Source organism: Salvelinus sp. IW2-2015, linkage group LG20 (assembly GCF_002910315.2).
Source record: "Salvelinus sp. IW2-2015 linkage group LG20, ASM291031v2, whole genome shotgun sequence".
NCBI classification, from domain to species: Eukaryota; Metazoa; Chordata; class Actinopteri; order Salmoniformes; family Salmonidae; genus Salvelinus; species Salvelinus sp. IW2-2015.
The window spans coordinates 52,210,626-52,354,804 of record NC_036860.1 but is presented as its reverse complement, the minus strand read 5'-3'; the positions used below and the strand labels follow the sequence as shown (position 1 = coordinate 52,354,804).

At 44.1% G+C, this 144,179-nt stretch overlaps 2 protein-coding genes, 1 long non-coding RNA gene and 1 pseudogene across 11 annotated transcripts in view; 2 read left to right on the top strand and 2 right to left on the bottom strand.

Annotated features, from left to right (window-relative positions):
- Positions 1 to 46,381: 46,381 nt before the first annotated feature.
- LOC111981780 (uncharacterized) lies at positions 46,382 to 47,522 on the top strand. The gene is made up of 4 exons (XR_002879625.2): positions 46,382 to 46,695; positions 46,782 to 46,820; positions 47,069 to 47,094; positions 47,318 to 47,522. It is a non-coding gene; the product is annotated as an uncharacterized lncRNA (long non-coding RNA).
- A 9,391-nt stretch (positions 47,523 to 56,913) lies between these two features.
- Positions 56,914 to 117,264, top strand: acaca (acetyl-CoA carboxylase alpha). 8 transcript variants are annotated; one of them, XR_011481777.1, is made up of 54 exons: positions 56,914 to 57,047; positions 58,473 to 58,530; positions 58,742 to 58,825; positions 59,976 to 60,249; positions 63,322 to 63,466; positions 63,568 to 63,706; positions 64,310 to 64,419; positions 64,537 to 64,618; positions 64,743 to 64,841; positions 66,183 to 66,400; positions 66,532 to 66,741; positions 66,878 to 67,048; positions 67,797 to 68,122; positions 68,239 to 68,493; positions 68,660 to 68,887; positions 69,011 to 69,161; positions 69,284 to 69,418; positions 69,569 to 69,715; positions 69,846 to 70,034; positions 70,155 to 70,255; positions 70,366 to 70,454; positions 70,737 to 70,861; positions 70,981 to 71,094; positions 71,200 to 71,313; positions 71,430 to 71,519; positions 71,698 to 71,816; positions 74,278 to 74,301; positions 75,281 to 75,430; positions 76,010 to 76,153; positions 76,313 to 76,415; positions 78,692 to 78,799; positions 79,060 to 79,116; positions 79,373 to 79,417; positions 83,246 to 83,287; positions 84,085 to 84,300; positions 84,414 to 84,569; positions 84,698 to 84,922; positions 85,947 to 86,102; positions 86,628 to 86,774; positions 86,950 to 87,219; positions 87,562 to 87,659; positions 87,909 to 88,029; positions 88,638 to 88,748; positions 93,551 to 93,694; positions 93,862 to 93,982; positions 94,902 to 94,998; positions 100,942 to 101,038; positions 101,146 to 101,281; positions 101,379 to 101,556; positions 103,954 to 104,066; positions 110,950 to 111,104; positions 112,949 to 113,119; positions 113,334 to 113,426; positions 113,955 to 114,039. XR_011481777.1 is itself a non-coding variant. In XM_024012147.2 (54 exons), the coding sequence occupies exons 4-54, from the start codon at positions 60,011 to 60,013 to the stop codon at positions 114,458 to 114,460; spliced, it is 7,236 nt and encodes a 2,411-aa protein (XP_023867915.1). In that variant the 5' UTR covers positions 56,914 to 57,047; positions 58,473 to 58,530; positions 58,742 to 58,825; positions 59,976 to 60,010; the 3' UTR covers positions 114,461 to 117,264. The 8 variants fall into 8 exon arrangements, 7 of the variants coding, with proteins under 7 accessions (XP_023867915.1, XP_070305576.1, XP_023867917.1 ...); XM_024012147.2 differs by lacking the exon at positions 113,334 to 113,426 and adding an exon at positions 114,331 to 117,264 and having other exon boundaries at positions 63,334 to 63,466; positions 113,955 to 114,091; XM_070449475.1 differs by lacking the exon at positions 113,334 to 113,426 and adding an exon at positions 114,331 to 117,264 and having other exon boundaries at positions 113,955 to 114,091.
- Positions 117,265 to 126,354: 9,090 nt separating this feature from the next.
- On the bottom strand, positions 126,355 to 141,759 carry LOC111980002 (protein AATF-like; annotated as a pseudogene).
- Positions 141,760 to 142,659: 900 nt separating this feature from the next.
- Positions 142,660 to 144,179, bottom strand: part of LOC111982043 (LIM/homeobox protein Lhx1-like) — a 5,565-nt gene continuing 4,045 nt past the window's right edge. For both annotated transcript variants that reach the window (XM_024013568.2, XM_024013569.2), the window contains exon 5: positions 142,660 to 144,009. In XM_024013568.2, coding sequence (XP_023869336.1) covers positions 143,636 to 144,009 — 374 coding nt within the window. In that variant the 3' untranslated portion in view covers positions 142,660 to 143,635. The remainder of the gene's footprint in view (positions 144,010 to 144,179) is intronic.

Genomic DNA, 144,179 nt, shown 5'->3' with positions numbered 1-144,179 from the left:
TCATRAAGGATCACTCTGTGCTTTGCTCCATTCATCTTTGCCTCAATCCTGACTAGTCTCCCAGTCCCTGACGCTGAAAAACATCCCCACAGCATGATGCTACCATCACCATGCTTCACCGTAGGGATGGTGCCAGGTTTACTCCAGACGTGACGCTTGGCTTTCAGGCCAAAGAGTTCAATCTTAGTCTCATCAGACCAGAGAATCTTATTTCTCATGGTCTGAGAGTCTTTAGGTGCCTTTTGGCAAACTCAAAGAGGGCTGTCATGTCTTTATTGAGGAGTGGCTTCTGTTTGGCCATACCATAAAGGCCTGGTTGGTGGAGTGCTGCAGAGATGGTTGTCCTTCTGGAAGCTTCTCCCATCTCCACAGAGGAACTCCGGAGTTCTGTCAGAGTGACCATCGTGTATCTTTTCACCTTCCTGACCAAGGCCCTTCTCCCCCGATTGCTCAGTTTGGCCGAGTGGCCAGCTCTAGGAAAAGTATTGGTGGTTCCAAATTTCTTCCATTTAAGAACAATGAGTGCCACTTCAAGACAGCAGAATTTTTGGGGTACTCTTTCCCAGATCGTTGCCTCGACACAATTCTGTCTCGGCGCTCTACAGACAATTTCTCCGACGTCATTGCTTGGTTTTTTCTCTGACATTAACTGTCAACTGTGGGACCTTATGATGACTATAAGTAGCAATTAATATAATATACATACAGACAGGTGTGTGCCTTTCCAAATCATGTCCAATCAATTGAATTTACCACAGATGGACTCCAATCAAGTTGTAGAAACATCTTAATGATGATCAATGGAAACAGGGTGCACCTGAGCTCAATTTCGAGGAGTCTGAATACTTATGTAAATAAGGTATTTCCTTTTTTTATATTTCATATACAATGGGGAGAACAAGTATTTGATACACTGCCGATTTTGCAGGTTTTCCTACTTACAAAGCATGTAGAGGTCTGTAATTTGTATCATAGGTACACTTCAACTGTGAGAGACGGAATCTAAAACAAAAATCCAGAAAATCACATTGTATGATTTTTAAGTAATTAATTTGCATTTTATTGCATGACATAAGTATTTGATCACCTACCAACCAGTAAGAATTCCGGCTCTCACAMACCTGTTAGTTTTTCTTTAAGAAGCCCTCCTGTTCTCCACTCATTACCTGTATTAACTGCACCTGTTTGAACTCGTTACCTGTATAAAAGACACCTGTCCACACACTCAATCAAACAGACTCCAACCTCTCCACAATGGCAAAGACCAGAGAGCTGTGTAAGGACATCAAGGATAAAATTGTAGACCTGCACAAGGCTGGGATGGGCTACAGGACAATAGGCAAGCAGCTTGGTGAGAAGGCAACAACTGTTGGCGCAATTATTAGAACATGGAAGAAGTTGAAGATGACGGTCAATTACCCTCGGTCTGGGGCTCCGTGCAAGATCTCACCTCGTGGGGCATCAATGATCATGAGGAAGGTGAGGGATCAGCCCAGAACTACACGGCAGGACCTGGTCAATGACCTGAAGAGAGCTGGGACCACAGTCTCAAWGAAAACCATTAGTAACACACTACGCCGTCATGGATTAAAATCCTGCAGCGCACGCAAGGTCCCCCTGCTCAAGCCAGCGCATGTCCAAGCCCGTCTGAAGTTTGCCAATGACCATCTGGATGATCCAGAGGAGGAATGGGAGAAGGTCGTGTGGTCTGATGAGACAAAAATAGAGCTTTTTGGTCTAAACTCCACTCGCCGTGTTTGGAGGAAGAAGAAGGATGAGTACAACCCCAAGAACACCAAAACATTCCTGGACATGCGCTGGCTTGAGCAGGGGGACCTTGAGTGCGCTGCAGGATTTTAATCCATGACGGCGTAGTGTGTTACTAATGGTTTTCTTTGAGACTGTGGTCCCAGCTCTCTTCAGGTCATTGACCAGGTCCAGTTGAGAACAAGCTCTCATTTACAACTGCGACCTGGCCAAGATAAAGCATAGCAGTGTGACAAAAACAACACAGAGTTACACATGGGATAAACAAACATACAGTCAATAACACAATAGAAAAATATATGTACAGTATGTACAAATGTAGTAAGATTAGAGAGGTAAGGCAATAAATAGGCCATAGTGGTGAAATAATTACAATTTAGCATTAACACTGGAGTGATAGATCTGCAGAGGATGATGTCCAAGTAGAGATACTGGGGTGCAAAAGAGCAAAAAATGTAATAACAATATGGGGATGAGGTAGTTGGGTGGGCTTTTTTGGCTGTGTACAGGTACAGTGATTGGTAAGCTGCTCTGACAGCTGATGCTTAAAGTTAGTGAGGAAGATATAAGTCTCCAGCTGTTACGTCTGTCATTAGATGAATGAGACCAAAGCGCAGCGTGGAAAGTGTTCATGATTTTTAATACTGAACTCCGACAAAACAACAAAATACAAAACCGAAKGTAACGTTCTGCAGGGCTAGACATCAACTATGCAAAAACAAGATCCAACAATCTAAGGTGGGAAAAAAGGCTGCCTAATCAGAGACAACGATAACCAGCTGCCTCTGATTGGGAACCATACTAGGCCAACAAAGAAATAGAAACATAGATTTGCCCACCCAAGTCACACCCTGACCTAACCAAATAGAGAATAAAAAGGCTCTCTAAGGTCAGGGCGTGACACCAGCTTCAGTGATTTGCAGCAGAGAACTAGAAGGAAAGGCAGCCAAAGGAGGTGTTGGCTTTGGGGGTGACCAGTGAAACATATCTGCTGGAGCGCGTGCTACAGGTGGGTGCTGCTATGGTGACCAGTGAGCTGAGATAWGGCGGGGCTTTACCTAGCAAAGACTTATAGATGACCTGGCGCCAGTTAGTTTGGCAATGAATATGTAGTGAGGGCCAGCCAACGACAGCATACAGGTCGCCGTGGTGGGTAGTATATATACGTATATATATTCTTTTTAATTTCACCTTTATTTAACCAGGTAGGCCAGTTGAGAACAAGTTCTCATTTACAACTGCGACCAGGCCAAGATAAAGCAAAGTAGTGCGACAAAAACAACAACACAGAGTTACACATAAACAAACGTACAGGCAATAACACGATAGAAACATCTATGTACAGTGTGTGCAAATGTAGAAGAGTAGGCAATAAATAGGCCATAGAGGTCGAAATAACTACAATTTAGCATTAACACTGGAGTGATAGATGTGCAGATGATGATGTGCAAGTAGAGATACTGGGGTGCAAAAGAGCAAGAGGATAAATAACAATATGGGGATGAGGTAGTTGGGTGTGCTATTTACAGATTGGTACAGTGATCAGTAATCTGCTCTGACAGCTCATACTTAAATTTAGAGAGGGATATATAAGACTCCAGCTTCAGTGATTTTTGCAATTRGTTCCAGTCATTGGCAGCAGAGAACTGGAAGGAAAGGCAGCCAAAGGAAGTGCTGGCTTTGGGGATGACCAGTGAAATATACCTGCTGCAGTGTGTGTTGGAGGCTATTTAGTAAATGACATCACCATAGTCAAGGATCGGTAGGATAGTTGCGAATTAGGAAGCCGATTCTAGATTTAATTTTGGATTGGAGATGCTTAATGTGAGTCTGGAAAAATAGTTTACAGTCTAACCAGACACCTAGGTATTTGTAGTTGTCCACATATTCTAAGTCAGAACCGTCCAGAGTAGTGATGCTTGTCGGGCGGGCGGGTGCGGGCAACAATCGGTTGAAGAGCATACATTTAGTTTGACTGGAATTTAAAAGCAGTTGGAGGCCACGGAAGGAGAGTTGTATAGCATTGAAGCTCATTTGGATGTATACAGAATAGTGTCATCTGTATAGAGGTGGATCAGAGAATCACCAGCAGCAAGAGCAACATCATTGATGTATACAGTGAAAAGAGTCGGCCCGAGAATTGAACCCTGTGGCACCCCCATAGAGACTGCCAGAGATCCGGACAACAGACCCTCCGATTTGACACAATGAACTTTATCTGAGAAGTAGTTGGTGAACCAGGCGAGGCAGTCATTTGAGAAACCAAGGCTATTGAGTCTGCCGATAAGAATGCGATAATTGACAGAATCAAAAGCCTTGGCCATGTCGATGAAGATGGTTGCACAGTACTATGTTTTATCGATGACGGTTATGATATCGTTTAGGACCTTGAGCGTGGCTGAGGTGCACCCATGACCAGCTCGGAAACCAGATTGCATGGTGGAGAAGGTACGGTGGGATTCGAAATGGTCGGTGATCTGTTTGTTAACTTGGCTTTCAAAGATTTTACAAAGCAGGGCAGGTGGATATAGGTCTGTAACATTTTGGGTCTGGAGTGTCTCCCCTTTGAAGAGGGGATGACGCGGCAGGTTTCCAATTTTGGGGATCTCAGACGATACGAAAGAGAGGTTGAATATATGGTAATAGTGGTTGCAACATTTTCGGCGAGATATTTTAGAAGAGAGGGTTCAGATTGTCTAGCCCAGCTGATTTGTAGGATATCCAGTTTTGCAGCTCTTTCAGAACATCAGCTGTCTGGATTGGGGCGAAGGAAAGTTGGGGGGGGGGGGGCTTGGGCAGTTGCTGCAGGTGGTGCTGAGCTGTTGGCCGGGGTAGGGATAGCCGGTGGAAAGCATGGCCAGCCGTAAAAATGCTTATTGAAATTATCGATCAATGTCGATTTATCGGTGGTGACAGTGTTTCCTAGCCTCAGTGCAGTGGGCAGCTGGGAGGAGGTGCTCTTATTCTCCATGGACTTTACAGTGTCCTAAAATCTTTTGGAATTAGTGCTCAAAGGATGCAAATTTCTGTTTGAAAAAGCTAGCTTTAGATTTCCTAACTTCCCTGAAAAGTTGCATATCGCGGGGGCTATTCGACGCTAATGCAGAACGTCACAGGATGTTTTTGTSCTGGTCAAGGGCAGTCAAGTCTGGGGTAAACCAAGGGCTATATCTGTTCTTACTTCAAACATTTTTTGAAAGGGGCATGCTTATTTAACATGGCGAGGAAAGCACTTTTAAAGAGCAACCAGGTATCCTGTACTGACGGGATGAGGTCAATATCCTTCCAGGATACCCGGGCCAGGTCGATTACAAAGGCCTGCTCGCAGAAATGTTTTAGGGAGTGTTTGACAGTGATGAGGGGTGGACGTTTGACCGCGGACCCCTCACGCACGCAGGCAAAGAGGCAGTGATCGCTGAGATCCTGGTTGAAGACAGCAGAGGTGTATTTAGAGGGTAAGTTGGTCAGGATGATATCTTACAGGGTGCCCATGYTTTAGGGTTGTACCTGGTAGGTTCCTTAATAATGTGTGTGAGATTGAGGGCATCTAGCTTCGATTGTAGGACGGCCGGGGTGTTAAGAATTTTTGGTGGCCATGATTCAGACACGGCTAGGACATCAGGGTTGGCAGAGTGTGCTAAAGCAGTGAATAAAACAAACTTTGGGAGGAGGCTTCTGATGTTAACATGCATGAAACCAAGGCTTTTACGGCTACAGAAGTCAARAAATGAGAGCACCTGGGGAATGGGAGTGGAGCTAGGCGCTGCAGGGCCTGGATTAACCTCTACATCACCAGAGGAACAGAGGAAGAGTAGGATAAAGGTACGGCTAAAGGCTATAAGCACTGGTCGTCTAGTGCGTTCGGAACAGAGAGTAAAAGGAGCAGATTTCTGGGCGTGGAAGAATAGATTCAGGGCATAATGTACAGACAAGGGTATGGTAGYATGTGAGTACAGTGGAGGTAAACCTAGGCATTGAGTGATGATGAGAGAGGTTTTGTCTCTAGAGGCACCAGTTAAGCCAGGTGAGATCACCGAATGTGTGGGGGGTGGAACAAAAGGGCTATCTAAGGCATATTGGGCAGGGCTGGGGGCTCTACAGTGAAATAAGACAGTAATCACTAACCAAAACAGCAATCGACAAGGCATATTGACATTATGGAGAGGCAATGGGGCTTTGGTGACAAAACTGATGGCACTGTGATAGACTACATCCAAATTGCTGAGTAGAGTGTTGGAGGCTATTTTGTAAATGACATCGTCGAAGTCAAGGATCAGTAGGATAGTCAGTTTTACGASGCTATGTTTGGCAGCATGACTGAAGGAGGCTTTGTTGCGAAATAGGAAGCCGATTCTAGATTTAATTTTGGATTGGAGATGCTTAATGTGAGTCTGGAAGGAGAGTGYCGCAATAGCGTCTCTACTTCCTAAGGCCGTTGAAGACATTTGGCATGCCACCCCAGGTTCTCTCCAAATACTACCACTGCACCATCAAGTGTCCTGACCAGTTGCWTCACGGCCTGGTACAGGAATTGTTRGGTCCAGAACTATAAGGTCATCCTGGTGAAGACAGCCCAGTGTGCTCCCACCCATCCAGYGCATCTACTCGAAACAGTGTCCGAAGAAGGCCCACAGCATTATCAAGGACCCCATACACCCCAGCAARAAGCTGTTCACCCCCTTACCGTCGGGCAGARGGTATCGGAGCATGAGGTCTGATACCAAAAGGCTCAGAGACAGTTTCTATCTACAAGCCATCAGACTGCTGATTACTTGAACTGGACTGACCACCTGCACTGACTCTCCGCTCCTTAGTACACACTCACTCACTCACTCACGCACACACACAGATATACACACACACATACAGTACAATCATGCTACACAAACACATCACAACTGCTGATACCAGACTTGCTAAATACTGRACAATTTAAAAACTTCGTCCTCAATCCCCGTTTTCCCCAAAACACAAGTAAATATTGGACTATATATTGTGCCTTACTATATATACTTAATTAAAATGCTTATTATATCCTACTGAGTGATCTACTTTATGTTTGTATCTTTTCTTATTTATTATTGGTGTTGCATTATCAAGAAGTAACCTGCAAGTAAGCTCTTCGTTGGACGGTGTATACCATGTGTATCCCATACATACGATTCATTAAAACTTGAAATTGAAACTTGAAAATACAACGGTATAACATGCACCACAGTCTATGGTAACAAGTCATGGTAAATGATACAACAGATGTCAGTTTGATCATTACTCATGCAGGCCTACTCAATGCATCTCCTATCCTTATTAAATTGATGTTATTCAATCAAGTTCCTCTTCTAATTGTTTCAAAATAAAAGCTATGTACTTTATCTTTTCTGTCTAAAACCAGAGCAAGCCCACATCCCATTCACACAGCAATTAAAGAGTGTGTCATCATTGTAGCTCAGCCAGAGCAATCAGACAGTAGTCCTGTTTGTCCTGCTGACAGTAGCTTCTCCTTATCCCCTGAACAGGCTCTGGTTGGGCTCTACTMTTCTACAGAGAGATAAAACATTATTCATGGTCCCCTGGGAGGGGCAGTAGCTCCTGGACCCTCAGTACAACAGTATTTTGGTGAAGTTTAGTGTTGAACAGGAGAAGGGTAAACATTGAGAGTGAGGACAGGAGAGGCAGGTGGCAGAGGATGAAGAGAGTATGTTGTCTCTAGTGATGAACAAGGCTCAGGACATTCAGGACACACACAAGTTCTCATGTCCTCTGTTTGGCCTAAGGGCCATGTTTTGTGGTGGGAGAGAGCCTCCCCTGAATCAACAATCCGAACCAAAGTCATGATAGAACTCTAAAAGTATGCCCTGCAGTTAGTTTTGTTCCATCCAAAGCGAGAACAAACAGATCAACAGAGCCAGGCAGAGAGCCCTTGTCTGGACACATTGAACTAACTCTGTCCCTCCCAAACAAACAGCTCTACAAAGCCTCCCATCCAGGCCTCCCTGGTTCCCTCTATCACAGTGACACTTAACAGTGTTTCAGAGGCTGCCAATGGAACATCAGTGTTTCCCTGACACAAAGGCTTCAGAAAAAGCCAAACATGGTACAAAACACGGAGCACATTACAGCCATTTAATCAGTGGGCTTATGGGGAGAGGCKCTCTCCATGGCGCTGGCTCTGGAGCTGCAGCTAATTGTCTGTGCATTGTCTCTGCCTGTCCTGGACAAGAGAGGCTCTGTCAAAGCACCAGCGCACCGCTGGGAGAGGAACCAGAGTGCCATGTTTGTTTTTGAGGTGTTCTCCTGTTTTCCTGTGTGCCGCTCGTATTGTCCATGTGGGTTGTGGTTATTGTCTACTGGCACGATAACCCACGGAGAAGCATACATGTGTGAGTCAGCCTGGAGCCCTAGGTCCTACCGGTAGCACTGCTTCTTTGTGGGTCTCCACCTGCACAGACTCTTCCCTGGCTCAATCACTCACAGGCCGTAATCCCTCATCTGACAGAACACACAAAACAACTAAGCCAAGCTCTTTTCAGGGTCTAAGTACTTTTTAATCCCCAGACCAACTAAATAAGTTTTATGTTCAGTTTAAGTGTGCTTTTCAGGTTCAACGTATTTATTTTCAATCCAGGAAACAAAGAAAACTCCAGTTGTTGTGGTACATTTCTGTCTGTTGTTAGTCTATTCAAATACTCTTGAGGTGAAAAAGCAAATATATGTATTTTGACTTGTAGATTATTTCCATAACAAAAGTTAAACGTCTGTTTATTCCATTTATGCTAATAATATGGTAGTTGATGTGAAAAGGGATAATGAAAACAGAATTGCAGATTGCAGAATCTAAAATATCAAATTCAACAGGAAAAGTGAAACATAGGTATTCATGACACAATCTGTAGTTACTTTGGTTTACTTTGCTTAGGTTTACCATGGTTTCAAATGCTGTGTTCTGTGTGGAGAACGAGGAAGGAAATTCACTCACTATCTATCCGCAGTCTGTAAAACAACTTTCACAAAAGTTGTATTATCACCCTTGCAACAAGCTCTCAGTCACAATGCCGAATTAGACATTTATCCACATTTCTCCAAAGTAAAATTTCGAAGTTGCTCCAAATGTAAAATTTCGAAGTGTTTTTTACACCCTGGATTGACTCCTCCTGCTCAGTATCATTCCATTTCTCCAAACATAACATTTCGAAGTTACTTAGAACATTAAGGGTTAAGGTTTGGATAGGGTTAAAACGTTCAGTTTAGGCACTCATTCTGAATGGTTAAGTTAAGGGTTAAGGTTTGGGATAATGGGAAAAAGAAAGGGGGATACCTAGTCAGTTGTACAACTGAATGCATTCAACTGATAGAGTTAGGTTGCATTGTCAAACTAACACAATTCGATATGGGCCCAATTCAGACTTAGGAAACGAATGACTTTCCTACTTTCCTACATTACATATGCCACCAACAAAGGTGATGGATACAATTTGGGATTTTAACTTTCCTGACCAGGACAGTCATGCAATACTGGAATATAAAAGAAAACCAGAAACCCTGAACATGTGAGTAGATATATTATTAATGAGCTAGCAATGCTGTGTGTGTGCTCATCCGGAAAACGAGTGTGCGTGGCTTTTGACAATTCAGTATTGTGGCCTGCTGGAGGTCATTTTGCAGGGCTCTGGCAGTGCACCTCCTTGCACAAAGGCGGAGGTAYCGGTCCTGCTGCTGGGTTGTTGCCCTCCTACGGCCTCCTCCACGTCTCCTGATGTACTGGCCTGTCTCCTGGTAGCGCCTCCATGCTCTGGACACTACGCTGACAGACACAGCAAACCTTTTTGCCACAGCTCGCATTGATGTGCCATCCTGGATGAACTGCACTACCTGAGCCACTTGTGTGGGTTGTAGACTCCGTCTCATGCTACCACTAGAGTGAGAGCACCGCCAGCATTCAAAAGTGACCAAAACATCAGCCAGGAAGCATAGGAACTGAGAAGTGGTCTGTGGTCACCACCTGCAGAATCACTCCTTTTTTGGGGGTGTCTTGCTAATTGCCTATAATTTCCACCTTTTGTCTATTCCATTTGCACAACAGCATGTGAAATTTATTGTCAATCAGTGTTGCTTCCTAAGTGGAKAGTTTGATTTCACAGAAGTGTGATTGACTTGGAGTTACATTGTGTTGTTTAAGTGTTCCCTTTATTTTTTTGAGCAGTGTATATAGATAGATAGTACCAGTCAAAAGTTTGGACCCACCTACTCATTCCAGGGTTTTTGTGGAATATTTTTCCTTCATAATGCGTTTGAACCAATCAGTTGTATTGTGACAAGGAAGGGGTGGTATACAGAAGATAGACCTATTTGGTAAAATACCAAGTCCATATTATGGCAAGAACAGCTCAAATAAGCAAAGAGAAACAACAGTCCATCATTACTTTGAGAAATGAAGGTCAGTCAATCCGGAAAATGGCAAGAACTTTGAAAGTTTCTTCAAGTGCAGCCGAAAAAACCATCAAACTCTATGATGGAACTGGCTCTCATGAGGACCGCTACAGGAAAAGAAGACCCAGAGTTACCGCTGCTGCAGAGGATAAGTTCATTAGAGTTAACAGCACTTCAGATTGCAGCCAAAATAAATGCTTCTCAGATTTCAAGTAACAGACACATCTCAACATCAACTGGTCAGAGGAGACTGCGTGAATCATGCTTTCATGGTTGAATTGCTGGAAAGAAACCACTACTAAAGGACCCCAATAATAAGAAGAGACTTGCTTGGGCCAAGAAACAAGAGCAATGGACATTAGACTGGTGGAAATCTGTCCTTTGGTATGATGAATCTAAATGCGCGATWTTTGGTTCCAACCGCCATGTCTTTGTGAGATGCAGAGTAGGTGAACGGATTATCTCCGCATGTGTGATTCCCATCGTGAAGCATGGAGGAGGAGGTGTGATGGCATGGGGGTGCTTTGCTGATGACACTGTCTGTGATTTGTTTAGAATTCAAGGCACACTTAACCAGCATGGCTACCACAGCATTCTGCAGTGATACGCCATCCCACCTGGTTTGCGCCTAGTGGGACTATCATTTGTGTTTTCAACAGGACAATGACCCAAAACACACCTCCAGGCTGTGTAAGGGCTATTTGACCAGGAAGGAGAGTGACGGAGGGCTGCATCAGTTGACCTGGTCTCTACAATCACCTGACCTCAAACCAATTGAGATGGTTTGGGATGAGTCGGACCGCAGAGTGAAGGAAAAGCAGCCAACAAGTGCTCAGCATGATATGTGGGGACTCCTTCAAGACTGTTGGAWAAGCATGGTTGAGAAAAGCTGGTTGAGAGAATGCCAAAAGTGTGCAAATCTTTCATTATGGCAAAGGGTGGCTACTTTGAAGAATATAAAATATATTTTGATTTGTTGAACACTTTTTTGGTTACTTACTTGATTCCATATGTGTTATTTTAGTTTTGTTTTCTTCACTATTATTCTACAATGTAGAAAATAATAATAATACAATTATTTTGAATTTTCTCTTAGTGTTGGCCTTCATATGACACTCTCTCCTTGAGGAAAGGGGGGGGTGTCATGATCCATTTATTATCGCTATGACAATCTCTCCCACTTTGTGTGTGTGCCACCGTCAGTCCTCCCGTGATCAGCATTCCACTCCGATCACACTGMAGGTGAGGACAGATCTCACTATGATTGAACTGATCCACTCCTCATTTTACCCTATTCACATTATCTCTGTAACTAAAAGTAAATGGTGGAAGCAGTTGATTTAGTCCTGCTCTTCCCCAAGTTCACTCAGTGTTGGGAGACAAATAAACAGCACCTACAAGTGGGAAGCACATACGGTTTTGGCAAAAAGTTTTGAGAATGACACAAATATTAATTTCCACAAAGATTGCTGCTTCAGTGTCTTTAGATATTTTTGTCAGATGTTACTATGGAATACTGAAGTATAATTAGCAGCATTTCATAAGTGTCAAAGGCTTTTATTGACAATTACATGACGTTGATGCAAAGAGTCAATATTTGCAGTGTTGACCCTTCTTTTTCAAGACCTCTGCAGTCTGCCCTGGCATGCTGTCAATTAACTTTTGGGCCACATCCTGACTGATGGCAGCCCATTCTTGCATAATCAATGCTTGGTGTTTGTCAGAATTTGTGGGTTTTTGTTTGTCCACCCGCCTCTTGAGGATTGACCACAAGTTCTCAATGGGATTAAGGTCTGGGGAGTTTCCTGGCCATGGACCCAAAATATCGATGTTTGTTCCCCGAGCCATTTAGTTATCACTTTTGCCTTATGGCAAGGTGCTCCATCATGCTGGAAAAGGCATTGTTCATCACCAAACTGTTCCTGGATGGTTGGGAGAAGTTGCTCTCAGAGGATGTGTTGGTACCATTCTTTATTCATGGCTGTGTTCTTAGGCAAAATTGTGAGTGAGCCCACTCCCTTGGCTGAGAAGCAACCCCACACATGAATGGTCTCAGGATCCTTTACTGTTGGCATGACACAGGACTGATGGTAGCACTCACCTTGTCTTCTCCGGACAAGCTTTTTTCCGGATGCCCCAAACAATCGGAAAGGGGATTCATCAGAGAAAATGACTTTACCCCAGTCCTCAGCAGTCCAATCCCTGTACCTTTTGCAGAATATCAGTCTATCCCTGATGTTTTTTCTGGAGAGAAGCGGCTTCTTTGCTGCCCTTCTTGACACCAGGCCATCCTCCAAAAGTCTTCACCTCACTGTGCGTGCAGATGCACTCACACCTGCCTGCTGCCATTCCTGAGCAAGCTCTGTATTGGTGGTGCCCCGATCCCGCAGCTGAATCAACTTTAGGAGACGGTCCTGGCGCTTGCTGGACTTTCTTGGGCGCTTACAACAATTGAACCGCTCTCCTTGAAGTTCTTGATGATCCGATAAATGGTTGATTTAGGTACAATCTTACTGGCAGCAATGTCCTTGCCTGTGAAGCCCTTTTTGTGCAAAGCAATGATGACGGCACGTGTTTACATGCAGGTAACCATGGTTGACAGAGGAAGAACAATGATTCCAAGCACCACCCTCCTTTTGAAGCTTCCAGTCTGTTATTCAAACTCAATCAAAATGACAGAGTGATCTCCAGCCTTGTCCTTGTCAACACTCACACCTGTGTTAACGAGAGAATCACTGACATGATGTCAGCTGGTCCTTTTGTGGCAGGGCTGAAATGCAGTGGAAATGTTTTTTGGGGATTCAGTTCATTTGCATGGCAAAGAGGGACTTTGCAAATAATTGCAATTCATCTGATCACTCTTCATAACATTGTGGAGTATATGCAAATTTCCATCATACAAACTGAGGCAGCAGACTTTGTGAAAATTAATATTTGTGTCATTCTCAAAACTTTTGGCCACGACTATACAGTGGGTTCCAGAATTATTGGATCTCTTGATAAAGATGAGCAAGAAATACTGTACAAAATAGATAATACAAATGCTGAAGTTTATTGAATGCCCCCCAAAAATATAATTTTGTGCTAATACATTTTTCATCAAAGAAAGAGATTTTGTATAACAAGTTATAACAAAATATTTAAAAAAAAATTGGGGTCAAAATTATTGGATCCCCAGTTTCAATAATCCAGCACCCTCCCCTTGCGAGGATAATGACACTGAGCCTTTTTCTAAAATGTTTTATGAGATTGGAGAACAAATTGAGAGGGATATTAGACCATTCCTCCTCACAAAATCTTTCCAGATCTCAATGTGTTCTCTTAATCTCCTAGGGTTAGAAGTTTGGTTAAAGGGTTATGGTTAGGGTTAAGGTTAGGGTTAGCTAGCATGCTAAGTGGTTGCAAAGTAGACTAAAAGTTGTAAGTAGTTGCTAATTAGCTAAAATGCTAAAGTTGTCCGTGGTGATATTTGAACAACCTTTGGGTTGCTAGATGTTTGCGTTATACGCCTACCCATCCACCCTGACCAGCCACCCTACTTGTGTTTTTGCCTTAAGTAAACTGCTGTCTTAAGTAACCATACCATACCAAACATAACATATCATACTAATTTGAGTGTCCCCGGATATACATTTACTATGTTATGTCTTGTCTATGATACCAGGCTACAAAATCAACATTTTMCAATGGCCATCTCAGTCTCCGGACTTGAACCCTATTGAAAACATGCGGTTTGAATTGAAGAGGCTAGTCCAAAAGCCCATACGAAGGATATCAAGGATATGGAAAGATTCTGTATGGAAGAATGGTCTAAGGTCCCTCTCAATGTGTTCTCCAATCTCATAAAACATTTTAGAAAAAGCCTCAAGGTTGTTATCTTCGTAAGGGGAGGGTGCTGGAGTATTGCAAAAAACAGGGCACTTTTTTATTTTTATATTGAGCAAAAAAATATATATATATATTTTTATAAAATATTTTTATTATTGAGCAAAATCTCCTTCTCTGAGCAATTGTATTAGTATAAAAGAATAACATTTTTGATTTGTTTCAAGCATACAATATAGCTAAGTATTTGTATTTGTTATTTTAAAGTAGTTTTTGGTCATCTTTATTGAGGGATCCAATAATTCCAGACCTCACTGTATGTGATCAGCTGGCAAAATGTGACATTTTTGAATTTTCGAAAGAAATCAAGACTGGACAGCTGAACTCTTCCATGTTGTTATCGTATAAATCCTCATATTGGTCTTAGACGTCACGTATCTCATTTAAGGACACACTCCAGTGACTCTGGCAGGAGGCGAAGCCCAGCCGAATAGTATCAGGCTCATTGTGTTTGGGTTGGTGTTAAGTCTGCTTACGCACTGAGGAGTCTCCTTTCACAACCACATCCCACTGTACATAATTGCAAAGTGGTGACATTCACAGCTTTGGAAACCACCGCCACACCACCGACACCTTTTGTAATCAATATGGATCTATACTTAACCCACTTAAAATCATGCAAGACTCAAGGGGCAAAAGAAATGCAAGAAACTACATCCAACCATTCATTATAAAACTGCATGAAGTCTAAATCATGAATGCTCCAATGCAATAGAGAGCCAGAGATATACAATGTCATCTAGTGCCAAGTTATTGATCCAACCCAAGGCCTAGACATCTGTCTCTTTAGAACAGACTCCTACCCCAATTAGTGTGTCACAAATACCCCAAAAAAGGCTGAAAGCCGCAAACAACCATACTGTAGAAATACCATCCTCCCCATACAACACTTGCCAGTCACATTCTGTTAAAGGTCCCCAAAGCACACACATCCCTGGGTTGCTCCTCTTTTCAGTTTGCTGCAGCTAGTGACTGGAACGAGCTTCAACAAACACTCAAACTGAACAGTTTTATCTCCATCTCTTCATTCAAAGACTCATTCATGGACACTCTTACTGACAGTTGTGGCTGCTTCACGTGATGTATTGTTGCCTCTACCTTCTTGCCCTTTGTGCTGTTGTCTGTGCCCAATAATGTTTGTACCATGTTTTGTGCTTCTACCATGTTGTGCTGCTGCCATGTTGTGTTGCTACCATGTTGTTGTCATGTATTGCTACCATGCTGTGTTGTCATGTGTTGGTGCTATGCTATGTTGTTGTGTTAGGTCTCTCTTTATGTAGTGGTGTGGTGTCGCTCTTGTTGTGATGTGTGTTTTGTACTATATTTTTTATTWAATTTTTAATCCCAGCACCCATCCCCGCAGGAGGCTGTTTGTCTTTTGGTAGGCCGTCATTGTAAATAAGAATTTGTTCTTAACTGACTTGCCTAGTTAAATAAAGGTTAAATAAAATACAAATAAAAAATACAATCCATCAAGCTGAGCATTTCATATTATTCTGTACCGTAAATCCGAGACCCTCCATTTAGTATCATATGTTACATTTCGTACCGCATGGTATTCATTTGTGGAGGATCATCATCATCCATTTTGTATGATATGTTAGGAATTTGCAAAACGTACAATATGTTCCGAATGTACAAAACTAACAATATGTTACGAGTTTGCAAAACGTTTAATATGTTACAAATTCTAATTTGTTGTGGCTAACGTTAGCTAGGTGGCTAACATTAACATTAGCTAGCTTGCTAACGTTAGCTAGACAGTTAGCCATGAGGTATGTTTGGCGGCCGAGCCGAGCGTTGGACTATGTGGGAGAGTCTGCACTGGGCCATCAGCAGCCATCTTGTGTCTGTCTTAGAGATTTCAGCATGCTGTTTCTGGGTGTCTGTCTGGGCTGAGAGGCTGCAGCAGCTGAGGGTCTGATATACTGAGGCCCATCTGAATGTGTAGGCTATGAAGAGGTAACTGCCAAAAAAAGGAAACAAAAACATAAAGTGTCTGAACAGGGCGTTGGGCCACCACGATGGAACTCTATTGGAGGGATGCGACACCATTCTTCCACAAGGTGTTTTGTTGATGGTGGTGAAAAACACTGTTTTAGGTGCCACTCTAGAATCTCCCATAAGTAGTGCTCAATTGGGTTGAGATCCCGTGACTGAGAGACGCACGCACGCACCCTTTAAATCCCCCGATGCTCCTTTGAAACCCCTCTTTCAAAGTCACTGAGATCTCTTTATCTAGCCATGGTAGCCAAAATAATGGGCAACTGACCATTTTTATACATGACCCTAAGCATGATGGGATGTTAACTGCTTAATTAACTCAGGAACKACACCTGTGTGGAAGCACCTGCTTTCAATAAACTTTGTATCCCAAATTTACCAAAATACCCACAAGTCTGTGTACGTGAGCAATAACACTAAACCCTAGACTAGGATTTAGTGTTACCTTTAGGAGATAGGTTAAAGGATTAAGGTTATGAGTAGGAATTGCCTACTAATGTGTTACTAATTGGTTGATGATCTAATTGGAAACACTTATCTTCTATCTTTATTACTACAAAATATAGAAACAGAAACGCAACATCTTCACATACAGTATGTTGATGTTGGGGTGGTGCTGGAGATGATGAATATGAAGTTGAAAAATTGTAAGGCCTTTGAGACCAATCTTTACTTATAGGTGCAAATGGATAATCCATCTTTCTCTCTAATCTGTTAATTCCTCATCATTGGCACAGAGTTGGGTTTTTACAGTCCAGCAGCAGAGAATAGATATGCTCATGAGTTTATACAGATATTAGCTTCTAATCTGATCTCATTTTCTATGTCACAGACAGATATATTTCTGAAAAAAGCTACCAACATGTGAATAAAACATTAAAAAAAACATGATCAGCATTTGATGCACAATACATTTGAACTCCGAACATAGTATTCCCAGATATTTTAAACGTTTTGCTATCCCATCTTTCTATGTGTCTGCTTGTCAATGTTTTAAAGAGATAGCTGAGCTATTTCTTAATTTTTCTTACCCCTTATTTATCCAGTCAATTAAGAACAAATGATTATTTAGCTAGATGCCAGGATGGACTCAGTCTAATTCTCAGGTATCTAAGTCAGGTGAAGCACCACTGACCGCGAGAGTACAGGAAATGTATCRAAAACAAGGCAGCTGTCTTTTATTGATTAATGCTTCTTTTTTGCTAATAACTGTCTTACACCTTCCGCATACAACTTTATTTTCCATGGACTGTTATTGGCTGTTATCTTCTGAATGACACTGTGGCAGACATGAACCTGTTAATCTCCACTAAGGCCAGCAGGACAAGGGACAAGAAGGGAAGGGAGCGGGGGAAACTGATTTTGTCCCAAATGTCCAGTTTGTAACCATACACTTTAAAATCCCATTAGCCTGTTGTCCTCATGACCTTTATGCAAATATGTTGGGATATCCCTGTCTTTTAGAACATCATTGCTACTAGTGCCTTGATGCCTGTAGGTTCTCCATTCCTAAGGTTCTGACCTTTCAATGTATTGCTTTGTGGTTGAACTGTGCCTCCAGAGACCCAGAGGTCCTATCAGAGCTGTAGCCAAAGCTTTCCTCTCTCACCTGGGTTTACTCCGTCACACCCAGCGTACTGACAGAGAATATATTGTATTTGTAATGGGCACAATGGGGATAGTGTCCACATATAACAGGTTTCACACAACAATGCCTAACACAGAAAGGCCTGCGGCGAGAGTCCATTCTGATGGACAGAGAAGGGGAGAGACGGTTATAGGACTGAGCAAGACTTGTAGGCATTCGGCACAAACAGTCCCTTGACAGAAAGAAACAAAAGAACATCTGCCAATTTTCAGCCACTGCCCTTCATGTGAATTTTGGCACTCAGGTCTGTAAATTGACAGGTGATAAGTTCACAGATATCCCACCTGACAGGCTGTGAGGGACAAAGAGAGGAATGACCCTTTCAACAGGTATCCTTGGACCCAATGAAGGCCTCCTCTAGGCTCCAGGCCATGGCAGGTACTCCATGGTGGGGGGGTCACGTCACTCTGGATGTAGAGACCCCACTCTAACACACACTCTGAGAGGCCAGTCAGCTTAACACACATTGACAGCTGTCATATGGTACATGTCATCATTAACACACAGACCACTAGATCTATGTCATCTTCCTTACAAGTCCCCTAAAACCAATGTGTACAGCAGGAGAGAGCCCCAAATTCATCATGACACATTTTCATCCTGAACAGGAGAGAATGAATCCTACTGAGGTTATTGCCCGGAGCAGAGGTGCCCGTCACTCCGGCCGAGAGACAACGTCATAAAAGGCCACTAGTTTCCTGATGAGATCTCATCCGTCTCTGTGACACCAGCAGGGACAGGACGTTGAGAGTGGGGGCACAGGAGGAGGGAGGGGGCAGGGGCAGATTTTCCAAAGGAGAAGGCCTGTAGCCCAAGGGCTTGGTGTCATTTAGATCCAATCACAATCCAGCACGCAATCAAAACTGACAGGTTGCATATGTTAAAAAGCCAATCTTTGCTGCCAGCCAAAGATCCCCAAAAATAACAAAAACAAAACCTGGAAGGGAAGAGCAAATATGTCTTTAGACAAATGTGGTTTTTTTTCTCTCTGACTTTTTGTTAATCTTACCTGGTCATCCATGAAAACATACAGTTAGCCACAAGGCATGTTTGGTGGCCGAGCCGAGTGTTGGACAGTGTGGGAGAGTCTGCCCTGGGCCCTCAGTGGCAATCTTGTGTCTGTCTCAGAGGTTTCAGCATGCTGTATCTGGGTGTCTGTCTGGGCTGAGAGGATGCAGTAGCTGAGGCTCTGATATACTGAGGCCAATCTGAGTCTAGTTGACCAACTCTGCATCTAAACATGTGTGTTTGAAAGTGAAACCATGTTTTACTTCTTATAGACACTATTACAAATAATAGTTTATTTATTTGGATAGGGAATTTTTTTTTTTTTTAAGTAATTGCACATATTGTTGTTGGACATGTGCATTTAGTATTTGCTTTCATCAGATTCATGTTTTTTTCTGAATGTGCAAGCTATATACAGGTAACTGCCAAAATAAAGGAAACACAAACATAAAGTGTCTTAATAGGGCGTTGGGCCACCATGAGCCGCAAGAACAGCTTCAATGTGCCGTGGCATAGAATCAAGATTCTACAAGTGTCTGAAACTCTATTGGAGGGATGCGACACCATTCCTCCATGAGAAATTCCATAATTTGGTGTTTTGTTGCTGGAGGTGAKAAACACTGTTTCAGGTGCCACTCCAGAACCTCCCATAAATAGTGTTCAATTAGGTTGAGATCTGGTGACTGAGGCACGCACGCACACCCTTTAAACCCACTATGCTCCTTTGAAACCGCTCTATCAAAGTCACTGAGATCCTATCTTCTAGCCATGGTAGCCAAAATAATGGGGAACTGGGCATTTTTATGCATGACCCCAAGCCTGATGGGATGTTAATTGCTTAATTAACTCAGGAGCCACACCTGTGTGGAAGCACCTGCTTTCAATAAACTTTGTATCCCAAATTTACCAAAATACCCACAAGTCTGTGTACGCGAGCAATATACTTTTTTAGATTTTACTCAAGTGTTTCCTTTATTTTGGCAGTTACCTATATATTGTGTGTGTCCCCAGAGCAGTGACCTCTGTGTGTTTGTGCCTCATCTGCAGCACCATGTCCCTGTTACACACAGCAGGCCAAGCCACCGTTAGTGTCACTGACCTGTCACTCACCCTGGGCAGGACAACCAGGTCATCAGCTGTGGAATGCAACCCTCCCTATGCTTATAAGACAATGGTGCATGAGGAAAATGTATCTGCGGAGAATATAGACGTTGTGAAATAATCCCTTTTGAGTTCTTCTGCACTGTGGTACGTCTTGTCAAATCATAACAGATAAACTCAACCCCCTGACCCTTGACTTGGCACCATTATTGTGAAAGGGTAAGGATTCTTTGTCTGGAGACTGTTATCACAGGACACAGGGTACAGAAAACTGTCAATAACAGTTTGTGGCATTTGGGCCATGGGGAGGGAGTGACAATGGCCAGGCACACAAACACTTTCTACCCACACCTTCTCTTCCTCCATCTCATCCCTGGGGCTGGACACTCAAAGGGACCAGGAACAAGCTACAAAAGTTCAGATCTAATGCACCCCAGTCCCATTCCCCATGTCCAATGTGAATTAGTTATTCTAGGAGATTTTAACCTGGATTGGCTTACTCCAGCCTCTGATAGTTTGATGAATATTTCACTTGACTTTAACCTGACTCAACTAATCTTCAAACCTACACAGATTAATGTAAGAAACCAAGAAAACTACACGCTGATTAACTCTTATTTTGACAAATATTTATTGAGTAGTGTCTTTGCTAATGACATCAGTGATCACTGTCCTKTTGAATGTATTAGAGATACCAAAATTAAAAACATTGACCCTCGAATGATTATGAAGACTACAGTCGTGGCCAAAAGTTTTGAGAATGACACAAATATTAATTTCCACAAAGTTTGCTGCTTCAGTGTCTTTAGATATTTTTGTCAGATGTTARTATGGAATACTGAAGTATAATTAGAAGCATTTCATAAGTGTCAAAGGCTTTTATTGACAATTGCATGAAGTTGATGCAAAGAGTCAATATTTGCAGTGTTGACTCGTCTTTTTCAAGACCTCTGCAATGGCATGCTGTCAATTAACTTCTGGGCCACATCCTGACTGATGGCAGCCCATTCTTGCATAATCAATGCTTGGAGTTTGTCAGAATTTGTGGGTTTTTGTTTGTCCACCCGCCTCTTGAGGATTGACCACAAGTTCTCAATGGGATTAAGGTCTGGGGAGTTTCCTGGCCATGGACCCAAAATATCGATGTTTTGTTCCCCGAGCCACTTAGTTATCACTTTTGCCTTATGGCAAGGTGCTCCATCATGCTGGAAAAGGCATTGTTCGTCACCAAACTGTTCCTGGATGGTTGGGAGAAGTTGCTCTCGGAGGATGTGTTGGTACCATTCTTTATTCATGGCTGTGTTCTTAAGCAAAATTGTGAGTGAGCCCACTCCCTTGGCTGAGAAGCAACCCCACACATGAATGGTCTCAGGATGCTTTACTGTTGGCATGACACAGGACTGATGGTAGCACTCACCTTGTCTTCTCCGGACAAGCTTTTTCCGGATTCCCCAAACAATCGGAAAGGGGATTCATCAGAGAAAATGACTTTACCCCAGTCCTCAGCAGTCCAATCCCTGTATCTTTTGCAGAATATCAGTCTGTCTCTGATGTTTTTCCTGGAGAGAAGCGGCTTCTTTGCTGCCCTTCTTGACACCAGGTCATCCTCCAAAAGTCTTCGCCTCACTGTGCGTGCAGATGCACTTACACCTGCCTGCTGCCCTTCCTGAGCAAGCTCTGTACTTGTGGTGCCCCGATCCCGCAGCTGAATCAACTTTAGGAGACGGTCCTGATGCTTGCTGGACTTTCTTAGGCGCACTGAAGCCTTCTTCACAACAATTGAACCGCTCTCCTTGAAGTTCTCGATGATCCGATAAATGGTTAATTTAGGTGCAATCTCACTGGCAGCAATATCCTTGCCTGTGAAGCCCTTTTTGTGCAAAGCAATGATGACGGCYCGTGTTTCCTTGCAGGTAACCATAGTTGATAGAGGAAGAACAARGATTCCAAGCACCACCCTCCTTTTGAAGCTTCCAGTCTGTTATTCGAACTCAATCAGCATGACAAAGTAATCTCCAGCCTTGTCTTTGTCAACACTCATACCTGTGTTAACAAGAGAATCACTGACATGATGTCAGCTGGTCCTTTTGTGGCAGGGCTGAAATGCAGTGGAAATGTTTTTTGMGGATTCAGTTCATTTGCACGGCAAAGAGGGACTTTGCAATTAATTGCAATTCATCTGATCACTCTTCATAACATTSTGGAGTATATGCAAATTGCCATCACACAAACTGAGGCAGCAGACTTTGTGAAAATTWATATTTGTGTCATTCTCAAAACTTTTGGCCACGACTGTACATGACCAAAAGTACGTGGACACCTGCTTGTCGAACATTTCATTCCAAGATCATGAGCAGTAATATTGAGTTGGTCCCCCCTTTGCTGCAATAACAGCATCGACTCTTCTGGGAAGGCTTTCCACTTGATGTTGGAACATTGCTGCGGGGACATGCTTCCATTCAGCCACAAGAGCATTAGTGAGTCCGGGTCACTGATGTTGGGCGATTAGAACTGAACAGGCAGTCGACGTTCCAATTCATCCAAAAGGTGTTCGATGGGGTTGAGGGCAGGGCTCTGTGCAGGCCAGTCAAGTTCTTCCACACCGATTTCGTCAAACCATTTCTGTATAGACCTTGCTTTGTGCAGAGGCACATTGTCATGCTGAAACATGAAAGKGCCTTCCCCACACTGTTGCCACAAAGTTGGAAGCACAGAATCATCTAGAATGTCATTGTACGATGTAGCATTAAAATTTCCCTTCAATGGAACTAAGGGGCCTAGCCCGAACCATGAAAAACAACCTCAGACCATTATTCCTCATCCAAACTTTACAGTTGGCACAATGTATTGGGGAGGTAGCGTTCTCCTAGAATCAGCCAAATCCAGATTTGTCAGTCGGACTGGCAGATGGTGAAGCGTGATTCTTCACTCCAGAGAATGCGTTTCCACTGCTCCAGAGGCCAATGGTGGCGAGCTTTACACCACACCAGCCGACACCTGGCATGGTGATGTTAGGCTTGTGAATGGCTGCTCGGCCATGTAAACCCATTTCATGAAGCTCCCGACAAACAGTTATTGTGCTGGCGTTGCGTCCAGAGGCAGTTTGGACCTTAGTAGTGAGTGTTGCAACAGAGGACAGACTATTTTTATGTGCTACATGCTTCAGTACTCGGCAATCCCGTTCTGTGAGCTTGTGTGGCCTTTCACTTCGCAACTGAGCTGTTATTGCTCATAGACATTTCCACTTTACAATGATAGCACTTACAGTTGACCAAGGCAGCTTTAGCAGGACAGAAATGTGATGAACTGACTTGTTGGGAAGGTGGCATCCTAACACGGAACCCAAACCGGCTGCGCGCGTGCGCCATCGTGCATAAATGTATTTTGTCCCCCTACACCAAACGCGATCACGACACGCAGAATAAAATATCAAAACAAACTCCGAACCAATTACATTAATTTGGGTACAGGTCGAAAAGCATTAAACATGTATGGCAATTTAGCTAGTTAGCTTGCACTTGCTAGCTAATTTGTCCTATTTYGCTAGCTTGCTGTTGCTAGCTAATTTGTCCTGGGATATAAACATTGAATTGTTATTTTACCTGAAATGCACAAGGTCCTCTACTCCGACAATTAATCCACACATAAAACAGTCAACCGAATCGTTTCTAGTCATCTCTCCTGCCAGGCTTTTTCATCTTTGAACTTACGTGGTGATTGGCATCTAAACTTTCATAGTATTACCACGATGTCCAGCAACACAGTTCGTCTTTCAATCACCCACTTGGGTATAACCAATGAGGAGATGGCAAATGGGTACGTACTTCTATAAACCAATGAGAAGATGGGAGAGGCAGGACTTGCGGCGCGATCTACGTCAGAAATAGAAAGGACTTCTATTTTAGCCCTTGGCAACGCAGACACTCGTTGACGTCTGCTGGCAGTGTGGGTACAATAATTGAATAACATAGATTTCTAAATTTATTTTGCAATGCTTGCGCACCCGATGCAAGCGGTGTAGTCAGGGTATAAGACGGTGACATGTTGAAAGTCACTGAGCTCTTCAGTAAGACCATTCTACTGACAATGTTGTCTATGGAGATTGCATGGATGCGTGCTCTATTTTATACACCTGTCAGCAACGAGTGTGACTGAAATACCCAAATCCACTAATTTGAAGGAGTGTCCACATACTTCTGTAAAGTGCATTCAGAAATTATTCAGACCCTTTGACTTTTTCCACATTTTGATAAAGTTACAGCCTTGTTCTAAAATATATATTTTTCCCTATAATCTACACACAATACCCCATAATGACAAAGTAAAAAGTTTTGGGCAAATTTATTTAAAATAAAAAACTGAAATATCACATTGACCTAAGTATTCAGACACTTTACTCAGTACTTTGTTGATGCACCTTTGGCAGCGATTACAGCCTCGAGTCTTCTTAGATATTGGATGGTGTCAGGTTTTTTCCAGATATGACGCTTGGCATTCAAGCCAAAGAGTTCAATCTTGGTTTCATCAGACCAGAAAATCTTGTTTCTCATGGTCTGAGAGTCTTTAGGTGCTTTTTGGCAAACTCCAAGTGGGCTGTCATGTGCCTTTTACTGAGGAGTGGCTTCCATCTTGCCTCTCTACCATAAAGGCCTGATTGGTGGAGACCTGCAGAGATGGTTGTCCTTCTGGAAGCTTCTCCCATCTCCACAGAGGAACTCTAGAGTTCTGTCAGAGTGACCATCGGGTTCTTGGTTGACTCCCCGACCAAGGCCCTTCTACCCCCATGGCTCAGTTTGGCCGGGTGGGCAGCTCTAGGAAGACTCTTGGTGGTTCCAAACTTCTTCCATTTAAGAATTATGAAGGCTACTCTGTTCTTGGGGACCTTCAATGCTGCAGACATTTTTTGTTACCCTTATCCAGATCTGTGCCTCGACCCAATCCTGTCTCGGAAGTCTAAGGATAATTAATTCGACCTCATGGCTTGGTAGACTCCAATCAAGTTGTAAAAACATCTCAAGGATGATAAATGAAAACAGGATGCACCTGAGCTCAAATTCAAGTCTCATTGCAAAGGGGCTGAATAATTATGTGAATAAGGTTATTTGTAATACATTTGCTAACATTTCTAAAAACCTGTTTTCATTTTGTCATTATGGGGTGTGGTGTGTAGATTGCTGAGAAACAAAAATATATTTAATATATTTTAGAATAAGGCTGAATAAGGATTCCTAAAGTTTAGCATTGCAGGCTATTCATTGAAATGTCCATTGCAAGTAGCAACATTGACTGTGGCTTCGAATTGAACATAGTTTGAAGCAATGAAACAGGCCACAGAATTACATTTACATTGGAATGTATGCTATGTATTAATGGCGTCAATACAATAGACAAGAATTGGCTTCATGACCACAGACATCACAATTACATTGTGATTAATCTCTTTAACTTCACTAGGGTAGGGGGCACTATTTTCACCTCCAGATGAAAAGAGTGCCCAAAGTAAACTGCCTGCTACRCAGGCCCAGAAGCTAGGATATGCATATATTTGGTAGATTTGGATAGAAAACACTCTAACGTTTCCAAAACTGTTATAATAATGTCTGTGAGTATAACATACCTGATTTGTCAGGCAAAAACCTGAGAAGAATCCATCCAGGAAGTGGGATTTTTTTATGTTTGTAGTTTTCTCTTGAATGGCATTACAGTATCCATGTAGGACTCAAATTGCACTTCCTATGGCTTCCACTAGATGTCAACAGTCTTTAGAAATTGTTTCAGGTTTGTATTCTGAAAAATGAGAGAGTAAGACCACTCTGAATGAGTGGACCCTACAGTGTCCCAGAGCTTTTTCATGCGCGTGACCGAGAGCTTTTATATTGACAACGTTATTGTCCGGTTGAAATATTATCGATTATTTAGGCTAAAAACAACCTGAGGATTGATTATAAACATCGTTTGACATGTTTCTACGAATTTTACGGATACTATTTGGATTTTTCGCCTGCCTGTTGTGACTGCGTTTGAGCCTGTGGATTACTGAACAAAATGTGCGAACAAAACTGAGGTTTTTGGATATAAACAGGGACTTTATCGAACAAAACAAACATTTATTGAGTAAATGGGAGTCTTGTGAGTGCAACCATATGAAGATCTTCAAAGGTAAGTGATTCATTTTATCGCTATTTCTGACTTGTGTAACTCCTCTACTTGGCTGGTAACTGTTTGTAATGATTTGTCTGCTGGGCGCTGTTCTCAGATAATCACATGGTATGCTTCTGCCGTAAAGCCTTATTGAAATCTGACACCGTGCTTTGATTAACAAGAAGTTAATCTTTAAACCAATGTATAACACTTGTATGTTTTATGAATTTTTATAATGAATATTTCTGTTTTTGAATTTGGCGCTCTGCAATTTCACTGGATGTTGGCCAGGTGGGATGCTAGCGTCCCACGTACCCTAGTGAGGTTTAACAAAGCAACTGGAACAATTGCTAGGAACAGTTGGTTTTGCCTCGAAAATATAGCCTCGTATTTAATGATGCTGGCACTTATACCGCACTCAATGAGCTGTATACCGCCATTTTTTAAAATATATATATTTTTGATCCAAGATGGAGTAGCGGTAGGACGTGTGWGTTTGTCTTTGTCTTATCCCATGTAAATAGCCGTTTTCTTTCGTATATATCTTAATCGTACTTTCTATCTACGAAATAAATATACTTTCCTGCAACCCGCCTCACCCAATGTGGTACGGATCTGCTATTTTTATTCCTTATAACTGGAACTTCCATCAGGAACTTCCATCAACTAGCTACTAGTCTTTGTTAGCCACGGCTAGCGGTCTTCACCTTCTTTCTCGGTCACTGCCAGAACTGCTTCTCTCTACCACATCACCGGATTCCTGCCGCTCTGGATCATTACACCGGATCATCACAGCTAGCTAGCTGCAAACGAGTGGCTACTGTTAGCTAACGCCTCTGTCCCGAAGGACGCAACAGCTAGCCTTGAGCTAGGCCCATATACCAGCTAATTCTAGGGCTAGTTTATCTCCTTTGCCAATTGGCCTGGACCCTTTATTGTCGACACGGAGCTCCGCCTATCCATCACGACTGGACTGCCGACGTGATCGCCCGATGTTGTCTCAACAGACTATTCTGTTACGATGTCGCTAAAAAACCATCTACTAGCCCCGGCCCGCTAGCTTTTCTGAACGCTGTGTCCACTGCTCGCCTAGGGTAGCAGTGGCTACCGAACGGCACCTTGACTCACCTATTGCTGCTCTATTGACACTATGATCACTCGGCCACACAGCTGATGCCCCCTGGACTGTTTCAATAACACAGTACCTCATTTRGTTTACCTGTCAGCCCCAGCCTCGAACTCAGGTCCTGTATGTACCTAACTGACTGGCTCTGCCCATTCATTGCCATTTACCCATTGTTGTCTAAGCTCTCCTGATCAACACCTGTGATTGCCTTATACCTCTCTCTAATGTCAATATGCCTTGTCTACTGCTGTCTTGGCTAGTTCTTATTGTTTCATTTCACTGTAGAGCCCTCAGTCCCGCTAAAATTTACTTAGATATCTCTTTTGTCAGACCCCAAACACATGCTTAACTGAGTCGAAACCTCTCTCATCGTCACTCAACGCCTAGATTTACCTCCACTGTACTCACATCCTACCATGCAAATGTCTGTACATTATGCCCTGAATCTATTCTACAACACCCAGAAATCTGCTCCTTTTATTCTCTGGCCCCAACGCACTAGACGACCAGTTCTTATAGCCTTTAGCCGTACCCTTATCCTACTCCTCCTCTGTTCCCCTGGTGATGTAGAGGTTAACGCAGGCCCTGTAGCCCCCAGTGCTACACCTATTCCCCAGGTGTTCTCATTTGTTGACTTCTGTAACCGTAAAAACTTTGGTTTCATGCATGTTAACATCAGAAGCCTCCTCCCTAAGTTTGTTTTATTCACTGTTTTAGCACACTCCGCCAACTCTGATGTCCTAGCTGTGTCTGAATCCTGGCTTAGGAAGTCCACCAYAAATTCAGAAATTTCCATTCCCAACTACAACATTTTCCACCAAGATAGAATTGCCAAAGGGAGTTGCAATCTACTGCAGAGATAGTCTGCAGAGTTCTGTCATGCTATCCAGGTCTGTGCCCAAAGTTCTACTTTTAAAAATCCACCTTTCCAGAAAGGTTAGTTGACCTAAACTGGGATATACTTAACACCCCGGCCATCCTACAATCTAAGCTAGATGCCCTCAATCTCWCYCAAATTATCAATGAACCTACCAGGTACAAACCTAAATCCGTAAACATGGGTACCCTCATAGATATCATCCTGACCAACCTGCCCTCTAAATACACCTCTGCTGTCTTCAACCAGGATCTCAGCGATCACTGCCTCATTGRCTGCGTCCGTAATGGGTCCGCGGTCAAACGACCACCCCTCATCACTTTCAACCGCTCCCTAAAACACTTGAGCGAACAGGCCTTTCTAATCGACCTGGACCGGGTATCCTGGAAGGATATTGACCTCATTCCGTCAGTAGAGGATGCCTGGTTGCTCTTTAACTTCTTTCAGCTAGGGGGCAGAATTTTTATGTTTGGAAAAATAACGTTCCCAAGGTAAACGGACTATTTCTCAGGTCCAAATGCTAGAATATGCATATAATTGACCGATTAGGATAGAAAACACTCTAAAGTTTCCAAAATGTCAAAATATTGTCTGTGWGTATAACAGAACTGATTTTGCAGGCGAAAACCTGAGGAAATCCAACCCGGAAGTGCCTTTTATTTGGAAAAATCCCTGTTCCGTTGCCTGCCCCTCCTCCATTTAAAGGGGTATCAATCAGATTCATTTTCCAATGGCTTCCTCAGGCTGTGACCAGGCTTTAAACATAGTTTCAAGCTTTTATTTTGAAAAATTAGCGAAATTTTTCAAAACGCGTCAGGTGTCCTTTGATTGGTTCCTGCGGCGAGAGATGTAGCTCGACATTTTCTTTCACTGTAGTATTGAATAGGTTACCGTCCGGTTGAAATATTATCGATTATGTATGTTAAAAACAACCTGAGGATTGATTATAAAAAACGTTTGACATGTTTCTACGAACATTACGGATACTTTTTGGAATTTTCGTCTGCCTTTCAGGACCGGAACGAGCCTGTGGTTTTCTGAACATAACGCGCAAACCAAATGGCGGTTTTTGGTTATAAAACTAATCTTTATCGAACAAAAATAAAATGTATTGTGTAACTGGGAGTCTCGTGAGTGCAAACATCCGAAGACTATCAAAGGTAAGCGATTCATTTTATTGCTTTTCTGACTTTCGTGACAAAGCTAATTTGGGGCTAGCTGTTCTTACTGTTTTGTCTAGTGATTGATAAACTCACAAACGCTTGGATTGCTTTCGCTGTAAAGCATATTTTCAAAATCTTACACGATAGGTGGATTAACAACAAGCTAAGCTGTGTTTTGGTATATTTCACTTGTAATTTCATGATTATAAATATTTTTTGTATTATTTTTGAATTTGGCGCTCTGCAATTCAGCGGTTGTTTACGAAAATGATCCCGCTAAAGGGATCCGTGCGGCAAGAAGTTAAAAGTGCTTTCCTCACCATCTTAAATAGGCATGCCCCATTCAAAAAATGTAGAACTAAGAACAGATATAGCCCTTGGTTCACTCCAGACCTGACTGCCCTTGACCAGCACAAAAACATCCTGTGACGTACTGCATTAACATCGAATAGCCCCCGCGATATGCAACTTTTCAGGGAAGTTAGGAACCAATATACACAGGCAGTTAGGAAAGCAAAGGCTAGCTTTTTCAAACAGAAATTTGCATCCTGTAGCACAAACTCCAAAAAGTTCTGGGACACTGTAAAGTACACYGAGAATAGGAGCACCTCCTCCCAGCTGCCCACTGCACTGAGGCTAGGAAACATTGTCACCACCGATAAATCTACGATGATCGAGAATTTCAGTAAGCATTTTTCTATGGCTGGCCATGCTTTTCACCTGGCTACCTCTACCCCAGTCAACAGCTCTGCACCCCCCACAGCAACTTGCCCAAGCCTCCCTCATTTATCCTTCACCCAAATCCAGAGAGCTGATGATCTGAAAGAGCTGCCAAATCTGGATCCCTACAAATCAGCTGGGCTAGACAATCTGGACCCTCTCTTTCTAAAATTATCRGCCKCAATTGTTGCAACCCCTATTAATAGCCTATTCAACCTCTCTTTTGTATCATCTGAGATCCCTAAAGATTGGAAAGCTGCTGCGGTCATCCCCCTCTTCAAAGGGGAAGACACTCCAGACCCAAACTGTTACAGACCCATATCTATCCTACCCTGCCTTTCTAAAGTCTTCGAAAGCCAAGTTAACAAAGAGATCACTGACCATTTAGAATCCCACCGTACCWTCTCCGCTATGGAATCTGGTTTCCGGTCATGGGTCATCTGGTCATGGGTGCACCTCAGCCACGCTCAAGGTCCTAAACGATAAATAACCGCCATCGATAAAAGACAATACTGTGCAGCCGTCCTCATCGACCTGGCCAAGMCTTTCGACTCTGTCAATCACCGCATTCTTATCGGAAAACTCAACAGCATTGGTTTCTCACTGTCTCGCCTGGTTCACCAACTATTTCTCAGATAGAGTTCAGTGTGTCATATCGGAGGGCCTGTTGTCCGGACCTCTAGCAGTCTCTATGGGGATGCCACAGGGTTCAATTCTCGGCCCGACTCTTTTCTCTGTATACATCAATGATGTAGCTCTTGCTGCAGCCTCCAACTGCTCTTAAATGCAAGTAAAACTTAATGCATGTTCTTCAACCGATCTCTGCCCGCACCTGCCCGCCCGTCTAGCATAACTACTCTGGACGGTTCTGACTTAGAATATGTGAACAACTACAAATATCTAGGTGTCTGGTTAGACTCTAAACTCTCCTTCCAGACTCACATTAACCATCTCCAAATCAAAATTAATTATAGAATCGGCTTCCTATTTCTCAACAAAGCATCCTTCACTCATGCTGCCAAACATACCCTCGTAAAACTAACTATCCTTCCGATCATTGACTACAGCAATGCCATTTACAAAATAGCCTCCAACACTCTACTCAGCAAATTGTATGTAGTCTATCACATTGCCATCCGTTTTGTCACTAAAGCCCCATATACTACCCACCACTGCAARCTGTATGCTCTCGTTGGCTGGTCCTCGCTTCATATTCGTTGCCAAATCCACTGGCTCCAGGTCATCTATAAGTCTTTGCTAGGTAACTTGCCCAAGCCTTATCTCAGCTCACTGGTCACCATAGCAGCACCCAACCGTAGCACGCGCTCCAGCAGGTATATTTCACTGGTCACCCCCAAAGCCAACTCCTCCTTTGGCCGCCTTTCCTTACAGTTCTCTGCTATCAATGACTGGAATGAATTGCAAAAATCACCGAAGCTGGAGTCTTATATCTCCCTCTCTAACTTTAAGCATCAGCTGTCAGAGCAGCTTACCGATCATTGCACCTAAATAGCCCACCCAACTACCAAATCCCCATATTGTTATTTKTTTTTTTGCTCTTTTGCACCCCAGTATCTCTACTTGCACATCTTCTGCACATCTATCACTCCAATGTTTATTGCTAAATTGTAATTATTTCGACACTACGACCTATTTATTGCCTTACCTCCCTAATCTTACTACATTTGCACACACTGTATATAGATTTTTCTATTGTGTTATTGACTGTATGTTTGTTTATCCCATGTGTAACTCTGTGTTGTTTGTGTCGCACTGCTTTGCTTTATATTGGCCAGGTCGCAGTTGTAAATGAGAACTTGTTCTCAACTGGCCTACCTGGTTAAATAAAGGTTAAATAAAATWWAAAAAAATAAGCAAACAGGAAAATGCTCATCCACAGGAGCGTTCCTTAATGCAGGGAATCTTAAATCAGTTTTACCTCATTTTTATCAGCATGTTAAATGTGCAACAAGAGGGGGGGAAATATAGACTACCTTTACTCCACACACAGAGACGAGTACAAACCTCTCCCTCGCCCTCCATTTGGCAAATCTGACCATAATTCTGACCTCCTGATTCCTGCTTACAAGCAAAAAATTAAAGCAGGAAGCACCAGTGACAGTCGATGAAAAAGTGGTCAGATGAAGCAGATGCTAAACTACAGGACTGTTTTGCTAGCACAGACTGGAATATGTTCCGGGATTCTTCCGATGACATTGAGGAGTACACCACATCAGTCACTGGCTTCATCAATAAGTGCATCGATGACGTTGTCCCCACAGTGACTGTGCGTACATACCCCAACCAGAAGCTGCTGCTTTCAAGGAGCGGGATTCTAACCTGGAAGCTTAAAATAAATCCCGCTATGCCCTCTGACGAACCATGAAACAGGCAAAGCATCAATACAGGACTAAGATAGAATTGTACAACACCGGCTCCGACGCTCGTCAGATGTGGCAGGGCTTGCAAGCTATTACAGACTACAAAGGGAAGCACAACCGAGAGCTGCCCAGTGACACGAGCCTACCAGACGAGCTAAATAACTTCTATGCTCGCTTGGAGGCAAGTAACACTGAAACATGCATGAGAGCATCAGCTGTTCCGGACGATTGTGTGATCACGCTCTCCGAAGCCAATGTGAGTAAGACCTTTAAACAGATCAACATTCACAAGGCCGCAGGGCCAGACGGATTGCCAGGACGTGTACTCCGAGCATGTGCAGACCAACTGGCAAGTGTCTTCACTGACATTTTTAACCTGTCTGAGTCTGTAATACCAACATGTTTCAAGCAGACCACCATAGTCCCTGTGTCACTAAGGTAACCTGCCTAAATGACCACCTACCCGTAGCTCTCACGTCTGTGGCCATGAAGTGCATTGAAAGGCTGGTCATGGCTCACATCAACACCATTTTCCCAGAAACCCTAGACAATTTGCATGCCGCCCCAACAGATCCACAGATGATGCAATCTCTATTGCACTCCACACTGCCCTTTCACACCTGGACAAAAGGAACACCTATTTGAGAATGCTATTCATTGACTACAGCTCAGCGTTCAACACCATAGTGCCCTCAAAGCTCATCACTAAGCTAAGGACCCTAGGACTAAACACCTCCCTCTGCAACTGTATCCTGGACTTCCTGATGAGCCGCCCCCAGGTGGTAAGGTTAGGTAACAACACATCTGCCACTCTGATCCTCAACACATAGGCCCCTCAGGGGTGCGTGCTCAGTCCCCTCCAGTAGACCCTGTTCGCTCATGACTGCACGGCCAGGCACGGCTCCAACACCATCATTACGTTTGCCGATGACACAACAGTGGTAGGCCTGATCACCGGCAACGACGAGACAGCCTATAGGGAGGATGTCAGAGACCTGACCGTGTGGTGAAAGGACAACAACCTCTCCCTCAATGTGATCAAGACAAAGGAGATGATTGTAGACTACAGCAAAAGGAGGACCGCGCATGCCCKCATTCTCAACGATGGGGCTGTAGTGGAGCAGATTGAGAGCTTCAAGTACCTTGGCGTCCACAACACCAACAAACTAACATGGTCCAAGCACACCAAGATAGTTGTGAAAAGGGCATGACAAAACCTATTCCCTCTCAGGAGACTGAAAAGATTTGGGATGGGTCCTCAGCTCCTCAAAAGGTTTTACAGCTGCACCATCGAGAGCATCCTGATSGGTTGCATCACTGCCTGGTAGGCAACTGCTTCGCCTCCGACAGCAAGGCACTACAGAGAGTAGTGCATACGGTCCAGTACATAAGCGTCTTGCCATCCAGGACCTCTATACCAGGCGGTGTCAGAGGAAGGCCCTAAAAATGGTCAAAGCTTCCAGCCACCCTAGTCATAGACTGTTCTCTCTGCTACCGCATGGCAAGCTGTACCGGAGCAACAAGTCTAGGTCGAAGAGGCTTCTAAACAGCTTCTATCCCCAAGCCATAAGACTCCTGAACATCTATTTAAAATGCTACCCAGACTATTTGCACCCCCCCCCCCCCCCCCTTCTGCTCTGCTGCTACTCTCTATTAGTATCTATGCCTAGTCACTTTAATAACTCTACCTACATTCACATATTACCTCAATTACCTCGACACCGGTGCCCCCCCACATTGAATCTGAACCGGTAACCCCTGTATATATCCTAGCTATTGTTATTTTACTGCAGCTCTTTAATTATTTGTTACTTTTATCTCTTACTCTTTTTTTTGTATTTTCTTAAAACTGCATTGTTGGTTAAGTAAGGGCTTGTAAGTAAGCATTTCACTGTAAGGTCTACCTACACCTGTTGTATTCGGCACATGTGACAAATAAAATGTGATTTGATTTTGATTTGATTTAGTATATAAAACGAATGAAAAAATGTAGGCTATTACTGGCTATAAACTGTAAATTATTAGGTGTATCACTTTTGTATCAACTTAAATTATTTTTTAATGCATTTGCTCCTAGTGTGGTTGTTTTGTTTTTAAAGTGGCAAATAAATTAAATCAAATTTAAATCACAAAAAAATGTAGGCTAAGGTTTATAGATCACAACGAAAAGAGCTTGCAGCCTCTGGCTGGCTGTGTTTGGCTGGAAGGTGGAAGAACTAATTTGAGATTAGCAAAACTCCTGGCTATTGTCTTTCAAATGAACTCAGGGCTCCATGGCTTGCCTAGGGCATATAGTGGTCCGCTGAGTGGAGGTTAAATGCCAGAGATGCAAAAGCGGCCTGCCGAGGGCTTATAGTGGTCCTCTGAATGGGGGCTACCCGCCAGAGATGCAAATCACGTCTTGAGCGGCAAGCTCCATTTGCCTGCTGGCAATAGGAATTTATAGCCTTGGGTGTAGCAACAGCGAGAAATAGCAAGCAAGGGGACATTTTTTGCTATCAGAGTAGCATAAAACTGTTAGAATTGCTATTACACTTTTGTAATACATGCTCTTTATTTTTCTCCATTACAGAAAACCCCTTCCAACATTACTTCCTTTTTCAATTCTGTGTGTGTGTCTGTCTTGAGTGTGATATGAAAAGCATGAATTGTATCTCCTACTGATTATTCTACATTCTCTAACCGGGACAGTTGTACCTATATTTTAAACTGGCACCTCTATCAGTGGCACTCTCTTTGGTCCGAGTGACAGCAGCAGTCCTCCTGTCATGCTGACCCTGTTGGTGAAGATGTCCTTACCAGTGGTACCAGCCAATGTGGATCCCGAGGAAGACCCCTGCACGCTGGTCCTGCCCCCCAAGAAACACTGAAGAGGCCCTGTCTGACTGATGCAGCTAATTTACCTCGTTTCATAAGCTATCTATGAACAATCTGCTTGTGACCTGTCCTCCCATCATGTATCACCAAATAGCTGCAGAATAAATATAAATAAAATCACAGTCAATATTCAACAGGAATGGTCTGATATCAAATTTTAAGTTCATACCAAAAGGCTTAAAAGTTTTTAGTGTATAGTGCAGTACCAGTATTCTCAAGTGTGGAACGTGCATGTCACCCTCTTTTTCTTCATTTCAGTAGTGCCCTCTCTAAAGGAGCCACAGTGTTAACATTTCATGCTACTCTGTGATTGCGGCACACAATGTAGTTGTCTTTTCATCCTACAAGAACTCCTATTAGTTATCGCAGGACTAATTCTGTGGTCTTTATTTCCTCCTAGCTCTTGGCAGAGGAGCTAGTGTGTTTTAGCTCTCCCCAGCATAGTAATAAAATCAGTGTGGCTGCCTGCCTGGCTCCGTGTGCTGACTATAACTGGTGCAGGCGGTCTCCAAGGAAGAGCATTGATCTAAAAGCCCTCTTCCACTCATGTCTCCTTTGGGTGGATTTTCTCCTCGGCTGAGCGTGGCTTCACACTGAAAGAGCATCTCTACTGGCTTGGAAATGTGGCGGACAGGTCAACCACAAGTTCTTGCAGTCAGCAGAAAACTTCTTACTGCAGGGTCAGTGAGAGTTTTCTGCATGGTGGTCAGAGGAAGGGAAGCAGTGGGCAAAGAAGAGCTCAACTCCTGGCGCCAGAGCCCTCTCTTTCTCTCTCACTCTCTTTCTCTCTCCCTCCCTCAACCATCTACTGCTGTGGGCTGAGGCGGCTGGGGAAGCAGGAGGAGTAGGGATGGGGGAGAGAATGATATCAGCTCACACTCTGCTGTGTGTAGAATACTCACTGAGCCGCGTTAAAGAGACAAATGAGAGAACTAGCACACAGCGCAGAACTCTGCACGCCTGAGCTGGATTGTGAAATCAAGCGAGGCCATACTTCCTCAGGTCTGTAAAGGTGATGACAGGAAAACTGGGATATGACTTATTGATTAAACATCATCCTTTGCATGCTGTAACGTCGAAGCGACAAAAAACCCTGTTTGTCAACATTTGCCAGGGGTCCCCATAAGAATGTTCGCCTCACAAGTGCACTCCAATTCCATTCCATTCCACTGTCTTGAAATATTCATTATACAGAATTTACTTTCATCATAATAACTGCAGTCACTTCAGCTTGTCTAAACGTTAGCACGTAATCCTACAACAACACAGATGGCAGAGAAATACACTTAGTGAAGGCCTGTGAATAATGCATATCTCAACTATTTCATACAGTAGGTAAGCGGTCCAGTTACAGTGTCTTACATATAAAACCGCCTAGTGTATTTTTAGGAAATGTATAATATAAAGACCAGAGAGAGACAGGGCTTGGCAAATACAGTGCCTTCGGAAAATATTCAGACCCCTTGACATAGTTCACTTTGTTCAAAAATGGATTAAATTAATTGTTTTCCCCATCAATCTACACACAATAACCAATTATGACAAAGCGAAAACAGGTTTTTAGAATTTTTWTCAAATWTATTTTAAAAAACAACAGAAAAATACGTTATTTACATAAGTATTCAGACCATTTGCAATGAGACTCAAAATTGAGCTCAGGTGCATCCTGTTTCCATTGATCATCATTGAGATGTTTCTACAACCTGATTGGAGTCCACCTGTGGTAAATTGATTGGACATGATTTGGAAAGGTACACAACTGTCTATATAAGGTCCCACAGTTGACAGTGCATGTCAGAGCAAAAACCAAACAATGAGGTCAAAAGAATTGTCCGTAGAGCGCCGAGACAGGATTGTGTTGAGGCACAGATCTAGGTGAAGGGTACCAAAATAATTCTGCAACATTGTAGGTGCCCAAGAACACAGTGGCCTCCATCATTCTTAAATTGAAGAAGTTTGGAACCACCAAGACTCTTCCTAAAGCTGGCTGCCAAGCCAAATTGAGCAATCAAGGGAGAAGGGCCTTGGTCAGGGAGGTGACCAAGAACCCGAGTTTGCCAAAAGGCACCTAAAGGACCCATGAGAAACAAAGTACTCTGGTCTGGTTATTTGTTACGTTTTTTTGCTTTTTTTAAACTGCATTGTTGGTTAAGGGCTTGTAAGTAAGCATTTCACTGTTGTATTCGGTGCATGTGACAAATACAATTTTATTTGATGAAACCAAGTTGAACTCTTTGGCCTGATTGCCAAGTGTCACGTCTGGAGGAAACATGGCACGATCTTTACGGTGAAACATGGTCGTGGCAGCATCATGCTGTGGGGATGTTTTTCAGCGGCTGGGAGACTAGTCAGGATCGAGGGAAAGATGAGCTGAGCAAAGTACAGAGAGGTCCTTGATGAAAACCTGCTCCAGAGCAATCAAGACCTCAGACTGGTTCACCATCCAACAGGACAACGACCCTAAGCACATAGCCAAAACAACAAAGGAGTTGCTTCGGAACAAGTCTCTGAATGTCCTTGAGTGGCTTGGACTTGAACCTGATTGAACATCTCTGGAGAGTCCTGAAAATAGCTGTGCAGCAACGCTCCCCATCCAACCTGACAGAGCTTGAGAGGGTCTGCAGAGAAGAATGGGAGAAACTCCCCAAATACAGGTGTACCAAGCTTGTAGCATCATAGCCAAGAAGACTCGAGGCTGTAATCGCTTCCAAAAGGGCTTCAACAAAGTACTGATTAAAGGGTCTGAAAATGTGATATAAAAAAAAAAAATTGTAAGAAATTTTCAAAAATGTATAAAAAAAAAAAAAAAATTGTCATTATGGGGTAATGTTCATAGATTGATGAGGGGAAAAAAAGATTTAATCAATTTTAGAATATGGCTGTAACGTAGCAAAATGTGGAAAAAGTCAAGGGGTCTGAATACTTTCCGAATAAACTGTATGTCCCAGAAAACCATAGCAAATGCATGCATGACTACACTGCTTTCACAACAATACATAACATTTACATAGCCTACAGTAACTAGAGATTACTGTATTTTAAAATCAATTCAATGTGGTGCAATTCATCAAGCAAGGTGCAGGCTTTTCCCCCCAAAATTGCTCAAACTGATCAAATATTTCAGCAAGTATCTTTCTTCTGGATATACATGACAATGTGTTGTCTGGTTATGACGTTACATTTTCTTTAGCTCTCTGACTGCCTTAAGTTGCATTGCTGTTTTTTCCATCCCTTTAATAATGGAGGGTGTCAGCAGCACAATGGCCACATAAATGAAACATAGAGAAGAAGCCTTTCAGATCCACCAGATAACAGGACGCACATGGAGATGTGAATTATTCACACTCTGTACATCACAGCCATGATCACCCCAAGGACGGTAGGTAGGGCCCAACTACCTCTACCATGTTTGGACAAGGGAGTTGTGGACAACAACATGATTTGACCAATAAACATCAAATGACATAAAATATGTAAATATGTCCCCAAATCCGTGTTGGAGGGGGCACTTATGTGCACACCCACAAATCCAGTAATAGTTAGGTGGGTGTTTATATTTGTCCTATTTCACACATGTTCAAGTGCGTATTATACACATGTGAATTAGAAATGTGTTTTTTGCATATCCCAACTCCGCTTCAGACACCCTCAGAGAGTGGGGCCACGGCCAGGCTCTGCCATTATCAACAGCAACCCTGGAGTAATTAGGGTTAAGTGCCTTTCTCGAGGGAACATCAACAGATTGTTCACCTTGTTGGCTCAGGGATTCAAACTAGCAACCTTTCAGTTACTGGCCTAGCATTCTAACTGCAAGGATWTTTGCTGCCCAATCTATGAACAACAGACAAGAGTAAATTAAGCTTTAGACAAAAGTGTCTACATAAAAACATTGTCTGTTACAATATGCAATAAGGACTGTATATGAATTGACCTGGAAATATGAGAAGGCTTCCAAAGCATTACTGTAGTAGAATTAGCACTGATAGACAGCATGAAAGATACAACATTATTCATCTTAATAGCAGGACAGAACAAAGTGGACAACAGAGTATTCATCAATGGGCTCCTATGGTAAGCTGAAACAAAGGAAAGTTAAATGTGAATTGTAAACTGAGGTTTTGGACGTCATGTATTATACATGCTAGCTGCTTATTATCAGTGCTTTGAAACCTACACCCACCTTCACAATGAATAATTATATGATGCATAACCGCACAGTAATACGAAAGCATTTTAAGGGCAACATTTTTACAGAAATGTACAAACAAAGATGGTAGCTGAGTTGTGTCAAACAATGGCCTGTGGAGACATCTAGTGGATTAGCAATGCAATGGCCTCTGTAGACATCTAGTGGATTAGCAAGGCAATGGCCTCTGTAGACATCTAGTGGATTAGCAAGGCAACCATTTTTTAGAAAGGAAAGACAAACCAAAAGGAATTAATTGCAAAATAGTATCTTTGTGTTCTATTTTTTGTCTTGGGAGAGAAGGCGATCCTTTGGCCACAGAGCGAGGAGCCGCTGTCTGAGTGAGAGGTGGATGTGATTGCACCAGGTAGCCCTTGATCTCTGTGTAAAGTGTAGGACAATGTCTAAATTGGTTCTCAGAAGCTGTCATACTCTGCAGCAGTTCCACATCCCAGTAATGTATTGCTGTGGAAACACCAAAAACATACTGTACACAGGCACTCACATATCACTCACTACACACACTCGATTCATCAGTGTATCAAAGACCCCCAGCTCTATGGATCTGGAGTCTCCTTCAGAGAGGTGTTCTGGTACTGAAAGCAATTCACAGCACTACACTCAACAGCATGGAAGGAGGTGCAATTCAACCAGAGAGTACACTTATCAGAGATCTGAGCTTATTATGTTAAATTGGGAGCTCAATTTGCCCTCTTACATCAAAGTGATGACCCTCTTCACTTCAGACACAAAAGCAACACAACTTCTGTACTACATCAAGGAGAAGGCACTATCAGTAACATCCTCAAATAACAAATCCTCAACTCTATTTGGCCCTCTCCTTTTTCAACCTTTCTCTTTTCAAACTATGATCAGTAAGGCTATATCCTTTATAAACAAATAGTAAGCCAACGGCGTGTGTTGCACCACAATACCAGGGATCAAGCTGCCTCCTTAGCCTCCCGTTGCGGTGGAAAGGACAGAGTCCGGTTACCTGCTGTCCTTCTCAAGCTTGTTTGCCATTAAATATTACAATGCGTGATAGAGTGGAGGTGAATGTGACCCCTTTTCGAGCTGTCAGTCAGGGAGAGAAAGAGCGCTCGGTGGCAGGTAGGGTTACGGCCCTGCTGGAATTGGTACACACTCGGCTCCAGTTGCCCGTGACAGGGGATCACTTTACCTACGGCTGCCACATGAAATAGTCCATTCCAAGTGCCCGGCCTCCGTGATGGGATAATTACTTATTCATCACGGTGGCGAAGAAGGGGAGAGTTGTGAATGGGGGTCCTTGTCAGCTGCAGCGCAGGACACAGCTGACACAAGAGTATCTGTTACCCGTCCCACCACTCCCCCCCCAGCCCAACCCAACCCAACCCTCCACCTTGGAGATGCCTGCCAGTCTCAGCTTCAGTCACACCGACACAGCAGCAGGCCGGGAGTCTCCTCTGGAATGTAGATAACAATCCCACATCAGAGTGAACCCTCCCATCCCAAAAACTACTGCACCCACACTAAGCGACCATCATAGATCATCATACCACCTGCTGTTGTTCATCTCATAAATTCATGAGGTTAAAAGGGTAAGATAGGGAGCACTGTGCACTGTGGTAATATCTGAGGTGATAGTGAGATGTTCAGGACATACTGGATTACACAATCCACACAAGTGTATCTGAGGGAGGCTAATGTGGCTGAGATAAGGTATTTGCCAGTGTCCTTTACACACAGGGCTTGGTTAACAGGTTATCAGTCTGTCTTTTCACTCGGCGGAGGTAGCCTGATACCCAGTAGCTCCTGGGCTGTGTGGAGAGAAAGGAGAGAAAGTGGCTCGGCCTGTGTGAGCCTGAGACCTCTCTCTCCCTCCATCTCTAGAACGGCTGTTCAGACACCTGAGAGCGGCCACGGTGTTTGGGCGGTGTGAAATCTCACACGGCCGGACGCTCCAGGGAACCTCTGGCTCAACTGAGCTGGCACAGCCTCACAGTGGCTCCAGCAGCTCTTCTCTGGTTCCCCTGGTCTCCTCTCCCCCAGACCCCACTGCAGGGCTCTCAAGTGAGCCCCTCTCACAAAGCATCTGCCTGTATCCTGGGAGTCATGCACTAACCAGAAGGTGAACTCCATTCAATATTTATCATGGGGGCTCTCAGATCACTGTGAAGCCGGGCAAACGCTTTAATTAAACTGGAGCTTGCCTCAAAAGCTGCATTCAAGGATGTCAATCAGCGATAGAGGGATGGAGTGAAACCGTATCCGGCCACTTTCCTTCTCGCCGTGGCAATAAAGGGGCCAGGGCCCCGGTGCCCATTGTAACAGTCTGCCAGTCTCCAGGAACGTGTAACTGAAGTCACCCCGAGCCCATTGTACCGATTGTAAGCAATATGTTCCTCTGTGTGATGGGTGAGCACATTAACACAGATTCTTTTCACTGCAGGACTCCAGAAACCCAGGGTGTTTATTACAATGCATTTGATTTTCAGCGACTCCTGGCATAGAGGGACAAAGAGTGATGATAGACTTCCACTGGCCTTTTTAGTCATTTTATTACAGCATTTTCCACAACATTTTAGACCCTTTATTGTGAAAAGTGATCTATGTATTCCTATCAAAATGAATCATAATTACTGGTCATTTGTTGACATCTTGTTGAGTGTTGTAGAAAAGGGCTATGTGATACATTACTCTACTGCCAGAAAAAAAAGTACAGCTTTTTTTTCTTACCCTTCAGACCTTTACTCACAAGGTAAAGCACAACCTCCCCTGGTAATTTGACATTTGAATTTGACTATTTCCAAGCCATTTCCCTTGATCTGTGCATGTGGTTCTGTACATATCCAGAAGACATTACTGCTGGGCAAATACTGGCTGGATTCTGCTGCACTCCAGACAGGAGACAACAGAGCATGCAAACACAAATTAAATCAAAAGATGGAGACACTTGCAGTGTTAGTAAATATCCACTGGGTGGCAGGGTTGTACTGTGATCTTTATGTGGTTACCTAACCTTATAGTCCACTTTTTAGACTAGACTACATCACCTTCTGTTTAAGGAGGGGAAGGACCTCAACCTTATGGCCTAGGATGTTCCCTGCACAGTTCACAACAGATCATCAGATGAGGTAGTTTAAGAAAAAGCAAATTGGCAATTTTATTACAGCGTTTAAATAGTTTCACAAGGGTTACGGAATGGGTGATGGATATATATTCAAAATACTCTATCCTGTCTAGCCGATCACCAGATCTATCTCGGGGAGCTGGAGCCCGCTTCCAACCCGTGTCCCCGCCCCAGGCATCTGCAAGGGAGATAATGATGTGGAAAAGAGAAAGAGAAGGAAAAGAACAGCAAACCAGGGGCGGACTGGCCATCTGGCATGTCGGGCTAATGCCAGATGAGCTGGTWAATTTTTTGCCTTGTGGGCTTGTCTAACTTGTTTTTTTTTGGTGCAAAATTATCATTATCTGGCTAATAATAGAAGCCTCAAGGGAGGGAGGAAAAAAAGTGGGGGCCTCAAGAAAAAAAATYGGCCGGTGTGTTAGAAATGTCAGGGCCGATTTTTCTTCCCTGTTGTCCCTGCAGCAAAAAGGAGGAAGCATGTAAACCCCCCCAGACAATCCACAAGATTAGCGCAAAGGAGCGAGAGCTGTGATAGTTGGCTACAGGAGCAGAATCTATCTGGGCAGCACTGTTAATTCAAGCATTGAAAACATACACCATTCAGTCACACATCTACAGTGTATATATGCATACTCTAAAAGGAAATTGTGTTTGGTACACGGTTTGCAAGCCCTGTACATGCCCCTAGACTGGCTCCCTTTTCACCATCCCTCCTATTGGTTTGGAGCTACGAGATGAGATAAGGGCCGAGTCCGGCCGGGTTCTGGATCGGACGATTCCCTGGCATACCCTAAACACAAGATTGGATTCATTCACATTACAAAGCTTTACACGTTGCAACATAGAAAATGTATGTAAATACAATATCTCGACTGCAGATCTACACACACAACCCCAGCACAGCAGCACATTCCCTCGCTCTTCTTTATGGCGGTCAGCAAACAAGCATTAGAGGTGCATGCCGCCCCCTACTGTACGAGTGGTAAATTATAGAAATAATATCCATTGTAGGAAAAACTGACATCATACAATAAAAAAACAAAAACAATTATAGCCTAAGATCCCACTCCTTAAGTCACATTCCAATTCAAGTCACATCACTTCCTCTTRAGATGAGGAAGGGGAGGGCCATCCTCCTCAGTGAATTTCATACAAATAATGAAACATTTTAAAAGTATTTTTTTTTAGATAAAACAATACTAAATATATTCAGATGTCGCCAAATTTATGGGGACATCTTTATCATCAAATTAATGATAATTGATTAAAACACAGTGTTTTGCAATGAAGGTCTACAGTATCCTCAGTATCACTCTCTAAGGGAGCACCATGGTGTAACTGGAGGACGGCTAGCTTCTGTCTTCCTCTGGGTACATTGACTTCATTACAAAACCTAGGAGGGTCTTGGTTCTCACCCCCTTCCATGGACTTACACAGTAATTATGACAACTTCCAGAGGATCTCCTCAACCCTATTAGAGCTCTTGCAGCATGAACTGACATGTTGTCCACCCAATCAAAGGATCAGAGAGTGAATCTAGTACTGAAGGTATAAGCTACAGCTAGTGCATAAAATGTGGTGAGTATTTGATTCAAAGAGAGAGAAAGACAGTATTTGAACAGTTTAACAAATTAATTTCTTCCAAAATTAAGGAGAAGCAAGAGAAAGGGAGAGATTGAGAGAGCTATATATTATTATTTGGTTGTATTTAAAAAAAACTTTCACTTAGCTAGCTGGATGCAGCTAGCTAGTTTAGCCTGCTCAAACACCCAGCTCAAACAGAGAGGGATGTTATGTTAGCTAGCTGGCTATATAACACTGGAACTCTTACAAGTCAAGGTAAGCTTTTGATTTTATTACATTTATTGCCGTCGGGGCCGTCCGGTGTAACTGCTAAACTGCTTTCTGACTGTACACTGTACTAACGCGTTAGTTATAGTAGCTACACTTCATGAACAAAAGTAGGTGGACACCTACTCATCGAACATCTCATTCCAAAATCATGGGCATTAATATGGAGTTGGTCCCACCTTTGCTGCTATAACAGCCTCCACTCTTCTGGAAAAACTTTCCAATAGATGTTGGAACATTGGTGTGGGAACTTGCTTCCATTCATAAGAGCACAAGGTGAGACCCTAATGCAGACACAGGAGGCAGATGGTAGACCTCCGATATGTATTATAACAAAGGGAGTAGGCAAAGGCAGGTCGGGGACAGGCGAGAGTTCATAAACCAGATCAGAGTCCAAGCAGTACCAGACGATAGGCAGTCTCGAGGTCAGGCCAGGCAGGGGTCAGAAACCAGATCCGAGTCCAAAACAGTACAAGGGGATAGGCAGGCTGGTAGTCAGAACAGGCAGATTGGTCAGGCAGGCGGGTACGGAGTCAGTACAGGCAAGGGTCGAAACCAGGAGGACTAGAAACAAACAGAGACTGGGAAYAATAGGAGCAAGGAAAACTGCTGGTTGACTTGGCAAACAAGACAAACTGGCACAGAGAGACGGGAAACACAGGGATATATACACCGGGGATAATAAGCGACACCTGGAGGGGGTGGAGACAATCACAAGGACAGGTGAACCAGATCAGGGTGTAACACCATTCAGCCACAAGAGCATTAGTGAGGTCAGGCACTGATGTTGGGCGATTAGACCTGGCTCGCAGTCAGCGTTCCAATTCATCCCAAAGGTGTTTGATGGGGTTGAGGTCAGGGCTATGGGCAGGCCAGTCAAGTTCTTCCACGCCGACCTCGACAAACCACTTCTATATGGACCTCGTATTGGGCARGGGGCATTGTCATGCTGAAACAGGAAAGGGCCTTCCCCAAACTGTTGCGACAAAGTTGGAAGCACAGAATAATTTAGAATGTCAGTGTATGCTGTAGCGTTAAGATCTCCCTTCACTGGAAGGGGCCTAGCCCGAACCATGACAAACAGCCCCAGACCATTAATTCTCCTCCACCAAACTTTACAGTTAGCACTAGGCATTCGGGCAGGTAGCGTTCTCCTGGCACCTGCCAAACCCATATTAGTCCTTCGGACTGCCAGATGGTGAAGTGTGATTCATCACTCCAGACAACGCGTTTCCCTTGCTCCAGTGTCCAATGGCGGTGAGCTTTAGACCACTCCAGCCAACATTGCAGCATCCGGGTGTCCACTACAGAGGACATTTCTTGATAATCTCTTATTTAGCTCTTATTTAATGTGAAAAAAGTATTACACTGTCCCGGCAACTCACTTAACTATTCCAGGAGATATTCACTTACTAGAAACACTTTGAATACCAAACACAAAAATTATAAATAATAATTGCACACCTATTTTCAACTTTCCATAACATTTTCTAAAGTTGTCAGGGTCACACCCCCAAACAGTGGCTTGTATGGCCTCAGAGATATGACCAAGAACTGATGGACAAAAATGTATTGCTGGGTCTCAGGAAGAGCTCTTAATTGCCAAGAAACATTCACTGATGCAGTCTCAATTACCATTGGGTCTTCAATGCCACTTGCTCCTCCCACTCTTCTCACTGCCTCCAAATAGGAGACCCACTGGACAACCCTTTTTCTCACCACCTCTGTCACCCTAACAAGGCAATTTGGGGGTTCGGGCGCATGTTCGTCAACACAGTTGCAGGATATAACCTCAGCTGGTATACATTCAAAACATTTAGAAGAATCTTAGGGTTCTTGGCACTGAAAATGGCCCCCAAAAGGATGTTCCAAGAACCCCATAGGAGGTGGGTGTCACGTTCCTGACCTGTTTTCCTTTGTCTTGTATTTATTTAGTTGGTCAGGGCGTGAGCTGGGTGGGTTTGTCTATGTGTGATTTTCTATGTTGGGATTTTGTGTTCGGCCTGGTATGATTCTCAATCAGAGGCAGCTGTCAATRGTTGTCCCTGATTGAGAATCATACTTAGGCAGCCTGGGTTTCACGTGGGTGTTTGTCTTTCGTGTTAGTATTCGTGCCACACGGGACTGTTTTCGGTTGTATTCTATTTGTTATTTTGTTTCATGTTAGTGTTCAGTTTCGATATAATAAATCATCATGAGCACTACCCACTCCGCGTATTGGTCCGATCCTTCTCGCCTCTCCTCGRCCGAGGAGGAGGAAGAATATGACAGCCGTTATAGTGGGGTTCAACGAGGAACCTCCTTAGTTGGTGGGGGTTCTTGCAGGAACCTAACTGCCCAACTGAAACATTTGGATTTTAAAGGACAGCAGTTGCAGGCACTTAACTGAAAAATGTAAAGATCTCCTCAATTTAAGTTAAGGTTTGTCACTTATATGATCTAAATTGATATTGTTTTATGATGATACCATCTATCTTTTCATATTTGTGCAAATCTTTCGAAAACAGAGAATGGACACAATTCAATGGATATGAATCAACAAAGAGGTAAGAATATGTAGGCTATATCCAGGCTGTATCACAACCGGCCGTGATTGGGAGTCCCATAGGGCGGCACACAACTGGCCCAGCGTCGTCCAGGTTTGGCCGGTGTAGGCCGTCATTGTAAATAAGAATTGGTTRTCAACTGACTTGCCTAGTTAAATAAAGGTTAAAAAATAAATACAAATTTGAATATGTTGAAGGCTAGCTGTACTGGGTGCAGATGACTGAACTGTTCACTTTTCTGTCTGCAGGTATACCGACAAGGAGGCATACAAAGGTATGTCAATTGGTATTGGTATGTTATGCAGATCACATTTACCATCCTCCTCCTTTACCTCTTCAATGACTATCCCATATGCCTCTACATTATGGACAATGTGTGTGTATGAAAACTATTATCAAAAGTTTTTTTCATTCACATTCACCACAAATACCAAAGGTATGAATACTGTTGTGTGTTTTGTTAATCATCTGTATAATTATATTTTGTGGATTTCCAGACTTCACCCTCTCTACATCTCTGATTAATATAACAGGAAACCTGTTCAATCACCATGCACTGCAAAATCATTGTGGCTATGGATACGGAGAACATCAAGACATTAACATGCAAGAGGATATACCCATTGGACTTGGGGCTCTGCTGGGAGTTTACATCATATTTGGATTTTTAAATGCCGCTTTGCCACTAAAATCATAATAAACACTGAGAACTAAAATATTGTGTTATTGTTGTTATTGTTATACATATTATTATAATTAATAATAATAGAGGGGTAGTTTAAAAATTAACCCCAAAAGGTTCTTCGAGGATCCATTAAAAGGGGTTCTTTGAAGAACTTATAGGGGTTCCCCCACAGTTTCAATTTGAAGAACCCCTGAAGGATACTCCAGGAACCTTTTCTTTTTAGAGTGTACATTATTCTTCCCTATCTGCATACACTGGATACATGCCCAAATATTTTGCATTTATAACACTGGAGGGGCTCGTGCACAAAAGCTCTTGCAGGGTATCTCATAAAGCCTAGCTTRACATGAGAAAACAGTAATATGGACAAAATGGGTTTCCTTACTCCATCCACCATACAGTCGACGTGCACCAATCACTTCATCTACTTCTGCGTACACTTCATGCGCAACCCCAAAAATAGCCCACTTGAGAGGGGCTCTGCTTCGGAAATCCATACACAAAATATTCCAYTCGCAAAGCATGCTACTTCTGTTCCGCGGACACGCAAAAAAACTGAATAAGAACACCTCTTGTGACTCTCACCCAAGCCACCTTACCCAACGCCTCCATGATACTCTTTGAGACTTCAAACAGATCCCCCAGGTAACATTGAACATTGATCCAAAACCCTCACTATAAACAAATCTAGGAATTTCTTAGTTTCAATCACAACTTTACTTCTGTTTCCTTTTTCACAACTGTAACCCACTCGTTCTGAAGCTCTGTACTCTCATCGACGCCCGACCCACCATCAATTTCCAACAGAATATCTGTTTCCGCCATCTTCCCTGAGAGGCGTCACTCCATTACCTCTCTCTCAAACCAAAGCAGAAATGCCTTTCAAATACTCGACACTGCCCACTCACTCACACATCTAGGCTATTGGGTCTTGGGTGTCTTCTATGGGTGCACTACTGTGTGGGGACTGTAGGTGTCAGCCTGGACTGGGCTTCTTCTTTGAGGTTTTATTGCAGACCTATTGGTGTATTGCCACCAACTACTGTACACTACAAAGTCCACTTTCTTAACATGCAACATGTCAGGGTCTTTCTGTTGACAGGAAATATTCTCTGGTGTCTACTCCTACCACCATTATTTATTCAACATCACTCCTTTCATTGACTCTTCTCACAACCGCCAGACAGGAGACATGCTGGACAGACTATTTCTATTTAATTTAATTAACATTTAACTATGCAAGTCAGTTAAGAATAAATTATTATTTACAATGACGGCCTACCAGGGAACAGTGGGTTAACTGTCTTGTTCAGGGGCAGAACAACAGATTTTTACCTTGTCAGCTCGAGGATTCGATCCAGCAACCTTTTGGATACTGGCCCACCGCTCTTACCACTAGGCTACCTGCCACCCCTTTATTCTTTCCACTTTTCTCCTTCACTCTAACAGGGCACCTCAGGAATTAGGGCGCATGTTCGCCACCACAATTACAGCATTTAGGCCCCGTCTACATACCTTGACACATGACCAAATACTGTAATTTGCATTTATCACTGCATGGGTTTGGGCCCAAAGGCTCATACAGGGTATCTCACAAAACCCAAATACACGTGCGAAAGGAGAGACTCTTCTTAAAAAAGCAATAGAATGGATGGAGTCAGTCGGTTGGCACCAACCACTTGATCTAATTCTTCAAGTTCATCCTGTGCATTGTACGGATACAAAAATATAAGCCCACTTCTCGGTACTCTCACATACGCCACGTCATCCAACGCATCCACAATTCTCATAGACACTTCCAATGGATCTCCCAGGTAACTCCATTGATCCAAACCCCTCACTCTGACCAAAAAATAATCAGCACTAAGCTTGGATTTACTAGATACCACTATCACTTTATTTCTCTCATTTCCTTTTGAATTCGCCACTGCAATCCTTCTTACTCTCATCTCCACTCGACGCGCCATCTTATTCAAACTTCCAATACCTCCCCTCCCTGGACTGGGCTTGGGCACCACACTTAGCTTATTACAGAGTTATTACACCACATAGATCACATCTCTGTAGCAAGGACTATTTATAATCACATTTATAACAATCCTGGTAGGTAGACTGCTCTAAAGGTTTCACTCCGTAAGATGATGGGGAACAGGAAAAACTTACTGATCAATTAGACAGACAAGGTATTGCAGTGTCTGTAGTCACCCAATTGGCAATCTATCTGATCTTACCATAATATGTCTGCTGGCTCTGGGTAAGTCATTAGGGTCAAGGCTGCATGTTTAGTGGAGACACAGCGGCCTGTGGCCAGCCAAACTGTGGTGCATCAGCCATGTGGTTCCAAAGTACAGTTCAGGTTCTGTAAAGAGTAGGACAAAGGGATAAATACACCAGGGAAAATAAGCGACACCTAGAGGGGGTGGAGACAATCACAAGGACAGGTGAAACAGATCAGGGCGTGACAGTACCCCCCCTCTAGGGACACCACCTGGCGTCCTACCTGCGCGCATACCTGGCTGACCGGGGTGTCAGCAGTGAAAATCGGCGATGAGGGCCGGGTCCAGCATGTCTTTCACCGGAACCCAGCACCTCTCCTCCGGGCCATAACCCTCCCAGTCAACCAGATACTGGAAACCCCTGCCCCGTGGTCGAACGCTCAGGAGGCGTCTCACCATATAAGCTGGCTGGCCATCGATGACATCGGGGGAAGGGATGGGCCTAGAAGCAGAAGACAGAGGACAAAGAGACAAGGGTTTAATCATGGAAACAGGAAAAGTAGGGTGAACACGGAGGGTACGGGGAAACAGCAAAAGGACAGCAGTGGGACTAATGACTCTAGAAATGGGGGGAATGGACCAATGAAACGGGGGGAAAGTTTTCGGGATTCTACCCAGAGGGGTAGGTCCCGAGTGGACAGCCATACCCTCTGCCTGACCCGATAGCGAGGAGCCAGAGTCCGGTGCCGGTCCGCTTGTCGACGATACCTGGAGGTGGTCTTGAGAAGAGCCGCCCTAGCTCTTTTCCAGGTACGCTGACAGCGGCGGACGAACATCTGGGCTGAAGGTACGTTGACCTCAACCTCTTGCTCTGTGAAGAGCGGGGGCTGATACCCCATGGGGCATTCAAAAGGGGATAGTCCAGTAGCCGAGCAAGGGAGAGAGTTTCTGGCATATTCCACCCAGACCAATTGCTGACTCCAGGTGGTGGGGTTACTGGCAACCAGACACCGGAGTGCCGTCTCCATATCTTGATTGGCTCGCTCCGACTGGCTGTTAGATTGGGGATGAAACCCACAGGACAGGCTGGCTGACGACCCAATAAGAGTGCAGAACGCCTTCCAGAATTGGGACGAGAACTGAGGACCCCGGTCCGAGACAACGTCAACCGGGAGGCCATGGATATGGAAGATGTGCTGCACCATAAGCTGGGTCTCCTTGGCTGAAGGTAACTTAGGAAGAGGGACGAAATGGGGGGCCTTGGAGAATCTGTCCACCACCYTCAGAATGGTGGTGTTGCCATCTGACAGAGGAAGCCCAGTGACGAAATCCAGAGAAATAGTGGACCAGGGGCGATGAGGGACAGGAAGTGGCTGTAGGAGGCCAGACAGAGCTTGCGGCGGAGTCTTGATTTGAGAAACCATGATAGGCCACCAGAAGCGTTGACAGCGGAAAGCTTCTTCCGGTCTGACGAGTACCAGCATGACAGGTAAGCCTGAAGGAGTGAGCCCATTCCAGGATCTTAGACCGGACCGCATCAGGGACAAACAGATGGGTTAACTGCCTTGTTCAGGGGCAGAACGACAGATTTTTACCTTGTCAGCTCGGGGATTCAATCTTGCAACCTTACAGTTAAGTAGTCCAACGCTCTAACCACCTGCCTCTCATTGCACTCCACGAGGAGCCTGCCTGTTACACGAATGCAGTAAGAAGCCAAGGTAAGTTGATAGCTAGCATTAAACTTATCTTATAAAATAACAATCAATCAATCAATCACTAGTTAAACTAGTAATATCATCAACCATGTGTAGTTATCTAGTGTGTCTTGCGTTGCATATAATTGATGCGGTGCGGAAAAAGGACTGTCGTTGCTCCAACGTGTACCTAACCATAAACATCAATGCCTTTCTTAAAATCAATACACAAGTATATATTTTTTAAACCTGCATATTTAGTTAATATTGCCTGCTAACATGAATTTCTTTTAACTAGGAAAATTATGTCACTTCTCTTGCAATAGAGTCAGGATATATGCAGCAGTTTGGGCCGCCTGGCTCGTTGCAAACTAATTTGCCAGAATTTTACATAATTATTACATAACATTGAAGGTTGTGCAATGTAACAGGAATATTTAGACTTATGGATGCCACCCGTTAGATAAAATACGGAACGGTTCGGTATTTCACTGAAAGAATAAACGTTTTGTTTTCGAGATGATAGTTTCCGGATTCGACCATATTAATTACCTAAGGCTCGTATTTCTGTGTGTCATTATGTTATAATTAAGTCTATGATTTGATAGAGCAGTCTGACTGAGCGATGGTAGGCAGCAGCAGGCTCGTAAGCATTCATTCAAACAGCACTTTCGTGCGTTTTGCCAGCAGCTCGTTGCTGTGCTTCAAGCATTGCGCTGTTTATGACTTCAAGCCTATCAACTCCCGAGATTAGGCTGGTGTAACCGATGTGAAATGGCTAGCTAGTTAGCGGGGTGCGCGCTAATATCATTTCAAACGTCACTCGCTCTGAGACTTGGAGTAGTTGTTCCCCTTGCTCTGCATGGGTAACGCTGCTTCGAGGGTGGCTGTTGTCGATGTGTTCCTGGTTCGAGCCCAGGTAGGAGTGAGGAGAGGGACGGAAGCTATACTGTTACACTGGCAATACTAAAGTGCCTATAAGAACATCCAATAGTCAAAGGTATATGAAATACAAATCGTATAGAGAGAAATAGCCTTATAATTCCTATAATAACTACAACCTAAAACTTCTTACCTGGGAATATTGAAGACTCATGTTAAAAGGAACCACCAGCTTTCATATGTTCTCATGTTCTGAGCCAGGAACTTAAACGTTAGTTTTCTTACATGGCACATATTGCACTTTTACTTTCTTCCCCAACATTGTTTTCGCATTATTTAAACCAAATTTAACATGTTTCATTATTTATTTGAGGCTAAATTGATTTTATTGATGTATTATATTAAGTTAAAATAAATGTCTATGGTATAAAACAAATAAAAAACGTCTGATTAATCGGTATCGGCTTTTTTTGGTCCTCCAATAATCGGTATCGGCGTTGAAAAATCATAATCGGTCGACCTCTAGCTGTAACCACGAATGAAACAGAGGTAGAAGTTAGCAAAACCTTGGAAACGTTGCAACTGCACCCTGAACGTGGGTTGAGGCCAATCCACCACTGCTTTCACCATTCCAGGATCCATCTGGACATTTCCCTCAACAATGACATATCCCAGAAAGGAGATGGTAGAGTGTTGAAACTCACACTTGTCGGCTTTTTCGGACAATTGGTTCTCCAGAGGCATTGAAGGACCTGTCTGACATGCAGACCATGTTCTTGGGCGGACCAGGAAAAAAACAGGATGTCGTCAAGGTGAACGAACAAAAACTGGTTTAGCATGTCCCGGAGCACATCGTTTACCAGGGCCTGGAAGACAGCGTTGGTGAGTCCAAACGGCTTGACCTGGTGCTCATAATGTCCGCTGGCTGTGTTGAACGCTGTCTTCCACTCGTCTCCTTCGCGTATCCGAACCAGGTGGTAGGCATTCCGAAGGTCCAGCTTGGGAAAAATGGTGGCCCCCTGGAGAGGTTCAAAAGCCGAGGATAGGAGTGGTAGGGGTTAACGATTCTTAATTACAATCGTAATCATTAAGACCCCGGCAGTCAATGCACAGACGCAGGGTATTGTCCATCTCCACAAAGAAAAACCCTGCGCTGGCAGGAGAAGCAGATGGACAGACAGCCCCAGTAGCCAGAGACTCCTCTATCTACTCCTCCATGGCCTTGGTCTCCGGCCCAGATAGAGAATATAACCTACCACGAGGTGGTGTGGTGTCTGGGAGGAGATCAATGGCACAATCACAAGGACGATGCGGGGGAAGAGAAGCAGCCCGTGCCTTGCTGAAAACCTCCAGGAGGTCGTGGTACTGTGTGGGGACGGTATAGAAATCCGAGACTTAACTTTAAGCCCTGAGGAGGCTGTCTCGGGGAAGGCTGCTTTGCTTTGAGGCAATGGGAATGGCAAAACGGACTCCAACCCAGGACTGAACTTGTGGTCCAATCAATAACGGGGTTGTGTTTCTTAAACCAAGAAAATCCCAAAACAACTGGAACATGGGAAGACTCAATGAGAAGCAGTTGTATTGCCTCACTGATTTCCTGAAACCCGTAGATTAACAGGAACAGTGCTGTGGGTAACTCTACCAATAGATCATCCATCCAGTGCTCTAGCGTCCATGGGAACAGAGAGAAATTGAGTGGGAATAGCTCATTCAGAAACTAGAGTAGCATCCATAAAACTCTCATCTGCCCCAGAGTCAGTGAGCACCCTTAGAGATTTAGACTGGTCTCCCCATAGCAGTATAACAAAGGAGGAAGTGCGGTTATTAATGGAATTAAGAAAACTCCCAGTCTGGCTCACCAGAGTACTTGTGCCTACTATAGAGATAGGTCTCTTAACTGCGCAGGTGGCTATATAATGTCCTGCAGCCCCACAGTACAGACAGCTGTTGGAACTCAGCCTATGTGAACGTTCTTTCGGCGATAATCTAGCTCTGCCCAGTTGCATAGGTTCCAGAGTACAGTACATGACTCACCCGTCGCTGATGATTCTTGAGGGAGCTCGGGTGGRTTCGGATCCTCTCTGAAAAATAGCCTTCGGGGACTTCCGGATTCCTTCGAAGGTGAGCGAGCCACTGCGGATGAACGAGTGTGACCCAGGCTAGACCTCTCACTCCTGCGTTCCCTTAGCCGCCCATCAATTTTAATGGTGAGGGCGATGAGGGAATCGAGGTCCACCGGCAATTCCCGAGTGGCTAGCTCATACTTTTTCTCCTCAGATAGTCCGTGAAGGAAGGTATCAAAAAGGGACTCCGGATTCCAGGCACTCTCGGCGTCCAGCGTGCGAAAGTCAACAGCGTAGTCTGCCACACGACGAGAATTTTGACGTAAATCCAGCAGTTTATGGGCCGCCTCTCTGCCGGATACCGGAGAATCAAAAACCTTCCTCACCTCTGCCATCAAGTCCTCCAGATGACGACAAACAGCGGATTGTTGCTCACAAACTGCCGTCTCCCAGGAGAGCGCCCTTGCCGACATTAGCGTAATAATATATGCTATTTTAGATCAGTCCAAAGGAAACAAAGATGGCTGTAGCTCAAAAATAAGGGAGCATTGAGAAAGAACCCCGGCAGGTACCAGGATCCCCAGAGTATCGCTCAGGAGGAGGTAAGCAGGGGATGGTCTAATTTACTAATGGGATGGTCTAATTTACTCAACAATCAAAAACTGTATCTGTTTAGATTTCTTAATGAACCAAAAAAATATATAGTTATTTCCAGTGGTGTAAAGTACTTAAGTGAAAATACTTTAAAGTACTACTTAAGTAGTTTTTTGGGGTATCTGTACTTTTACTTTACTATTTATATTTTTGACAACTTTTACTTTTACTTCACTACATTCCAAATGAAAATATTATACTTTTTACTCCATACATTCTCCTTGACAATCAAAAGTACTCGTTACATTTTGAATGCTTAGCAGGACGAATTCAAGCACTTATCAAGAAGACATGTGGTCATCCCTACTGCCTCTGGCCTGGGGGACTCACTAAATACAAATGCATCCTTCTTAAATAATGTCTTGTGTTGGAGTGTGCCCCTGGCTATCCATACATTTTCAAAACAAGAAAATGTGCTTAAGGAATGTTGAATGATTTACACTTTTACTTTTGATKSTTAAGTATATTTTAGCAATTACATTTACTTTTGATACTTAAGTATATTTTAGCAATTACATTTACTTTTGATACTTAATTATATTTAAAACCAAATACTTTTAGACTTTTACTCAAGTAGTATTTTACTGGCTGACTTTCACTTTTACTTGAGTAACTTTCTAGTAAGGATATTATTCCCATTTTATTTGGTGTACCTCTGCTGTCATGGGTACACGAAATAAAAATGTGATTCACATTTAAAAAAATATATATATAAAAACATTTTTTTTATCTGCAACTATATTCAATGTGTGGSACAAAATTGAGACTATGACTAAGAAGWTGGAGCTCTTTTCTGTCWGCATTWACAAGGACAACACACAGGTCTTTCCATAATTGTATTGTTTTTTTTGTGTGCAAATGAACTCAAGCTTACAGACAATGTCAAATGTGATCCTGTGAAGCACCTGAGTGAGCTGGGTGAGCAATTACGCAGGTACTTTCCCGAAATGGACGACACAAACAACTGGATTCGTTATTCATGCCCTGCCTCCAGTCCATTTACCAATATCTGAACAAGAGAGCCTCATCGAAATTGCAACAAGCGGTTCTGTGAAAATGTAATTTAATCAGAAGCCACTGCCAGATTTCTGGATAGGGCTGCACTCAGAGTTTCTTGCCTTGGCAAATCACGCTGTTAAGACACTGATGCCCTTTGCAACCTCGTACCTATGTGAACTCGGCCCTCACTAGCATGCAAACTAAATACAGGCACAGACTGTGTGTGGAAAATGATTTAAGACTGAGACTCTCTCTAATACAATCCAACATTGCAGAGTTATGTGCATCCTTTCAAGCACACCCTTCTCATTAACATGTGGTGAGTTATTCACKATTTTTTATGAACAATAAGGTTTTATATGTAAGATGGCTAAATAAAGAGCAAAATTATTGATTATTATTATTATATTATTTGTGCCCTGGTCCTATAAGAGCTCTTTGTCACTTCCCATGAGCCGGATTGTGACAAACTCACACTCATTCTTATTTTTAATAAATGTATCATATAGTGTTTGCAGGCTTACAATGATGGCAAAAAACAACATTTGAGAATGCACTGACCCTGGTGCAGCTGGAGGTTGAATGTTTGAAGGGGTACGGGACTATAAAAAGTTTAGGAACCACTGTATTAAGGTATCTATACTTTTACTCAAGTATGAAAATTGGGTACTTTTGACCCATTGATTCTACTATGTAGTATACCATCCCAGGCCATACTGGACCAAACACGTGGGACAGTACAAAGGTTTTCTCATTGGGCACACCTCCTCCCAGTCAGTTCCAGTTATGGCTCTTTCTGCCCTCCTCCTGAAATCGTCGCGCAATCCGATTGGTCCTCCGCTGCAGCGTGAGGCCAGAAGTAACCCATCTTCGTATCACACTATTCGTTGCTGTCAAAAACGTATCTTGTAGTTGCGTTAGGTCATCATAGTGTGATTTTTTTTTGGAAATGCATGTCTGAACCAGAGTGAATAAATAATCACCCATCCTTTGGGATAAAATATCCAGGATTGCTTGTCGGTTTATTTCACACGGTGAGTATCTTAAGCTCATTACGAGTACACTGACTGCCTGTGTACAGTATAACGCTAATTAGCTAGCTGCCTGTATATCGCTACACCTTGCATGCCATTGTGCTAGCTAGCAAGATGCCGGTCTGACTAGCTAGCTTGGTGCAAATGTCAGTAACCAACACTTTCTTATATGATACGCATTCACATCCACCAGATTTGTATTGAGACGATTGCGTTTTGATGAATTTGATTATGGTAGTTAAACCATAACGCGACACAGAATTAGTAGTTACTAGCCTGATTTGATGTAGCTAGCTAGCTAACGTTTGTTACTTTGCTAGACATAGGATTCCCATCCATAAGATTCACCAGTTTTGGGCCAGTGCGGGGGAGACATTTATTTCCCATCATTAGAGTCAACATGGACTCGGGGGTAGACGTAACATAGTAAACATAAATCCGGAATACTCCATTTAGTTTGCTGCTTCGTTTAGTTCGTATGGTATGTATTAATATGTGGGTAATCATCCAATTTGTATGCTATACTGCAAATGTCAGTTTGTGAGCTATGCTCCAAATGTCAATTCGTTTTGGCTAATGTTTATTAGGCTAGGAGTTAAGGTTAAAGGGTTAGGGTTGGGCAGTGGTTTCTACTAGTTCTGGGTACTTTTTAGCCGTGTACTTTGTCCACTTAAATTAACTATGCTACTTTTTTACAAGTCAGCCAAGCCCTCCCGCTTGAATGAATGATAGGCATTAACTAGGCTACTTTTCAATTCGCAAGTCAAGTCGTCAGCTGAGCGCTCTCTCGTTAGAATGAACGATATGCATCTTCTAGCGGTCTATTGATAGGACAAGCGCTTGTCAGTCACAAAGTGAGCGATGACATGGAAACACTACTGGTTTGACAGTCTGCTGTCTGTCACGCCTCACTACCTGGGTGTGTGTTGTGTACGCTGTGGTTGCAGTCAAATTTCTTTACATGGATGGAGAGGGCATGATGTTCTTTCAAAGTCTGTGAGTCCCGTATAATGTAGTAACAATGAGTCCAAATCCACTTAGCCTATTGTTTTTTGGCACATTCATTTATTTTATTTTGCGTGTTTCATATGCAGCCACGAAATGCTGGTGCGTAGGCTTAGTGTGATTTGATTTACGAACGGCAAACTTTACTAGTATATAAGTTATAGTTATAAATGGTTTCGAACTGATTAAATACAGTCTCATATATCATTGCCATTCATAAATAATAGAACGTAGTTATGTCTATGGTATCGTAACAGGACAAGTAAACGAAAGATCTTGTTTGTATTTTTGATATGAAGTCCATCAGGACTTTCCAGACAGACGTTAGTGAGTGACTCGTCAGTAGCCTACCAAATCGCATTGGTAAGAGCCATTCATTTGACTCTCTAATTTGTAGCCTTTTTGGTGATTTATCTGCAGATAAATTATGAAAACATTAGATGAAGATGATGAGTCCTCCTCACTGCAGTAACATAAGGTAGGTTAGTGGAGCAATAGCCTCASTCTGGCCCAAAATATGATAAAATAGATTGAATTGTTTTAAAAGCTAATGACACTTATGGTATTTTCAGAGATATTGATATAGGTCTACTGATTTAATCAAAGTGTTGACAATGGACTGCTGTTTTCAGTGAAGGAAGGCCCATGATTAACACCTGCTTCATTCTTCATTCATACCTGTATTGCAGATAGCTGAGAATTCCTCTTAAAAGGAAGTTTGAAGCCTGTGGAAGTCAGCAGACTCTTAAAATTATTTAAGAAGGAATCTGTGGGTCAGTTGTTAAACAATTACTTTTTTTTAAATAAATGACATACTGCAGTTCACTTGTTGAAATTCTTTCAATAATTTAACTGATGTTCAATCTTTTCTCTTAACATGTATGTACCCAAAACTTAATTGAGCGTCTCTTCTGTGTATTTTAGAGACCAATTTTTCTGTTGGTGAAAAATCAGGTCCTATTAAAAACCTACTTTATGTAAAGTTGTTGGTGCTATAGCTTGCAAAATAAACAAATGTGACTGTAGGTGACATACTGTTTGTTTCTAACAACTGTTTTCCTCAAGAAAGTAAAATCTGCTTCATGTTTTATTTCCTTGCCACGATACTTCAGAGTATCGCAACAACACTGCAATAAAGTGTTCAATAATTTCACTGTGTATTTAGGATGGAATCAAACTAAAACACTGAAGTTGTCCGTGATGAGATTTGAACACGCAACTTCCTATCCACCCCGAACAATCGCCCTACTTTAGTTTTTGCCTTAAGTAAACTTSTTTCTTATGTAACCATATCAAACGTAAGATATCATACTAATTTGAGTGTCCCTGATTTACATTTACTATGTTATGTCTTGTCTATGATACCAGGCTGTTAGAGCCCTGTTGTAAAACATAATGTATTATCATGCTGGGTAGCTATGTCTATGATCAGTGCTGTTCACTCACCTTCACTTAAATTATGTCTGCGATGCTGGGCTTGTTTTTCAGGTCCAGCAGCTAAAACTGCTGCTGATAAGGTGTGTCTGTCTTCTGGTGGCTCTGCTCATGCGCAGTTGCAGTTTCCAGAAATGATACCCCCTCAAAGACTAATATCAAGGCAGACCATGCCTCTCAAACCAGTCAACTAGCAGTAGTTGACTACGTGGTTTTGGATTGTAGTTTGTTGTAGCTATGAGATATATTACAGTAAGCACTTTATTTAAGAAGGATTGGGAGGTATTGCAATCTGTACCATTCTTTTGCAATATGAATGCAGCGTCAGCATAATTGTTGTGCAACTCAACTCACTGATGAAATCTGACTAATAGCAGCCCATGCCAGGATGACCCTGTCATCATGCTGTGACCTCACTTACTTGAGGACTCAGTCCTATCTCCTGCTTTATAAATACATGTGGTTTTGAATCCCCTCCTCTCCCTCCAGTGTTCACAGCCTGCCAGGGTGGTGACAGTCCAGTCATGGCACAGCAGGACACGCCTGCCAATAAGGCCGCTGCCCCGAACCTGGCCGTGCTGCACTCCAATTTTATCATCGGCTCTGTGTCAGAGGAGAACTCTGAAGATGAGTTTTTGGGGAAGCCAGACCTGACGCTGGGCCTGGAGGAGAAGGAGCGCTCCATATCCCCCACCTCTAGCCTCAGTTCAGAGAACAGCAGCTACGAGATGGGCTTTGACAACATTGACGGACCCCACATGAGGTCAGAACCCGGGCTTTTCTTTCTTGTTTGTGTTACCTGAGTCTCTCTGTTTGGTTTGTATTGTGTATCCAGGCATGGCAACCACACAGGTGTTTAATCATAGCATGATCTTTACGGAGGTTACCGTTATCTCAATAGATTATACAAGATGGTACTGCACTAGTTTTGATTGCAGCAACAATCTGGCCCCAGTCATATGGGATGAAGAAACCTCCAATACAGACCTGTCTCCATCAGATGAGTCTGGAGGGGAGTATTCTGAAATGGCAGCAGGAGGAGAACACTGGGTTCAGTTCAGTGCTAACCCCCTGGCTGGCTCCCTCTTCTCTGCTGTGTGTGTGTTGAAAAACGTGGCCTGGCCAGGCCAGCTTCACACCCTGCCTATCTGCTATAGAGGAGCTGTGTGTTCTGGGAGGACTGGCCTCCCTGATGCTGCTGTCCTTCTGCCAACAGCCTCAGCCCAGAGCTCTCCCTGGAGCCTGGTTTCACCAGCTCTCCTTTGTATTCAGTGGCTCTTTTTACAGCTACTGGGACTACAGCCACACTCATTGTGAATGAGTGTGGCATACATCAGACTTGATTTGTATGATTAAGTGGCAGATATGGTGCTGGCAGGAAGAATATGGCTACATTTGTACACATAGTAGGCTTTGGCTGTTAATTTAGAATGGTGTTCAGATTTGTTTCTCACTGTTTTTCTTGTTGCAAACTCAGTTTTCTTTGGTGTAAATTATTTGGTCTAGTGAGGTTAAGCTAGAGTATATGCCTGCCTCAGGTCTGGGTTGTTGTTGGCGATTGAAGCATTGTAATAGAGACTAAAGCTGTAACAGTCATGGAATTTTGGATGACAGTTATTGGTCAGCCAAATGATCGCGGTTACCGTTATAACTGTTTGAATAAATAAAATGATATATACATTATATTACACATTTTCTCATATCATCTGTGCCTGACTGCATGTGCTCCTGCTGCAGGGAGGGGTGTGTTGCCTAGGCAACCAAAAACTTGTTAACTACAACACCTTGCTTGTTTCAATAAGAAGCAACACATTTTCATCACGTTGTAGAGCAGGGATCATCAAATAGATTCAGCRGTGGGTGGACCTTTTCTTCTCTTCTCTTGAGTGGATTGTCAGGGGGCKYGAACATCGTTGCAAATAATTTGTATACTGCAAATTGACCGCAAGAAGTCCAAATATATATTAATGTATTTATTTAGGCTTTTTGCGGTCAATTTGCAGTATACAAATTATTTGCAACGATGTTCTGGCCCCCCTGACAATCCACTAAAGAAAACAAGTCGGCCCATGGCTGAATCTAGTTGATGATCCCTGCTCTACAATGTGATGAAATATTATATTTGACTAGAACATATTCATTTCAAACCTTGCTTATGTTTGTGTACGGTCACATACACTGAGTGTACAAAACATTAGAACATGCTCTTTCTGTGACAGACTGACCGGGTGAATCCAGGTGAAAGCTATGATCCCTTATTGATGTCACTTGTTAAATCCACTTCAATCAGTGTTGATGAAGGGGAGAAGACAGGTTAAAGAAGGATTTTTAAGCCTTGAGACAATCGAGGCATGGATTGTGTGTGCCATTCAGAGGGTGAATGGGCAAGACAGATTTTAAGTGCCTTTGAACAGGGTATGGTAGTAGGTGTCAGGCGCACCGGTTTGTGTCAAGAACTGCAACGTTGCTGGTTTCTTTTTACGCTCAAGTTTCCCGTGTAAAATCACTGAATTTGGCCAGCAGGCCACCAGTTGGGGAACCCTTTTTTAGAGTCCATGTAAAAGCAGAAACMGACTCAACCGCACAATTGCCCGGCTGTCCAGTCTTCAGTCAGCTTTTTTAGAATATGTAAATGGTATCATGGTTATTTTATTTGCATGCTGGTTTTCATCCATAATCATCGGTTACAGTTATACGGTAATTGTTCCAGCCCTAATAGAGACTGGTGAGTCAGGCCTACAGTCACTCTAGCAGTAAGGTTTTAGTGTTGTAGTTGGCCAATACCCTGAAGTAAATATTCACACTGCTGTTCACCTGTCAGCTAGGCCTAACTCTTTCATACACCTCGGGCTACATGCCATAGCCATGGATGTACAATAGCAGTGTACACACTCCTATATTAGCCTGTTGGCAATCGTTTGGTGGGAGGATAGAAAGAAAACAATTGAAATGTACATCAGATATCAAGTTAAGTTTAACTAAACATCATGCCAAAGTATTTACCTACAGTCTATTTGGTATTGACTGAGCTTTCAGACTGTTATGATGTGCCAGTTTGACAAAGGAGGCATGTTTTTGTTGTTGATCCTTTTTTAGTGATCAGTTGTAGTTTCACAGCTCTCCACAGCTGCCCTCATGTCTGGTTGGGCTTCAGGGGACAGGGGAGTATGTGATGAGGGAATGTGAGGGTTGATGGTGAAACTGGAATTACTGGACAGTGGGACTCTCCTCCCCCACCCCTCTCTCCTATAGGGCAAGGGGGAGCTCAGCTTAGCTCTGTAACGGGAAGTGCCATTCTCTGGGGGGCTTCATGCAGAAGCCTCTGTCTGCCTGTCTGTCTGAATGTAACATGCCTGCTGAGGAGAGCACAGATCTCGCCAATATCCAACAGTGCAACAGTGCAGTGTCAGGCCACAGCAGCCAGCCAAACGCAGACTGGGGGCTCTGCCTCTGCCACACCCTCCTGGGTGAATGGATGCCTGCTCATCCTCCCACTGGCTCTCTGTGGGTGGAGCCTAGTTTATTTTTCCCTCAGTGGAAACGCAAGAGTGTGCAAAGCTGTCATCAAGGCAAAGGGTGGCTACTTTGAAGAATCTCAAATATAAAATATATATTTTGATGTTTTTAACACTTTGGTTACTACATGATTCCATGTGTAATTTCATAATTTTGATGTCTTCACTGTTATTCTACAATGTAGAAAAACTTTGGACTGAGTAGGTGTGTCCAAACTTTTGATTGCTACTGTACATTTTTATGATAGATTGTGTTATGTTTATGCTGGGAAATGGTGAACCTCATCAACTGTACACTCTTAATGCGGAAATAATGTTAGTTGTTCACACAGACCAAGCATGTCTGGGCTGCACCTGGTCAAGCAGGGACGAGACCGCCGTCGCATCGACCTGCAGAGAGATTTCACTGTGGCCTCCCCCGCCGAGTTCGTCACCCGCTTCGGAGGCAATAAGGTCATCGAGAAGGTAAGACCAGGGCTTCTTTAGCGTCTGTTGCCTAGTTTTACCACATTATTGACAGAGTATTTCAGAGACTAGTCCCTCACTCACATCTCTTCCTGTCTCAGGTCCTCATTGCCAACAATGGCATCGCGGCGGTTAAGTGCATGCGCTCCATCCGCCGCTGGGCTTACGAGATGTTCCGCAACGAGCGCGCAATCCGTTTTGTTGTCATGGTAACCCCCGAGGACCTGAAGGCCAATGCAGGTGTGCTTTACATTATGGTAGCATCACCACTAGTAACAGCAGAGTGACTCTAGTCTCTACCATCCTCTCCTAACTCTGCTTAATAAACAAGCAGACCCTCGAGGCTCCCAGGGATGGACCAGAGCAGGCTGTCTGTTGGTTTTGTCCTGCAATGCACTGAACAGCCAAGCATGACCTAGTTCAGAAGAAAATGCTCTGTCTGATGGTGTAGAAAGACAGTGCATTCTGAAAGTGCTATCTTGTGTAAAGTTTGACACTGATGGTGAGGTTTAGATGAGACTAACCCTCACCCTAACCCTAACCCTAAAATAAACAAGCAGACCCTCGAGGCTCCCAGGGATGGACCAGAGCAGGCTGTCTGTTGGTTTTGTCCTGCAATGCACTGAACAGCCAAGCATGACCTAGTTCAGAAGAAAATGCTCTGTCTGATGGTGTAGAAAGACAGTGCATTCTGAAAGTGCTATCTTGTGTAAAGTTTGACACTGATGGTGAGGTTTAGATGAGATGATATTGAGAGACGAAAGGTCAGATTAAATGTTGGACTGTTATACACGCTATCTTATGTGCAGAGCGAAATGGTTTTCACGCCACGATCTTCTACAGAGTACATAAAGATGGCCGACCACTATGTGCCGGTGCCAGGAGGGACCAATAACAACAACTATGCCAACGTGGAGCTCATTCTGGACATTGCCAAGCGAATACCTGTGCAGGTACTGCTAGACATTCATTTATTTATGCCTAGAGTAGACCTTCTTTTAAATAACGATTGAACTGTCTTGAAATCTGTATTTGAACTTGTGTGTGTAATGCTTGTCTTGTGTCTCCAGGCTGTATGGGCTGGGTGGGGCCACGCCTCAGAGAATCCCAAACTCCCAGAGCTGCTCATGAAGAATGGCATTGCCTTCATGGGTAAGACTGTGTTTTCTACTGAGTCTAGTTGTTTCTTCACACACAGAGCCATGGATACTGCTTTTTGCCCTTCTGTCCTGTGCCTGAGTTGGCCTGTAAGATGTGTTCTGCGGCCCACTTCCAGGTCCTCCTAGCCAGGCCATGTGGGCTCTAGGGGACAAGATCGCCTCATCCATCGTGGCTCAGACAGCTGGCATCCCTACCCTGCCATGGAGCGGAGCAGGTATGTCCGTGCACTTTAAAATATATATATATAATTCTTTAACCTTTTATTTAACCAGGCAAGTCAGTTAAGAATTAAGAACAAATTCTTATTTACAATGACTGCCTACCAAAAGGCCTCCTACGGGGGCCTGTGATTTAAAAATAATAATAAATACAATATAAATATAGGACAAAACACACATCACAACAAGAGACACAACACTACATAAAGAGAGACCTAAGACAACATAGCAAGGCAGCAACACATGACAACACAGCATGGTATCAACGCAACACAACATGGTAGCAGCATAAAACATGGTACAAACATTATTGGGCACAGACAACAGCAAGAAGGTAGAGACAACATTACATCACACAAAGCAGCCACAACTGTCAGTAAGAGTGTCCATGATTGAGATAAAACTGTCCAGTTTGAGTGTTTGTTGAAGTTCCTTCCAGTCGCTAGCTGCAGCGAACTGAAAGGAGAAGCGACCCAGGGATGTGTGTGCTTTGGGGACCTTTAACAGAATGTGACTGGCAGAACGGGTGTTGTATGTGTAGGATGAGGGCTGCAGTAGATATCTCAGATAGGAGGGAGTGAGGCCTAAGAAGGTTTTATAAATGTGCATGAATACTTCTGACGTCTTAAGAAGTAAGTGTGTTGTCAGACTGCTCCCATAGTGTGGGTTAGGCTTGGGCGGTATACCGTATACCGGGGTATTTTGAAATACCCACGGTGCATATATTTTTGTTGAATAATTGTTTTCACAAAAATCTAATTGAGCCAGTCACATGGTGTTTGTCTCAAAGAGCACACAGAAGTTTTGTGATGTGATGAACCAGTGCGAGAAAGGTGATCAAGTTATARTTGAAATTCACTAGCTACTAATGTTTGGCAGCTGAATATCTTATAACTAACTATAAGTTAACTATCTAAGATGTGCCAAATAAATGTTTTCCAGCTCAGGGCTCCAGCTATGCATTTGGTTTGCTAACTTGCTAGCTATAGGTGGCTAACTTGCAAGATCAAGCTTCTTGGTTACAGCAGAGACGATCAATCCCCTCCAGGATGAAGTGCGAGGAGCCCGTTGAGTTAGTTGTAATACTCTATGAGCTGGGTTTTCTGTGCTTGCAATTACTTTGTTCGCTTGCATTTGTTAGCATTTAGCTAGCGTCCGKTATGGGAATTTGCTAGTACTTTGTTTGCATTCGTTTGCATTTGTGAGGGGTGAAAGAAATAGAGCCCCTTGTGTGCGCTGCCGGTAATACCAAACACACTGGTATGGTACAGGAATGGTATGGTACAGGAATGGTATGGAAATCTGGATACCCCCCAACCCGTGTGTGTGTGTCTCAGGACTCACAGTGGATTGGACAGAGAGCGATCAGAAGAAGAGGATCATCAACGTTCCCCCTGATCTGTATGAGCTGGGCTGCATCCATGATGTGGAGGCAGGACTGAAGGCTGCGGAGGTGGTGGGCTACCCCGTGATGGTGAAGGCCTCCGAGGGAGGTGGAGGAAAGGGCATCCGCAAAGTCAACTGTGCTGATGACTTCCCCAACCTCTTCAGACAGGTGAGAAGTCCAGTCTAATTCCAGTATCAGTAGAAGGTTATGATGAGCTGAAATACATGATCAGTATGTGTATAATTATCTAAACTACGTAATCAGTATGATTATGATGCCTTCTCTCCTTGGCTCCTCAGGTCCAGACCGAGGTTCCAGGCTCACCCATCTTCGTGATGCAGCTGGCCAAACACGCTCGTCACCTGGAGGTCCAGCTCCTGGCTGACCAGTACGGCAACGCCATCTCCCTGTTCGGCAGGGACTGTTCCGTACAGCGGCGACACCAGAAGATCATAGAGGAGGCGCCCGCCACCATCTCCACCTCAGACGTCTTTGAGGACATGGAGAGGGTATGGCACAATTTGTGCTATTGGAAGGGAAGAGCTATGCCAATATGTTTAATTTGAGAGAGACTGACCAGAGGGACTTGTTGACCTGTGGTTAAGTTGCCGGGTTGTGACTGAGTGTCTATTCCTCACTCCTCAGTGTGCAGTGAAGCTGGCTAAGATGGTGGGCTACGTCAGTGCTGGCACAGTGGAGTATCTCTACAGCCAAGATGGCAGCTTCTACTTCCTAGAACTCAACCCTCGTCTGCAGGTGGAACACCCCTGTACTGAGATGGTGGCCGACGTCAACCTGCCTGCTGCACAGCTACAGGTCTGTGTGTCTTTTTGGTTTTACTATCCTTGTCGGTACCAGAAGTCTTCACAAAGATAGTAAAATAAGGACAATTCGGGTATTTTAGGCTTAGGTGTTAGGTTTAGGGCTAGGGAAGCTAGGATTGTGAATGGGAATCAATTGTTTGGTCCCTACATGGATAGTAAAATAAACACGCGTGTGGTGTCCTGCCCTGCTCATGTTCAGTCTGTTGTACATCTCTGTTGATTAGGCACACCTCACTGTTCTCCAAGGTGAGTTTTATCCCAGGCCTCTGTCTCCATGGTAACTGGCTAGGTTAGAGCGAGCTAAGCTAAGCTACTCCGCAGCGTGTAGACAGACAGAGCTGTTGCTGAAGAAGGCAGGCGTCTGTCTGTGCTGTGGTGGAGGGATCTGCTCTCTGTCAACCTCTCTGCATCATAGACATGATCTAATCTCACTAGGCAGGAAGGTACAAACAACAATGGGATACAACAGCGCTTGGACTCTGAGTTACACAAAGGAAACTTCATAACCGTGTTCTAAGTGAGAGAAAAATATCTGTTTCATTCAAGATACAATGTTCCTCTTGTCAGCCAAATAAAACCCTAGCTACCATTTTGGAAATAAAAGGGACATTTTCCTTTGATAAAATTGTTAATAATGATCATGTCACTTCTAAACATTGGACTTTTCTCATTTCTTTAAAGTCCAATTAGTATGACAGAAAATTCTTAGTTCTACAGACTATAATGGTCTTCCTCCTCAGATTGCCATGGGGATCCCCCTGCACCGTATTAAGGACATCAGAATGATGTATGGGGTCCAGCCCTGGGGAGACTCTATGATTGACTTTGAGGGTCTGTCCACGGCCCCCTCCCCACGTGGACACGTCATCGCTGCCCGCATCACCAGTGAGAACCCGGATGAGGGTTTCAAGCCGAGCTCGGGCACGGTGCAGGAACTGAACTTCCGCAGTAACAAGAATGTGTGGGGATACTTCAGTGTGGCCGCGGCCGGAGGCCTGCATGAGTTTGCAGACTCCCAGTTTGGCCACTGCTTCTCCTGGGGAGAGAACCGAGAGGAGGCCATCTCGTGAGTACACACGCGAGCCAGTCRGCACACACACTTTAGAAATAGTCATGTAAAGTTTGTTGTCAGTAACACCCAATGATGTACTGTATGGTAACACCTCTCCTGTGTGTGTGTAGTAACATGGTGGTGGCCCTGAAGGAGCTGTCGATCAGAGGAGACTTCAGGACCACAGTGGAGTACCTCATCAAGCTGCTGGAGACTGAGAGCTTCCAGCACAACACCATCGACACAGGCTGGCTGGACAGGCTCATCTCCGAGAAGATGCAGGCGGAGCGTCCTGACACCATGCTGGGCATAGTGAGCGGGGCTCTCCACGTGGCTGACGTCAACCTGAGGAACAGTGTCTCCAACTTCCTGCACTCTCTAGAAAGGTCAACACTATTTTAAGCATTGAAGAATGTTACAACTTTAGTCCAGCGAGAAGCAGCAGTGCTCCAGTGACTTTGGGATTGCTATTGATTGTGACCCTACACATCTCCACACACACACACACACACACACACACACCATCTCTCCCTCCTCTCTCCCCCTCTACAGAGGTCAGGTGCTGCCCGCGCACACTCTTCTCAACACCGTGGATGTGGAGTTGATCTATGAGGGTACTAAGTATTGTCTGAAGGTGACGCGTCAGTCCCCCAACTCCTATGTGGTCATCATGAACAGCACCTCTGCCGAGGTGGACGTCCATCGCCTCAGCGACGGGGGCCTGTTGCTCTCCTACGACGGCAGCAGCTACACCACCTACATGAAGGAGGAGGTGGACCGGTAGGATYGATGGATGGATGGAAAGAATAAATAAATGCGTTATTTTATTAAAAGGAATATTGAGGCGTTRGCTTGGGGTTGATTTTAGAATTGGGCAATAGACTGAAAGAGAATTTCTCCCAGGTACCGTATCACCATTGGGAACAAGACGTGTGTGTTTGAGAAGGAGAACGACCCGTCGCTGCTTCGCTCGCCCTCAGCAGGGAAACTCATCCAGTACACCGTGGAGGACGGAGGGCACGTGTTCTCTGGCCAGTGTTATGCTGAGATAGAGGTGTGTGTGTGACATATGGTTGAGGTTTGGTTATATAGGTGAGATGTGGTTTGGCCATGGTCACACACTCCATTAGTGGAGTGAACAGGCATGTAAACCGTGTGTTTGTGTCTCTGTTTCAGGTGATGAAGATGGTGATGACTCTGACGGCGCTGGAGTCCGGCTGTATCCACTATGTGAAGAGGGCTGGTGCCGTGCTGGAGCCGGGCTGTGTCATCGCCAAGCTGCAGTTGGATGATCCTGGCAGGGTACAACAGGTCAGTGTGGCAGGGTGTGTCTGACACTGGGGAATTTAGCAATATTTGACTAAATATGCTCCTTGTATTTTGTACTGGAAATATGGAGTAGGTATACAGAACGTTCCATGTGAGACTTTAGAAGTATTTTGTAACGTGCGTGTCTCTCAGGCGGAGCTGCACCACGGGGCCCTGCCCGTCATCCAGGCGGTGGCGCTGAGAGGAGAGAAGCTCCACAGGGTCTTCCACAGCACCCTGGACCACCTGGTGCACATCATGAGTGGTTTCTGCCTGCCTGAACCCTTTTTCAGTGGAAAGGTAAGTTGTCCACTACTACTGTACATACAGACACTCTATTATACGCCCAAAGATATACAAACAAAAGATGCCAATATTCTGTGTTCATACATTAATCTGTTTAAATTGGTAATATTGTGTGTTTCCCCAGCTAAAGGAATGGGTGGAAAGGCTGATGAAGACTTTTCGGGACCCCTCCCTGCCGCTGTTGGAGCTGCAGGACATTATGACCAGTGTGTCAGGCCGGATCCCCCTCGCTGTAGAGAAATGCATCAAGAAGGAGATGGCCCAGTACGCCAGCAACATTACCTCTGTGCTCTGCCAGTTCCCCAGTCAGCAGGTACACACACACACGTATTATTCAGGTTGGTTATTACATTATTTATGGTTATATGAAGTTGTTGATATGGAGAGTGCATGGGGAATACACCAGACTGATTGTGCATGTTCTTTGGTCCAGATTGCCAACATCCTGGACAGTCATGCTGCCACTCTGAACAGGAAGTCGGAGAGAGAGGTGTTCTTCATGAACACTCAGAGCATTGTACAGCTGGTGCAGAAGTGAGTCCTGCCCTCAGCTTCAAGGATTTAAATTGCTGATGATAAATACACATACTGTGTTCACACTGATTCTCTCTGTGCCAGACCATGTCCATGTTGTCTCTGTCCAGGTACCGCAGTGGCATCCGTGGTCACATGAAGGCTGTGGTGATGGACCTGCTCAGACAGTACCTCAAAGTAGAGGTGCAGTTCCAGCATGGTGAGGAACATTACACTCTACTGCCAACATTTGCAGGCTATGTTAAGCAATGGGTATCCTGGGTTGGTATAGGGGGAAAAGGAAAGGATGAGCCTTTGTTTTTTTAGTCCTGTTGGTCTTTGATTTATAAATAGGATTCAAAGGTCTTCTCTCAGGACTGCAGTTGATCTATTTGTCCATGTGAGGGCACTGTTACACAACACATTTCATTTGCGCCTTACTTTGGGCTCCGGTTGATTTTCATTTTCCTCTGAATCCTGTATACTGTGTGTGTGATTCCAGGACACTACGACAAGTGTGTGTTCACACTGCGTGAGGAGAACAAGGGCGACATGGCCAACGTGTTAAACTACATCTTCTCGCACGCCCAGGTCACCAAGAAGAACCTCCTGGTCACCATGCTTATTGTAAGTCCTTCCCTCTTTAGAAATACATTGGTCATGATTAATTGCTAAGTGTTTGTGTGACACAGTTGACTGTGTGTTTTCCTGTTTGTCTAAGACCAGAGTTTGTGTGTGTGTTGTAGGACCAGCTGTGTGGTCGTGACCCCACCCTGACTGACGAGCTGATGGCCATTTTGACAGAGCTCACCCAGCTCAGCAAGACAACCAACGCCAAGGTGGCACTGCGCGCCCGCCAGGTCAGCACTCATCACTTCCTGTCTCTCTGAAGGGTCTCTTCCTGTTTTTGTGATTTATCAAGGTATGAGTTGTCATCTTCTCACTCCCGTCTGTTTCCCCCTCAGGTGCTGATTGCCTCCCACCTCCCCTCCTACGAGCTCCGCCACAACCAGGTGGAGTCCATCTTCCTRTCTGCCATCGACATGTACGGACACCAGTTCTGCATCGAGAACCTGCAGGTAGGGACAATGGCCATTGTTGACTTTTTATTMGCATTGCTGAAGGCAGTAAATTGAGGATCTTTGTTACTTTTTCACAGCATTTAAGATTCTGAATTCTCTCTCGTTCTTTGTAGAAACTGATCTTGTCTGAGACGTCCATCTTTGATGTGCTGCCCAACTTCTTCTACCACAGTAACCAGGTGGTCCGGATGGCTGCCCTGGAGGTGAGAGGAAGCAGACCGTGGTTTTTGGATTCAAAGCCACCGTAGCTGGTTGCCCAGAGAATTTAACCGTATTTGCCAATGAACTAAGAGGGACATTTCAGGGGATTAAAGGTAACGATCCTCCACTGTAGCCAGATCTCTACTGTGTTAACTCTGGTGTCTGTGTTCCCCATCCCAGGTGTACGTACGTAGAGCCTACATCGCCTACGAGCTCAACAGCGTCCAGCACAGACAGCTGAAGGACAACACCTGCATTGTAGAGTTCCAGTTCATGCTGCCTACCTCCCACCCCAACCGGTACGTACGTGTACACACACACACACACACACACACACACACACACAGGAGATGGTTCTATATGGGAGGTGGTTCTACGGTGCTTTCAGAAAGTATTCAGACCCCTTCACTTTTTTACATTACAGCCTTTTTCTAAAATTGATTAAATTAACTGTTTACCTTATCAATCTACACACAATACCCCATAATGACAAAGCGAAAACAGGTTTTTAGACATTTTTGCAGATTTATTAAAAATAAAAAACAGAAACCTTATTTACATAAGTATTCAGACCCTTTGCTATGAGACTCGAAATTAAGCTCAGGTGTATCCTGTTTCCATTGATCATCCTTGATGTTTCTACAACTTGATTGGAGTTCACCTGTGGTAAATTCAATTGATTGGACATTGATTGGATGTGGAAAGGCACAGCGCTCCAGAGATCCTCTGTGTAGATGGGAGACCCTTCAAAAGGACAACCATCTCTGCAGCACTCCACCAATCCGGCCTTTATGGTTGAGTGGCCAGACGGAAGCCACTCCTCAGTGAAAGGCACCTAAAGGAGTCTCAGACCATGAGAAACAAGATTCTCTGGTCTGATGAAACCAAGATTGAACTCTTTGGCCTGAAAGCCAAGCGTCAAGTCTAGTGGAAACCTGGCACCATTACTATGCTGAAGAATGGTGGTGGCAGCATCGTGCTGTGGGGATGTTTTTCGGCAGGGACTGGGAGTCATGATCGAGGGAAAGGTAAACAGAACAAAGTACTTGATGAAAACCTGCTCCAGAGCTCTCAGGACCTCAGACTGGGGTGGAGGTTCACCTTCCAACAGGACAACAACCCTAAGCACACAGCCAAGAAAACACAGGAGTGGCTTCGGGACAAGTCTGAATGTCCTTAAGTGGCCCAGCCAGAGCCCGGACTTGAACCCAATCGAACATCTCTGGAGAGACCTGAAAATATCTGTGCAGCAACGCTCCCAATCCAACCTGACAGAGCTTGAGAGGATCTGCAGAGAAGAATGGGAGAAACTCCCCAAATACAGGTGTGCCAAGCTTGTAGCACAATACCCAAGAAGACTTGAGGCTGTAATCACTGCCAAAGGTGCTTCAACAAAGTACTGATTAAATTGTCTGAATACTTATGTAAATTTCAGTTTTGTATTTTTTATACATTTGCAAAAATGTCTAAACCTGTTTTTGCTTTGTCATTATGGGTTATTGTGTGTGGATTGATGGAAGAAAACAATTGAATCCATTTAGAATAAGGCTGTAACCTAACAAAACATGAAAATAGTGAAGTGGTCTGAATACTTTTCCAATGCCCTTTATATGGGAGGTGGTTCCACATGGGAGATGAGCACTAACAGAGACCAGAGTTCTAAGGAGAGTACTGTCTTTCACCATCTCCAGAAGGGTCCAGTTCTCATCCATGGTGCCATGCTTCTTTTACCCACATTCCACTGTGTTCAACCCCTGAAAAACGCTCCTCATGTGCAAAAGCAYGTGTTCTGTGAGAGCTCAAATACTTTCTCTGGTTTACAAAAAATGTGTGAGTGGAAACTAACTAGTCTCCTGTCAGCATAAGAGTCCCACTTTTGTCGATCTGTCCACTGGATGACTACAAGATGTACGTTCTGTTTCAGTAACACACAACCAGAGAGCGACTCAGGACTTGTACTGTACATGTTKAGCGTTTGTGTCGACTGCCTGTTACAGATCCCAGATACATAGATGTTCTGTGTGTAATGTTGTGGATGATCATGTCTTTGCTTCTTGCTGTTGTACCCATGTACAATTTGATATGTATGGCAATTTGATATGGCTGATAAATAACTGTGATCCAGTGTGTTGACCCCTCAGACATGAGGGGTCATCTCCCATTGACTGCTATGCTCAGATTGTTGCATGCACCTGCTTTAACCTATTTTAAAATGTGTAACCCGGTTGCATTAACCAACCATGATTGGCTTCCTCATTGGAACTAAGCTAGCTGCGTGCATGTCTCCCACCTCGGGAATGAACCAATACCCTGAACAAATAATAGGCTTCTAGGGAGGTTTAGGACTATTGTTGCATTTCTGGAGGATCAATCCTAGAGTGCAATGTGTATGTTTATGAGACAATACATTCGCTGTATGACAGTGCCCTAGGGTGTCACATTAATGTCTTGTTGTAAAAGGGACAGGATCTGACAGCACTGAACATCCAGCCCATGTGCTGCCTGCCATTTGTAATACATTGTTAGTTCATGAAGCCCTTGAAGTCAACAATAAGGCCTATGTCATGAGAGATTGTTACTTCTGACAACCTAACAAATTATAACAATGTTCAAAATGTACCATATGAGACGCCAGCCATATCCATAATGCATAGTCTCACACTTGTATGATTCACACACACTTCTCTGAGCCCTGACTGCTTCCTTAAACTGATGCCTGCCTGCCTGCCTAACTAACCAATCAGTGTTGTTTGATTGCAGAGGGAACATCCCAACTCTAAACAGGTATAGTACACATTCTTCTTATTGCAACCAATATGTAGACCTCAGTGGAGGCTGGTGGGTGGAACGGAAGACGGGCTCGTTATAATGGCTGGAATGGGTGGAACGGTATCAAACATATGGAAACCACGTTTGACTCCGTTCCATTTATTATATTCCAGCCATTACAATGAGCCTGTCCTCCTATAGCACCTCCCACCAGCCGCCTCTGGTAGATTTGAGACGCTCTAGAAAGCAGCATGGTCAACAATCTGCAGAGAAACGTTACTGAAAGCCTTAATGCCTGCAACATTTAGGATTTAATCAAATTGTAATTCTACCATTTACACTTAACACAAATATAAACGCAACATGTAAATTGTTCTTTTTTTTTCATGAGCTGAAATTAAAGAACACTGAAATTTTCCATATGCACAAAACGCTTATTTTTCTAATTTTGTGCACAAATTTGTTTACATCCCTGTATGAACTGTAACTCAGTAAAATATTTTAAATTGTTTCGTATATATTTCTGTTCAGTGTGGGTYTAGATTATATATAGATAGATTGCATCTTGTGGCAAGACGAGATAACGTTGGGCATTATTGAAATGTTTGGCTAGACTGCTTGTTCTGTAAAATGTTAAAAGTTATTACAAAAATAAATCAGATTTTTACAATTGGAGCTGAATATGTTTGATCATGGATCATTTACTAAATCAATGGTAACAGCATGGCATGATGCAGCATACTGAGAAGACTGAGATTCTGTCTTTCTGTGGGTGTATTGTCGGTGTATGTACGCTACCTTGTGTGTGTGCAAATCATGGATCTTGTGCTGTTTTCCGGTGAGAAATGGGGAGTCAAAAGATGTTGGCTACATGTACATTAACTGTGTAATATTCTGGGACAAAATGTTATCAAATAGTGCTCTGTGTGAGATCAGATGTCCTGTTTTGTGTTGTGTTAGCTGTGTTCTGAATGTGCTGCTACTGTCCTCTCAGGAGACTGTCTGCCCTGCCCCTGCCTCTTCTACTTAAGCCTGTGTCTGTGGACAGTAAAATACAGGACACTAAAGCACAGGATGATAAAACAAAGGATGATTCTAAAACGGAGGAGAATAAACCTCCAGATACGGATGACTCTGTGGACAGGTTGGGCCCTATAGCKGCCTCTAGGCTGTATATCATTCTGTGGGCTAACAGACTTCTGGGCTTAACCTCTCTAAAAGGGGACTTGGCCTCTGTGTGGAGGGGAGAGGAGGACCTCTGAATACTAAAAACACCTGGGGGAACTTTGGGTCTTTCTACTATGTTTGGCTGAGGGAAAATCTACAATGCTTCCATGTCCACTAACATTATACAGATGTGCTCTTCCACATAATCTACAGTACCACTTAGCGTTTGGACACTGCTGCTGGGCTGCTCCATGAGTATTACATCCAGATCTATAAGAGGCATATTTAGTTCTTATATTCCGATCCTCATTCACTGATCTCTGTGAGAACACGGTGCTATATTACTGTTATTATGGAAGTGAATGAGGAGTCAATGTTCCTTCTGTCCCAGCAGCTTATCACAGAGTTAATAAATACTGGTGTGTGATAGAAGTGGCTGGTGGGGGGCTCTTAAAGGTGACTCTCCTTTGGGCCAGAAATGAGCTCTGCTCTGGGTGGGTGAGTGAATGTGTTTGCTGCAGGACCCCAGTCTAATGGCTGTCTATTGTGACCCCAGGATGTCGTTCTCGTCCAACCTGAACCACTACGGCATGGTGCACATGGGCCGCGTGAGTGACGTCCTCCTGGACACTTCCTTTACCCCACCCTGCCAGCGCATGGGAGCCATGGTCTCCTTCCGCTCCTTCCAGGAGTTCACCAGGTGAGGGCTGGGCTCTTTGACCTTTTCAAAATCATTACATTATAACTATTATTATCCCACATTGGGAAATGGCGTTATTGAATTAGAGCTGTAAAACCTAGATTTTACCTTAAGTGCCTGTTTGTGGTGTCTTAACGGTGGTCCTTTCTACTCCCTCAGGAACATTAAAGACGTGATGAGCTGTTTCTCTGACTCTCCTCCTCACAGCCCCACCTTCCCAGAGGGAGGGAACCCTGTGCTCTATGGAGAGGAGGACACCAAGGTCAGAATGTTCTGCTTCTACTGATTCTGAGCTGTATTGCAACACTAGAGTATTATGACTGAGAGCCCTTTGTTCACTGCTACAAAGTAGAATGACCTTGCTTTTCTTCACATAGTCCCAATATTCACGACTGAAATGATCGACACCCTTGATAAAGATGTGCAACAAAGACTGTTAAATAAATAATACAAATACTGAGCTATACTGCTCAAAAAAATAAAGGGAACACTTAAACAACACAATGTAACTCCAAGTCAATCACACTTCTGTGAAATCAAACTGTCCACTTAGGAAGCAACACTGATTGACAATAAATTTCACATGCTGTTGTGCAAATGGAATAGACAAAAGGTGGAAATTATAGGCAATTAGCAAGACACCCCCAATAAAGGAGTGGTTCTCCTGCAGTGGTGACCACAGACCACTTCTCAGTTCCTATGCTTCTGGCTGATGTTTTGGTCACTTTTGAATGCTGGCGGTGCTTTCACTCTAGTGGTAGCATGAGACGGAGTCTACAACCCACAACAAGTGGCTCAGGTAGTGCAGCTCATCCAGGATGGCACATCAATGCGAGCTGTGGCAAAAAGGTTTGCTGTGTCTGTCAGCGTAGTGTCCAGAGCATGGAGGCCAGAGCACGTCTCATGCTACCACTAGAGTGAAAGCACCGCCAGCATTCAAAAGTGACCAAAACATCAGCCAGAAGGCATAGGAACTGAGAAGTGGTCTGTGGTCACCACCTGCAGAACCACTCCTTTATTGGGGGTGTCTTGCTAATTGCCTATAATTTCCACCTGTTGTCTATTACATTTGCACAAACAGCATGTGACATTTATTGTCAATCAGTGTGCTTCTAAGTGGACAGTTTGATTTCACAGAAGTGTGATTGACTTGGAGTTACATTGTGTTGTTTAAGTGTTCCCTTTATTTTTTTGAGCAGTGTATATTGGATGCAATTTTTTGAAAGAAATGATTAATACAATTGCTCAGAGAAAAAGATTTTGTAGAACAAGTAATATTTTATTTTCTCAAAGGTAGGGGTCAAAATGATTGSCACCTCTGTTTTCAGTACCTGTGGTTTGAATTAAAGGGGGGATAGAGGGATACATAATGAGTTGTCCAACTGAATGCATTCAACTGAAATGTGTTTTCCGCATTTAACCCAACCCCTCTGAATCAGCGAGGTGCTGGGCCTGCAACCTTTAGATCCAGCAACCTTTCAGTTACTGGCTCAACGCTCCTACCCGCCAGACTACCTGCCGAGCAGTCCATAAGTGCAGACTAAGGATATCAAGGATATGGAAAGATGCTGTTTTCAACTCTCTAGAGATAGCAGGAGCGGTAGAGATACTCTTAATGATCGGCTATGAAAAGCAAACTGACATTTACTCCTGAGGTGCTGACTTGTTGCATCCTCGACAACTACTGTGATTATTATTATTTGACCATGCTGGTCATTTATGAACAGTTGAACATCTTGGCCATGTTCTGTTATAATCTCCACCCGGCACAGCCAGAAGAGGACTGGCCACCCCTCATAGCCTGGTTCCTCTCTAGGTTTCTTCCTAGGTTTTGGCCTTTCTAGGGAGTTTTTCTTAGGCACTGTGCTTCTACACCTGCATTGCTTGCTGTTTGGGGGTTTAGGCTGGGTTTCTGTACAGCACTTTGAGATATCAGCTGATGTAAGAAGGGCTATATAAATCAATTTGATTATGTATGGAGGAATGATCTAAGATCCCTCCCAATGTGTTCTCCAATCTCATAAAACATTTTAGAAAAAGTCTGTCCCATTATCCTTGCAAGGGGAAGGTGCTGGAGTATTCAAAACAGGGGTGCCAAAAATGTTGACCCCTATCTTTTTGGGAGAAAAGAAGTATTACTTGTTAAACAAAATCTACTTCTCTGAGCAATTGTATTAGTATAAYATAATACGTTTTTCAAAACAAATTTGAGCTGACAATATAGCTCAGTGTATGTATTGTTTATTTCATGTAGTATTTTGTAGTATCTTTGGTTGCGTTCCCCTGCTCAGGCGTTGCATGCGTCAACCATTGAGTGCGTGCCACGTCATCGACAGTGTCATCGACTGACGGATTTCTGTAACATATGTGGTTAGCTGATACATAAAATACCTATCCAGGCGTTGTAAATCTGGCAGGTGTCCGCAACGCCTGGGCAGAGGAACGCGCCCAATATCAAGGGTGCCAATCATTTTGGTTGTGACTAGTTTCTCTTTGAATTGTATGACTGAGGTTTGCCTGCATGTGTTTGTGTCCCAGAGTATCCAAGATGAGCCRGTTCACATCCTCAACGTGGCCATTAAGACTGACAGTGACATCGACGACGACGGCCTGGCCGCCATGTTCCGGGAGTTCACCCAGTCAGAGGTCAGATGAGCCTTTCAGGAAATACAACTGGACACATTGGCATTTTAGTCATTTAGCAGACACTCTTATCCGGAYTGACTTACAGGAGCAATTGGGGTTAAGTGCCTTGTTCAACGGCACAACAACAACAAAAAAATTGACCTGGTCTGCTCGGTGACTCAAACCAGCAACTTTTTGGTTACTGGCCCAATGCTCTTAACCGCTATGCTACCTGCCTCCCAGTTGCTCACACTTTCTCTTCCTCTGTCTTCGTTCCCCAGAAATCCCTGCTGTTTGAACATGGCATCCGCAGGCTGACCTTCCTGGTTGCTCAGAAGGTGAGGACTAAGAGTCCCACTCTTCTACTCTACCCTCGGTTTTCTAAGCAACTCTCTGCCAGTCAACTATCTTATCTTAATCACAGTGATACTGGTTGAATCTCCAGACATCCAGACGGCATGAGAGAGTCACTTTTAATTTGGAATGGCCTATAATTTGACAAATTTGTATCTCAAATTTGGCTGTTTGTTTGCTTGCAATCTTTTCCCCCTCTGTATCCATGTCTTGCCTTTGCTGTGGTGTTTGTGCTGACAGGATTTCAGGAAGGCAGTCAACTATGAGGTGGACCAGAGGTTTCATGTGAGTAGCCTGGGAGGATGTGGATGACTGAAACAGTACAGTTTGTCTTCCTGTATTGTCAACTCTTTCCTTTAAGCACTCAAAGTAGCTTTTAGATTCTGAGAGAAAATGAAAGCATTTGAGACTAAAGGCATTTGGGTAAATGCCAGGTTCCCTTCTCTCTCTCCCCGCATCGTGACTTCAGCCCTTTGACTCTGTCGTCACTAGTTAAAACAGCTACAAAGTCATCATAATGGCTAAACCCTGCTCATTTATACATTTTKTTTTCTTTAAATCTGATTTTAAACCTAACCATAACCTTATGCCTAACCTTAAATTAAGACCAAAAAGCCAATTTGGACTGTCGCTGTGGAATCTGACTTTGTGGCTGTGTTATCTACTGGAAACCCTTTAAGAGAAGAACGGGTCCCGATGAGACCTAATTACTGCCATTGGTGTGGCTGCCCTCGTTATGTGGGTTGTTCTTGTGTTGTGGCTGCCTCTCTTATGTGGGTTTTGTTGGTGTGGGCTTGCCCTCGTTATGTGTGGTTTGTGTTGTGCCCTCGTTATGTGGGTTTGTTGTTGGTGGCTGCCCTCGTTATGTGGGTTTGTGTTGGTGGCTGCCTCGTTATGTGGGTTGTTGTGTTGGTGTGGCTGCCCTCGTTATGTGGTTTGGTGTTGGTGTGGGCTGCCCTCGTTATTGGGTTGGTGTGGCTGCCCTCGTTATGTGGGTTGGTGTGGCTTGCCTCGTTATGTGGGTTTGTGTTGGTGTGGCTGCCTTCGTTATGTGGGTTTGTGTGTGTGGCTTCCTCGTTATGTGGGTTGTGTTTGTGTGGCTGCCCTCGTTATGTGGGTTTGTGTTGGTGTGGGCTGCCCTCGTTATGTGGGTTTGTGTTGGTGTGGCTGCCCTCGTTATGTGGGTTTGTCTCATACAGGGGAGACACATCCTCTGAATATTTGTATTTATTTAACTAGGCAAGTCAGTTAAGAACAAGTTCTTATTTACGACATCCTACACCAGCAAAACCCGGACGACCCTGGGCCAATTGTGCGCCGCCCTATGGGACTCCCAATGATAGCCGGTTGTGATACAGCATGGATTCGAACCAGTGACGCCTCTAGCACTGAGATGCAGTGCCTTAGACCACTGCGCCACTCGGGAGACCAAGTAGCCAACCCTCTTCAGACTATACAGACCAGTGTATTCGCACATATTAAATTGTGTATTCTCTGTTATAGATAGAATAGGGGATGTGATGTACTAACACCATTGTGTTGTCATCAAATCAGTCCTGTATACAGGCTTGTAGTGGGCATACTAGAACACAGCTCTCTGACAGCTCTCTTGTTACCATGTACACATTGAGTTGATGAGTGTTTGCAATTAGGCCAGTATTGTTTGGCCAAGTGGGGTACGATCATCAAAGACAAACCTGCCAACCAGGTTTCTAGCTTGAGCATTCAGAAATACAAAGCACTCCCTGTTGGAAAGATGTTTTATTCATTGGTTAAGATGTGACTGCTGCATGTTGCGGTCTGTCATTATGTAAAAAGGCAGTTTTGGGAAAATACACTGTAATTTCACCCTCGGACACCAGGCCAAATAGGAGATCAGGGCTGTTGAATGTTAAACAGGCTGTTGCTGATCACAGACTGATGCCATAGTGTTCCTCTTCAAGCTCACAGCAATTCACATGATAGCGCTCATCACAGCTTATTGAGGGAGAAATGTAGACCCTTAGAAGGAAATGTAGCCGCTTAGTCTTGTTAGAATGTCGCTGTCATTTTCACCTGCAGTCATTGGGTTCTCTAGATGTCATGTCTATTTTTAGTCTAGATGGTTCTGTAACTTTAGGTTTCTTTCACACTTGGTCCCTTTCAGACAAAACATTTTTTACCCCAGTGCGGTATGCTTAATTTTTTGGTGGAGTGTACAATCCAAAGGAACTCCGACGCCTCAAAAGAGCCCCCAAAGAGAACCGAACTGAGAGTGYMMMTTTTTTCACATATAGTCCTCTTTAAAAGAACCAATCTCAGTCCTCTTTAAAGTGAACTCTGGGGCTAAAAACAGCAAAATAACTCTTATCTTTGTATTCACACTGCCCTTGCCTTTTTGCCAGTTCACTTTACCTATGTTGTGGTCCGAGTCCTCTTTACATTCACATTGCTATCTAGAAAGGAACCAAGATCTTTTTCCAACATTCACTCAATGCCATTCCATCAGAATGTGTTATCAGACAGCTAGATATACCTACTTACATTTGGGAAGCTAATTTTGGAAGCTTTTAACTGCGTTTAGTTAGAAGATGAGACAAAATACTTTTAATCAGAAGATGCTATTAACAGGTTTTAATAGTGTGAACATATTTGGTGATAATAGGGCACAAAATCAATTATTGTTCTTAAAGGGGCAGTAGCCTACATTGGGTGTACAATTGTCAATTAGAGCATTATTTAATCTGCAGTTATTTGCGAATAAACAGTTTATGAAGCTCTCTTAGCCTATAGATCACATATTGCAAACAAATAATCTGAACCTGCACGTTATCATCTTCTCTCTTTTGTGGCACCAATGTGAGGGGTTATGGCAGGGGAAACGGTGTTACAGTAGTCTAGTGTGAGGGGTTATGGCAGGGGAAACGGTGTTACAGTAGTCTAGTGTGAGGGGTTATGAAACAGGGGAAACGGTGTTTACAGTAGTCTAGTGTGAGGGTTATGGCAGGGGAAACGGTGTTAGTAGTCTAGTGTGAGGGTTTATGACAGGGGAAACGGTGTTACAGTAGTCTAGTGTGAGGGGTTATGGCAGGGGAACGGTGTTACAGTAGTCTAGTGTGAGGGGTTATGGCAGGGGAAACGGTGTTACAGTAGTCTAGTGTGAGGGGTTATGGCAGGGGAAACGGTGTTACAGTAGTCTAGTGTGAGGGGTTATGGCAGGGGAACGTGTTTACAGTAGTCTAGTGTGGGGTTATGGAGTCTAGTGTGAGGGGTTATGACAGGGGAAACAGGTGTAGCAGTAGTCTAGTGTGAGGGGTTATGGCAGGGGAAACAGTGTTGCAGTAGTCTAGTGTGAGGGGTTATGGCAGGGGAAACAGTGTTGCAGTAGTCTAGTGTGAGGGGTTATGCAGGGGAAACAGTGTTCAGTAGTCTAGTTGAGGGGTTATGGCAGGGGAAACGGTGTTGCAGTAGTCTAGTGTGAGGGGTTATGGCAGGGGAAACGGTGTGCAGTAGTCTAGTGTGGAGGGTTAGGCAGGGGAAACGGTGTCCAGTAGTCTAGTGTGAGGGGTTATGGCAGGGGAAACGGTGTTGCAGTAGTCTAGTGTGAGGGGTTATGGCAGGGGAAACGGTGTTACAGTAGTCTAGTGTGAGGGGTTATGGCAGTCTAGTGTGAGGGGTTATGACAGGGGAAACGGTGTCGCAGTAGTCTAGTGTGTGGTGCAGGAATGACAAGCGAACCTGGGGAGCTTTGTGTTCACATTGCCCTAAAAAAGGGAGCTGGACAGAGGATTTCAGGCGAACCAAACTCAGACCACCTCTCAATGGGTTTGCTTCGGGGGCTCTTTCGAGAGGTCTGAGTTCCATTGGAGTGTTCATACTGGATAAAAAGTTAAGCAAACAACACCGAGTTCACAAAAATTGTCTGAAAAAGACCAAGTGTGAAGAGGACTATATGTGAAAACACCCTTAGTTGCAGCATAGCAGGGATCCTTGAATTCCTGGACTCAAAGCCCTAACTGTCATTCTTAGCCGGTCTTAACCAGTAGAACTGGTAGGTTGGTAACGTGTGTTCTTCGTAGCATGAGAATCTGTTTAACTGTACTCTCTCTCCTCACCTGTCTGTCTCCCACACAGAGAGAGTTCCCCAAGTTCTTCACCTTCCGGTCCAGAGACAAGGTTAGTGTCATCACATTGTCTGTGTGTCAATATGAACACTGGCTTTATGGGCTACCATCAAATAATAGGGAATGGTCTTCTCAGTGGTAGTGGTCAATAAACTGGTTGAATCCATCCCAAAAAGATAAMGGAATTCATATTTGAAGTGCAAACGCAGACTGAATATATTACTGAGATGAAATATGAGCCCAAATGACCATGGTTCTCAATGTGTAGACTAGAGTTACAGTGGAAGAGTGTCAATTTCACATAATGACTACAATTGAGGTGAGGCAATTTGAATAAGATAGTTGCAGAAGTACCTTCCCGCTGTCCTTGCTCACCCCTTCGTTGGCACTGAAAGTCTCTCTAACATGATCAATGATGGCTCATCCCCTGCCTAGGCCCCTGATAGTCTCACTACAATGGCACCACAAACTCATTACCGTAATTATCTATTTAATGACGTCTCCATTTAAGAGAAATTACACCCATTAGCAGGCTGAGATTGCCTTTGATTTAATTTACTTAATGCAGTGTATGGCTGGCGGGCACCCTCTACTCTTATATAAACCCAATGCGCCTGAAACAGCCAAGTTCCCTGAGTTCTGCAGTTATTAATATTGGGGATGATGGTAGAACAGCCTTAACTGGTTAAGTCATTTCTAGGCCTTGAGGAAAGATCATTCCCATCTCTTGAACCCTCATTGGTTGGTGTGACCGTATCTTGCTGTGGGTGGCTGTGTCCTGCTGTCTGTGACGATGTCTTCTTGTGCGACTGCTTTGCTATGTAACGGACTGTCACCATGCGTCTCCAGTTTGAGGAGGACAGGATCTACCGTCACTTGGAGCCAGCGCTGGCCTTCCAGCTGGAGCTGAACCGCATGCGGAACTTTGCCCTGACCGCCATTCCCTGTGCCAACCACAAGATGCACCTTTACCTGGGCGCTGCCCGTGTGGAGGTGGGCACAGAGGTCACCGACTACCGCTTCTTTGTCCGGGCCATCATCCGTCACTCAGACCTGGTCACCAAGGTGAGAGCAATAATGACACACTGCTTCGTGTGTGTTTTGATTGTTACACCTGTTCAGTATGTGAAAACGGGCCCCTCTCTGACCTCTGCTTCCGTCCTGTGTCTTATCTCCAGGAGGCGTCTTTTGAGTACCTCCACAACGAGGCCGAGCGTCTGCTGCTGGAGGCAATGGACGAGCTGGAAGTGGCCTTCAACAACACCACCGTACGCACTGACTGCAACCACATCTTCCTCAACTTTGTCCCCACCGTCATCATGGACCCCTCCAAGGTCAGTGGCAGCACACCCAAGACCTGTACATGCACTGTGTACATTGGTTTTGTACACTGTACATGTAGTGATGTGTTTTGGTATTGTATATGTTTATAACAAACTTCTCTCTGTGTAACCATGCTCAGATTGAGGAGTCGGTGCGCTCTATGGTGATGCGTTACGGCAGTAGGCTGTGGAAGCTACGGGTCCTGCAGGCTGAGCTGAAGATCAACATCCGGCTGACGCCCACAGGCAAACAGATACCCATCCGCCTTTTCCTCACCAACGAGTCAGGCTACTACCTGGACATCAGCCTGTACAAGGAGGTCACCGATTCCCGTACGGGACAGTTGGGGCCTAAAGACCGACAGGTGGGGCACTCGCACGTCCCTCACGCTCCTCACTCCCATCCAATCACAGGCCGGGGAAGCAGATTCATTCATAATCCTCAGCTCCCAAAATGCACCTTTAATGGGACACTCTTGGTTCTTGCTCAAGTATTTTCAAGTTTAGTTAAGAAATAAATTACATGCCAACTGTGGATCAGTCAGTCCACTGTGTAAAGTGGAGCTGAGGGTTCTATAAGTGGTCTGGCCAGCCTGTTGGACAAMACTAGCAGTGATCATGATATTTTCCTTTTATATAGGAGAACAGGTAAGTTACAGCCATCTATATGTCATCCCATTCCAGGGTAAATGATCCATAAATCAAATAGTCATTGGCAGAGAGCATATGCAGAAGCTAAGAGTGGTTAAGAAAAATAATACCCCCACTACTACAGTCTGRGGACCATAGTTGAGAGAGGAATACTGAAATGTAACGCTTCCCATTTGTATTCTGGGCAGGTACCTTTATTCATTTAATGAATCTGGGTTCTATTTTGGAGGTGGTAGATGGTGCTAAGTGAGGATCCGGTGCATTGAGCTTAGCCTTATTCGTTAACACTTAAGCACCGGTGACGCCAGACCTATTCCTACCTTATGCTACTGTAGGTCCATGAGAACCTCTCAATAGCCAGATGTGTTAGATTAACACTTTTTCTTAAAAAATTACTTCTATTGTGTTCTCATTCTGAGTCGTCGATATGCTCCTGTCTCTAATGTGAAATGACCGCTTATGTTGCCAGGTCTGGTCAAAGAACCTAATCAGACGGATGTGCGATGTGCACAGCTGATTGGGATTTTAAAGAACATGTTCTCCTATGTAGATATAACTGATTCCACAACTCTAAACACCTTTCTCACCATTTCATGTTTATCTTGGAATACGGTCCGTGCCTGATGTCTGTCCTCATTARATTACATATTGGGTTCTGTGTTGTTTTTGTAGATGTGTGTGCTGCAAAGGGCAGCTAGTGTCTGTGTGTGGGGAGTGACTGTGTCCCCTCTCCTCCAGATCATGTTCCAGGCATATGGGGACAAGCAGGGTCCTCTACATGGCATGCTCATCAACACCCCATATGTGACCAAGGACCTGCTGCAGTCCAAACGCTTCCAGGCCCAGTCCCTGGGAACCACCTATGTCTATGACTTCCCTGAGATGGTCAGACAGGTACAGACCGTGACACAACGGCCCACAGTGGTCTCCGTAGATGGTAAACATACAATCATGTGTTTTTGTTTCATTTAACTAGGTAAGTCAGTTAACACATTCTTATTTACAATGATGGCCTACCCCGGCCAAACCTTAACCTGGACGACGCTGAGCCAATTGTGCACTGCCCTATGGGACTCCCAATCACGGCCAGTTGTGATGCAGCCTGGAATCGAACTAGGGTCTGTAGTGACGCCTCTAGCACTGAGATGCAGTGCCTTAGACCGCTGCACCACTRGGGAGCACTGTTTGGGGTCAATTGCATTTCAACTCGGTCAATTCAGGAAGTTAATTGAAATCCAATGCATGAAATGAAGATTTCACATTGTAAAATAATTGGAAATGTCCAATTCATTAATTAAAATGTCGAACCTGAATTGAAATTTAATTGACCTCAACCCTGCATGTTATCACTTTCCAGTAAGTTTGTTATATTAAGAGTGAGCAGCAGTCCCTCGTGTCTCTGGCTCCTCTTTCCTCCAGGCTCTAAAGAAGCTGTGGCAGTCCACTAAAGCCTTCGCCCACCTGCCCAAATGCCCTCTGCCCTCTGAGCTGCTCACTTTCACTGAGCTGGTCCTGGATCCACAGGGACAGCTGGTGCAGATGAACCGTCTACCAGGAGGGAACGAGGTGAGAAGTAACTCCTTTTAAAGTTGCAGTTCCATTTCTGATCTGTAGGTGTCTCTGTGTTTCTTTGGCAGGATTGTTCAGTAACTGTTTGCCAGGGTATTGTCTTTGTGAAAATGCATACAACAGTCATGTCTCGACTACATAAATGAATGTGAACCTGTGTGTGTCCCTCTAGATTGGCATGGTGGCCTGGCGGATGACCATCAGGACCCCGGAGTACCCGGCAGGGCGTGAGATCATTGTGATCAGTAATGACATCACACACAAGATTGGTTCGTTTGGGCCGCAGGAGGACCTGCTGTTCCTGCAGGCCTCAGAGATGTCCAGGGAGAGTGGCATTCCTCGTATCTACATCTCTGCCAACAGCGGTGCCCGCATCGGCCTGGCAGAGGAGATCAGACACATGTTCCATGTAGCCTGGCAGGACACGGCAGACCCCTACAAGGTCAGCTGGCAGAAGGGGGCATAGCGGTGTAGACCTTCTATTGAAGAATTGAAACTATTTTGATTTGGAGATTAGTGTTGTAGGTCTCTGTTAGCAGATGGTTCTATTGTGATGCTGTTTTGTACTGTAGGGATTTACTGTTGTTTTGTCTGTATTGGTGTATTCCATTGGGGACCACGTTGGAAACAAGTGATATTAGCTTTAACGTGGAATCCCCTGGGTTGTACTCGGTGCATCTTTTCCCCCCAATAAATTAATCAATCAAATCAATCTACCCAAGTATGTATGTATGTATGTATGCCCCTCGCAGTCTGCTGATGCAAAGTCTGTTTCTCGCCCCAGGGCTTCAAGTACTTGTACCTGACCCCTCAGGATTACAAGAAGGTGTCAGCCCTGAATTCTGTTCACTGTGAACACATAGAGGATGAGGGAGAGTCCAGGTGAGTCCAGACCTTACCTCTCAGCCATATTTTTATTCACTGTCACCCTATTCAATACAGATAATACATCCAGCTCACTGGATTAGGCCAATGGAGAAACTGTAAATCTACAAATTAAGAGAATCAATGGACTGCATGAATACACATGACAAGCCCCTTGTACAATGGGAGAAGTGGAATAAGGAAAAGGATGACGTGATGATTTCCACGAGAAAGGCGTGATGTCTGACTGAGCCTTTCCTTGTTCAGGTACAAGATCACTGACATCATCGGGAAGGAGGAGGGTCTGGGGGTGGAGAACCTGAAGGGCTCCGGGATGATTGCTGGAGAGTCCTCTTTGGCCTATGACAAGGTCATCACCATGAACCTGGTACGCACCGACGCACTGGATGTTCCGACACACACAGGCCTACGCACAGCACTTATAGGAATGGTGGACTTAACACCTCTTTAATTCGAAACTGTCTTTCATGTCTAAGTTACTACTTAAAGACAAGCTCCGGAACTATGGCGACTACGAAGTATATTTTTAAACATGGATTCAGARGTGATGGATGTGTCAATGTGTAGTTCATACATGTAGAATATATGAGCAGAATTACTGTCTTACATCAATTTGCAAAGAAATCCCTATATTGAAAGCGGATGTTTTTCTGGAAGCTGTGACGTGCCATTTTCCCCCACCTGGGCCAGCCCCTTAACAATTRGAGTTCTAGCCAATGGGCTTCAGTCCTTCGCCATTTGAGTAACAGCTAGCAAGATGCACACACAGCAGAGAGAGAGAGCAATGACATGGTGCACGTATATCTGCAGATATGAACTTTGGCTATTTTTAGAACTACTGGCTGAAAAGTATACAGAAGTACCGGAGAATCTCAGAGGCAGAGGATGGCAAATCTAAGAATTGGTTTACCCTGATCACTAACATGCACTTGACCAGTGGTTTCCTAACCAGACTGTGTGCACTTCTCTCTCCAGGTGACTTGTCGTGCAATCGGGATCGGAGCCTACCTGGTTAGGCTGGGTCAGAGGACCATCCAGGTGGAAAACTCCCACATCATCCTCACTGGGGCTGGAGCACTCAACAAGGTAAGGGCCAGTATCACTCCCTCTGTGCTAGCTGTACCTCATGGCACACAAAACTGAAATACTGAGAGAGATTCTGCTTGGATGCAGTGTTCAAATGAAACTTTATTTGTCACATGCGCCAAATACAACAAGTGTAGACCTTAACGTGAAATGCTTACTTGCAAGCACTTAACCAACAGTGCAGTTCAAGAAGAGTTAAGAAAATATTTACCAAATAAACTAAAGTAACACAATAACATAACAACAACCAGGCTATATTCAGGGGGTACCGGTAATGAGTTAATGTGCGGGGGTACAGGTTAGTTGAGGTAATTTGTACATGTAGGTAGTGGTGAAGTGACTATGCATAGATAATAAACAGTGAGTAACAGCAGTGTACAAGACAAATGGGGGGGGGGGGGGGGGTGTCAATGTAATTGGCCATTTGATTAATTGTTCAGCAGTCTTATGGTTTGGGGGTAGAAGCTGTTAAGGAGCCTTTTGGTCCTGGTACTGCTTGCCGTTCAGTAGCAGAGAAAACAGTCTATGGTGACTGGAGTCTACATATAGGTCCTGGATGGCAGGAAGCTTTGCCCCAGTGATGTACTGGGCAGTACACACTACCCTCTCGCTCTTTACGGTCATATGCTGACCAGTTGCCACACCAGGCGGTGATGCAATTGGGTCAGGATGCTCTCAATGGTGCAGCTGTAGAACTTTTTGAGTATCTGGGGACCCATGCCAAATCTTTTCAGTCTCCTGAGGGGGAAAAGGTGTTGTCGTGCCCTCTTCACAACTGTCTTGGTGTGTTTGGACCATGATAGTTCGTTGGTGATGTGGACACCAAGGAACTGGAAACTCTCGACCCCGCTCCACTACAACCCCGTTGATGTTAATGGGGGCCTATTCGGCCCGCCTTTTCCAGTAGTCCACGATCAGCTCCTTTGTCTTGCTCACATTGAGGGAGAGGTTGTTGTCCTGTTCACTGCCAGTTCTCTGACCTCCCTATAAGCTGTCTCATCGTTGTTGGTGATCAGGCCTACCACTGTTGTCGTCAGCAAACTTAATAATAGTGTTGGAGTCGTGTTTGCAGTCGTAGGTGAACAGGGAGTACAGGAGGGGACTAAGTACACACCCCTGAGGGGCCCCAGTTTTGAGGATCAGCGTGGCAGACGTGTTGTGTACCCTTACCACCTGGGGATAGCCTGTCAAAGTCCAGGATCCAGTTGCAGAGGGAGGTGTTTAGTCCCAGGGTCCTTAGCTTAGTGATGAGTTTTGTGGGCACTATGGTATTGAACGCTGAGCTGTAGTCAATGAACAGCATTCTCACATAGGTGTTCCTTTTGTCCAGGTGGGAAAGGGCAATGTGGAGTGCGATTGAGATTGCGTCATCTGTTGGGGCGGTATGTAAATTGGWGTGGGTCTAGGGTTTCCGGGAGGATGATGTTAATGTGAGCCATGACCAGCCTTTCAAAGCACTTCATGGCTACCGAGATGAGTGCTACGGGGCGGTAATCATTTAGGCAGGTTACCATCGCTTCCTTGGGCACAGGGACTATGATGGTTTGCTTGAAACATGTAGGTATTACAGACTCTGTCGGGGAGAGGTTGAAAATGTCAGTGAAGACACTTGCCAGTTGGTCTGCGCATGCTTTGAGTACACGTCCTGGTAATCCATCTGGCCCCGCGGCTTTGTGAATGTTGAGCTGTTTAAAGGTCTTGCTCACATCGGCTAACGAGAGCGTTATATCACAGTCATCCAGAACAGCTGGTGCTCTCGTGCATGCTTCAGTGTTGCTTGCCTCGAAGCGAGCATAAAAGGCATTTAGCTCGTCTGGTAGACTCGTGTCACTAGGGAGCTCACTTCTGGGTTTCCGTTTGTAGTCCGTAATAGTTTTCAAGCCCTGCCACATCCGACGAGCATCAGCGCCGGTGTAGTAGGATTCAATCTTAATCCTGTATTGACGCTTTGCTTGTTTGTTGGTTCGTCTGAGGGCATAGCGGGATTTCTTATAAGCMTCCGGATTAGTGTCCCGCTCCTTGAAAGTGGCAGCTCTAGCCTTTAGCTTGATGCGGATGTTGCCTGTAATCCATGGCTTCTGGTTGGGATATGTACGTACGGTCACTGTGGGGACGACGTCGTCGATGCACTTATTGATGAAGCCATGACTGAGGTGGTGTACTCCTCAATGCCGTTGGATGAATCCCGGAATATATCCCAGTCTGTGCTAGCAAAACAGTCCTGTAGCGTAGCATCCACATCATCTGACCACTTCTGTATTGAGCGAGTCACAGGTGCTTTAGTTTTTGCTTGTAAGCCGGAATCGGGAGGATAGAATTATGGTCAGATTTGCCAAATGAAGMTCGGGGAGAGCTTTGTATGCATCTCTGTGTGTGGCGTAAAGGTGGTCTAGGGTTATTTATTATAATTCTTTCTTCCTCTGGTTGCAGTGCAGCGTCTGCAAAGGGACATTGGTTCTTTGTCTGAATAAAAGGTATATTCAGCTGTAGCACTCACCACCATGCATCACTAACAACAAGACTACACATAATTAAATGAACCATTTATAAAACAGTTACCGTGAAGGCTTTTAATTGTCCTGTTTTTTTTAAGAATAGGCAATGTTCATGTGTGCTTTATGCACTGTGCTCTGTCATCTGTGACGCACATAGATTGTTCCTTAGTTGATGCAATTAACGCATTTTCATTTTAATTTGGAATTTCACTATTAATATGTATTACTCGGTCATGCCATTTATTTTGCAGTTAATTTAAGGAAGAGGACAAAGTGTGTAGTTTTGTTACTGTGTACTGTAAGGACAGAGCGTTGGCCATTGGATAGATATCCCGTAAGAGATCTCCCTCTGAAATAGTATGGAGGCAGGAAGACTGCATCACGTCTGAATCTAACAATACAAATTATAATGGTGTTTTCTGATCCCATATTATTCTCTCACTCAGTGTGCAGTTTTCCACCTCAGTGATCAGGCCTTTTTCGCCCTTGTTCTGTGGTTGAACCCCCCCCCCCCCCCCCCCCCCCCCCCCCCCCTCGTCTCCCCAGTCACACTGCTGCAGCTCCTGGTGGAATAATAGAAAGAGAAGCGTCAAGTTGTTGTTGGCATAGAAATAGCAGCGTGATGCCTGAGGCTGCTGCTGGGGCGAAGGACACCCTTATCATTTCTCTCCAATCAGAATGAAAAGTTTTGCTGAGGCAGATTGTTTTCTCTCTCTCTCAGGGCTCCACTAGCACTGACTACCCACTGCTTTCCCCATCTCTCTACCTCCGTCTCTCTTCCCTTTATCTCTCCTCAGTCTCAGCATTAACATGACTTTATAACAAATTACATGACAAATCGCCGCATGACAAAACACAACATGCGAGTTTCCATTTGCAGGTTTTGCTGCAAGTTCGTCTGTGTGTGTGTTCGGATGCTAGAGAAACATCAGAAGATTATGTAATATATCACAATTTTACAAATGTATTGTGTTACAGTAAATGTTTAAATGGGAGACTATAGATTTACTGAGAAATGTATACATTTACCAGTGCAGCGATAAATCTATAGTTTTTCCCAAATGGATGTCACTTTGATGGACCGTCCATTCAACAATAATATGGCAGAAAAATGTACCAAGACATTCACTATAACATTGCCTTCATATTATATCCCCATAGACTCCCTGGTTCACCAAAGCCGTAGATAGTCTGTCATCTAAAGACACTCATTTCATTCACTGATGGACATCTTTCTCCTATTTGTATGGTGACTGGATAGTAACTACTGGTACAAATATCCCAGTCGGCCACTAAAAGAGCCTACGTCCCTCTCTCGTGCCTCCACCCTACCTCTTTTCTCCCTCTGCTGTGGAATGTTAATGAACCAAGGCCCAGCCCGGTGGCACAGAGGCCCTGTGTCTGCCTGTCAAGGTGACTGCAATGCTTCCCGGGGCCACGGGCTGGCCTGACAGCTTTAGGAGAGCACCCAGGATTTGTAGCCAGGGACATATCCATTAATGGGAACAGAGAAAGTAAATGATGGTGAAGAGGTAAGAGCTGAGTGATCAACGAGCACCTCTGTGTTTTACGGAACTGTGTCCCCTGCACGGCCGCCTGTGTATGTGTGGGGAGGTTAATGGGTCCATGCCATCCTTCATTAGCCTCTCACACCAGGAGAGKRMCACAATAAACCAATATACACGCACACATACAGGCAGTCTCATACACATGCTATTCACTGTGTGTGTGACCATGTGTGTTTTTGTGTATGTGTGTGCGTGCTCATAAACCGGCTGTGAGGCAGTGTGCGGGCGGGCAGCTCTTTGTCACAGCTCCTGTCGATTGTGTCGGGGAGGAGAAACCTCGGGTATTAATTCACTCTGGAGGTTACAAATAACCCCTGGGAGAGAGAGCGCTGGATGCTAGCGGCCCCCCGTGACCGCCGTGATGCAGTGATCCCTAGCCACCGATCGACAGTATTGACGAGGCGGTGCCACGGTGGGGAGCAGGGGGGGTCCCTGTCCCCTTTCAGATGTGTGTGTCATCCTATTGATCCACAACCCCAGGGACCAGAGCCCTGGTGACACCACCCTTTATCCTCAGCCCTAAGCCTCAACGGGCTTGGTTCACTATGCCCTGTTTGGGAGAAGAATGGGTGTCTCAACATAAAAATACCCATTATTGTATATCTAGTGTCTACATATGGTTGGAGGTCTCTCGGCTTGTAGTTTGTAGGGAAATTGGCTTACATGGTTTGATACTACCAAGGAAGAATTAGCGATTATTATACAGAATATGACATCACCCCCATCTTCTTTCCCGTAGGTGCTGGGTAGAGAGGTATACACCTCCAACAACCAGCTGGGTGGGATTCAGATCATGCACAACAACGGTGTGACCCACAGCACTGTGTGTGATGACTTTGAGGGAGTCCACATGCTGCTGCACTGGCTCTCCTACATGCCCAAGGTAAGCATCAGCTGTTACTGTCAACATGTATTCCACTGTCCATTCATTTAGGCTTAACCAATGCAAATGTACCTTTATGCTGTTAGCTACTCACAGTGAAGCTGTGTTAAATTCAGAGGCAATGTTTAKATTTTTTCTACGAGTTCTTGATTGTTTGTCCCCCATAGGACCGATCTAGTCCTGTGCCCATCATCAATGCCAAGGACCCCATAGACCGGCTGGTGGAGTTTATGCCCACCAAGGCTCCCTATGACCCCCGCTGGATGCTGGCAGGACGCCCCGGCCAAAGTAAGTAACCCCCATTTTTTTTTTTTAGTTTTTTTTTAGTTTTCTTCTCAGATTAATATTTCTTCAACATTTTACAGTACCCCACAAATGAGAAATAACTACTTTTCACTTACAACATATTGTAAACTTTGTACCTCACTCATCACCAACTCTATCTAATCTTTCCATCGCTGTGCAATAAAGGATCTTATTATTATTGTTATATTAACAATAACAACTCACGTGTACAGTAGTCATTCATCCTCTCATCCAGTCTCACTAGTGCTGCCTCAGCAGGTGTGAAACAGCAGCTGATTGTCATTTAAAGGTTGACATGCGATATGCGCTGCTATCGTTTTGGGCAGATCTCCTTGAGGTCAGGGGTTAAACTAATTCCTGACTGTTAGAGAGGGTTATAGGCTTGCTGTAGGGGGGATATTCCTCATTCAGACAGTGTGCGAGACACTGTGAATCCTGGGCTCGCTGGATGGATGAAGAGGTGGAGATAGCAGGGGAATGGATGGCTTAGGTTTTACATGCATGGACAGGCCCGAGCAGATTCCATATCAGTGTAATTACAACTTTGGGCAGAGGAAGCAACTGAGGGGCGGTGCGTGAGGCAGACCAGTCCATGTCTTTAGCTGTGATGAGCGGGGAGCCTTAATTGAATGGTAACCTCTTGGACTAGCCCTGTAGCTCTGTCGCTCTGTCTGCCAGGAACAGCAGAGCTGAGCAAGGCTCTTTACAGAAGATTAGAGATTCTGTTCAAAATATAAAACAAACTCTGCTTTTGGCCGCATGGATATGACATGAGTGTATGGTCAGCATCTGGAGGGAAAAATGTATTATTCTGCCAAATAAGGGCAAATGGTATTTCTCATTTACAGATGTTTACTTTGTAATAATCAAATATTAAAACTCTCTCTCTGTCTTTCTGCAGCTCCAAAGGGCCCGTGGCAAAGTGGGTTCTTTGACCATGGCTCATTCATGGAGATCATGCAGCCTTGGGCTCAGAGTGTGGTGGTGGGCAGAGCCAGGTAAGGAACCACATCACTCCACTATTTCTAAGCAATATAGACACTATTAGTCCTTTGTCAAACATACCAGAGCATTAAGACCAAGTCATTCTCGCATGTCCGCAGAGCTTCAATGGTCATCTTGGTCACAACATAATTTGTTGAGAATGTACAGTGGGGAGAACAAGTATTTGATACACTGCCGATTTTGCAGGTTTTCCTACTTACAAAGCATGTAGAGGTCTGTAATGTTTTATCATAGGTACACTTCAACTGTGAGAGACGGAATCCAGAAAATCCAGAAAATCACATTGTATGATTTTTAAATAATTAATTTGCATTTTATTGCATGACATAAGTATTTGATCACCTACCAACCAGTAAGAATTCCGGCTCTCACAACACCTGTTAGTTTTTCTTTAAGAAGCCCTCCTGTTCTCCACTCATTACCTGTATTAACTGCACCTGTTTGAACTCGTTACCTGTATAAAAGACACCTGTCCACACACCATCAAACATTCCAACCTCTCCACAATGGCCAAGACCAGAGAGCTGTGTAAGGACATCAGGGATAAAATTGTAGACCTGCACAAGGCTGGGATGGGCTACAGGACAATAGGCAAGCAGCTTGGTGAGAAGGAAACAACTGTTGGCGCAATTATTAGAAAATGGAAGAAGTTCAAGATGACGGTCAATCCCCCTCGGTCTGGGGCTCCATGCAAGATTTCACCTCGTGGGGCATCAATGATCATGAGGAAGGTGAGGGATCAGCCCAGAACTACACGGCAGGACCTGGTCAATGACCTGAAGAGAGCTGGGACCACAGTCTCAAAGAAAACCATTAGTAACACACTACGCCGTCATGGATTAAAATCCTGCAGCGCACGCAAGGTCCCCCTGCTTAAGCCAGTGCATGTCCAGGCCTGTCTGAAGTTTGCCAATGACCATCTGGATGATCCAGAGGAGGAATGGGAGAAGGTCATGTGGTCTGATGAGACAAAAATAGAGCTTTTTGGTCTAACTCCACTCGCCGTGTTTGGAGGAAGAAGAAGTATGAGTACAACCCCAAGAACACCATCCCAACCGTGAAGCATGGAGGTGGAAACATCATTCTTTGGGGATGCTTTTCTGCAAAGGGACAGGACGACTGCACCGTATTGAGGGAGGATGGATGGGGCCATGTATCGCGAGATCTTGGCCAACAACCTCCTTCCCTCAGTAAGAGCATTGAGATGGGTCGTGGCTGGGTCTTCCAGCATGACAACGACACGAAGCACACAGCCATGGCAACTAAGGAGTGGCTCCGTAAGAAGCATCTCAAGGTCCTGGAGTGGCCTAGCCAGTCTCCAGACCTGAACCCAATAGAAAATCTTTGGAGGGAGCTGAAAGTCCGTATTGCCCAGCGACAGCCCCGAAACCTGAAGGATCTGGAGAAGATCTGTAGGGAGGAGTGGGCCAAAATCCCTGCTGCAGTGTGTGCAAACCTAGTCAAGAACTACAGGAAACTATGATCTCTGAATTGCAAACAAAGGTTTCTGTACCAAATATTAAGTTCTGCTTTTCTGATGTATCAAATACTTATGTCATGCAATAAAATGCAAATTAATTATTTAAAAATCATACAATGTGATTTTCTGGATTTTGTTTTAGATTCCGTCTCTCACAGTTGAAGTGTACCTATGATAAAAATTACAGACCTCTACATGCTTTGTAAGTAGGAAAACCTGCAAAATCGGCAGTGTATCAAATACTTGTCTCCCCACTGTATGTAGTTATAGAACAGGATCTTGTTTGAGCCATGCAGGAAATATATAAGTGGCCTGAGATCTTTCCTCTGTTGAAGGTCATGCAAGTCGATCTACATTCTCCAGTACTGAAACCCTCTAGCCTTTTTTCACATGAACCCATGGATACCATTTTTATGCATCTGTGTCCAGCATGAGGGAAGTTGAAGTTAGTTTTGTCAGCCAATGCTAATAGCTTAGCACAAAGGCTAAACATTTACATTTAAGTCATTTAGCAGACGCTCTTATCCAGACGACTTACAAATTGGTGCATTCACCTTATGATATCCAGTGGAACAACCACTTTACAATAGTGCATCTAACTCTTTAAGGGGGGAGGGGTTAGAAGGATTACTTTATCCTATCCTAGGTTTCCTTAAAGAGGTGGGGTTTCAGGTGTCTCCGGAAGGTGGTGATTGACTCCGCTGACCTGGCGTCGTGAGGGAGTTTGTTCCACCATTGGGGTGCCAGAGCAGCAAACAGTTTTGACTGGCTGAGCGGGAACTGTACTTCCTGTAACTGTACTGTACATGGTCTTGTAGCGGATGCGAGCTTCAACTGGAAGCCAGTGGAGAGAGCGGAGGAGCGGGGTGACGTGAGAAACTTGGAAGGTTGAACACCAGACGGGCTGCGGCGTTCTGGATGAGTTGTAGGGGTTTAATGGCACAGGCAGGGAGCCCAGCCAACAGCGAGTTGCAGTAATCCAGACGGAGATGACAAGTGCCTGGATTAGGACCTGCGCCGCTTCCTGTGTGAGGCAGGGTCGTACTCTGCGAATGTTGTAGAGCATGAACCTACAGGAACGGGTCACCGCCTTGATGTTAGTTGAGAACGACAGGATGTTGTCCAGGATCACGCCAAGGTTCTTAGCACTCTGGGAGGAGGACACAATGGAGTTGTCAACCGTGTGGCGAGATCATGGAACGGGCAGTCCTTCCCCGGGAGGAAGAGCAGCTCCGTCTTGCCGAGGTTCAGCTTGAGGTGGTGATCCGTCATCCACACTGATATGTCTGCCAGATATGCAGAGATGCGATTCGCCACCTGGTTATCAGAAGGGGGAAAGGAGAAGATTAATTGTGTGTCGTCTGCATAGCAATGATAGGAGAGACCATGTGAGGATATGACAGAGCCAAGTGACTTGGTTTATAGCGAGAATAGGAGAGGGCCTAGAACAGAGCCCTGGGGACACCAGTGGTGAGAGCACGTGGTGCGGAGACAGATTCTCGCCACGCCACCTGGTAGGAGCGACCTGTCAGGTAGGACGCAATCCAAGCGTGGGCCGCGCCTGAGATGCCCGACTCGGAGGAGTGGAGAGGAGGATCTGATGGTTCAAAGTATCAAAGGCAGCCGATAGGTCTAGAAGGATGAGAGCAGAGGAGAGAGAGTTAGCTTTAGCAGTGCGGAGCGCCTCCGTGACACAGAGAAGAGCAGTCTCAGTTGAATGACTAGTCTGAAACCTGACTGATTTGGATCAAGAAGGTCATTCTGAGAGAGATAGCAGGAGAGCTGGCCAAGGACGGCACGTTCAAGAGTTTTGGAGAGAAAAGAAAGAAGGGATACTGGTCTGTAGTTGTTGACATCGGAGGGATCGAGTGTAGGTTTTTTCAGAAGGGGGCAACTCTCGCTCTCTTGAAGACGGAAGGGACGTAGCCAGCGGTCAAGGATGAGTTGATGAGCGAGGTGAGGTAAGGGAGAAGGTCTCCGGAAATGGTCTGGAGAAGAGAGGAGGGGATAGGGTCAAGCGGGCAGGTTGTTGGGCGGCCGGCCGTCACAAGACGCGAGATTTCATCTGGAGAGAGAGGGGAGAAAGAGGTCAAAGCACAGGGTAGGGCAGTGTGAGCAGAACCAGCGGTGTCGTTTGACTTAGCAAACGAGGATCGGATGTCGTCGACCTTCTTTTCAAAATGGTTGACGAAGTCATCCGCAGAGAGGGGTAGGGGAGGAGGATTCAGGAGGGAGGAGAAGGTGGCAAAGAGCTTCCTAGGGTTAGAGGCAGATGCTTGGAACTTAGAGTGGTAGAAAGTGGCTTTAGCAGCAGAGACAGAAGAGGAGAATGTAGAGAGGAGGGAGTGAAAGGATGCCAGGTCCGCAGGGAGGCGAGTTTCCTCCATTTCCGCTCGGCTGCCCGGAGCCCTGTTCTGTGAGCTCGCAATGAGTCGTCGAGCCACGGAGCAGGAGGGGAGGACCGAGCCGGCCTGGAGGATAGGGGACAAAGGATGCAGAAAGGGAGGAGAGGAGGGTTGAGGAGGCAGAATCAGGAGATACGTTGGAGAAGGTTTGAGCAGAGGGAAGAGATGATAGGATGGAAGAGGAGAGAGTAGCGGGGGAGAGAGAGCGAAGGTTGGGACGGCGCGATACCATCCGAGTAGGGGCAGTGTGGGAAGTGTTGGATGAGAGCGAGAGGGAAAAGGATACAAGGTAGTGGTCGGCGACTTGGAGGGAGTTGCAATGAGATTAGTGGAAGAACAGCATCTAGTAAAGATGAGTCAAGCGTATTGCCTGCCTTGGAGTAGGGGGGGAAGGTGAGAGGGTGAGGTCAAAAGAGGAGAGGAGAGGAGTGGAAAGGAGGAGGCAGAGAGGAATGAGTCAAAGGTAGACGTGGGGAAGTTAAAGTCACCCAGAACTGTGAGAGGTGAGCCATCCTCAGGAAAGGAACTTATCAAGGCGTCAAGCTCATTGATGAACTCTCCAAGGGAACCTGGAGGGCGATAAATGATAAGGATGTTAAGCTTGAAAGGGCTGGAAACTGTGACAGCATGGAATTCAAAGGAGGCGATAGATAGATGGGTCAGGGGAGAAAGAGAGAATGTCCACTTGGGAGAGATGAGGATCCCAGTGCCACCACCCCGCTGACCAGAAGCTCTCGGGGTGTGCGAGAACACGTGGGCAGACGAGAGAGAGCAGTAGGAGTAGCAGTGTTATCTGTGGTAATCCATGTTTCCGTCAGTGCCAAGAAGTCGAGGGACTGGAGGGAAGCATAGGCTGAGATGAACTCTGCCTTGTTGGCCGCAGATCGGCAGTTCCAGAGGCTTGCGGAGACCTGGAACTCCACGTGGGTCGTGCGCGCTGGGACCACCAGGTTAGAGTGGCAGCGGCCACGCGGTGTGAAGCGTTTGTATGGTCTGTGCAGAGAGGAGAGAAGAGGGATAGACAGACACATGGTTGACAGGCTACAGAAGAGGCTACGCTAATGCAAAGGAGATTGGAATGACAAGTGGACTACACGTCTCGAATGTTCAGAAAGTTAAGCTTACGTTGCAAAAAATCTTATTGACTAAAATGATACAGTACTGCTGGCTGGTGAAGTAGGCTAGCTAGCAGTGGCTGCGTTGACTTTGTTTGAAAGTGTAGCTGGCTAGGTAACCTCGAGAACTTCGATAATTACTCTAAACTACACAATTATCTTGGATACAAAGACAGCAAAGACAACTATGTAGCTAGCTAACACTACACTAATCAAGCCGTTCCGTTGTAATGTAATAGTTTCTACAGTGCTGCTATTCGGTAGAAGTTGGCTAGCTGGCTAGCTAGCAGTGTTGACTACGTTAGAAGGACGAAAATAGCTGGCTAGCTAACCTCGATAATTACTCTAAACTACACAATTATCTTTGATACAAAGACGGCTATGTAGCTAGCTAAGAAAAAATTGCTAAGATCAAACAAATCAAACCGTTGTACTGTAATGAAATGAAATGAAATGTAATACTACCTGTGGAGCGAAGCGAAATGCGACTTCTCGCTCCAACCCGGAAGTGCTTTTAGTGCTTTTACTTTTCTAGAAGTCTTTGGGTACAGATAGCATGTGCTAGTTAGCATTGGCTCGTGAAACTACCTCTAACTTCATACTGGATGCAGATACATACAAATGGTATCCATGAGTTCATCTGACTCTGGGAAGTAAATAAAAGGATTCCTTGCCAAAATCCTGAACTATCCGTTTAAAAGGCACCTACTATAGTGTTTTTTTTTTATTTAAGCTCTTGAGATGGGGAAAACATACTTTTTAATAGGTTGAACATGTGCTCTTTATGACAGAATGTTCAAATGAGGGGACATGTTTTTATTTTTTTTACAAAGTTACACTACCAGAAGGTACTCGTTTGATGGAGCGACCCTCCTATCAGCCCTCAGTGTCATAGTTGTGTGTCCTGTCCTGATATGACCCTCTTCTCTCTCACAGGCTAGGTGGCATACCTACTGGAGTGGTTGCTGTGGAAACTAGATCTGTGGAGCTGTCAATCCCAGCCGATCCAGCCAACCTGGACTCTGAAGCCAAGGTAACATCCTTTCAATACCTACAATACGTTGTGTCCTAATTCAGATTGTTTTACATGAACACAGAGAAATACACGCTTACTGTTACCCTATGTTGTCCTATCCTCAGATCATCCAGCAGGCAGGCCAGGTGTGGTTCCCTGACTCTGCGTTTAAGACGTCACAGGCCATCAAGGACCTGAACCGCGAGGGCCTCCCTCTTATGGTGTTCGCAAACTGGAGGGGCTTCTCTGGAGGCATGAAAGGTACCAGATAACAGATGTTTTGTACATATCTTAGTTATACCTGTGTCTGTGGGTTTTCAGTCGCTGAAATAAAATCCCACTCCTGTGCCTCCCTCAGACATGTATGACCAGGTGCTGAAGTTTGGAGCCTACATCGTGGATGGGCTGAGAGAGTACCGCCAGCCTGTTCTGGTGTACATCCCTCCCCAGGCAGAGCTCAGAGGAGGGTCCTGGGTGGTCATAGACCCCACCATCAACCCCCGCCACATGGAGATGTATGCTGACAAGGACAGTCGGTGAGTTTCTCTGAACATAACCCAGGTGGTAAGGGTAAGCAACAACACATCTGCCAAGCTGATCCTCAACACTGGGGCCCCTCAGGGGTGCGTGCTCAGTCCCCTCCTGTACTCCCTGTTTACCCACGACTGCGTGGCCACGACTTCAACACCCTCATTAAGTTTGCTGACGACACAACAGTGGTAGGCCTGACAATGATGAGACAGACTATAGGGAGGAGGTCCGAGACCTGGCAGTGTGGTACCAGGACAACAGCCTCTCTCTCAATGTGAGCAACACAAATGAGCTGATCGTGGACTACAGGAAACGGAGGGCCGAACAGGTCTCCATTTAACATTGATGGGGATGAAGTGGAGCGGTTTGAGAGTTTCAAGTTCCTTGGTGTCCACATCAGCGACGAAGTATCATGGTCCAAACACACCAAGACAGTTGTGAAGGGGGCACGACAACACCTTTTCCCCCTCAGSAGACTGAAAAAATTTGGCATGGGTCCCAAGATCCTCAAAGTTCTACAGCTGCACCATCGAGAGCATCCTGACCGGTTGCATCACCGCCTGGTATGGTAACTGCTCTGCATCTGACCGTAAGGCGCTACAGAGGGTAGTGCGTGCAGCCCAGTACATCACTGGGGCCAAGCTTCCTGCCATCCAGGACCTACTGTTGAAGTCAGAAGTTTACATACACTTAGGTTGGAGTCATTAAAACTCGTTTTTCAACTACTCCACAAATTTCTTGTTAACAAACTATAGTTTTGGCAAGTCAGTTGTGTCATGCACAAAGTAGATGTCCTAAGTAATTTTTCCAACAATTGTTTACAGACAGATTATTTCACTTATAATTCACTGTATCACAATTCCAGTGGGTCAGAGGTTTACATGCACTAAGTTGACACTGCCGTTAATTTTCAGGAATTTTCCAAGCTGTTTATGTCATGGCTTTAGAAGCTTCTGATAGGCTAATTGACATCATTTGAGTCAATAGGTGTACCTTGTGGATGTATTTCAAGGCCTACCTTCCAACTTTGTGTCTCTTTGCTTGACATCATGGGAAAATCAAAAGAAATCAGCCAAGACCTTCGAAAAAGATTGTAATACTCCAAGTTTGGTTCATCCTTGGGAGCAATTTCCAAACGCCTGAAGGTACCACGTTCATCTGTACAAACAATAGTACGCAAGTATAAACCACATGGGACCACGCAGCCGTCATACCGCTCAGGAAGGAGACGCGTTCTGTCTCCTAGAGATGAACGTACTTTGGTGCAAAAAGTGCAAGTCAATCCCAGAACAACAGCAAAGAACCTTGTGAAGATTCTGGAGGAAACAGGTTGAAAGTATCTATATCCACAGTAAAACGAGTCCTTTATCGATATAACCTGAAAGGCCGCTCAGCAAGGAAGAAGCCACTGCTCCAAAACTGATTGAGCCCTGACCTCAATCCTATAGACAATGTGTGGGCAGAACTGAAAAAGCATGTGCGAGCAAGGAAGCCTACGAACCTGACTCAGTTACACCAGCTCTGTCAGGAGGAATGTGCCACAATTCCCAACATATTGTGGGAAGCTTGTGGAACGGCTACCCGAAACGTTTGACCCAAGTTAAACAATTTAAAGGCAATGCTACCAAATACTAATTGAGTATATGTCAACTTCTGACCCACTGGTAATGTGATGAAAGAAATTAAAACTGAAATAAATCTCTACTATTATTCTGACATTTCACATTCTTAAAATAAAGTAGTGATCTTAACTGACCTAAAACAGGGAATTTTACTTGGATTAAATGTCAGGAATTGTGAAAAACTGAGCTTAAATTTATTTGGCTAAGCTGTATGTAAACTTCCGACTTCAACTGTATATAGTAGGCGGTGTCAGAGGAAGGCGCAAAAAAATTGTCAGACTCCAGTCACCCAAGTCATATAATGTTCTCTCTGCTACCGCATGGCAAGCGGTAGCAGAGCGCCAAGTCTAGGACCAAAAGACTCCTTAACAGCTTCTACCCCCAAGCCATAAGACTGCTGAACAATTAATCAAATGGTCACCCAGACTTTTTACATTATCTTTGCATAGTCACTTTACAAATTACCTCAACTAACCTGTACCCCCTGTATATAGCCTCATTATTGTTTTTTCATTTGTTACTTTTTGTTTAACTATTTTATTTTTATTATTTGGTAAATATTTTATTAACTCTATTTCTTGAACTGCATTGTTGGTTAACGGCTTGTAAGTAAGCATTTCATGGTAAGGTCCACACCTGTTGTATTCGGCGCGTGTGACAAATACAATGTGATTTGATTTAGCAAAGCACTTTCCAGACCGATTTATGCTTCTACTGTAATAGTGTTCAGGCAGTGACGTTAGGGTGCTGTGTTGAAGATGTCCTCTGTCTGTTCTACAGTGGTGGAGTGTTGGAGCCAGAGGGAACAGTAGAGATCAAGTTCAGGAAGAAGGACCTGGTGAAGACTATGAGGAGGGTGGACCCGGTCTACATGGGCCTGGCAGAGAGACTGGGTCAGTAAGATACTCGCTTTATTCCCATTTTCTCTCAATCACACAATGCCGTTCTCTTTTGTAAATAATCAAGTATTTCACAAKTGCTCTTCTCCCTTTCTCATTCACTCTTTTTCGGTTTCTCCTTTGCGTTCTCTCTTTCTCATTCTCTGTCTGTGAGGGAGGGATGGTAATATCTAGCGTAGTATGTGTGCTGTAATTCCCTGTCACTCTTGTTCTTTATCTGAGGGTGATCGTATCGTCCCTGCTCTGTTCCCTGGGGAGATGTGTCAATCACGGTAGTGCCAGATCAATCAGCAGGGCCTGCTCTCCCCCCACCCAACCCGGGCTTATTGATTTTCCTCTGGGTTCACAGGAGCACCATGGAGCAATGGGCCAGCGCCGGGCCTCTAGGGGCTATGGTGGGGATGCTGACCGATTGGCTTTGACAGAAATCAATCTCTGCTGACAGGTAGCACAGCAGCCAGAGGTTCTGGAGAACAGTGTAGCAAAACAGACAGTGAAACGGAGAGCTGAGCTGAGCCTGCACTCAGTCATAAAGCACCAACCAACTCAGGGATAATGAGTGGCGCTTACACACTATTGCATAAAACCAACACCATGCTAATGGAGTGTAGCTTCTTACCTAAACACTCCTGTTGTCATGCGGTCATCACCGTTAACTCGGACATCAGCCAGCCTCAGCCCGGTCAATTCCTGCCAGTATGCACAGCGCGATATCAACCCAGAGCATATCGGACTGCTTTTTCTCTACCACATCTCCGTATTCCTACCGCAAGCTCCGAACCTTTACACCGGATCATCGCAGCTAGCTAGCTACTCCTGGCTAACGTCTCTGTCCCGACGCAAGCACCGGTTAGCCTCGAGCTAGCCTCAAGCTAGGCGCATCTCCCGGCTAGCTGAAGAGGTCCATCAGCCAATTCTTGGGCAACAATACCTATTTTGACAATTGGCCTGGACCCTTTTACTGCTAACACGGAGCCCCGCCAATCCATCACGACTGGTCTGCCGACGTAACCGTCCGAGGGGGTTTCAACAGGCTTTCCGCTGCAACGTCCCCCTGAGGCCCATCTGCTAGCCCCTGCCCGCTAGCTGTCTGAATCGCCGTGACTCCAGCTCGCCTAGCTACTCACTGGACCCTGTGATCACTCGGCTACACATGCCTCTCCCTAATGTCAATATGCCTTGTCTATTGCTGTTTTGGTTAGTGATTGTCTTATTTCATTGTAGAGCCTCCAGCCCTGCTCAATATGCCTTAGCTAGCCCTTTTGTTCCACCCCCCCACACATGCGGTGACCTCACCTGGCTTAAATGGTGTTTCTAGAGACAAAACCTCTCATCATCACTCACTGCCTAGGTGTACCTCCACTGTATTCACATCCTACCATACCCTTGTCTATACATTGCCTTGAATCTATTCTTCCGCGCCCAGAAACCTGCTCCTTTTACTCTCTGTTCCGAACGCACTAGATGACCAGTTCTTATAGCCTTTAGCCATACCCTTATCCTACTCCTCCTCTGTTCCTCTGGTGATGTAGAGGTTAAAGCAGGCCCTGCAGCCCCTAGTTCCACTCCCATTCCCCAGGCGCTCTCATTTGTTGACTTCTGTAACGTAAAAGCCTTGGTTTCATGCATGTTAACATTAGAAGCCTCCTCTCTAAGTTTAGTTTATTTCTCTGCTTTAGCACACTCCACCAACCCGGATGTCCTAGCCGTGTCTGAATACTGGCGTAGGAAGGCCACCAAAAATCTTGAAATTTCCATCCTCAACTATAAAATTTTCCGACAAAATACAACTGCCAAAGGGGGCGGAGTTGCAATCTACTGCTGAGAGAGCCTACAGAGTTCTGTCTTACTATCCAGGTCTGTGCCCAAATAATTCGTGCTTGTTCTTTTAAAAATCTACCTTTCCAGAAACAAATCTCTCACCATTGCCGCTTGTTATAGACCTTCAGCCCCCAGCTGTGCCCTAAACATCATATGTGAATTGTTCACCCCCCCCCATCCTTCTTCAGAGTTCGTACTGTTAGGTGACCTAAACTGGGATATGCTTAACACCCCGGCCGTCCTACAATCTAAGATAGATGCCCTCATTCTCACACAAATGATCAAGGAACCTACCAGGTACAACCCTAAATCCGTAACCATGGGCACCCTCTTAGATATCATCCTGACCAACTTGCCCTCTAAATACACCTCTGCTGTCTTCAACCAGGATCTCAACGATCATTGCCTCATTGCCTGCGTCCGTAATGGGTCTGCGGTCAAACGACCACCCCTCATCACTGTCAAACGCTCCCTAAAACACTTCAGTGAGCAGGCCTTTCTAATCGACCTGGCCCGGGTATCCTGGAAGGATATTGACCTCATCCCGTCAGTAGAGGATGCCTGGTTGCTCTTTAAAAGTGCTTTCCTCACATCTTAAATAAGCATMCCCCTTTCAAAAAATGTAGAACTAAGAACAGATATAGCCCTTGGTTCACTCCAGACCTGACTGCCCTCGACCAGCACAAAAACATCCTGTGGCGGACTGCAATAGCATCGAATAGCCCCCACGATATGCAACTTTTCAGGGAAGTCAGGAACCAATAAACTCAGTCAGTTAGGAAAGCTAAGGCTAGCTTTTTCAAACAGAAATTTGCATCCTGTAGCACTAATTCCAAAAAGTTTTGGGACACTAATGTCCATGGAGAATAAGAGCACCTCCTCCCAGCTGCCCACAGCACTGAGGCTAGGAAAAACAAATCTATGATAATTGAGAATTTCAGTAAGCATTTATCTATGGCCGGCCATGCTTTCCACCTGGCAACCCCTACCCCGGCCAAGAGCTCTGCACTCCCCGCAGCAACCTTCCCAAGCCCCCCCACCCCCCACACTTCTCCTTCACCCAAATCCAGACAGCTGATGTTCTGAAAGAGCTGCAAAATCTGGATCCCTACAAATACCTACAGTTGAAGTCGGAAGTGTACATACTCAGGTTGGAGTCATTAAAACTAGTTTTTCAACTACTCCACAAATTTATTTTTAACAAACTATAGTTTTGGCAAGTTGGTTAGGACATCTACTTAGTGCATGACATAAGTAATTTTTCCAACTATTGTTTACAGACAGATTATTTCACTTATAATTCACTATCACAAATCCAGTGGGTTTTGTTGACTGTGCCTTTAAACAGCTTGAATATTCCTGAAAATGATGTCATGGCTTTAGAATATTCTGATAGGCTAAGTGACATCATTTGAATCAATATGTGGTGTACCTGTGGATGTATTTCAAGGCCAACCTTCAAACTCAGTGCCTCTTTGCTTTACAACATGGAAAAATCAAAAGAAATCAGCCAAGACCTCAGAAAATAAATTGTAGACCTCCACAAGTCTGGTTCATCCTTGGGAGCAATTTCCAAACACCTGAAGGTACCACATTCGTCTGTACAAACAATAGTACGCAAGTATAAAAACCATGGGACCACGCAGCCGTCATACTGCTGAGGAAGGAGACGCGTTCTGTCTCCTAGAGATTAACATACTTTGTTGCAGAAAGTGCAAATCAATCTCAGAACAACAGCAAAGACCTTGTGAAGATGCTGTAGGAAACGGGTACGAAAGTATCTATATCCACAGTAAAATGAGTCCTATATCGACATAACCTGAAAGGCTGCTCAGCAAGGAAGAAGCCACTGCTCCAAAACCACCATAAAAAAGCCAGACTACGGTTTGCAAGTGCACATGGGGACTAAGATTGTACTTTTTGGAGAAATGTCCTCTGGTCTGATGAAACAAAAGTAGAACTGTTTGGCCATAATGACCATCGTTATGTTAGAAGGAAAAAGAGGGAGGCTTGCAAGCCGAAGAACCGAAGAACACAATCCCAACTGTGAAGCACGGGGGTGGCAGCATGTTGTGGGTTGCTTTGCTGCAGGAGGGACTGGTGCACTTCACAAAATAGATGGCATCATGAGGCAGGAAAATGATGTGGATATATTGAAGCAACATCTCAAGACATCAGTCAGGAAGTTAAAGCTTGCTTCGCAAATGGGTCTTCCAAATGGACAATGACACCAAGCATACTTCCAAAGTTGTGTTAAAATGGCTTAAGGACAACGAAGTCAAGGTACTGGAGTGGCCATCACAATYCCTTGACCTCAATCCTATAGAGAATTTGTGGGCAGAACTGAAAGTGTGTGCGAGCAAGGAGGCCTACAAACCTGACTCGATTACACCAGCGCTGTCTGGCTAAGGTGTATGTAAACTTCCGACTTCAACTGTAGGTATTTTTATGTTTGGAAAAATAACGTTCCCAAAGTAAATGGCCTATTTCTCAGGCCCAGATGCTAGAATATGCATATAATTGGCAGATTAGGATAGAAAACACTCTTAAGTTTCCAAAACTGTCAAAATATTGTCTGTGTATAACAGAACTGATTTTGCAGGTGAAGCCCTGAGGAAATCCAACCAGGAAGTGCCTCTTATTTTGAAAAATCCCTGTTCCATTGCCTGCCTTTCCTCCATTTTAAAGGGATATCAACCAGATTCCTTTTCCTAAGGCTTCCACAGGGTGTGAACAGTCTTTAGACATAGTTTCAAGCTTTTATTCTGAAAAATTAGTGAGATTTATCACATCGCGTCAGWGGARTGCCAGATGTCCTTCGATTAATTAATGCGCGCGACAGTGGTAGCTCGACATTTCTTTCTCTCTTGTATTGAATAGTTTACCGTCCGGTTGAAATATTATTGATTATTTATGTTAAAAACAACATGATGATTGATTATAAAAAATGTTTGACATGTTTCTACGAACTTTACGGATACTATTTGGAATTTTCGTCTGCTCGTCATGACCTTGCACGAGCCTGTGGATTACTCAACAAAACGCGCCAACCAAATGGAGGTTTTTGGATATAAAAATAATCTTTATCAAACAAAATGAACATTTATTGTGTAACTGGGAGTCCCGTGAGTGCAAACATCTGAAGATCATCAAAGGTAAGCGATTCATTTTATTGCTTTTCTGACTTTCGTGACCAAGCTACTTTGCTGCTAGCTGTTTGTAATGTTTTGTCTACTGATCGATGTCCTCACACAAACGCTTGGATTGCTTTCGCTGTAAAGCAACTTTTCAAAATCTGACACGACAGGTGGATTAACAACAAGCTAAGGTGTGTTTTGGTATATTGCACTTGTGATTTCATGAAATTAAATATTTTTAGTCATTTAATTAGAATTTGGCGCTCTGCAATTCAGCGGATGTTGACAAATGATCCCGCTAAAGGGATCTGTGCACCAAGAGGCTAAGGTATATGTCCCAGACCTGCTGTTTTCAACTCTAGAGACCGCAGGAGCGGTAGAAATACTCTTAATGATCGGCTATGAAAAGCTAACTGACATTTACTCCTGAGGTGCTGACTTGCTACACCCTCGATAACTACTGTGATTATTATTATTTGATCATGCTGGCCATTTATGAACATTTGAACATCTTGGCCATGTTCTGTTATAATCTCCACCCGGCACAGCCAGAAGAGGACTGGCCACCCCTCATAGCCTGGTTCCTCTCTAGGTTTCTTCCTAGGTTTTGGCCTTTCTAGGGAGTTTTTCCTAGCCACCGTGCTTCCACACCTGCATTGCTTGCTGTTTGGGGTTTTAGGCTGGGTTTCTGTACAGCACTTCGAGATATTAGCTGKWGTACGAAGGGCTATATAAAATAAACTTGATTTGATTTGTAAACTTCCGATTTCAACTGTAGGTGTCTGGTTAGACTGTAGACTCTTCTTCCAGACTCACATTAAGCATCTCCAATCCAAAATGAAATCTAGAATCGGCTTCCTATTTCACAGCGAAGCCTCCTTCACTCATGCCGCCGAACATACCCTCGTAAAACTGACTATCCTACCGATCCTTGACTTCGGCGACATCATTTACAAAATAACCTCCAATGCTCTACTCGGCAAACTGGATGTAGTCTGTCAGTGTCATCTGTTTTGTCACCAAAGCCCCATATACTATCCACCACTGCGACCTGTATGCCTTTTTGGCTGGCCCTACATATTCGGCGCCATACCCACTGGCTCCAGGTCATCCATAAGTCTTTGCTAGGTAAAGCCCCGCCTTATCTCAGCTCACTGGTCACCATAGCAACACCCACCCATAGCACGTGCTCCAGCAGCTATATTTCACTGGTCARCCCCAAAGCCAACACTTCCTTCGCTGCCTTTCCTTCCAGTTCTCTGCTGCCAATGACTGGAACGAATTGCAAAAATCACTGAAGCTGGAGACTTATCTCCCTCTCTAACTTTAAGCGTCAGAGCAGCTTACCGATCACTGTACCTGTGCACAGCCAATCTGTAAATGGCACACCCGACTACCTCATCCCCATATTGTTACTTATCCTCTTGCTCTTTTGCARCCCAGTATCTCTACTTGCACATCATCATCTGCACATCTATCACTCCAGTGTTAATGCTCAATTGTAATTATTTTGCCTCCCATGGCCTATTTATTGCCTTACCTCCCTACTCTTCTCCATTTGCACATAGATGTTTCTGTTGTGTTATTGACTATACGTTTATGTGTAACTCTGTTGTTTTTGTCGCTTTGCTTTATCTTAGCCAGGTCGCAGTTGTAAATGAGAACTTGTTCTCAACTGGCCTACCTGGTGAAATAGAATTTTAAAAACAATTCAGTGAATAAGGAAGTGTAGCCCATCCCAAACGTTCAGCATCACATTGACACAATATCCTTGGTGTGTTAGTTTCTGATGTTACATAAATGTTCTCAGCATGCAGCTGGCTTGAATCATACCTCCGTGAATAATCCCTGCCTCACCATAACCTGCTCAGAATAGTTTGTGTTGTAGCCCTCCTGCTCATTTTGGTCCCCCTCCCCAGGTACCCCAGAGCTGGGCCCGCCAGAGAGGAAGGAACTGGAGACCAAACTGAAGGAGCGGGAGGAGTTCCTGTTACCCATCTACCACCAGGTAGCCGTGCAGTTCGCCGACCTCCACGACACCCCGGGACGCATGCAGGAGAAGGGCGTCATCACGGTGAGACGACACTGTCACAAAGTCACGCTGAAGCAAAAGTGATCACAACAGAGATTGTGTCAGAACACTATGAAAATGAAGGGTGCGATAGGGTCTCCCATAGCTATATGAGAAGAAATGTTACAAAGTTTTTATTTGATAAAATCTAACTCATACACACACAACTGTGTCTATGCGGTATGTGAGTAACCAAGCCTGTATTACCCAGGATGCAGTAGCCTGGTACAGTTGATGAGATGCCTAGGGAATAGTGTGTTCGGTAGAGGCCTAGGGAATAGTGTGTTCGGTAGAGGCCTAGGGAATAGTGTGTTCCAATCTCTCTCAGGCTGTGAGACGTGTCTTTATAATTATCTTCTGATGACCCGGKCCATCACCTCAGCAAGCACAGAACAGCCCCAGGCAGAATTACAGGCTCTCTCTATCACATACACGCTCACACACTTGAAACACACACTCGTGTACGCACAATGGGTTACTTCATGAGAGAGGACTGCTGGGGCATTTCTGTATAAGAGATGACAATCTCTCTGACGCTCTCAAGATGCATACAAATGTAACAGCACAATAATCTGTGATTGACAGACACACAGATTCCCATTAGAATACCAAGGACCAATGGATTTCTCTGGAGGGTCTCTTGCACTCAGTGGCGATTTTAGCATGTTAATCTTGGTGGGGCAACAGCAGAGCTTTACTTCCAGCACCATGGAGGGAATCCTTACCACAGCTACACCTGGCTATCAGTGGATCCTTCTGGGAACGAAACAATTCATTCAGCCTCGTTTACTACCTTTTAAAAAAACATGGCTGACCATATCTCCCTGGCATATTACATAATTTATGCAGCAGCATATAAGACATTGTTGTGCGCGGCGGTTACAATTCCGAGTTGGATGACCGTTCAAAACATATTTTCCCCATCTGACTTCCCAGTTGCAATGCTTATGGTTAGCCACTGTCACCGATTCCTTCCAAATTTCCAACTTGTTGTGTAATGTTTATGTCCAATGGTCGATGAGCACTGATACGTTTTAGCTATATTTTCTCTTCATTATTTCTCTTCATATGACCATATCCTTTAAAAAGGATTTGCCAGTAGACTTGATTCATGACGATGACTGCTAGCTAAGATTGTGAAAGTAAGTAAGATGWTGACATGATCAGTCCAATCAAAGCTACTGTACATATGTGATTTGATGTCATTTCTGTGGCCAATGACCTTAAGTGCCCTTCCAAGAAGGCTCGTAATATAACTATGGTAGGACCCAAAGGGCTGAAATTTTGGCTGTACAAAAGGACTGAAGCTAGGCGATTGCACAAGGTCCCCATGAGTGACAGAATACTGAGCCAATCATGGTGCAATGCTCCTCATTTCTGCTGGCCCGCCCCACCACCACAGAAAGCACTGAGTTAGACTGAAACACCTGCATTTTGGAGCTTCCTTACTCAAGAAAACAAAATAGAGACCATGGTTGTATACGGCTTTATTAACTCAATTATATATTTTTTCCCCACATTGCTTTCAAACTGATATGTGACACGTATTAATGCCAAAATAAAAAAGATATACCTCAAAGCAGGTGGGGCTCAGCCCAAATAAATGACAGGATGCCACTGCTTGCACTCATAAGTTCTCATATCATGATGAACAAATATTTTATTCAGTTCAAAATAATAAAATCTATGTAAACTAAGTATTGTCAGATATTAGATCATGTTTTGGTGAATAACTACACATTATACGATTCTATTTAAATGTTAAAAAGTACAGTGTCAGCCAGTATGGCTTGTCTGTGAGACATATCCTCTCTGAAGCGCTGGTGTGTGTGTGGTTGGTTTCCCAGGACATCCTGGAGTGGCGGACGTCACGTCACTTCTTCTACTGGCGTCTGAGGCGTCTGCTGCTGGAGGACACGGTCAAGATGAAGATCCAGGTGGCCAACAGCGAGCTGACTGATGGACAGATTCAGGCCATGCTGAGACGCTGGTTCGTAGAGGCTGAGGGGACCGTCAAGGTGACTGTCCAGTGCCTGCTCCTCTACTTTCCTTAATCCAGCCCACCACAGCACCGAGACACTGACGGTCACTGTCGGCTAGAGGCTGCAGAGTATATCTATACCTTCCTTTACAGCCTCATAATTAAAGTCTGGTTTTAGTCATTTTCAAAACAAATACATTCCGATCAGTTAAATTTCAAACCAGGCGTTGTGGTGTCTTGGATATGGCTAGGTAGAAATAACCTGAAGTGATGGTGATCGAAGAGATGTCCCTCAGCCCAGACTGCTGCCTTCAGGGGTGACTAGAAAAAGCCCAGCTCCTGAGGTAGACTGAGAGTATATCTTTAGAAGCGGCCGTCTTGTTAGCTTAATACATTACTCCAATCAGGGCCGGCTATCTTAAGCTACAATTAATCCGAGCCCTGGCACGTGCAGATAGGAGTGCGACACGCTGTTTCTTAATTAAAATCAAACGGATAAAAAATGATTAATAAGGGCATTAAATGTTCTTGCGGACTACAAGCAGGAGCGCTCTTAAAACGGCGTGAGGTCACGCCCTCCCAATCTGCCTAAGCCCCCCCCCCCCGTCTGCCTTTGTTTGGGATCAGAGACTGGCTGCGCTCATGAATAGGGATCTCTCTATCAGGTCCAGTCAAAAAGGCATCAGTGGTCTGCTTTGTAGCTCTTTCACTTCTGATAGGATATTATTATTTTTTTTAAATCACTTTCTTGGTTTGCTAGTTCAAACAAGCAAGGCTATGAGAAAATTGTAGTACTCTCCTGCTCGAAAATGGGTAAATTTTAAGGCCCAAAAAAGTAATGTTCCTCTCTTCTCTCTCTGGTATGTGTGCAGGCGTATCTATGGGACAGCAATGAGGAGGTAGTGGAGTGGCTGGAGAAGCAGCTGAAGGAGGAGGAGGGGGCCAGGTCTATCGTCGACGAGAACATTAAGTACATCCGCAAGGACCACATCCTCAAGCAAATCCGCAGGTGAGTCAGACAGCCTGTTTAACAGGCAGATCACTGGGAACTTACCGGCCACTTAACGGCCTTTATGATGTCCGGTAGCAGTCAACTCAAAGCCTTGTATAGTACCATCTGTTTATGCAGTGGGATATTTCGTGGTGTCAGGAAAGTGTGATGTCACTGATTACCACAGAATCAATTTATTCCATGTAATCTGTTTTACTGTGCATTGCCTTAATTTCACTCTCAATCTCTTTTCTTAGCCTGGTCCAAGCCAATCCTGAGGTTGCCATGGATTCCATCGTGCACATGACCCAACACATCTCCCCAACACAGCGTGCTGAGGTGGTCCGCATCCTGTCTACCATGGATGCTGCCCCGGCCGCTACCTAAGCCTCATTTATACCTGGTTCTAATATGCGTCCTTTGTCTTGATCTTGTCCACATTCTGATCTTGTCCACATTTTTAGTGAGGTATAGATTATTGTGGTCATATCTTCCTGACCACCTCCGGAGGTAATCAGGGACCCATTGTATTTGGATATCAATCCATTGTAAACAGATCTGGATGGTCAATCCATTTAAATCATTATACCGGTATCTAAAACCATTGACAGGTAGCTCCATTGACTTATGGCATCAAATTGTTTAACACAAAATATATATATTTTGAAAGAATCTGTCACATAATTTGCATACAGGGAGGCACCAGGAAATCTGGTGACAATGGTTGGTGGATAAGAGATACATTTTACTACCATGTGTAGATCTAATTGTATTTGTCACATGCGCTGAATACAACAGGTGTTTTCCCAGCAATGCAGAATAAAAAAAGGAAGTAATAACACAATCAATTAACAATATCGAGGCTATATACAAGGAGTACTGGTACAGAGTGGATGTGCAGGGGTACGAGGTAGTTGAAGCAATCAGGAAAGATAAGCGTATCAGCAGCGTGTGGGTAGAGTCCAGTGAGTATGCAAGAGAGTCAGTGGAATTTTTAAATAAAATGGTATTCATCAATGTGGGCACAATCAGAATGTGAATATGATCCGGACAAAGGACTCACGTTAGCACCAGTTATAAACCTAGAGGGCCTCCCCTCTCTTCTCAGCCTGGCCCCACTGCACTCTGGCACTGCCCCTGTGGAGGAACTGTGCTGGAAACTGGGGCTGGAGGAGCCAACATGGCAGCCGATGAGTTTGTGCTGTTACTGATGAAACTGTTGGCAATGATTCTGGAGGGAGGGGGGGAAGAGTGGAGACACACGGGGACTGATGTCCAGGGTAATGAATTTACACAAGTCTTACAGAATGTGTGTTCATGTTGATAAACTCCCTTTTTCTCTGAGAATAGCCTCAATTTGTTGGGGCATGGTGTTGAAAGCATTCTTACAGGGATGCTGGCCCATGTTGATTCCAATGCTTGCAACAGTTGTCAAGTTGGCTGGATGTCCTTTGGGTGGTGGACCATTCTTGATACACACGGGAAACTGTTGAGCATGAAAAACCCAGCAGCGTTGCAGTTCTTGACACACTCAAACCGGTGCACTTGACACCGGTGCACAGCTTGCCTGTTCAAAGGCACTTAAATATTTTGTCTTGCCCATTCACCTTTTGAATGGCACTCATACACAGTCCATGTCTCAATTGTCTCAAGGCTTAAAAATCCTTCTTTAACCTGTGTCCTCCCCTTTATCTACACTGATTGAAGTGGATTTAACAAGTGACATCAATAAGGCATCATACTGTAGCTTCCACCTGGTCAGTCTGTCATGGAAAGAGCAGGTGTTCATGTTTTGTACACTCAGTGTATCTAATATGTGTATATGTAAGTGCAATTTGAAAAATGATAAACAAAGCAGAGACCAGAAATGATATACTTGTATAGCTAACATGAATGAGGCCAAGCTTAGGGACTACACAATTGACCAAAGTGGAAGCAGCTCTTCATACATTTGCAATCATAAAGAGCCTCTGTCCTATGGGAAAGGAAAACATGCATTGGGTTTTTTGGGGTGTTTTGATGGTGATCTTGAAAATAAGATGCCAGCAGACTGCTGGGAGGGTTCACTAGGGTGGGGGTGTTAGTACACATTTTGGAGGGAGCACTTATTTACTGATAAAACCCATGGTAGTGAGTGAGTGCATGGTGCTACCGGGGCATTGTGATTGGGAAAGTGGGCTGATCTTCCCAGGGCCTGGAGTGCTGGAGAGGAGTCCAGCAGGAGGAGAGGCCAATTCAGACCAACCACACTGGCCCTGGGGTGAGCCAAGGCAGACACATGCTGAAGCAGATAGACGAGCAGTTGTCGCCTTACACACATTGCTTTGAATGGACCTTACTGTTCTATTACTTACATTAGGCTTTAGTGCAGCACAGCTTGCTCTTTAGTATACTAAAAGTCTGACACACAAGCAAACACTATCAATGGTAATTGTTGCCATAATGGTTAAGAATCAATAGTTTTCTACCGTGGTGTATATTTTTGGCTAMTATTGTGGCTTATTCCCACCAAAAAACATGTTGAAAATGTGTTTTTTCTGTATTTGTTTTTGTTGAAAATGTGAAACATTTGGGTGACTAATTTATTAAATGGCAATCATGTTAAAGAGACCTAGGTACTGCACACTGGAGTTATACAGTCAGTATTACAGGTGTGTTTTAAAATGTTCACTGTAATTTTGAGTTAATTATTGATCCGCAGTTCTTTCTCTCCATGGAGTCATTGGGATCGGGGTTTGCTATTTWAAAAAAAAAACTGTTTGCTTGCTCACTCAAACTCTAGGCCTAGGTCCTATTACTACAACATTCAAATGTACAAAAAAGTATCTGAAATGGAGCATACACAACAACTGTTTTATATAGTTTAATAACTAGTGGTGTAAAAATACTTTAAAGTACTACTTAAGTAGTGTTGTGGGGTATCTGTACTTTACTATTTATATTTTTGACAACTAATGTACTTTCAACTCCATACATGTTCCCTGACACCCAAAAGTACTTGTTACATTTTGGATGCTTAGCAGGACAGGAAAATGGTCCAGTTCACATACTTCAAGAGAACATCCCTGGTCATCTACTGGCAGACTCCTCTGATCTCTGGCAGACTCACTAAACACACATGCTTTGTTTGTAAATTATGTCTGAGTATTGTAGTGTGCCCCTGGCTATCCATAAATAAAAACTAAACTGCTGTTTGGTTTGCTTAATATAAGTCATTTTAAATTATTTATATTTTTACTTTTGATACTTAAGTATAAACCAGACTTTTATTCAAGTAATGTTTTACTGGGTGACTCACTTTTCCTTGAGTAATTTTCAATTATGGTATCTTTACTTTTACTCAAGTATGACAATTGTGTACATTTTCCACCACTGTTAATAAAAGATAGATATTGATCTCCACTAGGCTGATGACATACAACTGTATACAAAGGTCAAACTTTAGTCCAATTGTGGCCTGGGGTYGTCAAGCTGTTAGGGCTACTGGCTTCAGCACGCACATATAGGCCTACCATGTTGGCGTGGGTTCGATTCTGGAACAAATACAGTGCATTCGGGAAGTATTCAGACCCCTTGACTTTTTCCACATTTTTGTTACGTTACACCCATTTTAGAATAAGGCTGTAATACATTATTTTACCGCATCAATCTACACCCAATACCCCATCATGACAAAACAAAAAGTTTTTTTGAATTTTTTTGTGTATAAAAAAAACATTTGAACTACATATTCACATACTGTACCAGTAAAAAGTTTGGACACACCTACTCATTCAAAGATGTTTATTTTTACTACTTTATACATTGTAGAATAATAGTGAAGACATCAAAACTATGAAATAACACACATGGAATCAAGTAGTAACCAAAAAACTGTTAAATCAAAATCGATTTTATATTTGAGATTCTTCAAAGTAGCCACCCTTTGCCTTGACCGCTTTGCACCCGCTTGGCATTCTCTCAACCAGCTTCATGAGGTAGTCACCTGGAATTAATTTCAATTAACAGGTGTGCCTTAAGTTAATTTGTGGAATTTCTTTCCTTAATGCATTTGAGCAAATCAGTTGTGTTGTGACAAGGTAGGGGTGGTATACAGAAGATAGCTCTATTTGGTAAAAGACGAAGTCCATATTATGGCAAGAATGGCTCAAATAAGCAAAGAGAAACGACAGTCCATCATTACTTTGAGACAGGAAGGTCAGTCAATCTGGAACATTATAAGAACTTTGAAAGTTTCTTCAAGTGCAGTCGCAAAAACCATCAAGCGCTATGATGAAACTGGCTCTCATGAGGACCGCCACAGGAAAGGAAGACCCAGAGTTAKCTCTGCTGCAGAGGATGTTCATTAGAGTTACCAGCCTCAGAAATTGCAGCCCAAATAAATGCTTCACAGAGTTCAAGTAACAGACACATCTCAACATCAACTGTTCAGAGGAGACTGCATGAATCAGGCCTTCATGGTCGAATTTCTGCAAAGAAACCACTATTAAAGGACACTAATAATAATAAGAAACGTGCTTGGGCCAAGAAACACGAGCAATGGWCTTTAGACCAGTGGAAATCTGTCCTTTGGTCTGAGTCCAAATATGAGATTTTTGGTTCCAACTGCCGTGTCTTTGTGAGACGCAGAGTAGGTGAATGGATGATCTCCGCATGTGTGGTTCCCACCATGAAGCATGGAGGTGATGTGATGGTGCTTTGCTGGTGACACTGTGATTTATTTAGAATTCAAGGCACAATTAACCAGCATGGCTACCACAGCATTCTGCAGCGATACGACATCTCATCTAGTGTGCGCTTAGTGGGACTATCATTTGTTTTTCAACAGGATAATGACCCAACACACCTCCAGGCTGTGTAAGGGCTATTTGACCAAGAAGGAGAGTAATGGAGTGCTGCATCAGATGACCTGACCTTCACAATCACCCGACCTCAACCCAATTCAGATGGTTTGGGATGAGTTGGACAGCAGAGTGAAGGAAAAGCAGCCAACAAGTGCTCAGCYTGTGGGAAGTCCTTCAAGACTGTTGGAAAAGCATTCCAGGTCAAGCTGGTTGAGAGAATGCCAAGAGTGTGCAAAGCTGGCATCAAGGCAAAAGGTGGCTACTTTGAAGAATCTCAAATATATTTGGATTTGTTTAACACTTTTTTGGTTACTACATGGTTCCATGTGTTATTTCATAGTTTTGATGTCTTCCCTATTATTCTACAATGTAGAAAATAGTACAAATAAAGAAAATCCCTTGAATGAGTAGGTGTGTTCAAACTTTTGACTGGTACTGTAAGTATTCAGACCCTTTACTATGAATCTTGAAATTGAGGTCAGGTGCATTTTTTTTCCATTGTTCACCCTTAAAATGTTTCTACAACTTGATTGGAGTCCACCTGTGGTAAATTCCATTGATTAGACATGATTTGGAAAGACACACACCTGTATATATAAGGTCCCACAGTTGGCAGTGCATGTCAGAGCAAAAACCAAGCCATGAGGTCGAAGGAATTGTACATAGAGCTCCGAAGGAATTGAACATAGAGCTCTGAGACAGCATTGTGTTGAGGCACAGATCTGGGGAATGGTACCAAAACATTTCCATCACAACCCATATTTTTTTAGGTATATTATGTATAATTTACATTGATTGATTTGTTTTAGATATGGAAATCATTTGGTTATCATAATTTCACAAAAAGTTTGMGTGGAAATATCTTATTTTTCATTATGTTTTCAGCTGTGACCAAGGCAAGTTTAAACATTCAGGGATAGGGTTGAAATATTAATATTAGGAAAACCATAAAAATCACTTAAAACAATATTCAATACAAGGTCATGTACAAATGTGTTAAATAAATGGTATGATATTTCATTTTCAACTAAAATGGATGTTTAATGACGATGGAAATTACCTTTGTCTCTGGCTGTCTGGGGAAAATGACAAATATATAAATTGCTAAATAGTACGATCGCAGCCATTATCAGATATTGTTTCTGGACAAATCAAAGACAATTATAATACTGGTAAAATGGTGTTTCAATAAGTTTTATTTCTGAAAGCTTGCAGGGCCAAAGTGCCCGAAGTTGCAGAATCACCCAAATAGGACATGAATAAAATAATAATAGGTTACACAAGCATTCATTTCCATTCATAGAACGCGTCGGGTGAATTGCCACAGTAGATTTGACATGGTAAATAAGGAAATACTGTACGTTTTTATATTGAACGGAATGCTTGTAAAATGAATACATCTCCCTTAGGGCTCTATTCAATCTATTCAAACTAAAGCGTTACAGATTCCGTGATAAAAATGTAAAGGTAATTTCCGTTTGAGGCGACATATGCGGCGTTGAATACAGTCTCTGCTAAAGTGGGAACACTACCCTTTACATTTGTGTCATGCTGAAAAGCTGAACTTCTGCGATACGGATTGAATAGAGCCCTTAGTATGTTCAAAAAGGACACTACATTGTTCCGATTACAATACCAACCAGAGGGCGAACATATCTTGAAAAACGTTGGTTGCAAGCAGGACTAACTTTAAGGTAACACACATTTTAGGGAGCGGTAATGAGCTGACCAATAATGGTTGCAACTGGAGATCAGCTGTGCGGGTGAATTTAGCATGTAGGCCTATTAATGTTTGAATGACATCAACTGGAGATAATCTAGTGTTATTTGACTATATTCCAATAGGCTACCCGTTAGCCTATCCATTGTCACGTAATGAAAGGTGAGAAAACCGATGAAAGGCTAGTCCAGGGCTTCCCAAACTCGGTCCTTTGCTGAACTAACGCTACTGGACTGGTCACTACTCATGAGACTGCCCAGCACTCGTGAGGCTTGGAGCTGGAGCGCGCTGCTTAGACCACTGCGTTATGGCAATTCACAATGCTCTCTAGCAAGCACCAAAATAATACTGATACATAGACACGTCGTTTTTTTAATCATTTTGTTTTTAACCTTCCCGAACCATAGCACTAACCTTAAGGACTCACTAACCTTAACTGTTAACCTTTGAGTTGTGTGATGGGTCAGTGACTGTAACCGCAAGTTCACACAGGCACTGAGGTAACCGAAAACATTTATTCTACCTATTGCTTGCCTTCAACATATGAAACCATTGATTAAAAATAAATCCCTAACGAAAAATACATCTACCCCTTACAAATGTAAATTTATAGTTAACAAAAATATAAACACATGATGCAGCAATTTCTAAGGTTTTACTGAGTAACAGTTCATTTAAGGCAATCAGTCAAATGAAATACATTAATTAGGCCCTAATCTATAGATTTCACATGACTGATAATACAGATATGCATCTGTTGGTCACAGATATCTTTTTAAAAAAGATAGGGGAGTGGATCAGAAAACCAGTTAGTATCTGGTGTGACCACCATTTGCCTCATGCAGCACAACACATCTCCTTCTCATAGAGTTAATCAGGCTGTTGATTGGGGCCTGTGGAATGTTGTCCTACTCCTCTTCAATGCGAAGTTGCTGGATATTGGTGGAAACTGGATCATGCTGTCGTACATGTCGATTCAAAGCATCCCAAACGTGCTCAATGGGTGACATGTCTGGTGAGTATGCAGGCCATGGAAGAATTGGTACATTTTCATCTTCCAGGAATTGTGTACAGATCCTTGCGACATGGGGCGGTGCATTATCATGCTGAAACATGAGGTGATGGCGGCAGATGAATGGCACGACAATGGGCCTCAGGATCTCATCACGGTATCTCTGTGCATTCAAATTGCCATCGATAAAATGCAATTGTGTTCATTGTCTGTAGTTTATGCCTGCCCATACTCCACCATGGGGTACTTTGTTCACAACGTTGACATCAGCAAACCGCCCACCCACACCACGCCATACACGTGGTCTGCGGTTGTGAGGCTGGTTGGACATTACTGCCAACTACTCTAAAACGATGTTGGAGGAGGCTTATGGTAGATAAATTAACATTCAATTCTCTAGCAATAGCTCTGGTGGACAGTCCTGCAGTCAGCGGGCCAATTGCACACTCCCTCTCAACTTGAGACATCTGTGGTATTGTGTTGTGTGACAAAACTGCACATTTTAGAGTGGCCTTTTATTGTCCCCAGCACAAGGTGCACCTGTGTAATGATCATGCTGTTTAATGCGCTTCTTGATATGCCACAACTGTCAGGTGGATGGATTATCTTGGCAAAGGACAAATGCTTACAAACAGGGATATAAACTAATTTGTTAAGAACATTTAGGAGAAATAAGCTTTTTGTGCGTATGGAACATTTCTGGAATCTTTTATTTCAGCTCATGAAACATTTGACCAACACTTTACATGTTGTGTTTACTGTATATTTTTGTTCAGTGTATTATAATCCACATAAAAATATCTTCATGGCAAAGTGACGGTGGCCTAGCCCCTGGAGAAATAGATCATCCATGATAGATTATCACACCACCATCATACTTCAGCAATTCTGCCAAATGCAGTGAGAGAAGTATAATACTTGGGGAGAGACATTCTGATTACTCTGAAATGATATTCTTCTCATGCCTCAACCCACAGATGATCAGTGGCATTTTTTTAAATGTATGGGCTTTTAAACTTCAACCGTCTTAAGAGGGATGAGACGAATCAAACAAATAGTGAGGAATCCATCTCATCCCTTTAGTTTTTTTCCTGTCTCACTTTCATATCGTCCCCTTGGCTCCGTCAACTCTATTACCATCCTACCAACAAATATGTAAGACAAATTGAGTTGCATACACCCAATACCCATCACAATTATGGGAGACCCAATAAGAAAATGAGTCATTTGGTGGTATAATTGGAAATGCGCCTTGCCTGGCCTCTCCGGTCTCCCAGAGGGCTTTGCTCATTTGTAGAGGCACGCTAGGCTGGCTAATTCCAGCGCTAATCACTGACAAACTGCAGCATCAGACCCTTCCTCCACTACTTCTACTGGAGCGGAGAGAACGGGATTGTTTGGAGAAAGTTACGAGGAATTGCTTTGTTATGTTTGGCATGGCTGCTTGTTAGGTTTTTAAGTGTTTTTTCCCCCATAATAAGTTTAAAAACAACAATACATTTAATCACCAACCAACTCTGGGGTGGGTTAATTTCCCTCCATTGGTCAGCAGACAAATCACCTGACAGACATAAAATGGGGATAATAGAAACAACTTTTTATTGATTTATTTTTATTTAATCTTTATTTAACCATTTACAATTTACAATGATGGCCTACCAAAAGACAAAAGGCCTCCTGCGGGGACGGGGGCCTGGGATTCAAAATAAAAAATAAATACAATATAAATATAAGACAAAACACACATCACAACAAGAGAGAGAGTTTGAGTGTTTGTTGCAACTTGGCAAAAAAAAAAAAAAATCTGATAGTATCAAAATCACATATTTAAACCTAATGAAGAAAACCGTATCTTCAAGTCAATGAGGCAGATTCCAAACCAGTCAGGTCCATTCTGAACTAACATCTAGACTGGTGCTGTTCATAAGCCTTTAGAGGAGAGGGCCAGACCACAGGAAGAGGCATGTGTTTATCTCCTGGGTTCTGCCTTCTGTTCTGCTGTGCATCTCTCCTACTAGCTCAGAGCATGTCACTCCCACACTGCACCTTCAGAAAATTGTATTTTTTATTTAACATGGCAAGTCAGTTAAGAACACATTCTTATTTACAATGACAGCTTACCCCAGCCAGACCCGGACGACGCTGGGTCAATTGTGCGACCTCCCTATGGGACTCCCAATCACAGCTGGATGTGATACAGCCTGGATTCGAACCAGGCACTGTAGTGACGACTCTTGCACTAAGATGCAGTGCCTTAGACCGCTGTGCCACTCGGGAGCACAATGCGTTCTTCCTGAATAGTGAGCGATACAACTCAGTCCTACACCATCAAGGAGAAAAACATTTTAAACATCACTTTTTTCAATAACAAGAAGCATGGCAAAATTATGATCAAACCTGGCTTCGCCACAGACTTAACATTTTAATGTGACAAAAGAGGAAATCAGCGGATGACGGAGGGATGAGACAGAAAAGAAGGAGAGGTCTCAATCATGCATRGGGAGCAGGAATAATTCCACATTCATGCGTCTCAATGACTTGACGGTACTTGAGAGATAATGCCAGGGACCCAGTTGCAGGATTCCAATTAGGGAGGTATATGCAATAGGCCAGATGAGACAGAGAAGGGTCTTTACGGAGCCCAGTGCCGTCTGATTACGGCCTGAACACAAGTGTCTGTCACTGTCTTTGACAGGCCTGTCCATGACAAAAAGCAAACCAACACAGGCAGGCAGGGAGGGAATCAGGGAAAGGCCCCAGCTGCTCTCAATCTCCATCTCGCTGGGCTGCCTCCTCCTTCCCTGACCAGCTCAGTCATTTCAATCAGTCAAATGTTCCAGCCAAAGTGGCTCTACTCAGATAGATCGGCCAATAGAGCCTAATTTTGAGACAGGGCTAGTTTTGTTTGTGTACGACTGTCTGCACATAGATCACAACTGTTTTCTACATCCATAAAACATAATGTTCAGCATTTACATACAAATGTACAGCATGTAAAGCCTGTGTGCGTCTGTCTGCATATAGAATAGACACTAGATGGCAGTATGTGATGCCACCAGAAGTGACATGTCTCCGTTAATTGTGTTGAGATTATTAGAGAATCAAGGGAGCCAGTTGACCTGTGCTACTCTGGTGCAGCCAGTTGACCTGTGCTACTCTGGTGCAGCCAGTTGACCTGTGCTACTCTGGTGCAGCCAGTTTGACCTGTGCTACTCTGGTGCAGCCAGTTGACCTGTGCTACTCTGGTGCAGCCAGTTGACCTGTGCTACTCTGGTGCAGCCAGTTGACCTGTGCTACTCTGGTGCAGCCAGTTGACCTGTGCTACTCTCTGGTGCAGCCAGTTGACCTGTGCTACTCTGGTGCAGCCAGTTGACCTTCTACTCTGGTGCAGCCAGTTGACCTGTGCTACTCTGGTGCAGCCAGTTGACCTGTGCTACTCTGGTGCAGCCAGTTGACCTGTGCTGCTCTGGTGCAGCCAGTTGACCTGTGCTGCTCTGGTGCAGCCAGTTGACCTGTGCTGCTCTTGGTGCCAGCCGTTGAACCTGTGTGCCTCTGATCTGAAATGCAGGCAGTTGACCTGTGCTGCTCTGATCTGAATGCAGCCAGTTGACCTGTGCTGCTCTGATCTGAATGCAGCCAGTTGACCTGTGCTGCTCTGATCTGAATGCAACCAGTCATACCAGAACTGCTGTGGGTCCACTTCCATGGGAAAAGGCAAAGGACCCGACCAACTATAGGTAGCCAGAGGTAGAGTCCCAGAGACATCACTGCAGAACATGAACGGGACAACCATTTCTCCCACACTGCACTGCTCTTTACTGCAGTGGTGTCAAACAACCTATAGTTTGTGTTGGCCAGGGTAGAGAAGTAACCACTCCTACAATAGCATGCTATACGGATTATAACCTATTACAAATCTGTGTCCACTACAGCATAACAGTCAGTGCAGGGTCCCAGTCCCTGTATCTGTGTAATGTGTTGTGTTAAAGAGGAGCCTTGTGTTGTTCTCAGGGGGCAGGGAGCCAACGTGTCTGTCAGCCAGCCACAGGGGCTTAATCCCCAATCCTCATTTGAAATGCGCCACCAGGGTCAAGGATTACAATACATTCTGATCATCACCACATAATGCATAAATTCTCATTCCGCCTGAGCTCGGTAAATATCGGCTGGGGAATACTGAAGAGCGCCGGGAAGACAGGGGAGGAGAGGCTCAGAACCCAGCCTAAAATAGGACTGACTGACTGTGTGTCTCTGTGTGTGTGTGTGTGTGTGTGTGTGTGTGTGTGTCTGTGTGTGTGTGTGTGTGTGTGTGTGTGTGTGTGTGTGTGTGTGTGTGTGTGTGTGTGTGTGTGTGTGTGTGTGTGTGTGTGTGTGTGTGTGTGTGTGTGTGTGTGAGAAGACGAGAGACGAGGAACAGGGGTGCTGAAGTGTGGTTGGAGGTGAAGCCTGCCTCAAATCTCCTCTCCTATATATTACATGCAGAAATGTGCCATGATGAATGTCTAAATACCTTCTAGAGGACTTAAATGTGCACAGGTGTGCAATGTGCATGAAATGTATGCATGACACTTGCATGTGTGTGTCAAGAGTGATCAAATGCACATCCTTTAGTGGGTGCAGGGCCGGAAAAAGTCAGTATAAAATAAAAAAGAGCCTACTCACTCATCAGCTCCACCACGTACCTTTATTAATAAACAAACAGCGTTTAGATCCTGCATTGTATGTGGGACCTGTCTGTGACAGCCCCCCTCCCCCCTCACATTAACATTCATGGAGCCAGTGGAGCATTGCGGGCTGCGTCCGTGAAGCCAGCGCAGCGTTGAGATACGGTGGTGGGGGAGAGAGATAAGAGGTCCGGGAGGGAGGGTGATATAGAGGGTGAGGAGGGCTGTGCCGGGGCATTCATTCCAAAAGGTCACCCAGTGTGTCTCTCTGAGAAAGGTCAGTGAACAGCCTGATGCAACGGCCATACATCACCATTATTACTGTAGGCCATTGATTGCTATGGAAATGAGGTGGGCTGTACACACGGCAGGGCAAGGTCACGCCATTGGTCAGTTATTACCGCGTTTAGAATACCTGTCATCTCACAGTAAACACAACCTCAGCCTGTACTACCCTGCCTACCTACAGTATGTACTGGACGAGGACAGATAAGGAGGACAGTCAGGGGACTAGCCATCTACTGTCCTCTCTTTCTCCAGTGTGTGCTTGGAATCAATATGGACCCACTAGCAAATGGAAGACTACAACACTCCTGCTATGGCATTTGTAAACTCACATAATAGGACAATCAGCAGTCTACAACTGAAGAACCTGTTCTTCTCATTTAGAAATCACACTGACCAACTACAGACGTTGGTAACAAAAAAGCTAAAAGGGGAACAACGTCTGTGTGTGAGTGCAGGAGAGCAGGCGAGCAAAGCAGCATTCAGAGATTTATGGGAGGGTAGCCGTTATAGGGACAGTCATTTCAGGTTTGTGAGTGAGGCTGTGTGTCAGATGGCTGTGACAAGAGGACAGGACAGAGGAACACTGAGCTCTGTGATTTCCAGCCCCAAGATAGAGGAGGTGATAGGTTGAAGAACAGGTCAATATTGGCATGTCAGTGAAAAGTGCTGCCTTTACTCATGTAATGCGTGACCAATAAGAGACTCGCCGTGCGTTATCATTCATGGAGCTGTGGTCGATGGGGGCCATGATGTTCACCAGCTTACTGTGGATGTGGAACCTAGACAGATACGCACGCAAGAACAAACATCATCAAAAATAGGGAATACACACCATTTCAATTATGTTGTAATTAACTCTGGATACGAGTGTCTGCTAAATGACTAAAATGTTAATGCAATGTACATGTGTGTAACTGTGGTTTGTCCGTTAATAAATGTGAGTATTTGAGTCCATGTGTTAGTTCAGTGTGCCTGCGTGTATAAGATAAACACAGAGAAATACAATGGGCACAAAAGGCCCCAAATAAAAGGCTGACCTTTCCACTTGCAATAAATGGAGAAAACAAATAGCGTAGTTGAAAAAAAATAGTCTATATAAATGGAATTTACATTAACAGATGGGGACATTTTCTATAAAAGATCATTAAAATAACTGAAAGGACATTAGACAAACCGGCATTAGAGGAAGTGAAATCTATTTGTTTTTTCATAAACGAACCAAGGGTAATACATGCGGTCATTGGGGCCTCCACGGACAGAGAAACACAGATTGTTCTGCAGTGGATGCTAAAAACAGACCGACTACACCTAATACTGCTAACGGACATAAATGGAACAAGACGTACATGGAAACAAGGGCACTCAATTATTGTCAGAGTTTTAATGTGGAGAAAAGGAAATATTCTAGTGAATCAATATTTCCTCACTGTATACCTTCGCTGTTCCCTCCACTCAACTGACTTTGCGGCTCTTGCTCGCCTTGGTGGCCACTTTCTTTTCGAACTTACTGCGAAGCTTCTGAATGGCTAGCCATTGTCTGGAAGAGTAGGAGAGGAGAGGACCCCTATCAGACAAAGCCTAGAGGGGTAATCCCAGATCTCAGCACCACACACACAGACGCATGCACACACACATCACTCACCTCCCCATAGCCACCTGGTCGTTGGGGTCTGCAGCACTTGTCTTACGTTCAATAAGCACCCGCAGAAGCTGTTTTAAACATAATAAGGTGAGCGGAGGAAAAAGAGACCAAAAGGGGAGACTTAGTGTTTCCTGTGTGTGTGTGTGGATATATTTATCCCCCCTGCTCATTCACCAGAGTACAGAGCTCCCTCTCTCCCCCTCCTCTCTGCCCTAGCAGCAAATCCATTCACTTAACCTGGACCTCTTCAACAGCGTCAGCCCAGCAGCCAACCACAGAACCTAGGCCCAGACCAGCCAGGCTCTGCCTGAATGAACCACCGCTGGGCATCAGCCTCAGTTAGAAGAGTAACACAGTGCCAGGACCCCAGAGGATCATCAGCACTGGACCTCACAGTACAACATCTTAATGAGGACAGTTCTCATTGATTCACACTCCATTCACACAACTGACTCTGACTACACATAACCCCACACACAGCCCCACATTACAGGGAGTAGTTTCATTACTCAGCCCTGTTCCTTTGTGTTCCCCCCAGAGATAATAACGTCTCGTCTTGACTGACTGGACCATTTCGTTTTAAAATCGGCCACCATGCAGCCCTCTCCCTGACCCCTATCAGGAGAGAGAGAATCTTCATTAATGTCCCCAATTAACCCCTCTGGCTCTCCCTCTATGGGGCTCTCTCTCTGTATGGCCAGCTTCCAGGCTCTGAGACAGGGAAAGATAGCGAGAATGGGCACTACCAAGTCACCAGCAACACAACATGCACACTACAGTGTGCATGTCCCCATAGCTTTCCTCATCCTTGATCAGGACGTAGGTTAGGAATGTGCATATCTTGCAGTTCCTTGGTGAATGTAACTGTTAAAGCTCCATTGGTGCTACATAATGACTCTAATCCAGTGTGGGAGTGATCGCTCTGTTCACAGACATGGTTAATGACTACGCCTCAGCTGTACTGAGCGGTGTAGAGAGAGCCATTACAGTACTATAGGAGTCAGCATCACACACACAAATGCACAACAGTGATTTATGGCATGCACAGAGTTGCTGACTAAAAAGGTTTCGGTGGATGCAAAGATCAGTCCAGCTCTGGCCTGCTGTGAGAGGTTAACCACATTAAAACCATGTATTACTGGAGTATTACTGGAGCAGGCTTAGTCCCACAGGGAACGGCTCTGAGCTGCACTTCCGGAGCCCTCAGACTGGGGGAGACTGGAATGACAGGACATTGTCCTCCGAAGGACCAACTATAATAACAAGGGCAGTCTTGGTACTTCACGCGACACAATGTAGATCCAGGCACCATTCCCAAGAGCACAGCATCGCTTACTCCTGATATGCTGCCTGTAATACACGTCCACTTTTGTAACAAAATGGAAGTGTGGTATCAAACAATAGATCTTTTTAGGAATGCTTCAGCCCTTGTGTGATGATTGTTTCATGCAGAAGGGTTGATATTTACCTGGTGATAGAAATCATCATCATCAAAGATCTCCTCGTCCAGGTCTTTCAGACGTGTGTTAGCTTTCAGCAGCTGCTCTGTCCCCCGAGAGAGAAGAGAGAGGAAGAGGAGGGGAGAGGGAGGGAGGGAGGGGTGAGAACGAGGTAGAGAGGGGGAGAGAAAAAGCTCTCTGTCATGTAGCGATGCAGGAGGTGAAGTCATAAACTCCAGATGTAGCACCCCAGATAAACAGGCTGCTCTCCAGATAAAGTGGCACCTCTGGAGGAGGGAGAGGGATGGCTGAGCTGCGCGGGTCCTAATCTAAAACAACCCCTCTATCTCCCGTAATGTATTTAACAACCTACAAATGCTCCTTGCTTGAAATCATTTTGGGCCGTGACATTGCCTACATTTCAGGTTAATAAAGTTCAGATGCTGCATTTGCTGACTAGATTAAGTTAAGATACAGAGCTTAACGTATCTCACTCAGTTAATGCTGTAACAGATGAACGCTTAACAAACTAGAAGGAATCTGACTGAAGAGAGGGTTTCATGGTGAAAGCTCCCACCAGAGATATATTCTTTAAAGGGCCAATGCCGCTGTTTTTATCTCAATATCAAATAATTTCTGGGTAACATTGAAGTACCTTATGGCCTAAACTCACCAAAGGCGAACGTATGAGGCATGTGTGTGATTTATTTTAGAATGCATTGTTTTGAATTATTATGACCCAACCGAAGTAGGGCGGGCGGGTTGTCCGCTTTCACGTCTCGCTCAATTAGAACGTGTCTCTATTTTTGCGTTTTATCGCTGGCGCTGCAGTCAAAAAAAAATATTTTAATGTTGTCATTATTACAAAAAAAATKAAATAATAATTGGGAGAGATAGCTAAGGGTTTAGGCTTTAGGCCAATTCATCCACTTTTGGAAACACAACATTGCTCTCAGCAAAGATTATTGGCGATATGGACTATCCTGCTAGCATACAGTCACTGCTCTGCCTGTCCCATTCTTTCCACCCGCCTCCCTCTGCTTGCTCCACCCGCTCGCTTCTGGTGAGTTTTTAGCTTCTTAGCAAATAGCAATTTCTCAAGCACCTGGGTGAGGATGTTTCTGTCAAACGCCCAAAACCCTGAGAGAAGAGATAAAGAACAGTCAGAAACAATACCTTAACTCAGTTTGTATTATTTTTATTTCACCTTTATTAACCAAGTAGTCCAGTTGAGAACAAGTTCTCATTTACAACTGCGACCTGGCCAAGATAAAACAAAGCAGTGCGACAAAAACAACAACACAGAGTTACACATAAACAAACGTACAGTCAYTAACACAAWAGAAATATCTATGTACAGTGTGTGCAAATGTAGTAAGATTAGGGAGGTAAGGCAATAAATAGGCCATAGAGGCAAAATAATTACAATTTAGCATTAACACTGGAGTGATAGATGTGCAGATGATGATGTGCAAGTAGAGATACTGGGGTGCAAAAAATCAAAAAGATAGATAACAATATGGGGATGAGGTAGTTGGGTGTGCTATTTACAGATTGCCTGTGTACAGGTAAAGTGATCGGTAAGCTGCTCTCACAGCTGATGCTTAAAGAGAGAGGGAGATATAAGTCTCCAGCTTCAGTGATTTTTGCAATTCGTTCCAGTCATTGATAGCAGAGAACTGGAAGGAAAGGCAGTCAAAGGAGGTGTTGGCTTTGGGGATGACCAGTGAAATATACCTGCTGGAGCACGTGCTACGGGTGGGTGTTGCTATGGTGACCAGTGAGCTGAGATAAGGTGGGGCTTTACCTAGCAAAGACTTATAGATGACCTGGAGCCAGTGGGTTTGGCGATGGATATGTAGTGAGGGCCAGCCAACAAGAGCATACAGGTCGCAGTGGTGGGTAGTATATGGGGCTTTGGTGACAAAAAGGATGGCACTGTGATAGACCACATCCAGTTTGCTGAGTAGAGTGTTGGAGGCTATTTTGTAAATGACATCACCAAAGTCAAGAATCGGTAGTATAGTCAGTTTTACGAGGGTATGTTTGGCAGCATGAGTGAAGGAGGTTTTGTTGCGAAATATGAAGCCGATTCTAGATTTAATTTGGATTGGAGATGCTTAATATGAGTTTGAAAGGAGAGTTGACAGTCTAACCAGACACCTAGGTGTTTGTAGTTGTCCACATATTCTAAGTCAGAACCGTCCAGAGTAGTGATGCTAGACGGGCAGGCAGCTGCGGGCAGCGATCGGTTGAAGAGCATGCATTTGGTTTTACTAGCATTTAAGAGCTGTTGGAGGCCACGAAAAGAGAGTTGTATGGCATTGAAGATCGTTTGGAGGTTTGTTAACACAGTGTCCAAAGAATGGCCAGATGTATACAGAACTTGTCGTCTGCGTAGAGGTGGATCAGAGAATCACCAGCAGCAAGAGCGACATCATTGATACAGTTGAAGTCGGAAGTTTACATACACCTTAGCCAAATACATTTCAACTTAGTTTTTCACAATTCCTGACATTTAATCCAAGTAAAAATTCCCTGTTTTAAGTCAGTTAGGATCACCACTTTAAGAATGTGAAATGTCAGAATAATAGTAGAGAGAATGATTTCTTTCAGCTTTTATTTCTTTCATCACATTCCCAGTGGGTCAGAAGTTTACATACTCAATTAGTATTTGGTAGCATTGCCTTTAAATTGTTTAACTTGGGTCAAACGTTTCGGGTAGCCTTCCACAAGCTTCCCACAATATGTTGGGTGAATTTTGGCCCATTCCTTCTGACAGAGCTGGTGTAACTGAATCAGGTTTGTAGGCCTCCTTGCTCACCTACGCTTTTTCAGTTCTGCCCACATAACTTTCTATAGGTTTGAGGTCAGGGCTTTGTGATGGCCACCAATACCTTGACTTTGTTGTCGTTAAGCCATTTTGCCACAACTTTGGAAGTATGCTTGGGGTCATTGTCCATTTGGAAGACCCATTTGTGACCAAGCTTTAACTTCCTGACTGATGTTGCTTCAATATATCCACATAATTTTCCTTCCTCCTGCTGCCATCTATTTTGTGAAGTGCACCAGTCCCTCCTGCAGCAAAGCACGCCCACAACATGATGCTGCCACCCCTATGCTTCATGGTTGGGATCGTGTTCTTCGGCTTGCAAGCATCCCCCTTTTTCCTCCAAACATAACAATGGTCATTATGGCCAAACAGTTCTATTTTTTCATACTTTTCATGACTCTGTACTGGTACCCCCTGTATGTTACTGCTGCTCTTTAATTATTTGTAATGAAAAAATTGTACTAAAATCTATTTTTTACTGAACACTTATTTTTCTTAAAACTGCATTGTTGGTTTAGGGCTTGTAAGTAAGCATTTCACTGTAAGGTCTACACCTGTTGTATTCGGGAAATGTGACAATATTTGATTTGAATCTGGGTAACAATTAATAAGAACCTTACTGTAATAGTTTTCCATTCAAATGGTCAGAGAAACAAAAATTGCTTTTTAGCAAAAAACTATTTCTCAAGCAAAAATGTTGTTAGGGACTGTCTGATAGTGTTCTTAGTGGAGAGGGGGAGGTATATGTAATCTTGAACATTAGCTGTTATTGGCAGAGTTTTTATATCAATTTATTGTTTTGGTACATTTTACCCTTTTCGTGATATCCAATTGGTAGTTACAGTCTTGTCTGAACGCTGCAACTCCCGTACGAACTCGGGGAAGGCGAAGGTCGAGAGCCAAGCGTCCTCCGCAACACGACCCCGCCAAGCCGCACCGCTTCTTGCTTAACCCGGAAGCCAGCCGCACCAATGTGTCGGAGGAAACACCGTACAGTTGTTCGCCACCTCATGGGTCTCCCGGTCATGGCAGAGAGGTTTTGAACTCGCTTTGTTATTGGTCMATATCAACTTATACCGCCTGGTGATGTCAGCAAATGTATTCACACTTTTTCAGTGTTAGTTTCATCAGCTGTTGTACAATATGATACAAAACACAGGAAAAAAAGTTTGACTACACTGGGCCTTTAAAGCCGGAAGTAGGTTGAAATTCAGAGCATTTAATGTTAATCAGGAGAGTGGTCCATGTAGCAGAGTACAACGTGTGCTGTCTGTGGGTGTGGAGGAGAGACAGTGCTGACCTGTGTGCTCCCCAGGTCGTGCCCAGGGAGATGGGCCTAGTGTCTGGGTTCTGATGGAGCAGCTGGTCCTGTAGCTCCAGTGGAGACTCTGGAGAGCCTTCAGGGCTTTGTGACCTTACAGAACATCATAGAGAGAACATGCTGTCAGGATGTAATATACTAACAGAGAGATATGGGAACCAAGAGGGTAAAGATAGAGGGAAACATGCTATGAATATGGTGTTGTCTAAAGTAAACTTAACATTGGTCTTTGTCAAACTCTGAAATGACAATTAGTAGTAAATATGATTACACAAGACCCTGCTAGGTAAAGTACCCCCTTATCTCAGCTCGCTGGTCACCATAGCAGCACCCACCTGTAGCACGCGCTCCAGCAGGTATATCTCTCTGGTCACCTCCAAAGCCAATTCCTCCTTTGGCCGCCTCTCCTTCCAGTTCTCTGCTGCCAATGACTGGAACGAACTACAAAAATCTCTGAAACTGGAAACACTTATCTCCCTCACCAGCTGTCAGAGCAGCTCACAGATTACTGCACCTGTACATAGCCCATCTATAATTTAGCCAAAACAACTACCTCTTCCCCTACTGTATTTATTTATTTATTTTGCTCCTTTGCACCGCATTATTTCTATTTCTACTTTGCACATTCTTCCACTGCAAATCTACCATTCCAGTGTTTTACTTGCTATATTGTATTTACTTCGCCAACATGGCCTTTTTTTGCCTTTACCTCCCTTATCTCACCTCATTTGCTCACATTGTATATAGACTTATTTTTCTACTGTATTATTGACTGTATGTTTGTTTTACTCCATGTGTAACTCTGTGTTGTTGTATGTGTCGAACTGCTTTGCTTGATCTTGGCCAGGTCGCAATTGTAAATGAGAACTTGTTCTCAACTTGCCTACCTGGTTAAATAAAGGTGAAATAAATAAAAATGAATTAAGGAAGTATGAGTGTAAATGGCATAACGGTGCAAGTCAAATCCTCAATATTAGCTGGGTGGAAAAGGGAAAATAATAAAACAAAGTTATACCGCATAACAATAGAAAATATAACTTCACTTGTCAACCAATCTACAGAAAGTATTCCCCTCAAGCATAAAATGTTTTGGAGCAGATCTGCCTCGGCTGTTGTTAGTCCACATCTCGTCAACATCCATTAAAACATGCCACAAATCTTCGAGACTTTGCCCTCCAAATCACAGGGTGTAGGAAAAGAAAGGAGGTGGGGAACACTTATGATTCCTTCCTCTTCAACTTTAATCAAAAGTACACTGGCACGCTGGAGCCCCCTCCCTCCCTTTCATAATAATGGGCCGCTAAAAATTCAGGAGGCAGGCTCCACATCAATCACTCGCCAGATTTGAGTCCAATGTAATAAATATGCAAATGAAGAGAAGCCAGTGTCTCGTAGCTTTGAGATCAGCGCGGGGAGAAAGAAAGGGAAAAACTGTATTAATTGCCCATGGCCAGAGGAATCCTATTACTGTGGGCATTGATTATAAAATTGTGTGAGTGATTTTCATGAGGGAGGTGGACTACCATCACGCCTTGAGAAAAATAGTATTAMAAGAATCACGACAAATCTGTCAGGTTTAAACAATAATGAGAGAAAAGCAAACTAGCGTTTCACATATGATTCCACTGTGGAATTAAGGATTAAGATATTCTTATAAGAAAAGACAGAAAATATGATTTCGTTATGACAATCTTCCTGTAGTGATGTTTTTACCGACAGCCAAGCCTACTTCAGATTCTAGTCACATAGTTTGAATTATTTTCTACTCACCAAATACTAAACCATAACACTAGCTCCAGCCTTGTCCACCAAGATTAAAAATTCATGTTTCAAATGCCATTGCGTTTAAAGTAACTTATTTTACGCACTAATAATCCCTGCATATGCAGGCAAGCAATACTAATTTTCTAAATCTGTGTCTGGGAGATAACATATCTAGACAAAACATTCAGTATTATCACATCATTTATTAACTTTGTAATGTGTGTTTTTGTGTAATTTCCCTTTTTTCTCAATTTCCCCCTGGGGATCAACAAAGTTAAATGAATTTAATATTCTTGGTAGCTGTAAAATAAAATGTAGTTTAAAATATAACCAGAAACAATGGACTCACTATTCTTCAACGCTCCAGCAAACTCTGCTCCACCCCTCTTCTTGAACTATGGGAAGGTATGTGTTTGTGGCAGCTTATTGGCTGTCAGAAGAGCTTTCTGCACTTTAATTTGCCCCTCAAGTAGCTGGTCCCAAAGAGCTGTGAAGATTCAATAAAATAATGACACGGTTGTCTACTGAGAAAAATAGATGATAATATGTGCTTAAGTTGGTTCATCATTGTGAAGAACATACACTGCTCAAAAAAATAAAGGGAACACTTAAACAACACAATGTAACTCCAAGTCAATCACACTTCTGTGAAATCAAACTGTCCACTTAGGAAGCAACACTGATTGACAATAAATTTCACATTGCTGTTGTGCAAATGGAATAGACAAAAGGTGGAAATTATAGGCAATTAGCAAGACACCCCCAATAAAGGAGTGGTTCTGCAGGTGGTGACCACAGACCACTTCTCAGTTCCTATGCCTCCTGGCTGATGTTTTGGTCACTTTTGAATGCTGGCGGTGCTTTCACTCTAGCGGTAGCATGAGACAGAGGCTACAACCCACACAAGTGGCTCAGGTAGTGCAGCTCATCCAGGATGGCACATCAATGCGAGCTGTGGCAAGAAGGTTTGCTGTGTCTGTCAGCGTAGTGTCCAGAGCATGGAGGCGCTACCAGGAGACAGGCCAGTACATCAGGAGACGTGGAGGAGGCCGTAGGAGGGCAACAACCCAGCAGCAGGACCGCTACCTCCGCCTTTGTGCAAGGAGGAGCACTGCCAGAGCCCTGCAAAATGACCTCCAGCAGCACAAAATGTGCATGTGTCTGCTCAAACGGTCAGAAACAGACTCCATGAGGGGGTGTATGAGGGCCCGACGTCCACAGGTGGGGTTGTGCTTACAGCCCAACACCGTGCAGGACGTTTGGCATTTGCCAGAGAACACCAAGATTGGCAAATCGCCACTGGCGCCCTGTGCTCTTCACAGATGAAAGCAGGTTCACACTGAGCACATGTGACAGACGTGACAGAGTCTGGAGACGACGTGGAGAACGTTCTGCTGCCTGCAACATCCTCCAGCATGACCGGTTTGGCGGTGGGTCAGTCATGGTGTGGGGTGGCATTTCTTTGGGGGCCGCACAGCCCTCCATGTGCTCGCCAGAGGTAGCCTGACTGCCATTAGGTACCGAGATGAGATCCTCAGACCCCTTGTGAGACCATATGCTGGTGCGGTTGGCCCTGGGTTCTTCCTAATGCAAGACAATGCAAGACAAGCTAGACCTCATGTGGCTGGAGTTTGTCAGCAGTTCCTGCAAGAGGAAGGCATTGATGCTATGGACTGGCCCGCCCCTTCCCCAGACCTGAATCCAATTGAGCACATCTGGGACATCATGTCTCGCCATCCACCAGACTGTCCAGGAGTTGGCGGATGCTTTAGTCCAGGTCTGGGAGGAAATCCCTCAGGAGACCATCCGCCACCTCACAGGAGCATGCCAGCTGTAGGGAGGTCATACAGGCACGTGGAGGCCACACACACTACTGAGCCTCATTTTGACTTGATTTAAGGACATTACATCAAAGTTGGATCAGCCTGTAGTGTGGTTTTCCACTTTAATTTTGAGTGTGACTCCAAATCCAGACCTCCATGGGTTGATAAATTTGATTTCCATTGATAATTTTTGTGTGATTTTGTTGTCAGCACATTCAACTATGTAAAGAAAAAYGTATTTAATAAGAATATTTCATTCATTCAGATCTAGGATGTGTTATTTTTGTGTTCCCTTTATTTTTTTGAGCAGTGTATATTACACATAGCAGGTCTATCAAAATACATACCAAGTTGATCTTTCCAAGCTTTCCCTTTCTCCACCTCTTCATCCACCTTCTCTTAAGAAAATATCATCACAGCTCCCACATCGTCAGCTTCATCCTCCATCTCTTCATCCTCATCTTCCTCGTTCTCTCCATCATCATCACCACTTTCTTCATCATCATACTCCTCTTCGCTCTCTCCAAAGTGATCCATCCCCTCTGTTAGCTTATGTAAGTCTGTCTCTGAGGGAAGTGTCATGTCCGTCTCCTTCCGCTTAGATACCAAGCTTTTCTTCTTAGCAGTGTCACTCTCAATCTCTTCATCATCATCATCATCATCATCTTCAGCCTCTCCATCCTCCAGATCAGCATCATCAACATTGTCATCTTCAGCTTCCTCCTCGTTTTCATCATCATTGTCCTTGTCCTCTCCTAAAAACCCAAATCGCAATAGAATGATAAGACCAGGATTCAATATTACATTTGAAAAAACCAAACAGATGTTCATTAACAACCATACGGCGATAAAATGTAGCATTTCTAACTAATGCAAGCAGTTAAGGCTGTAGATGGCCTTCCACTCAGCAGCTGAATAATAGTAGTGCATGCCGTGTACACTACAGCTTAATGCTGTAATCAGTTGTCTTCTAAGTTTAAATTGATTAGCTGCATGGCCCGTGTTTGACTTGCAACTCTTTGCCTTAATCAAGGCATTTTGTTTGGATAAACAGGGATTAGCTTGATTAACAACAATGCAATTTCTCCATTTAATAGCCAAAAAAACAGCCCACTTGAAGATGTAGGCCTAAGCTATTCTATGTTACATGCTTATTGTAATTAAACGTCTACACATGATTTGACAATACACAGCTGAGCATAGATTAAATTGGAAATAAGGAACCTACATCAATCTATTAAAGCTACGGTATCTTGTTCACCAGCAATGTGTTATGGTAATAATTATAGGAGACATTAACAAGATTATAAGAGAATCTAGTGTGGCGTGAGAGGCACATTTACTTGTAGTTTATTTTGAACTGAATGATGGACAGTTACTAAATGTAAAGGTGTCCCTTGCAGAACCACAAGAGGGCAGAATTCTACAAAATACAATTTTCAAATGCAGTGCCTTGATGAAATTGCTTTTGAAATACACTGCTCAAAAAAATAAAGGGAACACTAAAATAACACATCCTAGATCTGAATGAATGAAATATTCTTATTAAATACTTTTTTCTTTACATAGTTGAATGTGCTGACAACAAAATCACACAAAAATGATCAATGGAAATCAAATTTATCAACCCATGGAGGTCTGGATTTGGAGTCACACTCAAAATTAAAGTGGAAAACCACACTACAGGCTGATCCAACTTTGATGTAATGTCCTTAAAACAAGTCAAAATGAGGCTCAGTAGTGTGTGTGGCCTCCACGTGCCTGTATGACCTCCCTACAACGCCTTGACATGCTCCTGATGAGGTGGCGGATGGTCTCCTGAGGGATCTCCTCCCAGACCTGGACTAAAGCATCCGCCAACTCCTGGACAGTCTGTGGTGCAACGTGGCGTTGGTGGATGGAGCGAGACATGATGTCCCAGATGTGCTCAATTGGATTCAGGTCTGGGGAACGGGCGGGCCAGTCCATAGCATCAATGCCATCCTCTTGCAGGAACTGCTGACACACTCCAGCCACATGAGGTCTAGCATTGTCTTGCATTAGGAGGAACCCAGGGCCAACCGCACCAGCATATGGTCTCACAAGGGGTCTGAGGATCTCATCTCGGTACCTAATGGCAGTCAGGCTACCTCTGGCGAGCACATGGAGGGCTGTGCGGCACCCCAAAGAAATGCCACCCCACACCATGACTGACCCACCGCCAAACCGGTCATGCTGGAGGATGTTGCAGGCAGCAGAACGTTCTCCACGTCGTCTCCAGACTCTGTCACGTCTGTCACATGTGCTCAGTGTGAACCTGCTTTCATCTGTGAAGAGCACAGGGCGCCAGTGGCGAATTTGCCAATCTTGGTGTTCTCTGGCAAATGCCAAACGTCCTGCACGGTGTTGGGCTGTAAGCACAACCCCCACCTGTGGACGTCGGGCCCTCATACCACCCTCATGGAGTCTGTTTCTGAACGTTTGAGCAGACACATGCACATTTGTGGCCTGCTGGAGGTCATTTTGCAATGTGCAGTGCTCCTCCTTGCACAAAGGCGGAGGTAGCGGTCCTGCTGCTGGGTTGTTGCCCTCCTACGGCCTCCTCCACCTGTCTCTTATACACATCTAGATGTGTATAAGAGACAGGTGTTGTGCCATCCTGGATGAGCTGCACTACCTGAGCCACTTGTGTGGGTTGTAGACTCCGGCTCATGCTACCGCTAGAGTGAAAGCACCGCCAGCATTCAAAAGTGACCAAAACATCAGCCAGGAAGCATAGGAACTGAGAAGTGGTCTGTGGTCACCACCTGCAGAACCACTCCTTTATTGGGGGTGTCTTGCTAATTGCCTATAATTTCCACCTGTTGTCTATTCCATTTGCACAACAGCATGTGAAATTTATTGTCAATCAGTGTTGCTTCCTAAGTGGACAGTTTGATTTCACAGAAGTGTGATTGACTTGGAGTTACATTGTGTTGTTTAAGTGTTCCCTTTATTTTTTTGAGCAGTGTACATTCTTCCTTCCTCCCGTCCTATTTATTTATTTTTATTTAACCACGCACGTCAGTTAAGAACAAATTATTATTTACAATGACGTCCTAGGAACAGTGGGTTAACTGCCTTGTTCAGGGGCAGAACTGCAGATTTTTACCTTGTCAGCTCAGGGATTCGATCTAGCAACCTTTCGGTTACTGGCCCAACTTTCTAACCACCTGCCGCCCCAAAAGGGTGAGCATGTATCTGATTAAATAAGTAAAATCAAGGTTACTACCTTATCGTTTCACCAATCCAACCTTATCAGATCAATTCCAGGGATAGAAGGAAAAAAATATGCATTTCAAGTACTTGAACCCAAACTACCAGCTCTCATCCAACTTTCTAGACAGGTTCCTTATTTCCTTTTCCCTGTGGTCAGTTGCATTGATTATCCAACATATATGTTTATCATTATTATAAATGACACATTCATGTTCCAACTCACCAGAACCTTCGATGTCCTTTAGCATGTCTTTACGAGAGGTTGCCTTGGCCAGGTACCGTTTGTCTGTCTCTTCCAGCAGAGTTATAAGTTTCTTCCGGAGCCCACTTAAGGCAACCACATCATCACCACCACCCTCAAATGCCTCTACCACCTTGGCTTTCGTCTCTGGGAGGTATCCAAACATTAAGATTGAATGATTGAAAACTGCAAGTTTATAGTCATATCTGATCAATATACAAAGTGGCTGGCAATAATAGCTTACTGTTCAGGATCAGAATGTTACAATTAAATCAGAAGAATTCTTCAGGAGAAAGACAAGTCAAGTGGAAAAACTGACAGGATATTGCCCCRCTCCATAAGGTCATGTCAATGTTGATTTGTATCTTCAGCATCGAGCCGACTTGCTAGCAATGACAATGAYTATAAGAGGTTTGGAGAGATAAGAATACTAGCTAGTGATAATATTACAATTGTCATCATAGCTAGCTAGCAGCACCAGTAGCAGAATCATATGTTATTGGACCTGGTGCAGTGGGTGTTCATCCTACAACGTGCTCAGTTTGAAAACCTCACAACAAATACATGTCTAAGTGGTTGGTTGCCAGTACTGCATCATAATCGTTTATAGAGGTGTTTCGTGCTTTCAGTGTACTACTAGCCTGTTAGCTAACTGGCTAGCTTAGTTTTACATGCTACCCGGCGTGTGTGTAACGAGTTGATACATGAAAACGGAAACATTGTCCTCAAATCGAAAACAAAATATACCTATAAAACATTACAAATCGTGTAAATCATTATCATCCCCTGGATCCGTGAACTTGGGCAGAGAATTTAATAAATCCTCGAGCTGTTGTGATTTGTAGCCAGCCATCGTTCCTTGCACTKACAACTCACACGTTTTAATCCCTACGTCATCAAGAGGCGACTCAAAGATAAAAATAGAWTAACGAAATAGATCTGCTACAATTTAACTTCAAGCAACCGGGGGTTGTTGTTTAGGCTATTGATTTTGGATTATTAAAATAATTAAACCAGATAATGTCGGGTGGACGAATACTATCCGACGTAATTGTTGTTCAGCATAATACACCGTAAACCCTGCAGGTAAAGTGGGTTATAATATATGGTAAATGAATAATATACTTTATATATGTTGTAGGCCTACTTCAATAATTAGTGCCACAGGGTTGTGAGTGCAATTTTTTGGTGCCAATTCATACATGTAGGATCTCATTATCATATTTAAAAAATCTTATTGCATTTGAGAAATATGTAGATCTACCGTTATATCATATTTTCTTAATTTATAGGCTTGATCTTCCTCTTTCCAAACTCTAATCCCCTTATAGGAGAGGCCTGTACCTGCTCAGACATCCTCATGTCAATTTATCTGATGATGGAGAGCTGAGCAGCATTGTAGACGTGGATGTGGCCCTCTGTGTACTGTAGTCTAATCAGTGAGTGGATTCTGTACATCAGACACACCCGATGTCAGGGATTTAAATAACATAACACTAGGGCCTAGGGGCAGTTGGGTAAACTGTACTTTAGGTCGACTGTTTAGAAATCAAGAAGTGTGCAGAAGGTGTGTTAGAAGTGAGTGAAGAAAGAACAGTAGCGTCCATCTTTTCAACCTAAAAATGTCCACCCCTTTATCGTTAAAAATGCTTGCAGTTTTTTTTTAACATGTTTTATTATACAGTGAATGGTCTAATATGCACTAGAGGTCACATAATCATATGAGAGTTGATATTTCAAGAATATAGCAGCTGCTGGTAACATATTTGACCATCAATGTTTAATCATTTGGACTTTCATGTAAAGACACAAAATAAAGCCTTTCGGACACAATAGACAGCCTCATTATATAATTAACTATAATTTAACACATTCTGTTAAAAATGCTACTATGTTTCTTGTAGTATGTTCAGCAATTGATGACGCAAAGCACTAACGAATTGTGCTTTTATCCTTATTTGGCAACGGTCTATTTGTGTTTTTATATGTTCTTCGAAGTAAACACAATAATACAATCTAGCACAGTGAGGAACCATGACCATAATATAAATAGAATAAATACAAAAGTTTGGTTTGTTGCTTGAACGATGTTCACATCTGAATCAAGAGGTTTCAAACAATGCTCATATTCAAACCCCTGAAGTACTGTAAATATATACGTAAACAGTTGACTGTTCTACTGTATGTCCACCTCAAACCATTGTCCATCGATTTTTAGAAGGTTGACTTCATCTTCAAATTCAAGTTATTTTCAATTAAATAAAAGATTATACAACTTTTTTAAGTTTTCCTTTTGAAGGCAAACTCTCTAGGATTTGGCAAAACACAGACATATACAGAGAAACAAAAACAAATTGAGAAATAAGCACGACTACCAAAGCCATCATAAAAGCTTTAGGTAAAAAAAAAAACATTTTTATCTGATATGGTAGACCCTCTAAAGCAAAAGTTCTGCTGAACGCTTATACAGTATTCACCATTATATGACTGCTTTGGAGTCTGCACTGTTACTGTGTGAATCTAATGTAATGTAATCTTTAAATAAAACTGCAACAATCAAAACAGCAGTAAAGGTAGTTAGAGACAAGTAATAAATTAAATGCGTATATATTATTATGTATAAATTAATTGACGAATAAATAAATAAATAATATAAATAAAAAGGGATACTCGCTCAGGACTTCAGTTGCCTCCTAAGTCAATAGTTAGCCTTGGCTTCATAATGTCCTGTGGGCTACCAGACAGTGCCTTCGCTCATCTCTGAGGAGGGGTGTGACAATTGGTTGCTGTATCCACTGCCGTTGATGGACAGTGAGGTGAAGGGTGTGCTGACGCCACACATCTCACTGGAGATGCTGTGCATTGACCCGGGTCCGTTGGGCTCGGGGCTAGGCGAGTCCGCTGGYTGGTGAGATATGATGTCAGTGAAGCACTGCAKCTCACCAGATGGGTGGTGCCCAGCCAGGTGATGGTCCATGCCCCCTAAAGGGGTGCCAGCGGGCCCAGAGGAGAAGCCTAGGTCCACTGGGGTCTGGGCCTGCAACAAGGGGGGGCCTTGGGTGTAGTACTCAAAATTTCCTCCAGGTCCATAGTATTCACTCTGATAATCTACAAACATATACACCAGAATTATTATGYGAAATGCTTATGTGGTGAAAATAAAAAATATAACAAAATGTATTGTACCGGTACAATGAAACTATAGGAATGCCATTTAAATTACCAAAAAAAGTACAACTATTACATTTCCAGTAGTATAAAGGGTTAATTTGCCATAA